The sequence below is a fragment of the Macaca fascicularis genome, chromosome 14, assembly GCF_037993035.2.
Source record: "Macaca fascicularis isolate 582-1 chromosome 14, T2T-MFA8v1.1".
Taxonomy (NCBI): domain Eukaryota; kingdom Metazoa; phylum Chordata; class Mammalia; order Primates; family Cercopithecidae; genus Macaca; species Macaca fascicularis.
Genome location: NC_088388.1, coordinates 58,868,817 through 59,012,995, shown reverse-complemented (window position 1 = coordinate 59,012,995; position 144,179 = coordinate 58,868,817). Strand labels below are relative to the sequence as shown.

At 36.4% G+C, this 144,179-nt stretch overlaps 4 protein-coding genes and 1 long non-coding RNA gene across 34 annotated transcripts; 2 read left to right on the top strand and 3 right to left on the bottom strand.

Annotated features, from left to right (window-relative positions):
• Positions 1-8,171: 8,171 nt before the first annotated feature.
• OR2D2 (olfactory receptor family 2 subfamily D member 2) lies at positions 8,172-13,321 on the bottom strand. Its single transcript, XM_015435323.4, is given in 2 exon segments — positions 8,172-9,867; positions 9,869-13,321. Coding segments are annotated over 2 exon segments (948 nt in total). The 5' UTR covers positions 10,049-13,321; the 3' UTR covers positions 8,172-9,099.
• A 27,837-nt stretch (positions 13,322-41,158) lies between these two features.
• On the top strand, positions 41,159-42,935 carry OR2D3 (olfactory receptor family 2 subfamily D member 3). Its single transcript, XM_065528645.2, has one exon. It carries the CDS (start codon positions 41,943-41,945, stop codon positions 42,933-42,935), a length of 993 nt encoding a protein of 330 aa, XP_065384717.1. The 5' UTR covers positions 41,159-41,942.
• Positions 42,936-47,430: 4,495 nt separating this feature from the next.
• On the top strand, positions 47,431-77,336 carry ZNF215 (zinc finger protein 215). Of its 14 annotated transcripts, none has more exons than XR_012423436.1 (8): positions 47,431-47,638; positions 48,574-48,719; positions 53,517-54,095; positions 62,691-62,773; positions 64,194-64,326; positions 64,658-64,764; positions 70,659-70,751; positions 75,908-77,176. XR_012423436.1 is itself a non-coding variant. In XM_065528643.2 (8 exons), the coding sequence occupies exons 3-8, from the start codon at positions 53,696-53,698 to the stop codon at positions 75,946-75,948; spliced, it is 846 nt and encodes a 281-aa protein (XP_065384715.1). In that variant the 5' UTR covers positions 47,431-47,638; positions 48,574-48,719; positions 53,517-53,695; the 3' UTR covers positions 75,949-77,336. The 14 variants fall into 14 exon arrangements, 13 of the variants coding, with proteins under 13 accessions (XP_065384715.1, XP_065384713.1, XP_065384712.1 ...); XM_065528643.2 differs by having other exon boundaries at positions 64,658-64,753; positions 75,908-77,336; XM_065528641.2 differs by lacking the exon at positions 75,908-77,176 and having other exon boundaries at positions 53,795-54,095; positions 64,658-64,753; positions 70,659-73,394.
• On the bottom strand, positions 66,432-70,775 carry LOC141408481 (uncharacterized). Its single transcript, XR_012423437.1, has 2 exons — positions 70,584-70,775; positions 66,432-68,671 (listed from the first exon to the last, which is right to left on the bottom strand). It is a non-coding gene; the product is annotated as an uncharacterized lncRNA (long non-coding RNA).
• ZNF214 (zinc finger protein 214) lies at positions 70,952-135,475 on the bottom strand. Of its 17 annotated transcripts, XR_012423429.1 has the most exons (7): positions 135,245-135,475; positions 134,809-134,871; positions 134,194-134,280; positions 97,219-97,259; positions 90,064-90,156; positions 74,252-74,371; positions 70,952-71,496 (listed from the first exon to the last, which is right to left on the bottom strand). XR_012423429.1 is itself a non-coding variant. In XM_065528633.2 (6 exons), the coding sequence occupies exons 5-6, from the start codon at positions 113,147-113,149 to the stop codon at positions 109,863-109,865; spliced, it is 1,821 nt and encodes a 606-aa protein (XP_065384705.1). In that variant the 5' UTR covers positions 113,150-113,169; positions 132,755-132,876; positions 134,194-134,280; positions 134,809-134,871; positions 135,245-135,475; the 3' UTR covers positions 109,593-109,862. The 17 variants fall into 17 exon arrangements, 10 of the variants coding, with proteins under 10 accessions (XP_065384705.1, XP_065384707.1, XP_005578816.3 ...); XR_012423431.1 differs by lacking the exon at positions 90,064-90,156 and having other exon boundaries at positions 71,360-71,496; XR_012423433.1 differs by lacking the exon at positions 97,219-97,259 and having other exon boundaries at positions 71,360-71,496.
• Between the last annotated feature and the right edge of the window lie 8,704 nt (positions 135,476-144,179).

The window sequence follows — 144,179 nt, the reverse complement described above, 5'->3', positions numbered from 1 at the left end:
ACATAGGCTCAAAATAAAGGGATGGAGGAAGATTTACCAAGCAAATGGAGAACAAAAAAAAAGCGGGGCTTGCAATACTAGTCTCTGATAAAACAGACTTTAAACCATCAAAGATCAAAAGAGACAAAGAAGGCCATGACATAATGGTAAAGGGATCAATTCAACAAGAAGAGCTAACTATCCTAAATATATATGCACCGAATACAGGAGCACCCAGATTCATAAAGCAAGTCCTTAGAGACTTACAAAGAGACTTAGACTCCCATACAATAATAATGGGAGACTTCAACACCCCTTGTCAACATTAGACAGATCAACAAGACAGAAAGTTAACAAGGATATCCAGGAATTGAACTCATCTCTGCAGAAAGCAGACCTAATAGACATCTATAGAACTCTCCACCCCAAATCAACAGAATATACATTCTTCTCAGCACCATATCGTACTTACTCCAAAATTGACCACATAATTGGAAGTAAAGCACTCCTCAGCAAATGTACAAGAACAGAAATTATAACAAACTGTCTCTCAGACCACAGTGCAATCAAACTAGAACTCAGGACTAAGAAACTCAATCAAAACCGCTCAACTACATGGAAACTGAACAACCTGCTCCTGAATGACTACTGGGTACATAACGAAATGAAGGCAGAAATAAAGATGTTCTTTGAAACCAATGAGAACAAAGATACAACATACCAGAATCTCTGGGACACATTTAAAGCAGTGTGTAGAGGGAAATTTATAGCACTAAATGCCCACAAGAGAAAGCAGGAAAGATCTAAAATTGACACTCTAACATCGCAATTAAAAGAACTAGAGAAGCAAGAGCAAACACATTCGAAAGCTAGCAGAAGGCAAGAAATAACTAAGATCAGAGCAGAACTGAAGGAGATAGAGACACAAAAAACCCTCCAAAAAATCAATGAATCCAGGAGTTGGTTTTTTGAAAAGATCAACAAAATTGACAGACCACTAGCAAGACTAATAAAGAAGAAAAGAGAGAAGAATAAAATCGACGCAATTAAAAATGATAAAGGGGATATCACCACCGACCCCACAGAAATACAAACTACCATCAGAGAATACTATAAACACCTCTACGCAAATAAACTAGAAAATCTAGAAGAAATGGATAATTTCCTGGACACTTACACTCTTCCAAAACTAAACCAGGAAGAAGTTGAATCCCTGAATAGACCAATAGCAGGCTCTGAAATTGAGGCAATAATTAATAGCCTACCAACGAAAAAAAGTCCAGGACCAGATGGATTCACAGCTGAATTCTACCAGAGGTACAAGGAGGAGTTGGTACCATTCCTTCTGAAACTCTTCCAATCAATAGAAAAAGAGGGAATCCTCCCTAACTCATTTGATGAGGCCAACATCATCCTGATACCAAAGCCTGGCAGAGACACAACAAAAAAAGAGAATTTTAGACCAATATCCCTGATGAACATCGATGCAAAAATCCTCAATAAAATACTGGCAAACCGGATTCAGCAACACATCATAAAGCTTATCCACCATGATCAAGTGGGCTTCATCCCTGGGATGCAAGGCTGGTTCAACATTCACAAATCAATAAACATCATCCAGAACCAAAGACAAGAACCACATGATTATCTCAATAGATGCAGAAAAGGCTTTTGACAAAATTCAACAGCCCTTCATGCTAAAAACGCTCAATAAATTAGGTATTGATGGAACGTACCTCAAAATAATAAGAGCTATTTATGACAATCCCACAGCCAATATCATACTGATTGGGCAAAAACTGGAAAAATTCCCTTTGAAAACTGGCACAAGACAGGGATGCCCTCTCTCACCACTCCTATTCAACATAGTGTTGGAAGTTCTGGCTAGGGCAATTAGGCAAGAGAAAGAAATCAAGGGTATTCAGTTAGGAAAAGAAGTCAAATTGTCCCTGTTAGCAGATGACATGATTGTATATTTAGAAAACTACATCATCTCAGCCCAAAATCTCCTTAAGCTGATAAGCAACTTCAGCAAAGTCTCAGGATACAAAATTAATGTGCAAAAATCACAAGCATTATTATACCCCAGTAACAGACAAACAGAGAGCCAAATCAGGAATGAACTTCCATTCACAATTGCTTCAAAGAGAATCAAATACCTAGGAATCCAACTTACAAGGGATGTAAAGGACCTCTTCAAGGAGAACTACAAACCACTGCTCACTGAAATAAAAGAGGACACAAACAAATGGAAGAACATATCATGCTCATGGATAGGAAGAATCCATATCGTGAAAATGGCCATACTGCCCAAGGTAATTTATAGATTCAATGCCATCCCCATCAAGCTACCAATGACTTTCTTCACAGAATTGGAAAAAACTGCTTTAAAGTTCATATGGAACCAAAAAAGAGCCCGCATCTCCAAGACAATCCTAAGTCAAAAGAACAAAGCTGGAGGCATCACGCTACCTGACTTCAAACTATACTACAAGGCTACAGTAACCAAAACAGCATGGTACTGGTACCAAAACAGAGATATAGACCAATGGAACAGAACAGAGTCCTCAGAAATAATACCACACATCTACAGCTATCTGATCTTTGACAAACCTGAGAGAAACAAGAAATGGGGAAAGGATTCTCTATTTAATAAATGGTGCTGGGAAAATTGGCTAAACATAAGTAGAAAGCTGAAACTGGATCCTTTCCTTATTCCTTATATGAAAATTAATTCAAGATGGATTAGCGACTTAAATGTTAGACCTAATACCATAAAAATCCTAGAGGAAAACCTAGGTAGTACCATTCAGGACATAGGCATGGGCAAAGACTTCATGTCTAAAACACCAAAAGCAACAGCAGCAAAACCAAAATTGACAAATGGGATCTCATTAAAGAGCTTCTCCACAGCAAAAGAAACTACCATCAGAGTGAACAGGCAACCTACAGAATGGGAGAAAATTTTTGCAATCTACTCATCTGACAAAGGGCTAATATCCAGAACCTACAAAGAACTCAAACAAATTTACAAGAAAAAAACAAACAACCCTATCAAAAAGTGGGCAAAGGATATGAACAGACATTTCTCAAAAGAAGACATTCATACAGCCAACAGACACATGAAAAAATGCTCATCATCACTGGCCATCAGAGAAATGCAAATCAAAACCACAATGAGATACCATCTCACACCAGTTAGAATGGCGATCATTAAAAAGTCAGGAAACAACAGGTGCTGGAGAGGACGTGGAGAAATAGGAACACTTTTACACTGTTGGTGGGATTGTAAACTAGTTCAACCATTATGGAAAACAGTATGGCGATTCCTCAAGGATCTAGAACTAGATGTACCATATGACCCAGCCATCCCATTACTGGGGATATACCCAAAGGATTATAAATTATGCTGCTATAAAGACACATGCACACGTATGTTTATTGCAGCACTATTCACAATAGCAAAGACTTGGAATCAACCCAAATGTCCATCAGTAACAGATTGGATTAAGAAAATGTGGCACATATACACCATGGAATACTATGCAGCCATCAAAAAGGATGAGTTTGTGTCCTTTGTAGGGACATGGATGCAGCTGGAAACCATCATTCTTAGCAAACTATCACAAGAACAGAAAACCAAACACCGCATGTTCTCACTCATAGGTGGGAACTGAACAATGAGATCACTTGGACTCAGGAAGGGGAATTTCACACACCGGGGCCTATCGTGGGGAGGGGGTAGGGGGGAGGGATTGCATTGGGAATTATACCTGATGTAAATGACGAGTTGATGGGTGCAGCACACCAACATGGCACAAGTATACATATGTAACAAATCTGCATGTTATGCACCTGTACCCTACAACTTAAAATATAATAATAATAAATAAATTTAAAAAAAAATAATAAAAAATTAAAAAAAAAGAAAGATGGGTGAGTTTGATGGAATAGCCATAGAAATTATGCAAAATAAAACAGAAAAACAAATACAAAACATGAGAAGAAAATCAGTGAGCTATGGGAGAACCTCAAGCTGTGTAACATGAAGGTACTTGTAGTCACCAAGGCAGAGGAGAGGACAGAAAAAAAAAAATTGAAGAAATAATGGCTGAAAATTTTCCAAACGTAATTAAAACTATAAACCACGTATCACGAAACTCAGTAAATGCTAAGCACAAAAAAATGAAGACACATAACTAAAGGCACATAATTATCAAATTGCTCAAAACCAATGATAAAGAGAAAATGTCAAAAGTGGCCAGTGGGAGAGGCATTCTATGTATAGAGGTATAAAGATAAGAATAACATCAAATTTCTCATCGAAAACAATACAGGTAAATGGAAATGAAGCAAGACTTTTATGGTATTTAAAAGAATAACAATTTTTCACCCTGAAATTCTACACTTGGAAAAATATCTTTCAGAAAGAAAGGCAAATAAAGATGTCTTCAGGCATACAAGATCTCGGAGATTTATCACCAGCAGAACCCACACTATGAGAAATATTGAAGAATGTCCTGTTGGCAGAAGGAAAAATGATACACAGACTGGGTGTGGTGGCTTATGCCTGTAAATCCCAGCACTTTGGGAGGCTAAGACAGGTAGATCATTTGAGGTCAGGAGTTCAAGACCAGCCTGTCCAACATGTTGAAACCCTGTCTCTACTAAAAATACAAAAATTAGCTGGGCATGGTGGCATACACGTGTAATCCCAGCTACTCCAGAGGCTGAGGCAGAAGAATCGCTTGAACCTTGAGGTGTAGGTTGCAGTGAGACAAGATGGCACCATTGCACTCCAGCCTGGGCAACAGGGAGATTCTCTCTCTCAATTTTTTTTTAAAAAAAGGATACCACAGGAAAATCTGGTATTTAAAGAAATGAAGGCCATAAAAATAGTAGTAATATAAGTAAATATATTGAAAAATTTACTTAGTATCGAAATCTTTTTTTTTTCTTTTTACCAGAAACAATATTATTTAACGATAAAAGAGTCAATTTACCAGGAAGATATGACAATTATAAGAGAGTAATAGAAAACAACATAACAATAGTAGGAGATTTCAATATCCCACTACACACACACACACACACACACACACACACACACACACACACTCACATATACATTAAGTTCTGGGATACATGTGCAGAACGTGCAGGTTTGTTACATAGGTATACTCATGCAATGGTGGTTTGCTGTGGCCATCAACCCCTCATCTACATTAGGTATTTCTCCTAATGCTATCCCTCGCCTAGACCCCCACCCCATGACAGGCCCCAGTGGGTGATGTTCCCCTCCCGGTGTCCATGTGTTCTCATTGTTCAACTCCCACTTATGAGTGAGAACATGCAGTGTTTGGTTTTCTGTTCCTGTGATAGTTTGCTGGGAATGATGGTTTCCAGCTTCATCCATGTCCCTGCAAAGGACATGAAGTCATCCTTTTTTATGGCTGCATAGTATTCTATGGTGTATATGTGCCACATTTTCTTTATCCAGTCTCTCATTGATGGGCATTTGGGTTGGTTCCAAGTCTTTGCTATTGTGAACAGTGCTGCAATAAACATATGTGTGCATATGTCTTTATAGTAGAATAATTTATAATCCTTTGAGTATATACCTAGTAATGGTATTTCTGGGTCAAATGGTATTTCTGGGAAGATCCTTGAGGAATTGCCACAGTGTCTTCCACAGTGGTTGAACACAACAGTTGAATGAGTGAGTTTACACTCCCAACAGTGTGAAAGCATTCCTATTTCTCCACAGCCTCGAAACATCTGTTGTTTCCTGACTTTTTAATAATCATCATTATAACTGGTGTGAGATGGTATCTCATTGTGGTTTTGATTTGCATTTCTCTAATGACCAGTGATGATGAGCTTTTTTTTTTCATGTGTCTGTTGGTTGCATAAATGTCTTCTTTTGAGAAGTGTCTGTTCATATCCTTTGCCCACTTTTTGTTTGCTTTTTCTTGAAAATTTGTTTAAGGTCCTTGTAGATTCTAGATATTAGACCTTTGTCAGACAGATAGATTGCAAAAATTTTCTCCCATTCTGTAGGTTGCCAAACAGACACTTTTCAAAAGACATACAAGTGGCAAACAAGCATATGAAAAAATGCTCAACATCACTAATAATTAGAGAAATGCAAATCAAAACCACAATGAGATACCATCTCACACCAGTCAAATGGCTACTATTAAAAAATCAAAACAAACAAATAATCAACAACAACAACAACAACAAAAACAGATGCTGGCAAAGTTGTAGGGAAAAGGGAACACTTTCCTGATGGGAATGTAAATTAGTTCAGCCACTGTGGAAAGCAGTTTGGTGATTTCTTGAATAACTTAAAATAGAACTACCATTCAACCCAACAATGCCATTACTGGGTATATACCCAGAGGAATATAAATCACTCTACCATAAAGATACGTGCATGATTATGTTCATTGCAGCACTATTCACAACAGCAAAGGCATGGAATCAACCTAAATGCCCATCAATAGCAGGAAATATGGTATATATACACCATGGAATACTATACAACCATGAAAAAGACCAAGATAATGTCTTTTGTAGCAACATAGATGGAGCTAGTGGCTATTATCCTATCTTAACACAGGAACAGAAAATCAAATACTGTATGTTCTCACTTATACGTTGGAGCTAAATATTGAGTACACAAGGATAGAAATAATAGAACAACAGATACTGTGGCCTATTGAAGAGTTGAGGGTAAGAGAAGGGTGAGTATAAAACAAACTGCCTATCAGGTATTATACTTATTACCTGGGTGATGAAATAATCTGTACACCAAACCCTCGTGACATGCAATTTACCTATATAATAAACCTGCACATATACCCCTGAAACTAAAAGTTACACACACACACACACACACACACAGAATCATCAGTAACTCAAATATTACAGGTAAGAAGTTTTAGGTTGCCACACCTGTTAAAAAAACTCCAGCAAGCTGAGCTTAAGGCAGAAAATAAGAAATCCATGAAAGGGTAGGGAAAGAACAAGCTATAATTATCAATTTATGTCTGGGGCAGGATTAGGAGCTACAGTAGCTATGTTTTCTGCTAATTATTTGCTTCTTTTGCTCTTCCTCTTTCAACTTTCTTACATGAATAATCATGACAGGAGCTATTCTTTTATGTATCAAGTAGAAATGTGAACTACTTGATATCATGCTGCTATGATAAAGTTCTTAATGGAACTTTATGTGTTCCCTGTATTAGGAATATGAATTAATCACTGAAAGAAGAAGGGGATGCTGAGGGCAAAAGGGGTGTACTTCACCAGTTGACCTTTCCAGATCTACCTTCTATCCTTTTTAGCTTGCTATGTGCTTCAGAATGTTTGATGTCTTTTATGAATTATACCAAAAGGCTCATTGTTCCCTGGCTTCTAATTGGAATACAATAGCAGGGGATCGGAAGGTGGGTGGAAAATGGGCTTGAGAAATATTTCTTCCCATGGCTTCCTTGCCTTCATATAGCCTAAGTCCACAGTTCCTATCTTGTGCCCTTAGTATATCACTACCCTCTCCAGGTTCTAGTTCCCTCCTCTTGGTCATTCAGGCTTAGTATTAGTTACAACTTCTCACTCTTGCCATATGTCATTATTCTTGGAATATTTCACTATTTCTTGCTGGTTTCCACAACTCCTGTATTCATCTTTATGAAGATGTATCCTGATAAATATGATCCTTATGTTTCTAAAAGAGTGTGAGAAGGACAGCAGAGCTCATATATTCTGCTTCATTGTACCCATGCTCTTCATTAACCATGTTAAGCACACATATAGGTACACATGCTAACACACATGTAGCAACTAGCTCATAGTAAGTGATTCAGTAATACCTGTTAATTTATTGATCATTTGATGATGCAGAGAGATTCAGAAGTACCAAAAGATAAAGGACTTGGAGTAAGATCGGAAATAGACAGGTGATAATACACAGCATTATTAAAAAGTTAGATTTTACAAGGCTTATAAAATGTGTGGGTTTATCAGGGGATTTCTTAACCCTTAGGTGTCAAAGGACCAACCAGAAGGAAGTGTATCTCCTTCTGATTGCTGCATGAATTATTGTCCTTCTCCTTCTATGAAAGAAACGCGGGATAAAGGATAGAGGGTGTGTCTATGGATAAGGCCCAAGAATAAGAATCTTACTATTTATTTATTAATTTTTATTTTACAATTGACATGACAATTATACATAGTTTGGGAATACAGTGTGATGTTTCAATGCATGGAAACATTGTATAGTAATCAAATCAGGGTAATTACCATATCCATCACGTTAAGTCTTACCATATTTTAGTTTCACAAAAAAGAGGGCTACCTAGCAAGACTTCTTTAATAATATAATTTTATTTTATCCAATATATCAAAATATTATTTTATTGTCACACCATCCATATAAAATTATTAATGACATGGTTTATATTCTATTTTCATATTGGTGTGAAAATTTGAGATCTAATGTGCATTTTTTTTCTTCTTTTCAACTTTTATTTTAAAGGCGGGGGTATACATGCAGGTTTGTTACAGAAGTATATTGCGTGATGCTGAGATTTGGAGTACAAATGAATCCATTACCCAGGTAGTGAGTGGGTAATAGGTAGTTTTTTTAACGCTTCCCCCTCCCTCCCATAATCTAGTAGTCCCCAGTGTCTATTGTTCCCACCTTTGTCTTCATATGTACCCAACGTTTAGTTCCTACTTATGAGTGAGAACATGAAGTATTTGGTTTTCTGTTTTTGTACTAGTTCACTTAGGATAATGGTTTCAAGCCACATCTATGTTTCTGTGAATGACATGATTTCATTCTATTTCACGACTGCATAGTATTCCAAGGTATATATGTACTTTTGTTTTCAGAGCAGGAGTGAAAGTTTATTAAAAAGCTTTAGAACAGTAAGGAAGGAAAAGGAAAGGAGAAAAAAGAAGGAAAGTATAACTTGGAAGGGGGCCGAGTGGGCGACTTGAGAAACCAAGTGTGCCAATGTACAGTTTAAAAATCCAATCCACCTGGGTTGATTCCATGTCTTCCCAGCAAGTCTTTGAATTAGGAAGCCAAAAGGGTCTCTGAGCTCATTGTCAGTGTGAGATTCCAAGCCTGCATGGGAAATACCTTGTGGTTAATTTCCTCAGAGCTCCCTTCACATCCTTGTTTCTCAGGCTGTAGATGAGGGGATTAAGCATGGGAGTCACCATTGCATAGAAAACAGACACCAATTTTTCCTGCTGTTTGGAAGACTTGGGTGTCATGTAAGTGATAATTGCTGATCCATAAAAAAGTATGACCACCGTGAGGTGGGAGCCACAGGTAGAAAACGCCTTGAGACTCCCCACAGTTGACTTCATCTTGACCGCAGTTACTATGATATGGCCATAGGATACCAGAATCAGAAAAATGGGTATGAGGAGAATCACAACCCCCATAAGAAAAATGGCCATCTCCGATGTGTGGGTGTCTGTGGATGCCAAGATCAATAGTGCAGGGGCTTCACAAAAGAAATGAGCAATGTTGTTACTACCTCGGTAGGGTAGCCTCAGTGTGAAGGTGGTGTCTACCACAGACACCAGAATGCCACTGGTCCATGATCCTGTTGCCAGCTGGACACACACTTTCCAGGTCATGATGCTAGGGTAATGCAGAGGATTGCAGATTGCCACATAGCGATCATAGGACATCACTGCCAGAAGGGCACACCGTGTACACCCAAAAATGAGGAAAAAGAGAAGTTGAGCTGTGCAACATGTGAATGAAATGAACTTCTTCCTGGAAAGCAGGTGCACTAGTGTCTGAGGAACTATGTTGGTAGAGAAACAGAGGTCAGCCAGAGACAAGTTGCAGAGAAAAAAAATACATGGGTGTGTGAAGTCGGGAGTCAACAGGAACAAGGGACATAAGAAGCAGATTTCCAAGCAGAGTGACCAGGTAGACACCCAAGAATAAGATCAATAGCAGCTGCTGGGTGTATGGCCCATCAGAGAGTCCCAGAAGGAGGAATTCTGTCACTTGTGTCTGATTTATCTGTCTCATAGTTTGTTGTCCTTTTCAGTAAGAAGTCACTATGTGCTAACCATAGACATGCATACCTCTAAAATTATATAATTCAGAGGTGAAGGCTTAGGAATTGCCCCAATTGCTACTGAAAATTTCAAGAACCCCCTCCATAAGAGGATCATGTTTCTTTCATTGGAACATTTTCACTGTTGTAAAACAAACTTTAAAAGATGTTGCATTCATTGTTGGTGTCATCTGGCAAGAATAGGGTAGACTTTTAAAATTATTTTTCTTACTCCGAATAACACACTTTTAACAGCACAATATTAAATACAGACTAAATTCATCTATAAAGTCATGCCATTTAATTTCTGTTTGTTCTTAACTAAAACCCCTGAGTCTTAAGTGCTCTTATCACATCTCCTCTTCCCCACTTATGATTATATAGATTTCTGTTGTATTTTACCTGAAAGGACAGACACGAGGGTATAAGAAATCAGAAAGAGCCAAAGTCCTGGTATGTTTTATTTAAGAAACTAACCTGCTTTGTAGGAGCTGGGAAACCAAAGGGTAACTCAGGTTACCCTTGGGAATCCTATCTGAAGCCTCAGCTTGAGTTCTGTTCAGTCTCAACTGTGAATGAACTTCCAATATAACAAACACACCATCAAAACAGAATTTTCATTTTAAGCCACCAGCGTAGCTAGTTTCATACTCAGCCCAAACAGCACTACTCCCCAGCTCTCTCTGCTAAAAATTATATGCATTATCTGTCCACTACCCCCCAAAATTAAAATTTCCTTTTAAAACAGTTTCCATGTCTTTTCACCTCTGTGCCTTTTATAAGACATAGCAAAGAACTTCATTCCATAAATGACCATTAATTCATTAAATAGATAGTAATTTGATCACATAGTTAAGCAGAGCTGTTTAGAAGGTTTGCCAATATCCCTAGAGAGATTTAAAATAATTTGGAAATAATAATACAATTTTGTGGAGCTGTTCCAAAAAAAAGGGAAATAAATTTACTTTAAAGTATAAAGTTTAAGATCCTATGTACGGGTTGGGCTATCAATCCTTTAACCGTCTGGTGAAAGTATCTCAGAATAATGTTTTAAATGCATCACATAAAATGTATAGGATTACCAAGGAAACCAGTTATATCAAAATATAGTTATCGAAATAATTTTAGAAAACAGATTTGTAAACAGCAATATATGTGCTTCTTTATTAATACACTAAAGTTCTGAAATGTAGTGGTGGGTCTAACAACCATCTTCATTTCAAAATAATGATGAGCTTAAATATTTGGAGATCTCTTTAACAACTGCAATACAATATAAAAATTATTATAATTACTACTGCTGACAAAGTCATGGATACTTCCAATATTGGTGTGGGTTGGTTACTTGCATTCAAATTGGAAGGAAACATCAACTTTCAGTTAGGGGAAAATAAAAATAAAAAAGTAACATTTTACTCCAAGTTGAAGAACTCCCTTGGGTTACAGGAATCCCCAGGAGTTTTCTTTAAAAAAAAAAAAAAAAAAAAAAAAAGACATAATTACACCCTACATAATCTCGTAACAGAGTCTCAGCATCTGGATTGGTCTGTGAGTCAAAGAAATGAAAGATTTCAATTCATAATTGGTCTTCAGACTAAAGTTGGAATTTGGCATTGGGAGGAAGGTCCCTTTGTACTTCCACTTAACTGTTTGGTGCTTTAGGTTTTTAGCATTGCTCCTTGCTCACTTTGTAGGCAGAAGGCCTTAAGCAAACAGTTTAGTCCAACATGTATCACCTATATGATAAAATCCAATTTATAACCCTTCCACCTTTACCTACTACTGGTTAGCCATGGACTCTACACTACTTTCCTCACTTCTTGGGATTTCTCCTACAACATCTTTTCTCCAGACAGGAATTTAGTTGTCCTGGGCCAAAGTTACCACTAACAACCAATCTGGGAAATCTGTGGCCTAATGTCGCTTCTCTTCTCCACTTTTATTTTAACACCAGAGGAAGAATCCTGAAAACAATTTCACCTTACTGTTTTACTTTACAATGTACTGATTAGTTAATTATTTAAAAGATTCTTTTTTTAACTCAAAATATACATTTTCTTTATTCTTTATGTTATTCTCTTTTACACATCTAGGAAAATCTGTCAAAACAAAAACAGTCTCATATCTAATCATATAAACGTAATGGTTACACAATATTACTGTTATATCAGGTAGATGGAGGTGTGGATGTTGATTCAATTGTAAAATAAAAACCAGTACCACCAAACTCTAAAATCTTTGAAAGGATAAAAGCCTCTTACCTAATCCCTAAGAGGAACTCAATATTCCTTCTCAGTTTTGAAGATAAGTCACTTAATTTTAACATTTTGTTTGTTTAATTGTATTTTAAATATACACCAAATATACATTTTTCAGAACAAAAGAAAAAAATTGATAAATTGGACATCATCAAAATGAAAAATGTTTGTGTTTCAAAAGACATCATTAAGGGTAGTGAAAAGACAACCCACAGAATGGTAGAAAAATTTTGCAAATTATATATCTGATAAGGGACTTATATTTAGAATATATAAGAAACATAACTTGGTAATAAAAAGGCCAATAATATAATTAATAACTGGGCAAAGAATCTAAATAGACATTGTTTCCAGAGGAGGTATGCAAATGGCCAGTAGGCACATGAAAATATGCTGAATGTCATTAGCCATAAAGGAAATGCAAACCCAAACCACAATAGCATACAACTTTTCACTTACTAGGATGGCTAGCAGGTTACCATATGAATCAACCATCCCACCAGTAGGTATATACCCAAGAGAACTGAAAGCATATGTTGCACACAAAAACTTATACATTAATGTTTATGGCAACATTATTCATATAGTCAGAAAGTACAGTGATCCAAAGACAAAAAGTGAAATGTCTTTGAATGTATAAAGAAAAGGTGATATATCAGCTGGGCGTGGTGGCTCATGCCTGTAATCCCAGTACATTGACAGACTGAGGCAGGTGGATCACTTAAGGTCAGGAGTTCGAGGCCAGCCTGGTCAATATGGTGAAACCCTGTCTCTACTAAAAATACAAAAATTAGCTGGGCATCATGGCGCATGCCTGTAGTCCCAACTAGTTGGGAGGCTGAGACGGGAGAATCGTTTGAACAGGGTAGGCAGAGGTTGTAGTAAGCTGAGATCACACCACTGCACTTCAGCCTGTATGACAGAGAGAGACCCCATCTCAAAAAGAATAAAGGTGATATATCCATATAAAGGATTGAGCATGGTACAACATGAATAAACCTTTAAAATGTTATGGTAAGTGGAAAAAGTAGTCACAAAGGATGACATATTGCATGATTCCATTTATATTAAATGTCAAGAACAGGCAAATCTACAGAGAAAGAAAGTAGATTGGTTGTTGCCTAGGGCTGGGGGTATAGGAGGACTGGATGATGGTGACTAAGGAATGCATGATTTCTTTTTGGAGTGATGAAAAAGTTCTAAAATTGACTGTGGTGATGGTTGCACAACTTTGTGAATATTCTAAAAGCCATTGAATTATACACTTTAAATGGTAAGTTGTGTGGTATGTCCAACACGCATCACCCAAATGTATGGTAATAGTAAATCTCTTTCCAAACACCCTCAAGCCCGCTACCCTTTCCATTAGTAACCATAGATCACAAGTTGTATACATCTTTCCAGATGTCTATTAATTCAAATATGCATGTGTGTATGTACATGAGTATGTACACTTTTGTAATTAACATATGATTTAGTGACTTAATTGTCCCAACAATCGCTATTATCTTGGAGACACTTCTTGACTGATATATATAGCTATACCTATGTCTTGCTTTATATTCCACACTATAGTTAATTGATTATAGTTGATTGCATTATATTCCACACTATAGTTAGACCAAAACTTAGTTAACTATTCTCTTATTGATGAACAATAATATTGGGGCCAATTTATGCTACCACAAACAATTATGTTATGAACATTCCTATACATATATTATTTTTCACTGCTACCAATATATCTGTAAGGTAAACAACCAACATTCAAATTGCCAGATACGAGCTTTATCCAAGACAGAAGATATAAGCGTAGGCATATCTTTACTTTTGATAGATGCTGCCAATATCTAAAAACTGTAGTGCCTAGCAGTTATAGAAGTGCCTATCTTTATTTCAAGGGAAATCAACTCATTCAATAATTGATAAATAAAACATAATTATGAACAATTACATTTCTGCTTGATGATTACTTATGACCCCACACTGAATATAGATGAATTCCACCCTCCCTTATCTATCTGCAGGCAATCTTTCCAGTCTTATCCCATACCAACTAACTTGCAAACACTGCATTTTTACACTCCACAGTTTTTTGCTCAGCATGGTCCCTCTACTCAGAGACATGCCCACTAAATCAAGGTATCATTACTTTCCTTGGTCACTCATCATACTTTGAATATTCAATCAATCTTATTTTTTGAGTACATACTGTATACCAAGCATATGCTAAAGACTGGGGATACAGACTGAAAACCCAGTTCCTAACACTAAAGAATTCCGGTGGGGGGGGGGGCAAATTGTTTCATCCCCAGTGCCTAGAGTGGTTCTTGGAATATCATAGATTCAGTCAATATTGGTTTAAGTAATCTATATAATCTATCACATCAAATTAATAAAGAATTGCTTCTAAAGAGAAAAATAATGTATTATCAAAACAGCTGCTATAAAAATAAATTTTAAGAATATAAGTAATTTAAACATTGCTACCTTTTTGAATTTCCATCCATCTGATGGCAGGTACTACCTGGTTAGTTCTTAGAGACTCCAGGATTTAGTTCAGCTCAGGATCTTTAGACTCAGTCCTCTTTCTGCCACAATTTTCACTCTTAGAGTAGAATTTTATTTTTTTAGAAATTGATTACAACTGTATCAATAATGTGTCTAAATCTCAAGGAAAATTAAATGATAGACAAATAATCTTTCTCAATTTTGACAAAAGAAGATATTGAGCATAAAACTAAGCATCTTTCACAAAATTTAAAGTGACGACTACAGTCAGTGGTTAATTTAATGAAAGTGAAGCTACAGGATATCGCTATGATTTCTATCCCTTCTTCATCTGGCTTCTAACCATAACCAGATGAATTTTTTAAGATTCTGCCTAGGAACAATATACTCCAGAAACAATTCCACAAACTTTCCCTATTCCTACCCCCAATACACATGGACATAAACACACCTATACACACACTCATAAACAACTAGTCTATCTTAGATGCACAAGTATACCTATAGCATCTTGTACTTACCTCCTTCACAGCTCTTAACAAATTATATTAAAATTATTTGTCTTTTTCTGTGACTGTAAGATAGTCAAGGGCAGAGATCACATCTGAATCAGCTTTATTCACCGAAAATAAGAGCAGTCATGGTATAAGTGTCCAACACGTTTCTTGAACTGATTTGACCTAAGTCAAAGTAGCAAGAGAGACAGAGAGGGGAATGTAAGGAAGAGATGAGTGTGATTTATGACTTGTCAGATGCTAGGAGTTTTCACTGACCCTGGGATTATGCACTAGAAGGCAGTACCTCAATCTCTTCTGATTTTTCTTTAAAAATGTTATTCTTCCATGCAAATGTAGAGGACAAAATGTTCCTCCAGGTGACATTGAATCCCAGGTTCAAGAAACTCCTATAAGAAAATCATGTTCACGTCAACCTTTCTGTCATTTCATTTTACCTTTTTTCTAGATTTAACATAAATGTGTGAGTTCATTTCTATAAAAATAAAATATGCCACTGGATATGGAAAAGGAAGACAGGGTCACAGAAAAATGCATTATCTAACCTGATGTGAATTTTAGGAAGAGGAGACTGAGTGAACCCCTAAGGAACCAAGAGAAAACTACTAAATTTCCCTTCTGATTCCAAGATCCTTCATACTTAAATCCTCTATTCCTCATCATTCATACCTATTTACTTTCTTCCAAATCAAGTTCAACAAGGCATGAGCACACTACCCAAAGGAACAATACTGACTCCATGAAAGTTCTGCTTTTATCTGCATGAGGTGAGCGTTAGGATTCTTCTTCTCGGGTAATTTCACATTGTAATTGTGGTTTGATAAGGTAGATCCACTATGGAATAAAACCTTGTTAAATCTATTACGGGAGATTTCGCTCTATGAATCAGATTATTTGGATTAAACTAGTTGAATTTTAAAAACCATATCTATGACAATGTTAAAACCAATTCACTCCCAATATATCTCCGGTTATCCCTTCTTTGTTCATCTCATGCCTTATCTTCTCCTCCTTCTAATAGTCTTACCAATATTTTGTCATATGATGGAGAAAAAAAGATCAGATTGGCATACGAAAGCCAATAAAGACACTCCACTAGTGATGGGAAAGTGCTTCAGGTGCACTGGTGGCAGCATGGGCATAGCACAGACAGCAGGGATTTTTTTTCATAAAGGCAAAGGGCTCAGTGGAATCTCCAAAGTTAAGAACAAGGCAGGAAGAATCCCCACATCTCCCATGTCCTTCTGCTCCATCAAAGGTTTTAACATGGACTTCATGGTATATTGTGCAACAATAGTTTAATCTAAATGAGATGAACAGCAGGGATACTAGAAGCAGTCTCTGGAGCAAGTGAAGTGCTCAGGAGAATTCTGAATCATTAGGGGGAATCTTGAGCTGTACTTCCTCTCAGAAGGTTCCCAGATGGTTAGAAGGAAGGCAGAAAATAACATGCAGTTAGCAGTCACATCTCTGTTAACAGGTCCCATCATGAATTCTTACATGTTTTCTCTTTGGGGAAGCATTGTATTGTTGCAATTAAGTATTTGGTTTCTGGAGGAAAAAATACTAGGTTGCAACTTAAGTCTACTTCATACACCTATAATTTTGAGAAAGTTCATCATTTGTAGAGTATGAATGTGACGTGACTTAGATAATGATAATTAGATGAATGTGATTAACATAATGTATTCATGTAATAAGAGCTCAATAAATACTATCTCTAACTATTATAACCAGGGCTAGGGGATGGAGATTATAAATAGGTATCTGAGTTTTGGCAGATATCATATTTTGACATTGTTCAGGAAATCTATTGTACATAAATGAATCCTAAACTGCCCAGAAAGATGAGAGGCTGAAAAACCTTCAAGTACTCTGATTAGCTTTTTAAAATTCCTCCAAAGAGTACTTGAAGCTGGGTTGGGCATGAGTGGAGGCAGTGGAGATCAGGGTCTGAAAAGAAGAGAGCCTCTGGCAGAAACCCCACTCTTTCAGCTGCAGCTCCTGAGTGACTAACCTAAGACAAAATGCCAACTGAACATGGACCAGCTCTCACAAAACATGACTGAATAGAATATTCTATCAGGTAAAGTTTGTCGATTGGATGGTTAAAAATCTTCATATCTTTACTGATTTTTCTGTCCACTCATTTTTAAAGTTACTAAGGAAAGTTCATCAAAATACATGTGTAAATTTTATATTTGGTAAACTTTTGTTATTTTATAATTTTGTATTTTAAAATAATTTTAAATTTTCAGAGAAGTTAAAATAGTACAAAGACTCTCATACCTCCCTTACTGAGATTCTCCCATTATTATTTTGTCACATTTTCTTTTTTTTTTTTTTTTTTTTTTGAGACGGAGTCTCGCTCTGTCGCCCAGGCTGGAGTGCAGTGGCGCGATCTCGGCTCACTGCAAGCTCCGCCTCCCGGGTTCACGCCATTCTCCTGCCTCAGCCTCCCGAGTAGCTGGGACTACAGGCGCCCACAACCGCGCCCGGCTAATTTTTTGTATTTTTAGTAGAGACGGGGTTTCACCGTGGTCTCGATCTCCTGACCTTGTGATCCGCCCGCCTCGGCCTCCCAAAGTGCTGGGATTACAGGCGTGAGCCACCGCGCCCGGCCGTCACATTTTCTTTATCATTTGTCTGTATTTACATACATATTATTTTAAGAACATGACAGTAAGAGATTGGTGTGATGCCCAGAATATAATGAACTACTAAAAATGAATAATAAAAGTTGGAAATTTCCAGTTTTTTAAAATGGGCAGAAGACTTGAACAAGCACTTTCAATACAGGAAATAAAAATAACTAATAAGCACATGAAAAGGTACACAACATAATTAGCCCCCAGGGCACATAAACTAAAACCATAATGAAATTCCACTAATCCTAATCAAAAATGATAAAATGACTGAGGATGTGGAGCAATTTACATTGCTTATGGGAGCATAAATTCATAGAGTCAATTTTAAAATTCCATTTGAAAGTATCTGAATACAGAGCTAAACATGCCTTCTCTATGACTCAGTAATTCCACTCCTGAACATATACCTAATAGAGATGAATGTTTATATCCACCAACAATGTATACAAAGATGTTTATAACAGCTGTATTCATAATATCTTACACTGGAAACTATACATTTATATGGGCAATAGAAAAGATAAATTTTGGTACAGTCATGCAGTGGAATACTATCAAATAGTTTAAATAAATGAACTACTGCTACAAATAACCATATAGATGAATCTCACACAGTGATGTTTTAGTAAAGAAGCCAGGCACACAAAGAAGTATACACTGTATGACTCCAGTTATTTGAAGCTCAAGAACAGGCAAAACTAACTTATATTTTTAAAATTCCAAATAATGGTTACCTTTGAGGGAGTGATGACTTAGAGTTAACTGGGAGTCTTTTGATGTGCTGTGAGTGTTCTACATTCTGATTTATGTAATAGTTACATACATTACATATGTTAACAGTTCTTGAGCTATACTTAAGACTGGTGCATATTATTTTATATAAGTAATACCTCATTAAAAAACAGAGTAAAGAGAAAAACGGAGTTAAACATTTAATTCAAGTTGCTGGGGTTTGGGGTTGGGGAAAATATAGCAGAGTAAATTCAAAGGCACAATCAGGGAAATAATAAATATAAAAGGATAAATAAACCAAATAGATAACAAAATAAAAATAATATTAACAACATCTCAAACTTGTTCTTTGTGAAGATTACTAAGTCAAAAGTCTGTCAAATCACTTTTAAAAGTGAAAATAGTGAAGTAGGGGACTCCAATGGGTTATCATTCCTCCAAAGAAATGCCAAAAAAGGAAAAGGCCATTAAAAATACTATCAGAATAAACATCTGAATTCTGGAAAACAGTCAAATGTCTATAGCAATCAACTTAGTATTTAATTAAGAAAAAGACAGCTGAAACCAAGTAGGAAAGCTTTGTGTTATAAGAAACACACAAAATAATAACAATGTTAGGGACCAAACTTATTGGCAGATCACCTGAGGTCAGGGATTCAAGACCAGCCTGGGTAACATGGTGAACCCCATCTCTACTAAAAATACAAAAATTAGCTGCTCATGGTGGCATTCACCCGTAATCCCAGCTACTTGGGAGGCTGAGGCAGGAGAATCACTTCAACCCAGGAGGCAGAGGTTGCAATGAGCTGAGATTGCACCACTGCACTCCAGCCTGGGTGACAGAGTGAGACTCTGTCTCAAAAAAATAAATAAATAAAAATAAAAATAAAATGCATAATAAAAGTGAAATGAAGATTTTGTTAATTTCTCAAGTAAGACAAATCAAACTTGCCTTTCTTGCAGACTATGTGGAATAACGTTTTTCTCTTATAATACATTATTTTAGGATAAAAACAAAAGCCACCATTTTTAGTTGAAATAATTTTTAAAAGGAGAAAACACACAAAAAAATAGAGTATTTAAAAATAACTACAGAGAAGATTTCATTAAGTGAAAGCCTATTACAAACAACTACATGGCAATAAATTTTAAAATACAGGAAGTAAGTAAATTCACAGAAAGATATAAAATGCAAAATAATCTACAAAATAATTGATACAACTGAATGATAACTTGAAATGACAAATATCACTGAAAATAAAACGGCAAAGACCTCCCCTAATATAGTCCAGGTCTGAGTAGTTTTATAATTGAGTTCTACCAGACTTTCATGAAACAGTTCATTACTTTCTTTATGTATTTTCCCTAAAAAGTAGGAAAAAGGAGTTAATTCTTCCTGTCTTATTTGACAAGGCACATGTAATCTTGAGTAGTACAAAACTACATAATAGTGTCAATAAGTAAAGTAAAATATAGATTCATTTTACTTATGAATAAGTACAAAAATCTTAACTAAAAGTAGAGCTAATTGAATCTACACTTTTTTAAAAAAATAAAACACTATGATAAAATATGGTTTATGTCTTGGATTCAAATATATCTCAATATCAGAAACCCTACAAAGAAATTCATGAATTATACTGAAGGATGAAAGTCAGATAATAATCTAAGTGATGTAGGAAAGACATTTGCTAAAACATAAACACTCATTTATTATTATTATTATTTTGAGACGGAGTCTTGCTCTGTCACCCAGGCTGGAGTGCAGTGGCTTGATCCTGGCTCACTGCAAGCTCCGCCTCCCTGGTTCATGCCATTCGCTTGCCTCAGCCTCCCGAGTAGCTGGGACTACAGGCGCCTGTCACCACACCCGGCTAATTTTTTGTATTTTTTTAGTAGAGATGGGGTTTCGCTGTGTTAGCCAGGATGGTATCAATCTCCTGCCCTCGTGATCCAACCGCCTTGGCCTCCCAAAGTGCTGGGATTACAGGCGTGAGCCACCACGCCCGGCCTCATTTATTTTTATTCTTTGTAAATTAAGAATATAACAAAAATAGCTTATCTGGGTTGGCTATACATGAAAACCTCATAACATGTCATATTTAATAAAAAAAATTATAGGTGTGGTCTCTAAGATTAGGAGTAACAATTATACTGCTATCACCATTACTCTTTAGTATAGTACTGACATCATTAAAAACATCATGAAAAAAGAAAAAGATTTAAGAAGTGTAAGAAGAGAATAAACTATATTACATACAATCATATGATTATCGAACTAGAAGAAAGAAAAACAAAAAACATACATGAGAAAATGTTAGAAGTAATAAGAAAGATTTGTAAGTTTCCTAGATAGGAGCTCAATTAAAAAAAATAGCAAATTTCTCTACTAGCAATGACCAGTTAGAAAATATAATGTTTAAAATAGGGTACAATTCACAACAGCAACAAAAAATACAAAGTATGTAGAAACCATTTAAGAATACACAAAACCTGCAGTGTTTGGTTTTCTGTTCTTGTGTTAGTTTGCTGAGAATGATGGGTTCCAGCTTCATCCACGTCCCTGAGATCAATGAGAACACATGGACACAGGGAGGGGAACATCACACACCAGGGTCTGTTGGGGTTGGGGGGCTAGGGGAGGGATAGCATTAGAAGAAATACCTAATGTAGGTGACAGGCTGATGGGTACAGCAAACCACCATGGCACATGTACACCTATGTAACAAAACTGCACGTTCTACACATGTACCCCAGAACATATACATACATATATATATATAAAATATCAGATAAATACCCCCAAAAATATACAAAAACTCCTTGGGAAAAAATAGTTGTAGTAAAGAACATAGAAGGTAATTTGAGTAATAAAGAGATATTTCCTCTCTTGGATCAGATGATGTAATATTGTACATATATTATTTCTCCCCAAATTGACCTATTAACTTAGTGCAATATCAATTACAATTCCAGTTGGATTTTTTTAGTAGCTCAATATATTTACTTTCAATTTTATGTGGAGAAATAACAATCCACAATTAGTTACTAACAATATTAAGAAGAGTGGTGTAGGATTTTCTACCAGATACTGAAGACAAGTCATTGAGCCAAAAAATAAAAGCCAGGTGGCACTGTTGCAAAAAATAAAAGACTAATAAACAAACAGAAGAGAATGAAGACCTCATAGATAGACCCATGTGGAAATCGAATATACAATGAAGTTAAGTCCAAAAATCATCAGAGAAGGGAAAATAGTTTACTAAGTAATGTTAATAAAGTGGGTTTACTACATAGATAAAAATAAAGCTGGACTCCTACCTAACATGATAGAAGGTAAACTCTAAATGAATTAAATATCTAAAAGTTACAAGAGAACAATGGCACAATTGAATAAAACATAGAACATCTTTCTGACCTAGAGTGAGGAGCTTCTAAAGCACAAACCATAATAAAAATTTTGATAAATTTGGTTTCATAAAAATCTGGTATTGTCTTCAATGAAGGACATCATAGACAAAACTAAAAGATGAGAGAATCGATGAGATATTTTCACTGTTTAAAACCAAAAAGAAGTAAAAATCTAATATCAGGAATTCACAATAAACTTCTAAAAACCAACAAAAGAGGAAGAAATCTCCAAAAGAAAAAAAGAGCAGAGGTAATAAAAAGCGTATTTATTAAAAAGTAACTTCATTGAGCTACAAGAATATAAAGCAATACTCAAATTCATTAGTAATCAAAGGTATGCAAATTAGAGCAACAAAGACATATCTAATAGGCATGCAGATATTCAGAAGTCAAATACTGTAAAATGTTGATAAAAAAGTAGAATATAACACTCATTTACAGTTAGGAAAGATGTAGAGAAGTGCAGCCCCCCGGGAAGGAATCTGGCAATTACTTGGTCACCTTATACTTGCTTATTCTGTTATAGTCACTATTGTTAAAGATAGAACCCAAAACATTGGTTGCAGATATATGTGTACACTCCTGAAATGTTTAGTGTTCTGTTGTTTGTGTTGCGGAGGTGTTGTGTAATTTGGATATTACTTTACTCACCGGGAGAGAAGATGAATGAAAGTGTGACAGATGTATACCAAAGAAGATCCCACAGCAGTTAGAAAGATATTACATACACACATGGAACTTGAATGATCTTTTTAAAGACAGAGGTAGGTGGAAAAGTGAGAAACAAAGAGGCATATAGCAAAATATCATTTATGTAAATTAAGAATACAGGCACAAAAATGTCATTTTTCAAAAACAAAATAAAAGTATTGCATACCTTAGAATGGTTACAGGGTCAGCGGGAATCAAGTTTGGGTATAAATTAAGCAAAAAAACCCAGTAAATAAATAAATAACAAGAGAGGGGCTTTGAAATGACTTTGAATGCACAGCAATGTGTCATATACTGAGGAATATTATTCACTCATTCCTCTGCATCTGATAATCAAATAACAACAACAACAACAAAGAAGATAATTAAGATTGCATGGTATTTGTATGGAAATATAAAGTCAGAAAAGGAACAGACTACAGGAAACAAAAACAGACTGAATCCAGCAGAAGTTTAGTATCTTGTATAAAACACATTTAAAATCACTGGGACATTTTTCCATAACTGGTACTAAGAGAGCATTTTACGAAAACATCTAAGGTGGATTCCTATCTTACTTATTACATCAAAATAAATTTTAGATGTATAAAGAGGTAAATGAAGCCATATATGTAAGTAAGCTAGGAAAATCTCAGAAGAAAAAAATGGGCGGTTTTTAAACAGCCTAACTTTTAAAAACAGAAGCCTTTCAAATATTAACCAAAAAAAATCAGAAGGGTAAAGACTTCTTGATTTACTTAAATTATAAAATATACATGTGATGCAAAAATACATGCAGAAAGTCAACTGGAAAAATACTAAACAACTTACTTCCAAGGCAAAATCAAAGGGCTATTTTTTTCATGTTATTCAAGGGTTTTTCAAAGCAGTAAAAGAAAGCTGAACAGCCTAATTTTTAAAAAAACGAACAAAGGAAATAACAAGTCACTTCACAGAAAACAGAAATGAAAATGACCAACAAACATAGAATATTATATGCATCCTCAAGTATAAAGTATCACATAAAAATTTAGCAATGAGATGCCATTTTTACCTAACAAATTAGTGAAATTAAAGAGTTTGAAGATATCAAATGTTAGTAAAGATATAACTAAATAGAAAATGTATTTGATGGGAGTGTAAATTAATGCAACATTTTAATAGGGAAGTTGGCAATATCTACTGATATTTAAAAGAAATAAATCTTTAGACCCAGAAATCAAGCCTCAAGAAACTTTTCCTTCATGTGTATCTGACCAGGGCACAAGCATGCATATTTAAAGACTTTCACTGTGGCACTGTTGTAATGTCTAAAGATTAAAAATAACCTTTATTAGTCCATTTACATTGCTATAAAGGAATACCTGAGGGTGGGTAATTTACAAAGAAAATAAATTTGTTTTGGCTCATGGTTCTGCAGGCTGTATAGGAAGCAGGGCACCAGCATCTATCTGCTACTGGTAAGGGCCTCAGAAAGCTTCCACTCCAGGCAGAAGAGGGAGAAAGCATGTCATAAAGTGAAATGAGGAGCAAGAGAGAGTGGGGAGGCAACGTCAACTCAGAGTGAGAACTCACTCATTATGGGTAGGAGGGCACCAACCTATTCATGAGTAATCAGCCTCCATGACTCAAACATCTCCCATTAGGCCCCATCTCCAATATTGGGGATAACATTTCAACATATGATATGGAAGGGACAAAACAGCTAAACCACATCATAACACAAGTGTCCATTAATATGGATTAATAGACACTTGGGTAATATTATGGAATATAGTTCAATTATTTTAATGAGTTAGGTTTATATATGCTATGAAACCAAAAATAAGCTGCAAATAATGTAGGAGCCAAGCTACAAAACCAATAAAACAATAAGATTCAAATTAATAACATGTACTTAATATGATGAGTGATGTTTTGCTGAAACGAAATTGCCATTTGAAATATGATTGAGAGATCAACTTCAGACCATTGTTTTGAACCTCACATGGCTATACTACCATCTAACTCAAGTCTTCCACCATTTTCCTCTTACATCTTTTGCCCTTTAGAGCAGTGGTCCCCAACCTTTTTGGCACCAGGGACTGGTTTTGTGAAAAGCAATTTTTCCACAATGACCTGGTGGGGATGATTTCAGGATGACTCAAGCGCATTTTATTTGTTGTGTACTTTATATTATTATTACATTGTAAAATATAATTAAATAATTATACAACTCACCATAATGTAGAATCAGTGGGAGCCCTGAGGTTGTTTTCCTGCAACTAGACAATCCCATCTGGGGGTGATGGGAGACAGTGACAGAGCATTAGGCATTAGATTCTCATAAGGAGCATGCAACCTAGATCCCTCACATGTGCAGCTCACAATAGGGTTCGCACTTCTATGAGAATCTAATGTCGCCACTCATCTGACAAGAGCCCGAGCTCAGGTGGTTATGTGAGAGATGGGGAGTAGCTGTGAATACAGATGAAGCTTTGCTTGCTTAACTCCTGCTGTGCAGCCCAGTTCCTAACAGGCCAGGAATTGGAACCAGTCCATGGCCCATGGATTGGGGACCCTCTGCTTTAGAGGATATGGATGTACTATTTAGATATAAAATTTGCCTTTGTTTTGAATGTTATCATTAGCTAGAGAGAATTATAGGAATAATTCCATTTTGATGGGGCCAAAACAAGTTCTTGATTTAATGGTTTAACAAACTGAAGTCTCATTCTACAAAACTGTCCTTTAATGTGAATTATCCCCTCAAAAAAAAAGCTCTAACTTTATGTCCAGTAAAAGCATGCAACTGTATTACAACACATTTAAAGCCTTCATTGTCATGTTGATATTAGGACAGTGCTAACCAAATTATACTCCACTATGTAAGGTGGTCACATAGCACTCAAATAATCATGAACTAAAATGAAAGCACAAGGCCTGAAATCAAGTTGTATTATTCAATTAGAAAGTCAGCATACAGGTGATCCAATACCTGCTCATTTTCATTTTTATTTAATTACCATGTAAACAAAGACACAAGTTTGAAAACTAATGAACCCCTGAGAATATATCTATTGATGCCATTTTTAATGACAATGGTGTAAGGTTTGGAAGAAGGGTAAGTATGATTTAGAAACTTTAGTCTGTGGTTTTGAACATAAGGCAAAGTGCCCCAGAGTGTCTCAGAGGATAGAAAAAAGTAATAAAGTTGAGGGTTTTAAAAGCTCCAGGGAATTCCCTGTTGCCATAATTCTCAGGACCTCACTTTTAATTATTTTCTCAAAGGAAAATACATTATTCAGAAGTGGAACCTAGGTAAATTAGAATTTGTACCTTGAGTAAAGTAAAAAGGCTTGGAATGAAGTCAGACTCCTAGGATCACTCTAGTACAGGCCTTGGGAGGAACTGCTCAGGAGGCAACCTCAAACAGGTGAATGTCCTTGAAGTGTGGATCTGCAGACCCTTGGTTCCTTCACCAGTGACCTCACAGTGCTGTTTCTGTTTTGTCTCTGCCCTCAGGTGAGAGAGAAGAAGCCACTGATAGGCCTCAAACTGTAGGATTCTGCAATACTGATTGGGGGTTGGAAGCAGGCAAGGTAATGGGAAGGTGAACTTTGTTATTTTCTCTCTTACACATCGATTTTTCCCTTGCTAGATTCCCAGAGACAATTCAATTCCCACTCTTCTCCTCCAGAATCCCAGCCTAAAAACCCTCCTCCAGATCTTCTCCTTCATGGATAAGACTGTTTTCAGAGAGATCATATAGGCTGTACCCTCCTACATTACTTTCCTCTTACTATTGAAAAGTACCTCTGCCTGATTCTCCCCTGCCCTTTGTTGTCAGCCCTTGGGTCTTCATTGCCTCCCTCAGTTTGCATTTGTTCCACCATCTTCCCTAGTGGATGGCCCACTAAATAGGCAAAGAGCTGGAAGGACACTAGGAATCATGCTTTGAGAAGCTTCATCAAGAGCTTGGTCATGCTCTGGGTCTAAGAGATATGAAAGAACCAAGATTGCATGAATACACTGTTGTAAGAATGCTGGCACTGCTGGCTCCAATCCCCTGGTGATCTAAGGCACATAGAAGAGAGTAGGTCCAATTACAATCAGTGCTGCCCTCCCAGCATGGGTAAGGATACCCACTACAGGTGCCATCACATACACTCAATATGCAAATATGCTTCCCGTACAAGTCAGAATAAGTTCCCACATGACTCAGACTTGGTCAGTATCCAGTTGGCTAAGTACCTCCTCTGATACTGTTTATTATGTGGAAGATTTGATAGCCAAGGGGATGCATAAAAAGAATATAAAATAATTGTGTGAGCGTATCTTGAATATCTGCATGTTCTATGAGATACTAAGTTTGTAAAGCTGAGAGAAAGTCCATGTGGCTTGGGATGTGTGTGTGTGTGTGTGTCAAGGAAGAATTCCCTTGTGTGCAACTCTGTGCCTGTGTGAGACTCTTAAGAGAAGATATCTGAAGGATATACTAATTAAAATGTTGTTAGGGCCTCAGAGAGATAACAGATGCATTGCTTGTCCTTTCAGTTTGGGAAAACAACCTGCCTTCCATATCTCTTCCTGTACTCCCTTTCCTCTTTCTGTCTTCTCTCTACATCTCTGAATTCCTCACTTCTGTGTTCAGCTTCCCCTCCCTGATTTCTTCTAAAGTCTATTCTCTTTATTCTATTTTTACCCGTTATTTTTTCTTCTTCATTTTCTCTCTGCATTAGATAAAGAGATACATTTGTTGAATTAATTAGGAAAGTTTACAAAGTTACATGAAATCTGCAGAGTGTGAAAGTATAATTATCCATGGTCTTCCTTGGAATATGAATGAGACTACATTTCATCTTAGTTAGTCCTTTTGATTTATTTGACTACTTTCCTGTTTTCAGATTAAGCTACATTCTTCCCAATCCACATATACACACATATCCTGTCTTTGAGATATAGATAACCATTCTCTATATACTCTACCTGAATTCTAAATTTTTATTGTGTGTTAAGAATTATTAATGTGGTAAAGGTATTTTTTTAACAGAGTCATCTCTTGCACACATGCTCTCATTCTCTTTCTCTACACACTCACACTCACAGTCATACACACACACACAGGCACCATATATATAAATCATACTCATACATGCAATTTTGTAACCTACTTTTTAATTTCAACAGTATGTCAAACATCTTTCCATGGAAAATACACTCCTACCTAAATTTTTAATGACATAAATTTATCATATTATCATCATAATAATAACCATTAATGTTGCAGTCATTTCTTTAGTTTCCAGGCATAATGCAAATTTTCCACTAAGTTCTTAATTTAGTCTTTACATCTATGGTATGAAGTTGTGGTTTTATATTCATTTTATAAATTAGGAAAACAGACAAACGGAGTTAAATTGTCTAAAGTCACAGAGCTAGGAAATGGGGAACAAAGATTCAACCAGGTATGTGTGACTAAGACATCTGCCCTCGTACCCACTTCTCTATATGTATAGGTTCTATTATATAGGAAAACTATCATTTATTTAACACAACACCTATTATTTGACTGTGGGTTGATTTAGTCTGGAAATAATTCCGTGTATGAGTATCCTCTGAAACAAAGCTTTGGGCATAACTATACTTATTTCCAAAATATAAAGTCCTAAAACTTGAGCTGTTTAGGAAAAAGTGTAAGTTCATTTTATAATTTTTAAATCTGTTCAAATTGGCTTGTAGGGAGATTTTATAAATGTACATGCCGACATTTTTCATATCTGTTCTACTGTCAAAAATACAGTGGGTGATTACAAAGAACATCTTTATTTCTGCCTTCATATCGTTATGTACCCAGTAGTCATTCAGATGCAGGTTGTTCAGTTTCCATGTAGTTGAGTGGTTTTGATTGAGTTTCTTAGTCCTGAGTTCTAGTTTGATTGCACTGTGGTCTGAGAGACAATTTGTTATAATTTCTGTTCTTGTACATTTGCTGAGGAGTGCTTTACTTCCAACTATGTGGTCAATTTTGGAATAAGTGCAATGTAGTGCTGAGAAAAATGTATATTCTGTTGATTTGGGGTGGAGAGTTCTGTAGATGTCTATTAGGTCCTCTTGGGGCAGAGATGAGTTCAATTCCTGGATATCCTTGTTAACTTTCTGTCTCGTTGATCTGTCTAATGTTGATAGTGGGGTGTTGAAGTCTCCCATTATTATTGTATGGGAGTCTAAGTCTCTTTGTAAGTCTCTAAGGACTTGCTTTATGAATCTGGGTGCTCCTGTATTGGGTGCATATATATTTAGGATAGTTAGTTCTTCCTGTTGAATTCATCCCTTTGCCATTATGTAATGGCCTTCTTTGTCTCTTTTGATCTTTGATGGTTTAAAGTCTGTTTTATCAGAGACTAGGATTGCAACCCCTGCTTTTGTTTTCCATTTGCTTGGTAGGTCTTCCTCCATCCCTTTATTTTGAGCCTATGTGTGTCTCTGCATGTGAGATGGGTCTCCTGAATACAGCAAACTGATGGGTCTTGACTCTTTATCCAATTTGCCAATCTGCATCTTTTAATTGGACCTTTTAGTCCATTTATATTTAAGGTTAATATTGTTATGTGTGAACTTGATCCTGTCATGTGATAAAATAAAGATGTTCTTTGAAACCAATGAGAACAAAGATACAACATACCAGAATCTCTGGGACACATTTAAAGCAGTGTGTAGAGGGAAATTTATAACACTAAATGCTCACAAGAGAAAGCAGGAAAGATCTAAAATTGACACCCTAACATCACAATTAAAAGAACTAGAGAAGCAAGAGCAAACACATTCAAAAGCTACCAGAAGGCTAGAAATAACTAAGATCACAGCAGAACTGATGGAGATAGAGACACAAAAAACCTTCCAAAAAATCAACGAATCCAGGAGCTGGTTTTTTGAAAAGATCAACAAAATTGATAGACTGCTAGCAAGACTAATAAAGGAGAAAAGAGAGAAGAATCAAAGAGACGCAATAAAAAATGGTAAAGGGGATATCACCACCAACCCCACAGAAATATAAACTACCATCAGCGAATACTATAGACACCTCTACGCAAATAAACTAGAAAACCTACAAGAAATGGATAATTTCCTGGACACTTACACTCTCCCAAAACTAAACCAGGAAGAAGTTGAATCCCTGAATAGACCAATAGCAGGCTCTGAAATTGAGGTGATAATTAATAGCCCACCAACCAAAAAAAGTCCAGGACCACATGAATTCACAGCTGAATTCTACCAGAGGTATAAGGAGAAGCTGGTACCATTCCTCCTGAAACTATTCCAATCAATAGAAAAAGAGGGAATCCTCCCTAACTGATTTTATGAGGCCAACATCATCCTGATATCAAAGCCTGACAGAGACACAACAAAAAAAGAGAATTTTAGACCCATATCCCTGATGAACCTCAATGCAAAAATCCTCAATAAAATAGTGGCAAACCGAATCCAGCAGCACATCAAAAAGCTTATCCACCATGATCAAGTGGGCTTCATCCCTGCGACGCAAGGCTGGTTTAACATATGAAAATCCATAAACGTAATCCAGCATATAAACATAACCAAAGACAAAAGCCACATGATTATCTCAATAGATGCAGAAAAGGCCTTTGACAAAATTCAACAGCCCTTCATGCTAAAAACTCTCAATAATTTGGTATTGATGGAACACATCTCAAAATAATCAGAGCTATTTATGACAAACCCACAGCCAATATCATACTGAATGGGCAAAAACTGGAAGCATTCCCTTTGAAAACTAGCACAAGACAGGGATGCCCTCTCTCACCACTCCTATTCAACATAGTGTTTGAAGTTCTGGCTAGGGCAATCAGGCAAGAGAAAGAAATAAAGGGTATTCAGTTACAAAAAGAGGAAGTCAAATTGTCCCTGTTTGCAGATGACATGATTGTATATTTAGAAAACCCCATCGTCTCAGCTCAAAATCTCCTTAAGCTGATAAGCAACTTCAGAAAAGTCTCAGGATATAAAATCAATGTGCAAAAATCACAAGAATTCTTATACACAAGTAAGAGACAAACAGAGAGCCAAATCATGAAAGAACTTCCATTCACAATAACTTCAAAGAGAATAGAATACCTAGGAATCCAACTTACAAGGGATGTAAAGGACCTCTTCAAGGAGAACTACAAACCACTGCTCAGTGAAATAAAAGAGGATACAAACAAATGGAAGAACATACCATGCTCATGGTTAGGAAGAATCAATATCGTGAAAATGGCCATACTGCCCAAGGTAATTTATAGATTCAGTGCCATCCCCATCAAGCTACCAATGAGTTTCTTCACAGAATTGGAAAAAACTGCTTTAAAGTTCATATGGAACCAAAAAAGAGCCTGCATTGCCAAGACAATCCTAAGTCAAAAGAACAAAACAGTAGGCATCACGCTACCTGACTTCAAACTATACTACAAGGCTACAGTAACCAAAACAGCATGGTACTGGTACCAAAACACAGATATAGACCAATGGAACAGAACAGAGTCCTCAGAAATAATACCACACATCTACAGCTATCTGATCTTTGACAAACCTGAGAGAAACAAGAAATGGGGAAAGGATTCCCTATTTAATAAATGGTGCTGGGAAAATTGGCTAGCCATAAGTAGAAAGCTGAAACTGGATCCTTTCCTTACTCCTTATACGAAAACTAATTCAAGATGGATTAGAGACTTAAATGTTAGACCTAAAACCATAAAAATCCTAGAAGAAAACCTAGGTAATACCATTCAGGACATACGCATGGGCAAGGACTTCATGTCTAAAACACCAAAAGCAATGGCAACAAAAGCCAAAATTGACAAATGGGATCTAATTAAACTAAAGAGCTTCTCCACAGCAAAAGAAACTCCCAACAGAGTGAACAGGCCACCTACAGAATGGGAGAAAATTTTTGCAATCTACTCATCTGACAAAGGGCTAATATCCAGAACCTACAAAGAACTCAAACAAATTTACAAGAAAAAAACAAACAACCCCATCCAAAAGTGGGCAAAGGATATGAACAGACAGTTCTCAAAAGAAGACATGCATACAGCCAACAGACACATGAAAAAATGCTCAACATCACTGGCCATCAGAGAAATGCAAATCAAAACCACAATGAGATACCATCTCACACCAGTTAGAATGGCAATCAATAAAAAGTCAGGAAACAACAGGTGCTGGAGAGGATGTGGAGAAATAGGAACACGTTCATACTGTTGGTGGGATTGTAAACTAGTTCAACCATTACGGAAAACACTATGGCGATTCCTCAAGGATCTAGAAGTACCATATGACCCAGCCATCCCATTACTGGGTATATACCCAAAGGATTATAAATCATGCTGCTATAAAGACACATGCACACGTATGTTCATTGCGGCACTATTCACAATAGCAAAGACTTGGAATCAACCCAATTGTCCATCAGTGACAGACTGAATTAAGTAAATGTGGCACATATACACCATGGAATACTATGCAGCCATAAAAAAGGATGAGTTTGTGTCCTTTGTAGGGACATGGGTGCAGCTGGAAACCATCATTCTCAGCAAACTATCGCAAGAACAGAAAACCAAACACTGCATGTTCTCACTCATAGGTGGGAACTGAACAATGAGATCACTTGGACATGGGAAGGGGAACATCACACACCGGGGCCTATTGTGTGGAGTGGGGAGCGGGGAGGGATGGCATTGGAGTTATACCTGATGTAAATGACGAGTTGATGGGTGCTGACGAGTTGATGGGTACAGCACACCAACATGGCCCATGTATACATATGTAACACACCTGCATGTTGTACACATGTACCCTAGAACTTTAAGTATAATAAAAAATATATATATAGTGGGTGATTTCAATCTATTTCATCTTTGCTAAAACGATGAGAAAGAAACAGTAATTACTTGTTTTACATTTCTCTGATTGTAAGTGAGGATGAACATTCTTTATATAGGTATCTTTTTGGATATTTGAATTTCTCTTATGAATTGCTTATTAAAATTTCTTTTTCCATCCTTTCCATTGAGAAGTCTTCATATTGTTGAGTTTTAAAAGCTCTGTGATGTTGTAGTTTTTTATTTGTTACTTATATTTTACATATATGTGTTCTTTAACCATTCATTTAAAAATAGTTGTATAATAAAATATACCAATCTTAAGTTAATGTTTATGGTTTTCATGATGTCCTTAGAAGGTCCTTTCCCATTCAAAGATTACAGAAAATAATTTAATCTTTACATCCATATTATGAAGTTGTGGTTTTATGTTCATTTTACAAATGGTTTTCATGATGTCCTTAGAAGGTCCTTTCGCACTGAAAGATAACAGCAAATATTCACCTATTATTTCTCCTAGCAATATTAGGGGGTATTTTTATTTTTTTTTGTTTTACATTGAGATATTTAATCCATCTAGATTTTGGAGAAGAACTGATGTCACAATACTTTCTTTTTCAACAGAGAACCAGATATTCTAACACTATTTTAAATAATATACCTTTCTATTGATTTCGATGATATCTTTGTCATTTGTTCCCCTATATACTTGAGTTTGAGTCATTTCTCTATTTTATTCCATTGAGGCATTGATATCTGCACTAGTACAATGCATATAAATTATCCTAATTTAATAGTAAATCATAATATCGGATAGGTTAAATCTCCACACCCTCCCCATGACCACAGTTCTTTTTCATATTTTTCAGATTTTTTCTCTGAATATTTTTACATGTATTCATCTGGGTAAACTTTAAAATTATTTTGTTAAGTTTCCCATCGGAGATTGTTTATTGGCTTTGATTATAACTGCAGTTATTTTTTAGATAATTACTGGGGACTATTTCTCAAAATATGATTCATGGAATACTCATATCAAAATCACCAAATAGACTTGTTAAAAGATAAATTTAATTGTTCAACCACAAACCTACTAAGAATCTCTAGAGTTCAGAAATTTTTACTTTTAACAACCTCTCACAAAGAGAATTATTAGGGATGTTAATATATGAGAATCAATAATTAACAATAGATATCTTTATAATATTTAAATCTTATTTAAATTTTAAATCTTACATCTAGAAATTAGATTTATTTCTCCATTTATGCATGTTGACTTTTCCTGTATTCTTTCTGAACAGATTCACATTTAATTCATACCTACATATTTTGGTGAAAAATATATATCTATATCTAGATTTTTTTGAGATGGAGTCTCACTCTATCACCCAGGCTGGAGTGCGGTGGTATGCTCTCAGCTCCCTGTAACCTCTGACTCCCAGATTCAAGTTATTCTTCTGCCTCAGCCTCCTGAGTAGCTGGGACTACAGGCATGTGCCACCACGCCCGGCTAATTTTTGTATTTTTAGTAGACAGAGTTTCACCATATTGGCCAGGCTGGTCTCGAACTCCTGACTTCGTGATCCACCTGCCTCAGCCTCCCAAAGTGCTGGGATTACCGGGGTGAGCCACTGTGCCCGGCCATTAATTGTATATTTTTAAAATTAATTTTATAATTAGTTCTGATTAATATATAAGAAAACCATGCACATAGTTACATATATAACTTACCTGCTTACAGATTTTTTATTCTAATCATTTTTCAGATTATATTAAAATTTACAAACAGAAAATCAACCTACAAGTAGTGATCAATTTACTCTTTCCTTTCCAATAATTATACCTGTCATTTCTAGTTTATATTTCTAATTTTTATTTCATTAGCTAACTCTTGGCAAATAAACAGACACCTTTTTCATAACTCAGAATTTAATGTGAATATTTCTAGTATTTCACCATTAAGCATGATGCTAGCATTTCGTTTCAAGTATCTATTATTACACAAAAGAAGAAATACTCAGATTTCTTCTTTAAAAAGTATGCTTAAGTTCCTGTTTGACTCAAAGTACTTAGCAAGAATGAAATATGAACTTTATCAAGTATCTTTTGAGGCACTTACTAAGATATTTTTCCCATTCTAATCTATTAATATGAAGAATTGTTTTAATAAATTTACTAATGTTGGCCTAAATTAGCACTTATGATAAAAGCTCACTTGATCACAGTGCTTTATTCCAATGTAATGCTGTTGGTATCTATACACTTTCATTTTATTTTGACTTTACATCTATTTTATATGTATTCATTTAATGTCAACTTCATGAAAAAACTGACTTTTCCTTTTTTCTCTACGAATGAAGTAAATGAAATAGTAATTACCATTCCTTAAAAGTTCAAAAGAATTCTGAATTTGTTAAAATGCTGATATTTTTATTATAATGCAGTTTAAAATATTTTACAATTTCACTTGATTTCCTCTGTGACTCATGTGTTATTTAGAATTGTGCTGATTAATTTCCAAATGCTTGAGGATTTCCTAGATATCCTTTTGTTATTGGTTTATCATGCAATCCTGTCATGGTCAGGGAAATATGCCCTATGTTATTTCAATCCTGTGTTACTGAGACTTGATTTACTGCCTAGCATATATAGTCTAACGTTGGTGAACATTCCTTTTGCATTTGAAAAGAATATATACGTTGTACCTATTGGGTAGAGTAATCTATAAATGTCTTTTAGGCCAAGTTGGTTGTTCATGTTGTTCAAGTCTTCCGTATCCTCATGGATTTTCTATTTGTTCTGTCAGGAAGAGTGTTGAAATCTTCAAATATTTCTGTTTTGTTTGCTAATTATCCTTTCAGTTACATCAGTTTTTCTTTGTACATTTTGAAGTTTCATTAAGTGCATTCATATTAAGTATGGTTTTGTCTTTGTGGTGAACAACACTTCATCATTATGAAATGTCCTTTGTTTCTGGTAATACTTCATATTCATATATTCCAGTTTTTCTATGGCTAGTGTTTTTGTGGTATATTATTTTTCATCCTTTTATTTTCACACAACTGTTTTTATGTTTAAAAATGAATCCCTTGTATACAAAACATTGTTATGTCTTCTTTTTTGTCCAATCTGACAACAATCACTGCCTTTAATTAGATGTTTAGTTCATTTCTTTTTCTTTCTTTCTTTTTTTTTTTTTTTTTTTTTGGAACAGAGTCTTCCTCTGTCGCCCAGGCTGGAGTACAGTGGCGCGATTTCGGCTCACTGCAAGTTCCGCCTCCTAGGTTCACACCATTCTCCTGCCTCAGACTCCCGAGTAGCTGAGACTACAGGTTCCCGCCACCACGCACGGCTCTTTGTTATTTATTTATGTATTCATTTACAGCAGTGACAGGGTTTCACCGTGTTAGCCAGGATGATCTAGATCTCCTGACCTGCCTCGGCCTCCCAAAGTGCTGGGATTACAGGCGTGAGCCACCGTACCCGGCCATCCATTTATTTTTCATATAATTATGGATAAAATTTAAGTCTACCATCTTCCTTGCTTTCTAATATTCCTATGTATTCTTTGTTCTTTTATCCACCTTTCTTGCTTTCTTCTTGAGTACTTTAAAATTATTCCATTTTTGGTTTTATTTTTAACTCTTATTTTATATTTTAGTGGTTATTCTAGGGGTTACATTATGCATGCTTGACTCATCACGATCCTCTCTTACTGTCTACCCTCTCTGAGGTATCACCTCAGTGTCAGGGGTTTTCAATGAAGATTCTTCACTCTGACAGACTGAAATTCCAAAATCTTGTAGCCTTCCATGAGCCCCCTGGCAGTTGCTATTTTGGGACCTGGCAGTCCTATCCTGTGTATGTACAGCTTAATATTCAGCCAAGACTCAGGGAGATTCCTGAAGTCCCTTTCTGCAGCTTATTCCATTCTGCTATTCACTTGCATAATTCAAACTATCAATTATGGATCTCCGTCTCATCAGTTCAGCAAGGGTCTCATGCTCTCCTTAGGCTCCCACTCCATGGACTACAGTCCTGAAAGTGCCTCCAGGCATAAAGCTAGTGTGATCATAGGGCTTACCTTGTTTGTTTCCTTGCTATGTCACATTATTTTCTGAGTTGGCTGTTTGTTGTTTAAGGTCTGAAAATAGCTGTTTCACATATTTTCTTTTATATTTGCTTTCTGCAAGAGGGCTAGTCCTATAACAGTTACTTTATTGAGACTTCTTATCAAGTAGAAGTAAAGAAGTGACTTTACAGCATCCTTAATTAGGTACTACTACATTTTCCCATTTTTATTTTTTTCTTATATTGGTAATATAGGGCTTTTAGAAAAGAATAAAAGTGTTTGCTCTTGCTTCTCTGGTTCTTTTAATTGTGATGTTAGAGTGTCAAGTTTAGATCTTTCCAGCTTTCTCTTGTGGGCATTTAGTGCTATAAATTTCCCTCTACACACTGCTTTAAATGTGTCCCAGAGATTCTGGTATGTTGTATCTTTGTTCTCATTGGTTTCAAAGAACATCTTTATTTCTGCCTTCATTTCGTTATGTAGCCAGTAGTCATTCAGGAGCAGGTTCTTCAGTTTCCATGTAGTTGAGCAGTTTTGATTGAGTTTCTTAGTCCTAAGTTCTAGTTTGATTGCACTGTGGTCTGAGAGACAGTGGGGAAAGGATTCCCTATTTAATAAGTGGTGCTGGGAAAATTGGCTAGCCATAAGTAGAAAGCTAAAATTGGATCCTTTCCTTACTCCTTATACGAAAACTAATTCAAGATGGATTAGAGACTTAAATGTTAGACCTAAAACCATAAAAACCCTAGAAAAAAACCTAGGTAATACCATTTAGAACATAGGCATGGGCAAGGACTTCATGTCTAAAACACCAAAAGCAATGGCAACAAAAGCCAAAATTGACAAATGGGATCTAATTAAACTAAAGAGCTTCTTCACAGCAAAAGAAACTACCATCAGAGTGAACAGGCAACCTACAGAATGGGAGAAAATTTTTGCAATCTACTCATCTGACAAAGGGCTAATATCCAGAACCTACAAAGAACTCAAACAAATTTACAAGAAAAAACAAACAACCCCATCAAAAAGTGGGCAAAGGATATGAACAGACATTTCTCAAAAGAAGACATGCATACAGCCAACAGACACATGAAAAAATGCTCAACATCACTGGCCATCAGAGAAATGCAAATCAAAACCACAATGAGATACCATCTCACACCAGTTAGAATGGCAATCATTAAAAAGTCAGGAAACAACAGGTGCTGGAGAGGATGTGGAGAAATAGGAACACTTTTACACTGTTGGTGGGATTGTATACTAGTTCAACCATTATGGAAAACAGTATGGCGATTCCTCAAGGATCTAGAACTAGAAATACCATATGACCCAGCCATCCCATTACTGGGTATATACCCAAAGTATTATAAATCATGCTGCTATAAAGACACATGCACACGTATGTTCATTGCGGCACTATTCACAATAGCAAAGACTTGGAATCAACCCAAATGTCCATCAGTGACAGACTGGATTAAATGTGGCACATATACACCATGGAATACTATGCAGCCATTAAAAAGGATGAGTTTGTGTCCTTTGTAGGGACATGGTTGCAGCTGGAAACCATCATTCTCAGCAAACTATCACAAGAACAGAAAACCAAACACCGCATGTTCTCACTCATAGGTGGGAACTGAACAATGAGATCACTTGGACTCGGGAAGCGGAACATCACACACAGGGGCCTATTATGGGGAGGAGGGAGGGGAGAGGGATTGCATTGGGAGTTATACCTGATGTAAATGATGAGTTGATGGGTGCTGACGAGTTGATGGGTGCAGCACACCAACATGGCACAAGTATACATGTGTAACAAACCTGCATGTTATACACATGTACCCTAGAACTTAAAGTATAATAATAATTTTTAAAAAGTGAAAAATTAAAAAAAAAAAAAGAATTAAAGTAACCTACCCATTATTCCAGTACCCAGGGTCAACCACTCTCAACATTTTGGAAACTTTTTTCTTCTAGTCTTTTCTGTGCATTTTGGAAACATATATTAGCATTGGTCTCTAAGACAACAGCAAAACCACTTTTGGTAAGTACCAATGGGAGGTGATTCTCATTATTATTGATAATGATTTTAAGAATCACCATCTGTGGGATCCAAAGGAAATAGTAGTGATCATATAGACCTAGACAGCCAGAGAAGGGGAAAAAGAAAATGACAGGCCCCAACTATTCTGGGGCTGAGGTAGAAACTTGGCTTGACCACAGGAGTTTGAGGCTGTTGTGAGCTACAATAGTACTGCTGCACTCCAGCCTGGGTGACAGGGTGACAGAGCAGACAGAGCAAGACCCTGCCTCTAAAAAAAAAAAAAGAAAAAAGAAAAGGAAAAGAGGATATGACAGACATTACTTTGGGTCTAACAGTGATATGTTCCTAAGAACATATAAGTTATTCTTTGTGGAATTTCAGAAATTATTGCAGGAGAAGAAGTGGTTCTTTGAATAGGCTGTTTCACTAATTTTGATAATTCCAATTACATCTAGATAGATACTGTGCCCTTATATTGTCGATATTTTGCCCATATTGTGCCCCCTTTCACTGCTGCAGTTACATATATTTGAAAACATGCTGTAAGTCAATTTTTGAGACTACATTTTGAGTATGGGGCAAATTTTTCCTTTCCATATTCTATTGAGAACTGGGTCAAAACACATGAATATTTAAGTCTTTTACTGTAATTGACAAAATTACTTTCCAGAAAGAGTAATACAAATTTTCCTAACCACTTGCTTTTGCAAATGTGTCCTGTTTTTGTACCTTCATTATACAGCTAATTAATTCTATACTTGCTAATTGTATGATTTGGGGACAGTAACTTAACCTTTCTGTGCCTCAGTTTCCTTACCTACAAGACAAAATTAATAGTATTTTAATTTACCTCATAATGCTATTGGGAAGATATAATCATATAAAACCCTAAAATTAATGCTGTTATGGGTTCAATGCTTAATGAATATACTAGCTATTTTTTGTTATGGTTTTGGTGTTAAAATCTTAGATAATTACCCAAGTGAAAATTTCTTTCATTGTTTCAATTGTACTTATTGAGCTTTAATAATATTGAATATTTTTCTTATATTTAGTAGCTATTTGCATTTCTTCTTTGTAAATAGTCTGTTCATATTTGGCCCATTATTTCTTGGACTTCACAACTTTCATAGAGTTTTATACAAACTCTTAATGTAATAAGGTCATTTAATTTGACTTCTTTTCCTATTTGGATGCCTTTTGTTTTTTTCTCTCTGCTGGTACTATGTTGAACATGATTGGTGAGAGTGGGCATATTTGTCTTGTTCCAGTTCTCAAACAGAATGGTTCCAGCTTTTGCACATTCAGTCAGATGTTAGCTGTAGGTTTGTTACAGATATACCATCTTTCACGAGTCAGATGGCTTTCATCAAAAAGTCAAGAAATAACAGATGATGGCGAGGCTGCGGAAAAAAGGAAACACTAATATGCTGTTAGTAGGAATGTAAATTAGTCCAGCCACTGTGGAGAGCAGTTTGGGGACTTCTCAAGGAACTAAGAATTAAACTCATACCAACAATCCCATTGCTGTATATACACCCAAAGGAAAATAAATCATTCCACCAAAAAGACACACACAATTATATGTTCATCACAGCACTATTCACAGTAAAAAAAGACATGGAATCAACCCAGGTGCCCATCAATGGTGGATTGGATAAAGAAAACGTGTAACATATACACAATGGAATACTATGCAGCCATGAAAAAGAAGGAAATCATGTTCTTCACAGCAACATGGATGCAGCTCGAAGCCATTATCCTAAGCGAACTAAGGAAGGAACAGAAAACCAAATACTACATGTTTTTAGTTGTAAGTGGGAGCTAAACATTGGGTACACATTGACATAAAGATGGGAACAACAGACACTGGGGACAACTAGAGTGGGGAGAGCGAGGCTGGGGGAAATGGCTGAAAAACTACTTCTTGGATACTATGCTCACTACTTGGGTTGCAGACTCATGTGTACACCAAACCTTAGCATTTGTACTCCAAATTTTGTAATAAACTTGCACACGTACCTTATTCTAAAATAAAAGTTGAAGAAAAATAAAATTATTTAAATTTTTTTCTGACATCTCCCTCCAACATTTTTCTTGGTTTGTGGCTTATCTTATGATTCTATTATCTCACAGAAGTCTTTCAATTTGTGTGGCAAATTCTGCACATATTTTTCTTCATGGTTTCTTAGAAAGTGTTTGTGTTTTTCAAGTCTGGTCCTATCCAAATATCACAAAAATTTTAACTTATTTTTTCTTTTTGTATTGCTTTAATTTTAATATTTTATTTCTTAATCCAAATAGTTTGGCCTTTGTAGGATAGCTAAGGCTTTACTTTTTTTTTTTTTTTTTTTTTTTTTTGAGACGGAGTCTCGCTCTGTCACCCAGGCTGGAGTGCAGTGGCCGGATCTCAGCTCACTGCAAGCTCCGCCTCCCGGGTTCACGCCATTCTCCTGCCTCAGCCTCCCGAGTAGCTGGGACTACAGGCGCCTGCCACCTCGCCCGGCTAAGTTTTTTTTTTTTTGTATTTTTAGTAGAGACGGGGTTTCACTGTGTTAGCCAGGATGGTCTCGATCTCCTGACCTTGTGATCCGCCCGTCTCGGCCTCCCAAAGTGCTGGGATTACAGGCTTGAGCCACCGCTCCCGGCTAAGGCTTTACTTTTAAACTCAGCAAAAGTCTGTTGCTTCTTAATAGGCCAATTAAGTTTGATTCCTGAAAACCACTTCACACTTTTGAAGTATATGTTATAATTAAATATGTGGTATTTTAAATAGTTAGTGGTAGAGTTTTCCACATAAGGATAGTCCTAACAGTATATACAGTCATTTCCTAACAGTATATTTATAGCCAGTTAGTAAAATCCACATGAACTCTAACATCCTTACATCAGAACTAGCCAAGAGGGCTTTAACAGTATTATACTTTATTAAAAAGCGGTACTGTGGAGAGAGGATTTGGAAAATAACTAACTTGGTTTAAATTGCAACCAATTAATAACAATAAATATATGCATTTATTGTTAATCAGAACAAGCTCGATAGCAAAGAACTAGAAATACTCAACTAGGTGTCAGTTTTAACATGACCCTCTTCTACAAGATTTGATGTCATAGACCCAACAAAAATGTGTTCTTTCTTCTTGTGCCAAACAGGTAAACAGGCAAAAGTATCAATGGGAGAAGAAAACCAAACCTTTGTGTCCAACTTTATCTTCCTGGGCCTTTCACAGGACTTGCAGACCCAGATCCTGCTATTTATCCTTTTCTTCATCATTCATCTGCTGACTGTGCTTGGAAACCTGCTCATCATCACTCTCCTCTTCCTGGATTCTCACCTTCACACTCCCATGTGTTTTTTTCTTAGAAATCTTTCCTTTGCAGATCTCTGTTTCTCTACTAGCATTGTCCCTCAAGTGTTGGTTCACTTCCTGGTAAAGAGGAAAACCATTTCTTTTTATGGGTATATGACACAGATAATTGTCTTTCTTCTGGTCGGGTGTACAGAGTGTGCACTGCTGGCCGTGATGTCCTATGACCGGTATGTGGCTGTCTGCAAGCCCTTGCGCTACTCCACCATCATGACCCAACGGGTGTGTCCCTGGCTGTCCTTCGGGTCCTGGGCCAGTGGGGCACTAGTGTCTTTAGTAGATACCAGCTTTACTTTCCATCTTCCCTACTGGGGACAGAATATAATCAATCACTACTTTTGCGAACCTCCTGCCCTCCTGAAGCTGGCTTCCGCAGACACTTACAACACAGCAATGGCCATCTTTTCAATGGGCGTGGTAATTCTCCTGACCCCTGTCTCCCTGATTCTTGTTTCTCATTGGAATATTATCTCCACTGTTATCCAGATGCAGTCTGGGGAAGGAAGGCTGAAGGCTTTTTCCACCTGTGGCTCCCATCTTATTGTTGTTGTCCTCTTTCGTGGGTCAGGAATATTCACCTACATGCGACCAAACTCCAAGACTGCAAAAGAACGGGATAAAATGGTATCTGTGTTCTATACAGTGGTGACTCCAATGTTGAACCCCATAATTTATAGCCTGAGGAACAAAGATATCAAAGGGGCTCTCAGGAAACTAGCTGAGAGAAAGTCCTTCTCTCATAGGCAGTAACCTCTGAGTCTGACTTTTAGAGCTATGGTAACATCCTTTAAAAAGGAGCAAGATTTTAGTAGGCAATTATGAATTAGGTTATTTCAGGAAGAAGTGTGAAAATGAATATGTTCTAAAAACTGAATACTACGATCTAAACAAGAACATAGGAAAAAAAAAAAGCATGAAAAGTTAGGTCATTTCCTGATTGTAAAAGGTGTTGGGTGCTACTGTGAGGAGTTTGGAGTTAATTCAGCTGCCATGGGCATGTTTTAAGCACAGTCACAATTGAATCTAGGAGGTTTCAACCAGATTATTCTGAAATAACAGCTAATACAAATTGCAAGCATAATTCTAACATCAAAGACTCTCAAGTTTGTATGTCTTCGGCATACAAACCTTAGAATAGGCTCTGATTAAAACAATTAAAGTATCTGTAAGAATCTTTAATACTGGGTTCATTAGATCCTAGAGCATTTCAGCTTGTGAAAAGGTATCAGAGAAAATAATACTTCCTAGTTCTTCATGTTCTCTTCTGAAAATCCCCCAAAATTTTATATAATCACCTCAAATTTCGTGTAAGCATAGACTATCAGAGTAAAAAGGGAATTCAATAGTAATATAATCTGAGACTTAAATTATTCCATAATATCTCTATCGAATAATTGTTCAGCATTTGCCTAACCAGGAATGATACAGCTCCTTACTCCATTGGGCCACTCTCTTTCATATAAAGGTAGTTTTTAGTATTACAGAGATCTTCCTCATGATAAGTCAAAATCAATTTTCCTGTGTCTTCAACCTAGATTCTCTAGTTTTAGTCTTAGAGCAATTCTCGTTATTCTTCTGTACCAGAACACACTAGGTCAATTTCTGTATTTGCCCAAATTCAATTGTCTCTGCCAACTGCCATTAGTTTCTTTACAATTTCTTTATCTAATATGCTTTGGTACCCTGTATTCATCTTGGTCATCCCCTTTTGAATGAGCCCAATTTACCTAATGAGTATTTCTTTAAAAAACAAAAGAGAAATTAGAATTTTAGAAATTGGAGTTTACCAATTCTAGGGTGACCCCTCCATAGGCTTCAATGCCTGCACATCATGTCACACTGTGGCCCAACTTCTCTAAAATAGTCAATTCCAGAGTCTACTTCAGTTCCTCATAAACCCGTAATACAAATAAACTGGCTGGTAGCCACTTCGTTCTTTCACTTAAACTTCTAACATTCACATGTTTAGAGGTGGTTTTCTATGGTAACTATTCTATAGCCATCATGCACATGGGGTCCAGAAACCACAGACCTCAGATTGACTGTGTAGAAGTCCCCTCCAGTGAAGAGCTATCCCATAGCTGTACTTATTTCTTTCTTCTTTAATTCATACATACATACATACATTTTAAAACCAGCTATTGATCTTTTATTTCATTTTATCTTATCCAATTCTGAGTGTATTTGATATACCCAGAGTAATGACTGAGACCTGTACTACAATAGGCAAACTTTAATCTGGGGTATGATAATCACTGAAAACTTTCATTCAAATGATACGTGTTAGTTGAGGTGATATAGAGAAGGATAGGAAATTTTTAGTTGAATTTGGTAACTTTGGCTGCTAGTTATGACCTAGATGAGATCTATTTCAGTGAATAGAGGAAAAATAAGAAAATGTAAACAGACATTTGGAGATGTTTTACCATGAGGAAGAAGGAGGAAATGAGGTGTGGTTAGGAAAGTGGGATTGTGGGGATTTTATTCATTTTATTTTATTTTAGATGCTTAGGCTACTCCCCCACCCATTCCTTGCAGATTCTAGCCCCTGATTCACTGCCACTCTCCCAAAGATACTGCTCCTATGTTATAGTTCTTGGTTATTTTAATTTTCACATAGAATGAAATATTCAAATAGTTTGCATTCTGAGATTCCTTAATCCTTGCTTCTTTAATGATTTCAGTTACTCATTCTCATGGTCATATCTTAAATATTGACATTAATGATAACTGCCATTCCCCTCTGACCACATTTCAAACACACTCCTGAGTAAAATAAAATGATTGCTGTTTTAAAGCACTAAATTTTGAAATGGTCTGTATGCAGCAATGGATTACTGACACATTGAGAATTATGTTCCCACTCATTCCACCAAAATAGATGCCAATGGGGCTTCTTCATAAAGCTGTCTGCATGAAACCACTACTTCCCATGCTAGGGAGGGAAGGGGAAAAGAAAGACTCTAAAAATTTCTAATGAAAACATACTTAATACATACACTAAGAAATCATCACAATGATGACACATCAGTCAGGGTTTTTAGTTTCAAGTAACAGAAACTAAGCATGATTTAAGTTAAAAGTAAAAATATTGAAATAATATTTGAGCCATATAGCCAGAACCACAGACCAAAATTGTACCACAGAATTCGTCCTACGAAGACAAGACTTCCATTTAGCACTAGAGGCATAATTTACCTGCCAACACCATCAGGACAAGACACTGCTTCCAGAGCTGCTGATTCTGGAAACTGAATATTGCTGCATCCATTGCCACTGTTGGAAAGAAAAAAATATGTCTTCTGACAAAAACAACCTGAGCCAGGTGATCAAATTGAACAACAACAAGGATAAGTCATGTTGATAGTCTGTACCTGTGATGTGATGTAATAAAAATGGTACTCTATCTCTGTGACCTTCATCTCCAGTCTAACCACAGGAAAAACATCAGAAAACTCCGAATAGAGGGAGATCATACAAAACGCTTGACCAGTACTCCTCAACACTGCCAAGGTTATCAAACACAAAGAAAGTATGAGAAACCGTCACAGTCAACAAGAGCCTAAAGAGACATGACAACTAAATGTAATGTGATATTCCAGTTGGGATCCTGCATCAGAGAAAAGAAAAAAGATAAAAACAAAACAAATAAACCAACTAAAGAAATCTGGTCTTTACCAACCTGGACAACATGGCAAAAATCTATCTCTACAAAAAATACAAAAAAAAAAAAAAAAAATTAGCCAGGCATGGTGACAAGCACCTGTAGTTCCAGCTACTTGGGAGGCTGAGATGGGAGGATCACATGAGCTCAGGGAGCTCCAGGCTGCAGTGAGCTGTCACACCACTGCACTCCAGCCTGGCAGCCTGGGTGACAGAGTGAGAACCAGTCAAAAAAAAGAAGAAAGAAAAGAAGCAAGCAAGGAAGAGAAAGAAAGAAAAGAAAAGAAAAGGAATAGAAAGAAAGGAAGAAGGAAGGAAGGAAAAAAGAAAAGGAAAGAAAAAATAAAAGGAAAGAAAAAAGAAAAGAAATCTGAATAAAGTATTGTGGACTTAATAACGTATCAATGTTATTTCATTTTTTAATTTTTATATTTTATTTTTATTTTCTTAGTTGTAACAAATATACCATAATAATGTAAGAGGGTAATAACAGGGAAAACTAGTTGTGGAGTAAAAGGTAACTCTCTATATTACCTTCTCAATGTTTCCAAAACTGTAAATCCAAAACTGCTCTAAAAAATAAAGTCTATTTAAAAACAAATAAATAAAAGAAACTATATGGTGTGTCCTTGTTTTTTTTTTGTGTCACTAGCTATTCGAAGTTGCCATCTTGTTTTACCTTAGTCAACTCCTGGCCTAAATATAAAGCTCTTTCTGGTTTAAGTTCTTTCACTCTGCTCCTACATCACTGTTTACATGCCTCTGTGCAAGCACTAATCATATTATCATGTACTTAATGTCACCGAGCATTCTGTACTTTGTGACACACACATCCCTTCCCTCTGTGTCTCCGCACCCACCAGATTTCCTCCTACCTCTCAGGCTGATCCTCCTCTCTCTCTTTTTTTTTTTTTTTTTTTTTTTTTTTTTGCAGGTCCGCCTTCCTGACTCAACCAATGGTGTTGGTGTTCCCCGGGCCAATCCCAGCCCATTTCCTTCTATTCTATTTTCTCTCTTCCTCTCTGTCTCTCCCTCTGCAATCCTATTCCAATGAATAGCATCAATCACTATCTACCCAGATTGACACAAATTTTACAGGTCTAGCCCCAGACATCTCTAAACTCCCAGATGCTTACATCCAAATACCTAACTGACAATGCTTCTCGGATGCCACAAAGTACCTCATTCTTAACAAGCCAAAACAGAACAACGAACTTACTTCCATACAAAACTGAATGAATGAATCTGTGAACTAATAAACCAATAAAGACCATGTAAGACACAGACAATGTCTTGTTGAAATTATCATTGTTTTTGATTCCAGACAAATGGGGTGTGGGGAAAAGAAAGGCGATTTGGACTCGTTTTCCCAGACGGGATGAGGAAGCGCCGGAAGTATGACGCTCATTTCTTTAAGCCACCAGAAGCGCCTTGTGAGTCCATTCAAAGGGCCAGAGTTCTAAGAGTGAGGCGTGGGCGGGGCCTGCAGAAAGGGGCTGGGTTTGAAAAGACCAGATCTACCTTACCCACCCAGGTCGCAGGGCCTACTGGGGGGTTCCTTCCACAGCTGGTGCGCGTGCGCAAGAGTGCGCCGAGGTTGTACCGTCGCAATATATGAAACTCAGAGCGGGCTGTGAGTTGAGGGTTCGCGAGATCAGGGGTTCCTAGTTGCAGCGTGATTACCAACACCAGCTCCCTTCACTGTCCAAGACAGCGATTCCGCGGCTCCTCTCAGAACTGGCGCTTGGGAGTGATTGAACGGGCCCCTGAAGAGGAGCGGTGGCTCACAGGTATCACCCTCGTTGGTGGGCAGTGGGCAGTGGGCACGCGGGGGCTTGGGATTGGGAATCACGCTTGAGGGCGTCCATGGGGAACGTGCAGCTCCCCTCAGCTTGCTTGCAGTTACCCAATTTCCACGCTGCCCTCCAAGGTCTGTGCCTGAGAACCGGAGGAGGGCGCGAGCTGACTGGAGGGATAGAAACGTGGGCTGCGGAAGTAAGACTAGCGTGAGAGCAGCGACCGAGGACTAGGGGTGGGCCGCGGGACGGCTGGGGTCAGGATCCAGCTCCGCTAAAGCAAGGATTTAACCACACTCCTGTCTCCTCTTCCATTCTGTAATAGGGGCAGTCTCCAGACGCTCAAAGTGGTTAGTATGTTATGATCAGCTGGTTTGGGAATGGCTGCTATTGATGCCTTATGGAAAAACCAAGTGTGACTGAATCAATCAACTGGGAAAGACAATGGAGTTTTAATTCCATATTGCCTTGTTTTCCCAGTCATTCCTGGCCACCTCCCTAAAACATTAAAACCTCCAAGTATCGTACTTATTTTAATATAGTTATTTCTCCATTTACTGTAAGTGACTTATATTCAGTCACTTATTTGCAAACTGTTTTCTGTTCCTCTTTATCTGAGCTAATCTCGCCACGTGGTTCTTACCTTAAGCAGCTGTCTCACCTACAACCTGTTTGATTAGAAATAACTCTCTTCACAGACAATACCCTTTTCCCATAATTAGCAGCTGTTCAAGTTCCTTGCGGCCGTAAAGCCGTAGAACTGGTGCCACCTGATTATATTCGTCTAACCGTCCACTACGACGTTCGGGTCCCTCCGTCACAGTGGCACCGGCTCTGTGTCTTAATCCTGAATCCCACCTTTATATCAGAGGCATCTATTCAGTACTTTAGAGTTTAACGGTTATATTTCTTGCCTTTGTATATTCCAGTGTTCATGACTTACCATTTAAGCTACTTGAAGACACGTCACACCTTGGATCTCTATCATCAAAACTGTTCCACCTCGGAAATCTTAATTAAATGCGGCATGCCATCCTGAACGTCTCTCCCTGTCCTAGCTCTGTAACTGTTTACAGTGAGTAATTCATTAATTTGTGTTTTTCACCTACAAACCTCCCAGTATATTTGTTGCTTTTTTTATTTCCTGAGTTGGATAGTTAATGCATCTCATTCTTGTTTAATTATATGTAAGGCTTTTCCATTGCCTATCAGGAGCTTCAGCTGTGCTCTTTAGATTTTGACATACAATGTTTTTACTGTTTTTAGATACTTTGCAGTTGTACTTTTGATTCTCTTTTTTTTTATTTTTATTTTTTTTAGTAGCAAACATTTGAATTTTAAAGTAGGTTAAATTGTTTTTTCTATGTGGTTTTAATTTCTGGTTTTGCATTCTAGTAATAAATGTGGTTTCCACTATTGTTTACCATTTATCAAGGATTTTCTATTTGGTAGCCTAATAAATCACTTTCATAAACATTCCCATAGGTGCTTGAATAGAAACCACATTTTATCTAGTTCTATTTATTAGGCTAAGCATATTATTTATATCCATTATACTATTACTTTTTCGACTTTATCTGTCAAAGTCTAAGAAAGTTACCTAATATCCCATTTCTATTGTATCATTGTTGACTCCATTTCTTGTTTTCTGAGAATTTTGCTAAAAATGTTTCAAGTATGTTGTACATTTAATGATAGTTATATTTCATTGAGTTATAATCATTTAGTTTCCTCTAATGTATTTGTGCTTTTAATGCATTATAATTTTAATTCACTACACTCTTGAATATTTTTTGTTTGCCTGGTATTTTTTAAAAATCATTTTACTTTCAGTTTTGGAGTTCTCATTTTGGATGTCTTTTGAGTTTTATGTAGTTTGAGTTTAAATTTTTACACAGTATGTTTATTGTTGCAATTAACGTCTTTGTTACTTTTACTTTTTAGCATAAAGCCTTTTCTATTTTGTCTTTGACATATGGCCTGTGAGCTTTTATTTTTTTCCTTCTCCATTTTTGTTACTTTCAAAGTATCTGGGCCCATAGTTCATTTTTTTGTTGGACTCAATGATACTACTTCAGGACTATTCCACCAGTCATATTTAAGAGATCACTCTCGGCTGGTTGCTCACACCTGCAATCCCAGCACTTTGGGAGGCTGAGGTGGGTGGATCACCTGAAGTCAGGAGTTTGAGACCAGCCTGACCAACATGGTAAAACCCCATCTCTACTAAATGCAAAAAATTAGCTGGGCATGGTGGCAGGTGCCTGTAATCCTAGCTACTTGGGAGGCTGAGGCAGGAGAATCACTTAAACTTGGGGGGCAGAGGCTGCAGTGAGCCGAGATTGTGCCATTGCACTCCAGCCTGGGCAACAAGAGCGAAAACTCCGTCTAAAAAAAAAAAAGATTCTTTGCCATAGCATTGTGCTTGTTTTCTTTAATTGAGCTAGAGTGTAGAGGTGGTTCCAATTTGTTTTCTATGTCAGGTGAGATCATGAGTCCTCTAAGTGGGCCTTTCATCTGCAGAAAACTTCACTGAGCCAGCTGCACCCTCATTGTTGTTTATTTTGTGTCCTCATGGGTTAAGGCTGAGTGGTATATTTTTAGAGCAAGTAAAGAAAGATCTGCCTGGAAATTGTTAGTGTCCTGAACAAATGCAATTGCATAAATCAAAAGTGGAGCTAATGAGGCCAGATCAGGAGGAGCGTGGATGTCAATAGTTGTGGCAGGTTTTCAGTCTATTGTATTACGGTGAGCCTTGGCAGATGTGAATGAGGAGAAAGATGGACTTGTGTTACGAGTTTGGGGAGATGTCAAGGAGCACCCCAGAGGGATTCATTGCAGGAAATGCTTGCTTCAGGGCAACCGGAAGCAATTTTCTATCCAGTGAGACCCAGGAATAGCCCAAGAAAGGCACCATTGCCCTTTTCCTCCCCGGGCCATGACAACATAAAAGGGATCTTTCAAGCCAGAAGACGCCTGCCTCTGTGGCTTTTCACTTGCTGTGGGAAATCCTTTGGGGAGCTTGCATTCACAGATAAAAAAAAATTCTAAATAAATTGAATAAAGTTACAGGAAAATAGAGAAGATAGTACAACAGTGTGTCCATACACCCCTCCACTAATTTTTCCTATTAGTAACATTTTACATTAGTATAGTACCTTTGTTACAATTAATAATACTACATTAACTAAAGTCCATGCTTTATTCAAGTTTAATTTTTACCTAATGTCTTTCTTATATAGAATCCATCCAGTATACCACATTACATTCTGTTGTCATGCCTCCTCAGGCTTCTCTTGGCTGTGACAGTTTCTCAGACATTCCTTGTTTCTGATCATGCTGACAGTTATGAGGGAGTATTGGTTAAGTATGGAGAACCATCTGTTGGGATTTTATGTTTTTCTCATTATTAGACTGGGGTTATGAGTTTAGAGCAGGAAGATCACAGAGGCAAAATGCCATTTTCATCACATTATCTCAAGGCTACATCCTGCCAACATGACTTATGGCTATTGATGTTAATCTTGGTCACGTGGGTGAGGTGGTATTTGTCAGGTTTTTCCTCTGTAAATTTACCTTTCCCCTCCCCCAACATTTCCTCTTTGGCAGGAAATGCCTATGCAGAGTCCATACTCAAGCGGTGGGGTGGGGAGTTATGCTCTACCTTGTGGGTGGCTGAGAATTTGCATAAATTATTCAGAATTTTTCTGCATAGATTTATTCTCCCCCATTTATTAATAAGTTGCCATTTATATCAGTGTGGCTCATGAGTATTAATTTGTTTTAATTATCTAATATTCTGTTGCTTATATTGTTCCAGATTTGGCCACAAGGAGCTCTTTCATTTGGCTCCTGTGTACCTTTGATGTGCCCCAATAAATGTTTCAGTTTCTTTTTTTAAAAAAAAAATTTTTGAGCATTTTTTTACTTTCTGGCACTATAAGATGCTCCATGCTTATGTTGTATGAGCCTCAGTCCTAGAATCAGCCATTTCTCCAAGAAATCCTGGTTCCTGTTGGAGAATGGTATTAGAAACCAAGATCTGGGAGCTAATTGTTCTTTTGCTGCTGGGCTGTTCTTGCTTCTAGACCTACTTAGCCAACAGAGCAAAGAAATATGTGTTTATACTAATCTATGTATATATACATATATGTAAATATTTATGTAACCATCTTCATCTAATTCAGCCAAATACAAGTTCACACGTAGGTCTCCAGCTCTAATCCATTATCACAAGGATCATTCTAGACTCCTTCCCTTGATTTTCTGTAAATTTCTAGTCAAACATTGAGAAACCTGGCTCTTACCACTCATCTGCCACTAAACTGTCTTTTAATAGTTCTGTGTGTCCTTCCCCTACTCTGTTCACTAATACTTATTTGAATGCTGAGTGATCTATTCAGGCAGGCATTGCCATGGACAAGGTCGCACAAGCTTTTGGCCAATAGGTAAGATCTAACATTGTAACATACATGTGTGCATATGATCTACTGAGTGCTTACTGTGTGTATCAAGAAATGAGATGAGAGCTCTTTTAATACCTATAATTTGATCAGATATTTTTATATCCATTTTACAGTTGAGAATGCAAATGCTCAGCTTTATACATATAGTAACTAGTACAGCTGAGATATAAACTCATGTATCTATGACTCCAAAGTATGTACTCTCATTTATATATTGCCTATAGCAGAGTTTCTAAACCTTGCAATTATCGACACTTTGGACTGGGTAATTCTTTGCTATTGGGGGCTATCCTGTGTAGGATATTTAGCAACATCCCTGGCTTTGACTTCCTAGAGGCCAGGTACAATCTCTAGCTGTAACAATCAAAACTGTCTCTAGACATTGCCAAATTTCCCCTGTTGGCAAAATCTCCTGATTGAGAACCACTAACCTTTGATGATCATAATCAAAATGACACCTGAATAGTAAATTGCATCTGGACTTGGAGAACTGTAAATCAAATAGAAAAAGTTGTATCTGGACAGCCCCGAATGTAGTGACACCTATAATTTGACAAGCTCTTTGAGACAACCCGTAAAGTTGTGCTCAGTTGTTATGAGAGATATTGGCTCCTGGGAGAATTCTTTTGAGTCAGAGTGTTTCCTACACCACGTTTATGGGTCTCATCTCCCTGCACTTGAGCTACACTCTGCAAAGACTCACACTGAAGAAAAATGCATATTATTCTGCTAGCAAGTTGTTTTTTGCCTTCTGAGTAAATTGGTGCCAAATATGACTAATAGTAGTCTTGTGAGTCTAAATGTTCAGTTGCGCCTAAGACATCCCTGGTGGGCATTGCATAATTGTCCATGGTAAGTCCTAACAGATACAAACTTTTCACTGTAGTCTGGGAATCCACTTTTTGATTTATTCCTAATAATAGTTTATGGATATTATTCTAGTATATTTTAAACAATTGTCTCTTACCTTAATTTCTAGTGCTATTGTCAGTTTCACTCATAGAATTTTATTAGCATTTTAATAAGAACTTGGGGTAAGGTTTTTCAGTCATATCTATTCTGAAACCTTAATATCCTACCTGAAGTTTTGTGTTGCTTAATTTTAAGGTAAAAATGGTTTGCTACTTGATATGGAATAAATCTAATTGTAATTCAATTATGAAGTCTTTTTAAATCAAAGGACTCTTCATCATTTGTTTCGGTATGTCTATTTATCTGTGTGTGTCCTTTGGGAAACTGGTTAGGAGAAAGGAAAAGCATATTTTCTAGTTTTAAGAAAGGAAAATAAAATAGAAGGAGAATCCAGATATGTATTTTTCTTAGGCAATTTTAATAACAATAGTTATGTTTTAAAACTATGCTAATATATGTTTGTTACCTGTGGGTTAATTTCTATCTTTTTTCAGTTGCTCAGGTATCTGAATATTGGCTTTGTGTATAAAGTTCCTGGAGCTTTCCTTCTTACCGTGAAATAACTTGGCTTAAATCACGCTGCATATAGTACACAGGTGCTTAGCTCAAGCCTGAGAATTACTGCAATCTAGTAAGGTGGATTTGAACTACTGTGGGAGTTCTATTTAGGAAGATGCAGCCTCTGAGCAAGTTGATGGCTATCTCAAAACCTCAAAACATGTCTCTACATGAACAAAGAGAGGTTCTGAGAGCAGATATCTCTTGGCAGCAGGAAACCATCCCCATTGTGGAGACACATGACTCTGAGGCATCTCGTCAAAAGTTCAGGCATTTCCAGTATTTGAAAGTGTCTAGGCCCCATGAAGCCCTGAGCCAACTCTGGGAGCTCTGTCTTCAATGGCTGAGACCAGAGATTCATACAAAGAAGCAGATTATAGAACTGCTGGTGCTGGAACAATTCCTGGCAATCCTGCCTGAAGAAGTCAGAACATGGGTGAATTTACAACATCCAAACAACAGTAAAGATATGGTGACCCTCATAGAAGATGTGATTGAAATGCTTGAAGGTGAAGGTAAGAATATAAAAAAATTGAAGGTAAAATACTTGACCTTTCCCATGTAAAGAGAAACTATCTTTTTTTGAGGTCAGAGGGTATCAGGTGCCAGATCTTGAAGGACTTTATACTACTCTATTAGGCAGCCTTGACTTTATTCTGTAAGTAATAGAAATAGAGAATTAGATCTCACAGATTGGGTAGGGGAGTGAGAGAGTTTGATTTGCCAGTTAAAAATATTATGTTGACATCAATTTAGAGCAGGAGTTGGTAAAAAATGGCACACAGGCCAAATATTTTTTAAAATAAAGTGTTATTGGAACATAGCTATGTCAATTTACATTTTGTCTATGATTGCTTTTGTGCTATGAGGAGAGTTGGGTACTTGTAGCAGAGACTGTATTTTCCGCAAAGTCTAAAATATTTGTTATCTGCCCCTTTACAGAAAAAGTTTACTGATGTCTCATGTAAAGGAGAGAGATCTGAGGGTTCTGAAAATAGAAAAACCAGTTAGGCTATTGTGATAGATTAGATATTAGAGAATGAGCATTGGGAAAGCAGGAGTTTGAACCTAAAGGAATTATAAACTTATAAATAGGATACCTTTTGACATAAATTCACATGTACTGGCCTGCATGAGTGGAATTTGGGAGTGGGGGGAGAAGTTGTAATACTTTAATTATGTGGCACGTTTTATTTGAGGTTCCTGTGGGACTTCCACAATGAATAAACCAATATATAGTTAACAGTATGCCTTCAGTGTTCAGAAAGAGAAGATTTGGAAGCTTATATGTATGAACAGAGCAGTAGGAGAAATACAAATCCTTAGGGAGCGTCAATATTTAAGAGCTGGTCTAGGTGTAACTATCAGTTACAGGAAATATAGAGGATAGTGGAACATGTTGAACTATACCATGATAATACCATTTGTAAAATACAAACTGGGAAACTATAAGACAGTCCAGTTTTTAAGGGAAGGAGTATGGCAAAGTGATATGGAGATTAGTTATACATCTTTTAAGTTTTTTAAATCATGTGAATGTGTGGACCTTATAAGATAAGAGGCCATGAACTGGATATTTAATGAGGAATTATTGATTGGGGAGAGTGACTGTGTTGGTATTGTGGTTATATTTAGTCTTTGTCTAAAAAATACTTTTTAATGAGCAAAAGAAGAGAAGCCTAATAATTCCTAGAAAGTAATAATCTAGGAAATCAGAGAACCAGAAAAGATTGGTATCTGAGTTAAGAAAGGAGAAATTTTCAAGAAGTGAATGTTCAACAATGGTATACCAAAAAGGTCCTATTAGGATCAATATTAAAAATAATTCATTGAAATTGTTGATTAGGAGTAATTTTAAGGTTTAGTTGGAGCAGTTTTAGAGGATTTGAGGGGTGCTTCTTTGTAGTGAGTTGTATTAGTTTTCTATTGCTACTATAATAAATTACCACAAACTTGGTGGCTTAAAACAACATGAATGTATTATTCTACAAGTCTGTAGATCAGAGATCAAACATGGGTCTCCCTCAGCTAAAATCAAGGTAAAGGTGGTACCGTTTTCTTTCTGGGGCTTATGTTCCCCTTCCCCTGTCTTCAAAGCTAGCAACAATGGGCCAAGTCCTTTTCATACTGCCACATCTCTGACACTTTATTCTGTTGTCATAGCTCTTGCTCACTCATGGTGCTTCTCACTGTCTCACCACACTGGGAAAGGTTCCTCACTTTTCAGGATTCATGTAATTAGGTTGTGATCACCTGGATAATTCAGGATGATCTCCCTCATCTTAAGGTCCTTGACTTTAATCACATCTGCAGAGTCCTTCTTGCCATGTATCCAAGGACTAAGACGTGGATATCTTTGGGGGCTGCTATTCTGCCCATCATATGGGTTAAAAAACATAGGTTTGAGGTGGGAATGTGATCATGATTATAGACTATTCTTGAGAAATCTAGTAGAAAAGGCAAATGAGAGGTTGCAGGGTAATACAGAACTGAAGAAAGTCTTTTGGTTGTTTCTTTGGTTTGTCTGGTGGCTCTCTGAAAAACCTGCTCATAGGGCTTGCCCTTATTTTACCTAGCTCAAAAGTCACTCAGAACTGAGTTGGCTACCTGGGGTGTATTTGTCAAAAACATTTCATGGAAAATGTATTAGCTACTGCTGTCTGAGATAATAACAGTTGAGATGCTGAAGAATGATATGCTTTGAGGGAATAAGGGATTTTGAAAGCTCCCACATATTTCTGAAAATCTGGAAGACTGAAGACATGTTTAGAAAGACCTGAGAAAGCCCTAACTCTTATCTCTAGCTGACCTTCAGGTGCTACACAAGCAAGAAGTGAAGAACAATGTAGAGTTAAAAGTGTCTGAGTGAGTGAGTGTGCCCTAATATACACAATGCAGCTGCAGAGACCAGTTGATGGTTTTTGTTTTTGATATTATTTTTATGTTTCAAGGCATTTAAGAAAATCTCTGTGATATTACAAGCTGACCACTAAGCTGAGGGAACAGATTCATGCAGGTAAACACAACATGGAATATAGACTTTACAAAATTAGTTCAAAAGTTACTAAATGAGCAATAACTACAACAGTTCGAGCCTCAAAATATATGAAGCAAATACAGAAGTGAAAGAGAAATAGATCAAGAATAATTATTGGAGATTTCACCCCAATTTTATTAACAGATAAAAATACTAGAAAAAAGATTAAAAAGGAAATAGAAGACTTGAGAAACACTATAAACTGACTTGAACTAACAAATATACAGAGTGTACTACCCAAAAAACAACAGAAGATACATTTTCAAGTATACATGGAATAGTCTCCAGGATAGACCAAATGTTAGACTAAAAAACAAGTTTCAGAACATTTAAGTAGATTGATATCTCATGAAGTATCTTTTCCAACTATAGCAGAATTAGAAATCAATAACAGAAGGAAATCTGGATAATTCACAGATAAGTGGAAATTAACAGTCACATAATCAATGGGTCAAAAAGGAAAGCACAAAGGAAATGAAAAAATATTTTGAGAAATGGAAACAAAAATACAACATACCAAAACTTATGACATACAGTGAAGGCATGGCTCAAATTATAGCTATAAATGCCTACATTAAAAAAAGAGATCTCAACCCTCTACCTGAAGGAACTAGAAAAAGAAAACCTAAAAGCAAGAAGAAGAAAGAAAATAAATATTAGAGCAAAGATAAATGATGTGGAGAACACAAAAGTAGTAGAACCAACAAAACTGAAAGTTGGTACTTTGAAAAGATCAACAAAATTGACAAAGGTATAGCTACACTAACCAAGAAAAAGAGGACTCAAATTACTAAAATCAGGAAAAGTGGGGACATTACTACTGACTTTGCATAAAATGAAAGGGTTCATAAGAGAATACTATGAGCAATTAAATGCCAACAAATTAGATGCACTTAGATGAAATTCACAAATTCCAAAAACACAAATGACCAAAACTGACTGAAGAAATAGAAAATCTGAACTCAACTCACCAATAACAAAAGACTGAATTAGTTATTTTTAAAATTTCAACAAAGAAAACTCAAAGATGATATGGCTTTACTGGTGAATTCTACTAAACTTTTGAAAAATTAACACCAGTATTCTCAAACTCTTCCAAAAAATTGGAGGAACACTTTTTAACTTATCCTATGAGGCAAGTACTAATCTGATGCCAAAGCCTGACAAAGAAATCACAGCAAAAGAAAAATGGCAAACCAAATCCAACAGCATTTTAAGAGGACTATACAAAATGACTTAGTGGGATTTATCCCAGGAATGCAAATATGGTTCAACAAATAAAAATATATCAGTGTTGTACATCATATTAATACAGTGAAAAGGGAAAAGTGCATGATTATCTCAATTGATGCAGAAAAAGCATCTGACAAAATCCAATGCCCTTTTATGACAAAAAATAAAAAAAAGACTAGAAGTGAACTCACTCGACCTGACAAAGGGCATTTATAAAAAACCCACAGTTAACATTATACTTGATGAACTTGATGAACAAGTAAAAGCTTTGTTCTTAGAATCAGGAACAAGACAAGAATGTCCACTCTTGCCACTTCTATTCAATGTCATACTGAACGTTCTAGCTAGTGCAATTAGGCAAGAAAAAAAGAAAAAGTATCATGATTGAAAAGGAAGAAGTGAAACTATCCCTACTGGCAGATGTTGTACTCTTATATAGCCAAAATTCTAAATAACCCAGTAAAAAACTATTAGACCTAATAAATTCAAAGTTGCAGGATGCAAGATCAACAAAAATAGGTTATGTGCCTATAGCAATGAATGACCCTAAAAAGAAACCAAGAAAATAATTTCATTTATAATCTGTGAAAAATAAAAGAGAAACGTAGGACTTGTCTGCTGAAGACTACGAACCATTGTTGAAATTAAAGACCTAAGTAAATCCTGCGTTCACGTATTGGAAAACAATATCATAAAGATAATACTCCCCCAAAGCAATCTACAGATTCAAATGCAATCCCTATCAAAATCCCAGCTGCTTTTTTTTTTTTTTCCTGGCAGAAATGGACAATTAGATCCTAAAATTCATATGGAATTGGAAAGGACCCAAGATAGTCAAACTGCCTTCATAAAGAAGATAGTTTTACAATGTACACTTCTCAATTTCAAAACTCACTAAAAAACTGCAATAATCAAAGCTATGTGGTATTGGAATAGAATTAAGAGTCCAGAAATAAACTCATACATCTATGTCCAATTAATTTTTGACAAGGGTGCCAAGGCATTAAATGAGAAAATAATAGTTTTTCAACAAATGTTGCTGGGACCACTTGATTTCCATATGCAAAAGATTGGAGTAGGGGCCTTACCTCATATCATGCACAAAAGTTAACTCAAAATGGGTCAATTGTCTAAATATAAGAGCTAAAGTCATAAAATTCTGAGTAGAAAATATAGAAATAACTCTTCATCACCTTAAGTTTGGTAATCAATGCTTAGCTATGACACCAAAAATACAAGAAACGAAAGAAAAAATAGATAAATTAGACCATCAAAATTAAACACTTTTTTGCATCAAAAGACACCATCAAGGCAGCAAAAAACCTACAGAATGAGAAAAAACATTTTGAAAATCATATATCTGATAAGGGTCTAATATCAGGAAAATATAAAGAACTCTTACAATTCAATAACAAGATAAGCAACATAGTTTTTTAAATGGACAAAGGACTTGAATGGATATTTTTCCAAAGAAGATATACAAATAGCCAAAAAGTATAGGAATAAATGTTCAGGATCACTAGTCATTAGGGAATTGCAACTCAAAACCATAATGACACCCACTAGGATGGCTATAATAAAGGAAAAAGAATAGGGTTAACTAGGATGTAGAGAAATTGTTTGGAATTGTATGTCGTTGTTGGCAATATAAACTGGTTCAGCCACTGTGAAAAATAGTTTGGTGGTTCCTCAAAAAATTAAACATAGAATTACCATATACCCCAGAGAATTCAAGACACATATTCACATTAAGAAGTGGAAACAACCCAGATATCCATCAACTAACGAATGGATAAACTGTGCTATATACCTACAATGCAGTATTATTCTGCTGTAAAAAAGAATAAAAGTACTGATACATGTTTAAAAAAAAATGTTTGGAACTCCAAAACATTATGCTAAGTGAGAGAAGTCAGACACAAAAGGTCACATACTATATGATTGAATTTATATAGAATGTCCAGAATAGGCAAATTCGTAGAGACAGTATGAGGAAAGGGAGTGTATGGGAGTGACTCCTAAATGAATATGGGGCTCTTTCTGGGTAATGAAAATGTTCTAGAATTACATAGTGGTGATCATTGCACAACATTATGAATGTATTAAAAGCCACTGGATTATATTCTTTAAAATAGCTAATATGGTGAATTTTACATTATGTGAATTTTACCTTAAACTTAGTTCTAAGCTTAATAGAGAATGAAGTGACTTCACTAGAGCCATGATAGAATGGGAGAAAATTAAAGAATCAATGTAGTGTAGTGGGACTCTGATAAAAGTTGGAGAATATACAAAAAGCAAGGACGTGAAAATTGAAAGGATAGGAGGATGCAGTTATCGATTGATTTATCTAATTTTATATGCATGGTAGGATAGTTCTAAGTAATAAAGACCAGAGTATGAGCAAGGAAGTAGATTGGTTGCTGATGGTTATTAGAGATAAGAAAGTCAAAGTTCTATCAGTCTGGGTTGCTGGAAGGGGTGTCTGTGTCAGTGTTGAAGTAACCTATTAAAAGACTGTCAGGATTTGGGGTGAAAAGCAACAATGTGGACCAAGTAACCACAGTTTTTATTGGCCTAGTACAATTACTTTAGTGTTGGTCATTCACAACACACTAGGCTCTCTGAGGGCAGGTATTTCTGTATCTCGCACATAGGAGATAGTAAATATGTGTTGAAAAAATGAATGTGTGATAGCTTAATATATTATAACATCAAGAACAGTATAGTTAAATGGCATAAACCAGTAAGAAATATTTTTGCATGACAGAAAATACTAGGAAGTGGAAGGGAGGTACAAGTAGATCAGAACAATTTCCAAGATCATAGTGCTTACAGGATGGAAAAAGGTGCCTTTGATGATGCCAAGATCCATTTAGCAAGGGAGAAGGAAGAGTCTATAAAGAATTTGAGAATGTATATAGATGTTTCTTTGAATGGAATGAGGGTTTCGGAGAACACGATGCTAAAAGTTCAAGAAGGGGAGGTCAGCAGAGAAGAACTAAGGGAAGAAAATGATATTTAGAGAGAGCAATAAATAAGAGGATAGCTGATTGGAGGCATTTGTACCTTTCCAAGATACCTCAAGAATTTCCAAGAATGTCAGCAACAAGGAACAACATTGTACTGACCTAAAGATTATGGAATTGAGCAGACTGACATTCTACAAAGTGTTATATAGACTTGAATAAAGTTAACAGATCTCAGGGCCAGGCTCACACTTGTAATCCCAACTCTTTGGGAGGCTGAGGCAGGAGGATCACTTGAGGCCAAGAGTTCAAGACCAGCCTGGGCAGCATTGAAAGATCCTGTCTCTAAAGAAAAAAAGAAAAAATATAAAACAAAAAACAAACTTTATCCGAGCATGGTGGCACATGCTTGTAGTCCTTGCTATTCAGGAGGCTGAGGCAGGAGGATTGGTTGAGCCCAGGAGTTTGAGACTGTAGTGAGGTGTGATTGCACCATACTGCACTGCAGCCTGGACTGAGCGAGACCCTCTTTTAAAACAAACAAAATAAAAAGTTAGACCATAATATTTACAGCATTCACATGGTACGTTGCTGAGAAATTTGGATTTTTGTTTGCTTTTATTCAGACAGGGTTTCACTTGTCACCAGGCCTGGAGTGTGGTGGTGCGATCACCACTCACTGCAGCCTCGACCTCCTAGGCTCAGGTGATCCTCCTCCCTCAGCCTCCCAAGTAGATGAGACCACATACACACACCACCATACCTGGCTAATTTATTATTATTATTATTTGCAAAGAAAGGGTCTCCCTATGTTGCTTAGGCTGGTCTTGGATGCTAGGCTCAAGCATTCCTCCCACCATGGCCTCCCAAAGTTGTTGGGATTACAGGTGTGAGCCACCAGGCCTGCCCTGATAGTGTTTTAAGAAGTCCCCATGCAGTTGTTTAAATTATTGTTGAACCCAATTATACATTTATAATGGAGAATTCATGCTGATTATTATGTAACTGCATGGTTTTAAGATTTCTGGGGGGTTTCAAAGGTCATGAAAAGTTTTAAAATGGGGGTGGAGATGATACAGGTTTGCCAAATCTTTTTAAGTAAAACATTTTTTAAATCAATAACATATTAGAAGACATTTTAACATCAAAAGAAAGTCCCTTATATTGAATAAATATAATGTTATAACAAACTTACTACATTGTTTCTACTCTTTTCATTTCACCCTGAATCAGTGAAAACTTCACAGACCAGTGTGACACTTGAGGATCACTGATGTAACTCATGAATCTTCCACAGTGGCCCCTGGATAAACTTCTCACTGAATGGCTGGATAAGAGAATTGGTTGTCCCTCAGAATTTTATGTTTTGAAAGAAGCAATAGTTCAAGGTGGACAGGTTGCTTAAGTCTGTGTATAGTAAGCACAGAGCAACCTACAGGAAAACAATCCTTGAAAAGAATTCTCTTTGGAGTGTTTGAAGAAGGGATTGGTTGGATAAAATATTATAAGCTCCAAGTAGAATTACAGCCTGTGATGGCTACGCTGTAGTTAGGCTTTAGTTATGACAGAATTAGTTATTTTTTGGAATCTGCTATAAGCATAGATGAGGTCTGAAAATATTATTTTGTCCCTCTTTCTGATTCAATAGATCTCAACCCATGGAAGCATATCAGAATCACATTTAAAATATTTTAAAAATACAAGGTCTAGGCCTGACCTTTGAAGATTGTGTTTACTGGTAGGGCCTGACATTATTTTTTTCAAAGTTCTATGGATAATTCCTGTGAATATCATATTAAAACAACTATAATTATTAGAAGTTGCTCTAGGGCAAAACTTGTCTCCCTAATATTTTCCTTCCTCTTCCTCAGATACGCCCTGCAAGGACTCTGCCCCACAGATGGGGAACATTAAGGAGAAAATGAAAGCTGGCTCACGAACAGGCAAACCACAGGTGAATTAGGATTCTAGTTGTTACTGAACATATATGCTCATTTTTAGTATTACCTGCTTTCAATTTTTTGATCTTTGAACTTTTGCCAAACATGGTTCCATCCAAGAACATAAGACTTTTATTTTCCCACAGGACACTGGACCTATTTTAGTTGGTGATATACTCTTAGCCATATAGTCGCTCTGTGTATCTGTTCCCTCAAAAATATAGTTTTATTTTATCTGTAGACGCTATGGATGTAGAGCCTACTCAGAAAACGTTGAGAATTAAGGCTCAAGAGTAGAATCCAGAGCAATGTCACTTACTACCCAAGGGTAGAAGAAACCTCAAAGCATACTAAAAAGACAGGACCAAAAGATGTAGGGGAAAACCAAGGAAATATGATGTCACTGAGGCCAAGGGGTAAGAATATTTAAGGGAGAAATGCTTTAAAGCGTCAAAGTAATACAGCCCAAGTAGTGTCTATTCACTCACGGAGATACTAAAATGCACAGGAATCTAAGCCAGATGTGGTGTGTTGAGGAAAGAGGAAGTGAGGAAGCAGACAAAATTAATGCAGACAACTTATTCATAAAGACTGGCTTGAAGGAGAGGAAAGGAAGACGTTTATATATTTCAGTGAGATTGAAGGTGCCACTAAAGACAAGGTTGAGGATGCTGGAGAGAGAAGTGGAATAATTGATGGTGTGATAAATGAGGGAATTTATTCATTAGCCAATATTTATGTAGTGCATAATATGCCAGATACTGTTCTGAGGCCTGAAAATACAATTGATAAATAAAACAAAATCCCAGCCTTGTAGAGATCACATTCTAGTAGAGGTATACAGGCAAATACAAGCAAATAAGGTAATTGTAGAGAGTAATAATTATTACATAGAAAATAAACAATGCAGTAGTAACTGATTAATAGGGAGGCTACTTTGGGCAGTCAGGCAATCTTGCCCATTTGATGAGTGATGTTAAACTGTGAGTCCCAAATGAAAACAGTTATCAGGCAGCATTTCTTAATTAAAGAAAATGCCCTACCTCTCCTCCCACCAGAGCCTACATTTTAATTACAAATTTCCATCAGAACTACCACAAATTCTTCCTGTTTTGAACTCCTTTTAAGTAAATTATTTGTATGGCATAGTAATTTTTTGTTCCACAGTTATTTCAGTTGTCTTTTTTTTCCCCTCAACCATAATGTATGCTACTGTAGAATAAGGACTGCACTTCACTTTTCTTTTATATCCCTAACAGAGTATATATAGTACCAATTTGTTTGGCCCTTACTACAATTTGATTTTCATCACTTAGAACCTCCTATCAATTTCTGGTGTATTCTGACTCCTACCCTATTCCTTCCAATCCATTCCTCCTCTGGTAGTGTTTTGGGGAGTGACACCTTTGATTAAAAAGGAACTTGATGTTTTAGGAACCAGTGACATTCAAAGATGTGGTTGTGGAATTCAGCAAGGAAGAGTGGGGGCAACTGGACTCTGCTGTAAAGAACCTGTACAGGAATGTGATGCTGGAAAACTTTAGGAACCTGAATTCATTGCGTAAAGGTGGTTTCTATATGTTTACCTAATCTGTCCATTTAGTAGTCTCTTCCTACTGTTAAAAGCTATAGGACTGCTGAAGTGACTAAGTTCACTTTTGGGTCGGGGTTCAGGTTTGCTAATATCCTTTGGACACAGTAGCTGATTTTCTCACTGAATCTGGATGAAAGTCCTTTCTGATACTGAGCCAGAGATACACAAGTCTATGGTGCTCTTCTGGCCTTACCCTTCAGCAGCTTAGATTACTGTGTCAGGATAGAATTATCTTCTCTATAAAAATGTCTGAAGTGTCATATATGTTTGTTGTTGTTGTTCTTTTTATTTTCTCCATGAACAGCATATCTACTTTCCAAACCAGTTGAGAGCCTTAAGTTGGAGAGTAAGAAAAAAAGATGGATAATGGAGAAAGAAATACCAAGGAAGACTGTTTTTGGTAAGAATCAGGTAGATATGAGGCCATAGTAAGAAGCTTCTGTTTCTTAAACATACAGACAATGCACAACCCAATCTTTGAATTGTTAGTTGGGAAGGAGATAGCAAAACCTAAACTTTAGTGGGGAAAAACACATCATTGGCTTTTGTTCACAGGTTCTTTTTCTTATGTGGTAAAATAGTCACATAAGGTTAGGGATAGGACCACAGACACTTAAAGCTATATGACCTGAGAGAGCTTTTCTACCAGTTTCCTCATCTGTAACATAGAGTTAATAATAGTATCTACCTCCAGGTTACTGTGAGGACTTAAATGAGTTGGTGTGCCTAGTGTACTTAGAATAGTGCATGGTGCGGCAGGGCGCGGTGGCTCACGCTTGTAATCCCAGCACTTTGGGAGGCCGAGGCGGGCAGATCCCGAGGTCAGGAGATCGAGACCATCCTTGCCAACATGGTGAAACCCTGTCTCTACTAAAAAAATACAAAAAATTACCCAGGCGTGGTGGCAGGTGCCTGTAGTCCCAGCTACTTGGGAGGCTGAGGCAGGAGAATGGCGTGAACTTGGGAGGCGGAGCTTGCAGTGAGCCGAGATAGCGCCACTGCACTCTAGCCTGGGCGACAGAGAACAGTGCATGGTCATGGTAAGTGCTACATCAATGAAAATTAGTCCACCTAACTTTGAATGTTATTCTTTATTTTAAAGAAAATAAGTCAAGTTTATACTAGAGTGATTTCTAGTAATCTTCCATTTTTCCTTTTTTTTTTTTTTTTTTTTTTAAACTGTATCACTTATTTTATTTTCTGGAAACGGAGTTCTCACTGTGTTGCCCAGACTGGCCTCAATCTCCTGAGCTCAAGTGATCCTCCTGCCTCAGCTTCCACCTGGAGAACTTCTTAACTTTTGCCTTAACTCCCTATCTTCATCATTTTTGTTTATTCTTCATTCTTGTTAATATTTTGTAAGAGAAAATAAAATTGTGATATTAATATAAGTTCTAGTAAGTATAGAAAAGTAAAACAAGGAATATAACTCGCTCATTACTTCAGTATCCAGAGCTATGCAGTATTAACATTTTTTTTAAGCCATTTTCTTTGTTTGTGATGTTGTATCTCTGAGGTTTCTGAATATTTGTTTTCTGAAATTGTGGAACAGTTTTCAAAATTTTTCCAGAATTCATCAGGAACACATCATTTTATATCCTCTTTTCACCTAACATACCATCATGAGTGATTACCTATTTCACTAATCTTCGAAAATGTGGTTTGTAATTCCCATAAAATATTCAATTATATCATAATATATTTAACCATTCCCCCCGCCCCGCCACTGTTGGACATTTAAGTTGTTGCCAATTTTTCAGGCATGTCTGATAACTTCCATAGGATACCCTATTAGAAGAAGAACTTGGCATTAGAGTATAAATTTATTTAGTTGTCTTATATTATGCTAAATTGTCTACAGAAAGGTTATACCAATTCATACTCTCACTAATAATAGAGTATTATTATCTCTTTATTATCATCCTAGCAAACACTGGGTATTATTTACCTGAATTCTTTATTAATTTGATAGGCAAATTATTCTTCTCTTCCTTTCTAAGGTAAATACCCTCTGTCCCTGCTCCCATTGTGCTTTGGACCTCATTTACCCCTACCTTTTCTCATTTATATTTTCACCATTTCTGTCTCATTTTTCCATCAGCTTTTTAACCTTTTCTGGTCATTACTGATTTTTAAAAGTTTTCTTTCAACCCTACATCCTCCTCTAGCTATTACTCTTTTTCTTACCTCTTCTTTGTAGCCAAACTTCTCAAGTACTTTATGCTTGTTTTTCTCATTTCCTCACCTCCTATTCCATACCCCATTTCAATTTAGCTCTTACCCCAGACATTCACCTGAAACAGTTGTTGCTAAAGTTTTTAATGACTTCATGTAGCCAACTCCAGTAGATATTTTTGAGACATTCCTTATCTCACTTGAATTCTCAGCAGTAAGTTCCACTGTTAACTATGCCTCTTTCTTAAAACATTTTTAGGTTCTTGTAATACTTCTGATGTTCCTCTTTGGTTGGCTATTCTGTCTTTTGCAGACTTAGCTTTCTGTAGCTATCTGCTAAATATCAGAGTTTGCCAACATTTTATCTTGTTTTGTCTTCTCTTCTTGCTCTTTTCTTCCCTAGTTTATTACATCCACAACTAGAACTTAAATTATTTCACATGTATATAGGGGACTTACAGATGTATATCCTTAGATCAGACTTTTTCTCTGGAGATTTATATATGCTATTACATTTCTCTGGGATATCTTAAAGATGCCTTAAATTCCATGCAACCAAAGTCTGATTTTTTTTTCCCTTTCTACTCTTCTATTATTCCCTGAGTAAATGACACTGCCCTCTACCTAGTTACATGAGATACAGTTTATTCTTGACACAACTTCTTCTCCTTCACTTCTCTAATATTTGTTCCTTTTTACTTCCCCACTATCTCTTGAATGTCTCCACTTTTGTCCAACTGCAGTGCTGCTATGCTAGTCCAGGTACCATCATCTCTCACCTGAACCACCACCTTGGCATACTTCTTAGCTCTATTATTCTTGTCCCAATTCCAATCTTGGAACCATACTGCAACCAAGGAGATCGGATTTTGTGATCTGCATTTTTTAAATACTATATTGATTTCAGTATTGTTAATTTCACATTTTATTCTCTGCCTACTTCTCCAATCTCATCTTGCACCACATCCTCCCCTCCCTCTTTATACTCAAGCCACACCTATCTACTTTCAGCAAATCAACATCAAATATATATTAAGCATCTACATACTGTGTCCTAAGCACTCTCACAGGTGTTGGTGTGCAGCAAAGAAAAGATGATTCTAAAGGAATGCATTTGCATTCTGGTTGTCCCTGGAATGTGGCTTGCTGTCTCCCATCCCAGCTTTTGACATAGAATGCTCTTCCCCCTGTCCTTTACCTAATTGACCCTTATTCCTCAGATCCTAAATAAGTGCACATTTCCTTAAGGAAGTCTTTCTGACTTGGTTTTTTCTGTTGTACACTTGTACAGCACCTTACTCTTCCTTTTAGCAGTTATCACAATTATATTTTACATGTATCTCTGTGAATATTTGTCTCCCACATTAGGCTGTATGTTCCTTGAGGGTAGGCATAATGTTTCTTTTTACCCTACCTTTACATCTCCAGCCTGTGGTGCAGATTCCTATAGGAATCAGAGAAAAAAGGATGGATGGATAGATATTAGATAAGAAAGGCAAAAATTATTTTTTGGGTTGTCATTTAGTAAAGGGCTGTTTATGTGGTTTATTGGTTAAAACCGTAGGGGTTTTTAATTAATGTATTAACATCTTATGTAAATTCTGTGGATCGCAGTTGTGGCAAATGGAATATCTCAGTTTTGTTTTTTACTTTTATTCATGGTGACTGCCACACGTTTTTTAAACTTGTGTAACTGTATTTCCCCATTGTTTTATATCTGTTCATTTTATACATGTTTTTCCATCCTAAAACTAGGAAACATTTTCTGAGTATATTCTACTTTTATCTATCTCCTCATCTAAACATAATAAATTAATCTGGAATTTACTTCAATAAATGTAAGTTATTTTCTCAAATAGTTAATGGATTGTGGTGGATTAAAGATGACTACAAAATCTATGTCATAGTCTCCATCATGATGTAGATTTTGCCAAGGCAGGAGGATTTCTTGAAGCCTGGAATTCAAGACCAGACTGGGCACCATGGCAAGACACCATCTCTACAAAAAATAAGCTGGGCATGGTGGTGCATACCTGTAATCATAGCTGCTTAGAGGACTGCTTGAGTTCAGGAGTTGGAGGTTGCAGTGAGCTATGATTGTATCACTGCACCCCATCCTGGGCAACAGAGCAAGACCTTGTCACTAAAAAAATAATAATAAAAAAGAGTGAGGAAGTTATATGAAAAATGAGTTGTACAAACATGAGTAACAAAGATTTAATTAGGGAAATATAATTGGAAATTCTGCTATTACATAAATACTACTAGAACACTGTTTTTGGTTATCTGTTAAAAAGATTACCCAAAACATAGTGACTTAAAAGAGCAATCATTTTATTCTCAAATTTTGTGAGAAGACTGAGTTCTTATGTTTCATACGATGTTAGCTAGGATTGCAGTGTTCCAGGGCTCAAATGGGATGGAATGTCCAAGATGGCACATCATATGGGTGAAAGTTAATGCTGGCTGTTCCTCGGAACTTAACTGTTCTTATGGGCCAGAGCACCTACAAGTGGCCTCTCTTTGAGGCTTGGGCTTCTCACAGCAAGGTGGCTGGGTTCTGAAAGGCAACATTCTGAGAAAAATCAGAAGCTGTCACCTTAAAGGCTAGGTCCAGAAGTGGCAGAGTATCACTTCTGCCACATTCTATTGGCTTAGCAATCATTGGATCCGCCCAGATTCAAGGAGAAGCAGAATAAACTCTACTTCAGTATGGGGAGAGTGGCAAAGAATGTGCAGCCATTTTGATCTACATTAATCTGTCCTCTGGTTACAAAATACCTGTGTTCTTCCCCCTTGAAAAATACATTTACTCTCTCCTAAGACCCCCAAAGTCTTGCCTATTATGGCATCAAGGTTGAAGTCTAGGATCTCATCTAAATTAGGTCCAGGTTTGGAATACATTTCTCTCTCTGAAGACTTGTGAATTAAAGGAACAAGCTATCTGCCCCCACACACCTAGTGTACACTGGTGAGGCAGAGACAGGAAATTTTTTAAAAGAATAGAACCAAAGCACAGATTTGATATGGGAGATGAAGGACAATGGTTATTCAGTTTTTTTATGGACTCCAGTATAAATATTAGAAAAGCAATGACTCAAACAAAAATGAAGACATTGAAGTTTTTTTTCAACATGGAAGATGACTTCAGTCTCTCATTTGTTAAGCTAGAGGACTACGATAGTCAAGTGGAGATGTCTTAGAGAGTGATGAAAACAAGGAACAGTAATGTGAGTGCAAAGCTGACATGATTTGGTCACCAATAAATGTTGGAGAATAAAATTATTAGGCATGCTTGAAGTTACAAGAAAAAAGTCAGTGAAATTTTATTTTTAAAAAATTGCTAGAATATAGAGTATACAGAGTATATAGAAGCTAAGTGAGAGGAATTTTGAGAAATGAAGGGGAACATAAATAAAACAAATGAGGACAGGTGAAAGGAAAAGACCCAATCTTAATTAGAACAGGTAAAGTTTTGAGTTCTAGAAAGTACAGTAGAAAACTACCAAAGCACTAATGTTGGAATCAGGAGTTATTTTGAGCCCAGAAAAAGGACTTCCTGCTATCTTACATTATAGTTCTTTTTGCCTTTGTTATATTTAGGGAGTAATTGTGGCTGTATGGAAAAGGAGGGGCACTAAGATTGCAAGTTTGCTTTTAGCTGGTTAAGGTATGGTGCCTGGGAATACAGACATATTCTTAAAATTAGGAGTAAATTGGTATTTTATAGAAAGGAATATTTATTATTGGTGAACAGCTTGGGATAAACAAGATGCTAGAAGAAGGAATATTAGAGCCTTCACACACTAGTTACGAACCAGTGATAACTTGAATTATGATATGATATGCCACCTCCCATCCTTGTTCATATAACCATATTTTACTTGAGCCCTATATAGTTTTATATAGTTTTTTTAATAGTCCCAAATAGCTCTATTTTATTTACTAACCTATTTTTAACATTTTTGTACCATTTATTTATTTTATAAGTATTTTTTTCTAACCTTGCCACACATTTCCATTCTGTGTTTAAGACCCGTGATATATGCATGTACCTTATACAGTTCAGCCTCCATTTCCTAATGAAGCAGTTTCCTTTCTAGTTCATGGCATTTTTTATTTCTCTTTAGACATGCAGAGTATTTCTGGAGAAGAATCATCCCATGGATTGATGATAACAAGGTTTACTGGAAGTGGACACCCTTCTTCAGATGTCTGGAAAGGTGAGAATTGGTTACATAGGAACCAGAAAAAATGGGACATAAATTTGCCACAAGAGGCTTTCATTCCTGAGACAACCTACACTGAGGAGGAAGATTTTGAGTGTAGTGAAAATAAGGAAAGCTTTGATATTAATTCTGTTAGCTCAATTTGTGCTATACAACAGGGAATTTCTTCAAGAAAGGGGTCTCCAAAATGTGACAAGTTTAAAACTCACTTCAAATTTAATTTAGACTCAGTAGGTAAGCAACATTTAGAATATGAATATGGGAATGACTTGAGTCTAAGTACAGATATTCAGCACCAAAAAAGTCATACTACAATGAATTCCTATGAATGTTATCAATGTGGGAAAGCCTTCTGCCGAAGTTCATCCCTTATTCGACATCAGATCATTCACACAGGAGAGAAACCCTATAAATGCGGTGAATGTGGGAGATTCTTCAACCGACGTACAAACCTTACTAAGCATCAAAAACTTCATGCTGAAGCAAAGGCCTGCACAAGCAATAAATGTGGAAAGGCCTTCAGTGAAAGTGAAGACAGTAATAATCCAACACTCCGTTTTGGAAATAATTTCTATGAATGTGTTAACTGTGGAAAATCCTTCAACCGGAGCTCCTCTCTTATTCGACACCAAATGATTCATACAGGAGAGAAACCATTCAAATGTAAGGAATGTAATAAAGCCTTCAACAGGAGTTCAAACCTTGTTAAACATCAAAAACTGCATACTCGAGTTAAGTCCTGAAAAAAGAAAAAAAAAGATTAATTACCTTCAGTCAGAATGCAGAACTCATTCAACATCATGAATTTATGCTGGATAAAATCTCATGAATATAATGTAGGAAAACATTTGTCAGATTATTCTTTAAATGATATCACAGAATTAATATTGGATAGAAATATTATTGGATAGAAATCTGTTTGAAGGAATTTTCCTGGTTTTCAGATGAAGCCATACGGCTTTGGAGTTAAACATGGTATCACCGTACAAGTGTTTGTGTATCATTATTTTGATATCCATTACCCTTACCTCTCCCTAGTTCATAAATAGGTCTATAGCATACTAATATCCACTTGATTTATTGATGAAGTAAACATTAGGCAAAACCAAACAATACTCTTGGAGTTGATATTTAACAAAATTCAGCCCTTATAAGAAGGTCACAAGAAATCAGGAGCTCATGAGAATATAAGAGAACACTTCTAAGGACAGAAATCTCTGAATTAATGGCTAAGACAACAGTAACAGCCATTTACTCCATTCCTGACAATACTCTTTGCTGTCTTGCTACTGAATGGAGACTAGAGTTGGGATAGGGTTATCAGTTGCAATGGGAGAAGTATGTATTGCTGTTAATCTATATGTATTGTTAAAATCTGCATTTGTTTAAAGTACAGCAGGTCCTTGAAAAATGTACAGCAGGTCCTTGAAAAATGTTTTGTTATAATGTTATAATTGTTATGATGTTGATGAGAAAAATATCGATTCCCAGCCAGGGACACTGTGTGGAGTTCGCACACTCTCCCCATGTCTCCAGGTGCTCCAGTTTCAAACCCCAAAGATGTATACATTAGGTTAATTGACATATCTAAGTTATCTCAGTCTGAGTTTGTAAGGGAGTGTGCCCTGCAGTGGAGTGGCTACTAATCAGGGTTGGTTCCCACCATTGCCCTGAGCTGCTAGGATGCTCTCTGTCTACCCATGGCCCTGTACTGGAATAACAGGGTAAATAATTATCTTACCTGTTTTTATTAATCCTCCTTAAATGTGTATATAGCTCAGATTTATTTTAATGTCTAATATTGGAAATATTTGGGGTCTTTAGAAGTTTGATGATGTTGTGACGAGACATTTGCCCTAGGAACTTAACTCTTGTTTGTATCCATTAGTCTACGGTAAAGTCGGTTTTGTTATACATCATTTCACTTAAAGTTGCAGTTCCTAAGAACCTATTAATGATGTTCAGTGCAGACTTACTGTACCTTTGGGAACCTAGGCTGGAGAGACATCCATAGCCTTAGGTATATCATTTATACCAGACATTATGAGGTTACTAAAGTCTCCTAATACTCTGTACACCAGAACTCTGCCTTCTGTAAACTACCTCAGGATCCCATCTGGTTCTTGAGCCAAGAAGTATGACTTAATCTGCCCCAAAAAATTCACACTGGAGACATTCCCAATTAATGATGATGGTAGCTTTTTGTGAAAGTTCATACTTTATTCAAAGGCAGAAAAGGTATACTGGAGTGAACTCCTATGATTAGTTAAATAATGTCAAAATCTATGTTTGTTCATCCTTTATATTGTAACACAAGTTTTATTAGGACAAAGCCCTACATAAGTAATTGATATAGAAATTCGTATAAACAAGAGGTAACTTGTAGAGAAGCCTAACAAGAGAAAAGCACTCTGAATGTAAAAAATTCTTGAGGTATAGTTCATTCATCAAAGTACTTATATTAATGGATTCTGACTTTTTAACTTTAGGTATTCCAAGTCCAATATTTCAGTTTTGAAAATAAGCTGTGATTTTCTTTTGGATTGTTGAAAGATAGAAGTACTATTTTCATTCCTTATATTCTTTGAACAACTAGCTATTTGAGCCTAAATAAAATACTTATTTTTTTCTCTTAAATCTCCAAGCTTTCTTTAAAAAGTGTTTACTATATTCACTAAGTTTAACATCACATAGTTTCAAATAATTTTTGGAGTACATTTAAAGCTCCTGCAGAGCATTTATAGCCAATTAACATCTTCTCACAGCCTTGTTCCACAAGCCTATTTATTTAGTACATTGTGTTAGAGTTCTCTAGAAGGACAGAACCAATAGGATAGATGTATATATAAAGGGGAGTTTATTAAGGAGTATTGATTTACACAATCACAAAGTGAGGTCCCAAAATAGGCTCTCTGCAAGCTGAGGAGCAAGAAAGCCAAGTCCCAATTTTACATAGAGTCCAAGTCCCAAAACCTCAAAAGTAGAGAAGCCGACAGTGCAGCCTTCAGTCTTTGGTTGAAGGTCCAAGAGTCCCAAAGCTGAAGAACTTGGAGTCTGATGTTTGAGGGTGGGAAGCATCCAGAACAGCAGAAAAAAGTTGTAGGCCGGAAGACTAAGCCAGTCTAGTCATTCCAATTTCTCCTGCCTTTTATTCTTGCCACACTAGCAGCTGATTAGATTGTGTCCACCCAGATTGAGGGTCCGTCTGCCTTTCCCAGTCCACTGACTCAAATGTTAATCTCCTTTGGCAACACCCTCACAGACACACTCGGGAACAATAATCAAGTTGGCACTCAATATTAATCATCACATATTTGAGTTTTACTGTATACCATCAAAGGTAGATATCTAAGCTGAAACATGAAGAGTGTAGATTAACCAGGTTGTGTCTAGCAAGTATGGAAATGTTAGGAGAGATGATAAAGGAAAAACAAGGGGCACAAAGCTATAAAGGGATGAGGGCATGGCATGTTCAGGAAACAAAGTTCACTTACTAGAATACAGCATTGGGAAAGAATGGAGCTTTCATTTCACATAGAGGTAAAGCTACAGACAGACTCAAGGGGCACATCATGAGAGGTCTTGTAAGCCACTTTAGAAGTTTCAGCTTCAGCCTAAAGGTAATAGATAAAATTGTTAACTACACATTTAGTACTCTGAAAATGCTAATTGAAGTAACAAGACAAAACTCAAAAGGAGGAGAAAATCATTTGCTGCTGATATGGTTGACCATCATGACAACCTAATAAAATTCATTGAAAAACTGTTAGATTTAATACATGAATTTAGATAAGGTAAATATACCAACTTTTCTCAAAAATAATCTTGAATAAGTGGAAAGCTATGTCTGGATGGGAAGACTGCTATCGAGATTTTGAGTCTCTACACATTAAACGACAAATGAAAAATTCTAATCAGATATTCAATGGGGAGGATTTATTTCACAAAATGATTATATAGTTTACTTTGTAGAAGTAAAAATAGTTGTGACCATTTTTTTAAAAGCAAGGTAATGAGAACATTACTAGTAACATAGTGTGATACTAGTCTATTGACGTGTGAGACAATTGTTTATAATTAGACCTAGGTGTTTATAAGAATTTAGCATATAATAAACTGTCACTTCAAATTAGAGTGGAAACATTCAATATTTACATATATATCATATACAGATGTATACATATATGAATATATATGATATACGTTGATATATTTTTTGAAAATTTGATCATGCTGTGGAAAACTGGTCTAAAAAGTTAAATGCCAGTCTCAACCAATAAACAAGGGAAATTTTCTATTTTCACTAATACTAAAATACTTAAAGATCACATGTTGGGCTGATAGACAACATATAAAAGGAACAATGATACTCAATTTTAGTGGGACTCTCAAAAAATGTAACTCACATGCCACTATGGGAATGCAAATAATTACTTTCTGGAGGGCCAACTTGACAATATATATTGAGAGTGTTTAAAAAGTCAAGTTACAGGAGGGAACAGCACAAGTTAGGATTCAAAAAATCACAAGACCGCATGAGCTCCAGAGAGTGACAAAGAATGCACAGTCTGTACAAAGGAAGAGCAATGGGAGTTGAAGAAAAGACCAGCATCTGGCCTACAAAAAGAGGAAGGAAGGAGCTGAAGAAGTCAGCCCGGATCAAGCAAAAAACAAGTATGAGTCAAGAACCACCAGATTCACACTGAGCAGCATCAAAACAATCACCTAGAGGTGAGGCCAAAGATGAGAATAATAGGGGTAAAGCAAGTGCTTCACCCAGACTCTCTTTCTTCTACTTAAATACATCATAAGCACCTTAGTAGGCTGTCCAGCTATTTCATTTTTAAAGAGTTGTAATCCAGGTGTCATTGCTGTAGATTGCCATGGATCGACACTCTGATTATCCATGTGCTTTTCTGCAGCCTAATGCTGAATCCCGCTTAGAGGATCTATTTTGTAGAGCTGCTTTGGTCCCAGTCTTCATTTTCCTCTGGGTCAGCAGGAAACAGATGTCATTCTCAATTTTAGAATAAGAATAGTTTAATATTATGGGACTATTTTTAAAGGTGTGGGCAAAGTTTAGGGAAACCACAAGAAATAGGAAAATACCCAAAAGCTAGTAATCAGGGTTTTTTTGTTTTTATCCTCAGGCCTAAAAAGGCAAGACAAAGGAGTCATCACCAGAAGCTAGGAGTCATGCAAAGAGGGCACTTTGGTAAGAGCTGCAACCTGAGGTCTAGGAAAGCAACAGTCAAAATCAACCCTCCTGTCTCCTGCCAGGGACTCCCACTGGCTATAGCCATGGAGTTAAAAAGCCCGTTGATGTCACCCATTTAGGCCGGCCTCCCAGAGTGGAGAAAAGTGGAGAGTGGATCTAGAAGGGAAAATAGAGGATATCTGGTATGGGATCCAGATTGATCTGATAAGGGACTTATTGTGAACCTCAGCCCTGCCATATATATCTATGAGTCACATCCTTGGAAGTCCAACTCCTTCTTGGGCTGGTTTCTGTACCCTATTATGTTATCTAAAGCAAGTGGAAGTGTATTTTTTAAGTTTGGCCATCTCACTTGGTAATGCTTGGTGTCTTCACCTTGTAGTGTAAGTGGTTCTTACAGGGTGGTCCCCAGACCAGCAGCATCAACATCTCTTAGGATTTGTTAGAAATACTAGTTCTTGGGCCCCACCACAGACCTAATCAGGCAGAAATTCTGGAAAATGGACAGTAATTTTTCTTGTAACAAGCCCTCTAATTCTGATGGAAGTTTGCAAACCTCTGATCTAAGCATGACATCTGGGCCTAATCTTACCAATGATGCTGATTGTAAGTTTACATAATGTTTCTAAAATTGGCCTTGCATCAGCTATCACCTATATTTTTCCTGTGTCATATTGTATGTCATAAGCCCTTGTTTCTGAAGGGCCCTTGTATTCTAAGTTTCTCTTCAGAGAGAAATAATATATTCAGAAATTGTTGATGCCCTTCTCAAGCAAATTAACAGTTCTACCCATTTTCTTAGTGCCCAGTATTTCTAGTCTACTCATCTACCTTTCCTGGGCATGGTCTAATTTAAAGAGTCTTAGCATACATTTAATTAGTGAATTCAATTGACTTAATCATATAGTCATGTAACTACCACCATAATCCATATATAGAACAGTTCTACCACTACAGAAAATTCTCTCCTGTTCTTTTATAGTCAAGCTGTTCCCTCAACCCCAGCCTTCATGACCACTGATCTGGCCTCTCTGTATATAATTTTGCCTTTTTCAGAATGTGATATAGGTGGATTCATATGATATACAGGTTTCTTAGTCCGGCATCTTTCACTTAGCCTACCTAATTGAGATTCAAACATTGTTATTGCATCTTATTTATTGCTAAGTAGCAATAAAATATAATTACTATTAAAATGTGGTTACATATATTCTCAATATATGAACCCTCTGAGTTATTCATGTATGTGTTATTTTTAATTTTGTTATTTATTCATACATAGGAATAACTCAGTTATTCATTCACCAGTTGAGAGACATTTGGATTGTTGGAGTTAAGTATTAAAAAATCACAAATATTTTTAAGAGTTTGTGTTAAGATATGTTTTCATTTCTCTTGGTATATACCTAGGTGTGAGATTGTTGGGTCCTATGGTAAGTGTATGTTTATCTTCATAAGAAACTGTCAAACTATTTTACAAAATGGCTGTATCACTTGGCACTTGGTATTGGATGAGAGTACCTGACGTTCCACATACTAACATTGGATATTCCCAGTTTTGCTTTGCTTTAGCTATGGTGTACTAGAGTAAGTTCACATTGGCTCACAAAAAGTAACTGTTAAATTATCAGGAATTTTGTGAGCTAAGTGAAATTATGTTATAGCTTGGAATCAACCAAGATTTACACCACAAAAACTGACAAATGCTATTAATCAGGGTTTTTTTTTTTTAATGTTTTTTGGAGACCTAGCTAAACATTTACCATACCACTATGTTAGCAATTGTAATAAGTATGTAATAGTACCTCAGTATCGCTTCAATTTGCATTTTCTGAATGATTATATTATATTTTCATGGGCTTGTTATACATATATTTTTGATGAAATGTCTTCTTAAATCTTTTGGCTATTTTTAAATCTAGTTGTTTTCTTAAGTTTTGACAGTTTTTTATATATTCTAGATGGAAGTCCTTTATTGGATATGTATTTTGTGTAAACATTTTTTGCACAGTCTATGGCTTGTCCTTTCATTTTAAACAGTGTCTTTCAAAAAGAAGTTTATAATGTTAATGAAGTTAATTTTATCAATTGTTTCTCTCATTGATTGTGCTTTCACTGTCATACCTAAAATATTTCTCCAATTTTCTTCTAGAAGTTTTAGAGTTTTAGGTTTTACATTGAGGTTTATGATCCATTCTTAGTTAACATTTGTATATTATGTGAGGTATGGGCCAACCTTTATTTGCTTATGGATATCCAGCAGTTTCAGTACTATTTGTAGAAGACTATAGATTGAATTACCTTTGAACATGTGTCAAAAGTCAATGAACTGCTATGTCAGTCCATTCCTGGAGTCTGTTTTCTTTCACTGATCTTTGTGCCTATCCTTTCAGTAATACATTAGTCTCTTCATTAATGAATGTTTAGCCTTGAAATCAGATCATGTAAGTCTTTTTAGTTCTTTTTTTTTTTTTTTAATGTCTTTGGCTTTCTTGTTCCTTTGCAGTTCCATATAAATTTTTAAACTTAGCTTATTTTTACAGAATAATCAAGATGAGTTTTTATTGGGCTTGTATTAAATCTAAAGATCATCTTTTGTATATGTGTATTTTAACACTGTTTTACATACATTAGTGTGTGTTGAATGTAATCACTCACTGAAATAACATTCTCAAATGAGTGCCCAAGTAACATTCTAAGAAGACTCTTTTATACATTTGTATTTAAACAAAGTTTTACATGCATTACATCATAGTGAATACATCCATTTGTTGAAATACTACTACTCAAGCTGCACAAGTAGAACTCCTGCATCATCTTTTATACATGGATCTTCACATGCATCATTTGTGGTGAACTCAGATGTGGCCACCACATTAATGTGAGTAAACAGTATTGAAAGACAAAGATACAGAAGAAATATCTGAGTGAAACTTCCACACCAAACTGAGAACAGTGTTATTTCAGTAAAGGTATATTGAACACTGTAATACATAATATATAGAGTTTAAAGTCACACATGTAAAAGTGTTTCTGAGAGTGCCACTTGTGTACCAGGTTCAGAATGGTGTTATTTCAGTGATTGGATGTATTCACTACTATGTAATGATGTAAAACTTGTTTTTAAACACATGTATAAAAGATGTTTCCAAAGTGCTACATGGGCATCAATTTGACAAACATGTTTTTAGTGTGCAAATATGCTCACTCTGTTCAAACAATGTTTAAAGGCACCTAAATAAAAGATGTTTCTAGGACTGATATTTACAGACAAATCTAAAGATCAATTTTGGGAAATTTCACATTTTAAAAATACTGTGTCTTCCAATACATAAACGTGGTGTGTCTTAAAGTTTTTTATATCTTTTGTCAGTCTTCTGTAGGTTTCAGCATACAGAACTTACAAAGATTTTGTTAGATATACTTCCATGTAATTAACATTTTTAGTACATTATAAATAGTACTGTTTTTGTAACTTGAATTTCCATTTGTTCATTCCAGTGTATACAAACAAAATTATTTCATATTGACTTAGCTTCCTATAAGGGTGCTAAATTCACTCTAGTAGTTTTTTGTTATCTCATTGAGTTTTTTTATATAGACAATCATGTCATCTGTGACTCCTTTTTAGTATTTTAGTTCTGTCTTCAGGGAGGATACTGGTCTTTTAATTGTACGTCTTGGTCTAGTTTGGATTAGACTAATGCTGGTATAATTAGGTGAGTTGGAAAGTTGTTCCTTATTTTCTATTTTCTGGAAGAATTTCGGTAAAACTGGTATTATTTCTTCCTTAAATATCTGATAGAATTCTCCAGTGAAACCTTTAGGCTTTGAGCTTCCTTTGTTGGAAAGTTTTAAATTATGAAATCTATTTTTAAGAGAAATAGAGCTATTGAGGGTTATTTGTTTCTTCTTGAGTGAGCCTTAGCACTTGGTGTTTCAAGAATATACCATTAAATATTACACAGCCATAGAAAAGAATGAAATCATGTCCTTTGCAGCGGCATGGATGGAGCTGGAGGCCGTTATCCTAAGCAAATTAATGCAAGAACAGAAAACCAAATACCGCATGTTCTCACTTATAAGTAGGAGCTAAACATTGAGTACACATGTGCATAAAGTAGAGAACAATAGACATTGGGCCTAGTTGAGGGTGGAGGGTGGCATGAGGATTGAAAAACTACCCATCAGGTACTATGCTTATTATCTGAGTGATGAAATAATTTGTACATCAAACCCCAGTGACACACAATTTACCCATGTAACAAACCTGTACGTATCCTCCCCAAAACTAAAATAAAAAATAAAAGTTGGAAAGAAAAAACAATGTTTATATCATCTAAGTTGTGGACTCTATAGGCATAATATTCTATGGAAAGAATTGTTCACAATATTATCTTGTTTTCCTTTTAACATCTATAGGATCTGTGGTCCCTTCTTTCCTGATAGCGTAACTTGTATTCTCCATTTATCTCTTAGTCTGGCTAATGGTTTTTTTCATTGATTATTTTTCTATTTTTAATTTCATTTTTATAATTTTGTTCCTTCTGCTTGATTTGGGTGTACTTTTTTGTTTCTTAAGGTGGATGCTTATTTTTTTAAGTATATGGGAAGTTGACATTTCTTTTATTACTTATTACACTTTAAGTTCTGGGATCCATGTGCAGAACAGGCAGGTTTGTTACATAGGTATACACGTGCCATGATGGTTTGCTGCATCCATCAACCTGTCATCTGCATTAGGTATTTCTGTTAATGCTATCCCTCCCCTAGCCCCCTACCCACTGACAGGCCCTGGTGTGTGATGTTCCCCTCCCTGTGTCCATGTGTTCTCATTGTTCAACTCCTACTTATGAGTGAGAATATGCAGTGTTTGAGTTTCTGTTCTTGTGTTAGTTTGCTGAGAATGATGGTTTTCAACTTTGTCCATGCCCCTGCAAAGGACATAAACTCATCCTTTTTTATGGCTGCATAGTATTCCATGGTGTATATGTGCCACAATTTCTTTATCCAGTCTATCATTAATGGGCATTTGGGTTGGTTCCAAGTCTTTGCTATTGTGAATAGTGCTGCAATAAACATACATGTACATGTGTTTTTACAGTATAATGATTTATAAATCTTTGGGTACCCAGTAATGGGATTGCTGGTCAAATAGTGTTTCTGGTTCCAGATCCTTGAGGAATCTCCACACTGTCTTCCACAATGGTTGAACGAATTTATACTCCCACCAACAGTGTAAAAGGGTTCCTATTTCTCCACATCCTCTCCAGCATCTGTTATTTCCTGACTTTTTAATGATTGCCATTTTAACTGGCGTGAGATGATATTTCATTGTGGTTTTGATTTGCATTTCTCTAATGACCAATGATGGTGAGCTTTTTTTCATATGCTTTTTGGCCGCATAAATGTCTGCTTTTGAGAGGTGTCTGTTCATATCCTTTTGTTTGTTTTTTTCTTGTGAATTTGTTTAAGTTCTTTGAAGATTCTGGATATTAGCCCTTTTTCAGATGAATAGATTGCAAAAATTTTCTCCCATTCTGTAAGTTGCTTGTTCACTCTGATGATAGTTTCTTTTGCTGTGCAGAAGCTCTTTAATTTAATTAGATCCCATCTGTCTATTTTGGCTTTTGTTGCCATTGCTTTTGGTGTTTTAGTCCTGAAGTCTTTGGCCATACCTATGTCCTGAATGGATTGCTTAGGTTTTCTTGTAGGGTTTTGATGTTTTAAGGTCTTACATTTAAGTCTTTAATCCATCTTGAGTTAATTTTTGTATAAGGTGTAAGGAAGAGGTCCAGTTTTAGTTTTCTGCAAATGGCTAAGCACTTTTCCCAACACCATTTATTTAATAGGGAATCCTTTCCCCATTACTTTTGTCAGGTTTGTCAAAGATCAGATTATTGTAGATGTGTGGCAATATTTCTGAGGCCTCTGTTCTGTTCCATTGGTCTATATAGCTGTTTTGGTACCAGTACCATGCTGTTTTGGTTACTGTAGCCTTGTAGTATAGTTTGAAGTCAGGTAGCCTGATGCCTCCAGCTTTGTTCTTTTTGCTTGGGATTGTCCTGGCTATATGGGCTGTTTTGTGGTTCCATATGAAATTTAAAGTAGTTTTTTCTAATTCTGTGAAGAAAGTCAATGGTAGCTTCATGGGGATAGCATTGAATCTATAAATTACTTTGGGTGATATGGCCATTTTCACAATATTGGTTCTTGCTATCCATGAGCTTGGAATGTTTTTCCATTTGTGTCCTATCTTATTATACATTTCATCTCCTGATTACTCTGAATTACATTTTAACGTCTCTGTGTGGCTCACATATATGGGGCTTTTTTTTGTTTGTTTGTTTGTTTGTTTTGAACAGGCATTTTGGTATGTAACAAGGTTTGAAATCAAATTTAAACCTGGGCACAGGTGGCTCACACCTGTAATCCCAGCACTTTGGGAGGCCAAGGTGGGTGGATCACTTGAACCCAGGAGTTCAAGACCAGCCTGGGCAAAAGGGCAAAATCCCATCTTTACAAAAAACACAAAAGTTAGCCAAGCATGGTGTCACATGCTTGTAATCCCAGCTACCAGGGACGCTGAGGTGAGAGGATCACCTGAGCCCAGGAGGTTGAGGCTACAGTGAGCCATGAGCATGCCATTGATCTCCAGCCTGGGCAACAGAGTGAGACCCCATCTCAAAAAAAAAATTACTTATATTCATGTCCCTATTTTCTAGGTAAATGTTTTAATAAAACAAGGCTTTAATAAAACAAGCTGCTTCTGGTTTTCCAAATGCCTCTCTAATTGTTCATTACATTCTATGATTTCTTTGCATGAGAATTAGTCACTGGCCTATCTTTCCATTATTATGCCATGTGCTGATTCTTCCTAATAAACTGGGTACTTTGGTGTTGAATCACTGGATTTTATTCAGGTTTCCATTTCTAAATGAAAACCAAAATGTGAATTTATTCCATGTCCTTATGCTTTTAAGAAAGAAAGAGCCCTCATATTGACAATTAGAATCTCAGTAACAGTGACTTTGCTTCCAAAGATACACTTGTAAACTGAAAGAACATGTCAAGTACATTGTCACTTTAAAGGCCATTACAATTTCTGTTTACTTTCCTGTATCAAATTTTCTCTAAATATACATTTGAGCTACTCATTGTAGAATTAAGAAAACCCACATTTTTCCTGATTATCTTAATCTCTGATTACTGAGGTATGATTGCCACCACAGAGAAAAAGCTCTACTAAAAAGATATACTTTTTTTCCAAAAGCAAACAAGAAAATTTTCAACCTATGTGTACAAATAACTTGAATGTACTCCATTTTAAATTTTGACTTTGGAATCACATAAATGTTTTATATAATTAAACATAATTGCATCAGTAAAGTGAAAATAGCTAAAAAAAAAAAAAAAATTAGTTAAAACTAATGAACCCAACTATATATTGGTAGTAAAAGCACAGAATTATCTCAAGATTTAAAATATAGTATACTTACTAAACATGATGGATTATATCCTAAGAAAAAAACTGCAAAGAGCTTTAAACTACATAATAATGCTCTCATCTTTCATAACTGATATTAGCATTGGTAGTCTGTTATTTTTTATTGTTTGAGATGGAGTCTCTCTTTGTTGCCCAAGCTGGAGTTCAGTGGTGCAATCTTGGTTCACTGCAATGTCCACCTCCTGGACTCAAGCAATTTTTGTGCCTCAGCCTCCTGGGTAGCTGGGATTACAAGCACCTGCCACCATACCTGGCTAATTTTTTGTATTTTTAGTAGAGATGGGGTTTCACCATGTTGGCCAGGCTGATCTCAAACTCATAACCTCAAGTGATCCACCCGCCTTGGCTTCCCATAGTGCTAGGATTACAAGCGTGAGCTACCACACCTGGCCAGCATTGGTATTTTGAAATATATATCAACCCCTATGACATATTCTTGTTAAAACTCAATCTATTCAAACTTCTAGATCTATAAGTGCAGAAAAATATGGAAATATGAATAATACAGGATGATAACACTACAAAATGCAATCAGTGAAATAAAAATATAAAAATCTGTACAGAAAAAAATGATCCAATTTCTTTAACAAAATGCATGAGAACAAGTTATAGATGACAAGCGACTTAAGAGGCATATTAACCAAGTCCAATGTCTTGCCCTTGTTTAGATCCTGATCCGAACAAATCTACTGTAAAAAGATATTCTTGTAACAATTGGGAAAAATTAAACATGGACTAAATGTTAGAAAATATTTGGTATTTACTGCTATTAACTTTGTTAGGTGATAAAATGTATTTTGGTTATTTTTTAATCCTTGTATATTAACAGTACACACTAAAGTGTTTACGGATGAAGTAGTGCTTAAGATTTGCTTGAAAATACAGATGAAAACGAGATAATTTAAACAAGAATGACAAATTATTGACAATATTTAAGCTTGGTGATGAATAAGTGGGCATTCAGTATACTGTTCTCCCTGTGTTTGAAATTTTCCATCCTGAAAAGTTTTTAAAATAATTTACCCTCTCTATCTCACTTGTGTCAGTGTGCAGGTACCTACTACAACATATGCTCTGCTTCTTACTGAGCACACAACTAGATATTCCCAGACTTCCTTCCTTGCAGGTACATGTATACATGTGATAGTTCTAAACAATGGAATGTGCACCAAACATGATAAATGAAGCTTTCAGAGCCGCCCCATACAGCCCTGTGGGGGAACTCTATCGTGTTCTTCTCCCTTGCAAGTGATTGGTAGAACAATGACTAGAGCAATCTTGAAAGCCAAGTGTTGAAGATGACAGAGTGAAGATATCCAGAGTAATCTGAAGGGTCATGTGGAGCAAATACCCCTTCAGCCAGCTTTAGCCCTGGACTGTCACATGAAAAAAAAAATGGATTAAGTTTGGATCACTACATTTGAGCATATTTCTTAGAGAAGTCTGCCTCCTTAACTAATAAGAATCATCTCTTGCCTGAATCCTGACTGCCTAGCACAGTGTCTGAACATAGCAGATGTTAAAAAATGTGTAAGTATAATAATCCTAAATCTTTTCCATCACATCTGTCAACAGTGAATCATATCTCCTTCTATGAGAGATTATTCTTCCTCCGTAGCAGAGTTGTTGCTCCTCTGCATTTACATAGCTCTTTGGGCTAGCTTGTATTGCAGTCTTTTCATTGCAGTTTGGTAATACCTTCTCCTCTATCTCCCTGAAGATAGGAATAAATTTTTCTGTACTATTTTGTATCCCATCACCAATCAGAATGCCAGGAATATAGTAGATGCTCAATAAATGCTAACTAATAAATGCCTATCATAGAGAAAGCATAAAATGGATAGATTAAAACATGAAAATCTTTGAGTTCTTTGAGTGCATATCTTTAAAAAGGAGCAGAGAAGAAAAGTAAGAATTATTAGATTTTTCTTTAAGAGGATAAGCCAAGAAATAGGAATTAGAGATACAGAAAATTGTTAGGAAGAAACCTATGAAATGATATTATAAGTTCACACATTCTGATTCAGTCTTAGTTAAAATTGTTATCAAAACCATAGACATAAAGTCAAAACAATATTTAGCAAGAACTCAAGCTGGGAAGAGAACGTTGATACAGGTGTTTTGAGTACATAAAGCAGGGTTAGCCATTGTCTTAGGAATAAACTGGAAAATGTTAAAGAGTACTTACAGAATAGCTAACAAATTTTAAATTAAAGTCATTTTTAAACTACATATTGTCACTGTAAGGTTGTTTTTGCCAAGTCTGTTTACTAAAGGAAAATTTTTTCCCTGTACTACTCAGAGATTTGTTTTAATAGTTGTCTTCCCAAGACTACTCATCTGGAACCTTGAGACTGCCTACTATAATCTGGGAAACCACATTAAATGTTTGAGATAATTATATTTGTTAATTTAAAGTTATGGATCAGGCATCAGTAACCCCTCCCCCTTTTTTTCTGTAAAGAATGAGATAGTAAATAATTTAGGCTTTATAGGTTATATAGTCACTCTTTGTCAAAACTACTAAATTTTTTATGAAAGCAGCCATAAGCAATACATAATGAATGGGTATGACTATGTTAAAATAAGATTTTATTTATGAAAACAGGTGACAGGCCAAATTTGGCCCATATAATTCATCAGCCCCCTTTAGACTAAGTTTATCCTATGAGACTTTTTTTTTTGACCAATATTGTAGCAGTTTATTTCCTATAAATTCACAGATTGTTTTTTATATTTAACTCAATATTGAATAACTATAAACACTGTAAACTCTCCTACTAAATTGGGAATGTATCTAAGGTTTTCTCCTTGCAGGAGATTTTTGCAAGTAAAATTCATGAGTGATTTTAATAAATGGATTTTAAATTAGAGTGGAAGATCTTTTACTTTCATAAATTCCAAAACTCTTATATAAATCAATGGAAGGTGGAATTTCAAGGAAAGTAGAAATCTTCCCTGGCAAATGCCAAAGAAATTTTGACAGAGATGAAACTAAAATAATTCCATTATATTTTCCCATAAAATGATTACCAGGACAGTATTAGTAGAGTAGTGTGAACTATAAAATTGTAGAGCTCAAGAGGCTAGAAAGAGCTGATCTGTGGAGAAATTCAGACTCTGTATTTCCAATGTCATAAAATAGCCCTCAGCATTGAAAGGATTTTTAAAAATCTTTTAATTTGGAATTTTTTGTGGGTACATAGTAGGTGTGTATGGGGTACATGAGATATTTTGATACAAGCATGCAATGTAAAATAATCACATGGAGAGTAGGGTATCCATCCCCTCAAGCATTTATCCTTTGTGTTACAATCTGGTTACACACTTATCTTTAAATGTACAGTTATTATTGACTACAGTCCCATTGTTGTGCTATCCAATAGCAGGTCTTAATTAATTTTTTTTTGTTCCCATTAGCCATCCCCACCTGCCTCCCTGCGCCCAACTACCCTTTCCAGCCTCTGATAACCATCCTTCTATTCTCTATGTCCGTGAGTTCAATTGTTTAGATCTCACAAGTAAGTGAGAACATGTGATGTTCGTCTTTCTGTGCCTTATTTCATTAACATAGTGATCTCCAGTTCTATCCACATTGATGCAAATGACTGGATCTCATTCTTTTTTATGATTGAATAGTACTCCATTGTGTATATGTTCCACATTTTCTTTATCCATTCCTCTGTTGATAGACACTTATGTTGATTCCAAATCTTAGCTGTTGTGAACAGTACTGCAACAAGCATGAAAGTGCAGATATTTCTTTGATATACTGATTTCCTTCTTTTGGATACATACCCGACAGTAGGATTGCTGGATCAGATGGTAGCTCTATTATTAGTTTTTTGAGAAACCTCCAAACTGTTCTCCATAGTGGCTGTACTAATTTACATTCCCATCAACAGTATACAAGGGTTCCCTTTTCTCTAAATTCTCACCAAATGTTATTGCCTGTCCTTTGTGTATACGCTATTTTAACTGGGGTGAAATGATATCTCATTGTAGTTTTGATTTGCATTTCTCTGATCAATTATGTTGAGTACCTTTTCATATGCCTGTTTGCCATTTGTGTGTCATCTTCTGATAAATGTTTATTCAAATCATTTGCCGAGTTTTTGACTGGATTATTAGATTTTTTTTCCTGTAGAGTTGTTTGAGCTCCTTAAAAGGAATTATTTCTTAAAAGTAAAAACAAAATAAATCTCATGTAAAAGTGGCCTGAGTATCATAAAATTGATTTATTTTCCAAAAAGTCCGATTAATGTCTTAAAATATGAAATGTTGAAACAGAGACCAAGGATGCTAACATCTTATGATGAAAATAAGGGCCCAGGTGAGGTACATGAGAATAAATTCAGAGAACTGGCAGCGTTTAATTGATGAAGAAGCACCTACATTGAATTCAGAAGAGCATATGAGCTAATCAGTATACAGAAGATATGTGAAAATGATGTTGCAGTATTGAGGGAACTTAGCTGACTTTTGTCTTATTCTCAGACAAAGGAAACTTAGAGGAGTTTTTGTTGTTGTTGTTTTATTTAATAATTCCATTTAAGAAGAAATTGGTTCCTCTCTGGCTAGCAAATACTTTTTGGTTCTCACCTGGAGAGGTAACTTACAGATTATTTTATTCTCCACTAATCATCACTCTTCCCCAAGGTCCAGCTGAGTGATTACAATTGGCTTGAAAAATCAGTATCTTGTTTGTGGAGAGAAATGTACATGTATATGTTTTCTGTTTCTTCTATCAGTTTCCTGTGGCTGCTATAGCAAATTACCACAAACTTAATGGCTTAAAACAACACATCTTTATGTTCTTAAAGTTCTAGATATCAGACGTCTGAGATCAGTTTTAATGAGAAAAAAGTCAAGATGTTGGCAGCATCGTGCTCTTTCTAGAGGGTCTGGGGAGAAGCTGTTCCTCACCTTCTCTAGCTGGCATTCCTGGGCTTGTGGCTATATCACTTCAATCTCTGTCTTTGTGGTCGTATCACCTTCTCTTCTGTGTGAAGTTGATAGGGACTGAATTGTGTCCTCCAAAATTCATGTGTTGAAGCCCTAATTCTGAATACCTCAAATGTGACTGCACAGTAGTCTCCCCTTTTCAATGGTTTCACTTTCTGTGTGGTCAACCATAGTCTAAAAATATTAAATGGAAATTTCCAGAAATAAATAATTCATAAGTTTTAAATTCTGAGCCATTCTGAGTAGTCTGATGAAATTTTGCTCTCCTGCTCTGTTCCACCATGTCCAGCACAGGATGTGAATGATCCCATTGTCCAGCATATCTGTACTATAAACTCTACTTGACAGTCACTTAGCAGATACCTTGGTTATTAGATTTTTAAAATTTTGGTGTATATAAGGCTCTGTACTCTCCGAGGTTTCAGGCATCCACTGGGGGTGTTGGAATGCATCCCCTGTGGATAAGGAGAAACTATTATATTTGGAGACTGGGCCTCTAAAGAGATGATTAAGTTAAAATGATACCATTAGAGTGGGCCATAATCCAATCTGTCTGGTATCCTGATAAGAAGAGGAGATTTTGACCCACAGAGAGACCCAGGTATGCATGCAAATAGAGAAGGAACATATGAAGACAGAACCTGCTGACACCTTGATCTTGGAATTTCAGCTTCCAAAATTGTGAGAAAATAAATTTCTGTTGTTTATGCCATTTAGTCTGTGATATTTTGTGATAATGAATACACTCTTGTGACAACAAACCCACTCCTAAGATAACATTAATTCATTCATAAGGGCAGAGCCCTAACAACCTAATCACTCAGAATTGAAATATATATACTCAACACTGTTACACTGAGTTTTAAGTTTCCAAAACATGAACTTTGAGGGACACATCTAAGCCACAGCAAAAGGAAATCATAAAGATCAGAGACTCAAATCTGGGAAAAGGCAATAGCTCACTGTTGGTGAATTTCACCTCCATCAGTGTAATATCTCTTTTTTTCTAACTAACATTACTGAACATTTACTACCCAGCAACTGATTCAAAAATAATGTTTTCTCCCATTTATATGAAATGTCTAATATAGGTAAAACAGTGTTCAATTAGTGAACCCAAGTGTTCAGTAGGAGAGTGGATAAATTTACTATGATATATTCATAAAAATAATACTCAGCAATAAAAAGGAATGTGCCCCTACACATGCAACATGGATGAATGTCAAAAATATGCTGAGTAAATGAAGCCTTAGAAGAGAAAATAATCTATGGTTTCATTTACATGAAGTTCTTGAACAGGCAAAATTCATCTATGGTGGAAAACATTCAGAACAGAGATTACCTCTGGTGGATGGTGTTGGGGACTGATTAGAAAAGGGCATTTGACAAAGCTCAGTGAATATACATTTAGGAGCCAAGTTGAAAACAAATATTGGACTCTGATTAATATGTATGCTGCAATATGTAGGAGACAGTATACTGATGTCTTTGGTTTCACTTGAAATGATTGAAAAATAATATGGATCGATGGATAACAGAAAAATAGACAGAGGGACAGATATGATAAATCCAATATGGTAGAAGGTGAATAGAAGATCAGGTGTAGTGGCTCACACCTGTTATTCCAGTGCTTTGGGAAGCTGATGCAGGAGGTTCACTTGAGGTCAGGAGTTCAAGACTAGCCTGGGCAACATAGCAAGTCTCCATCTCTACCAAAAAAAAAAAAAAAGTATTCACTGTAAAATTCTTTCAACTTTATGCTTGAAAATGTTCATAATAAAATGCTGGAAACATGGTTAATATAATCCACCTATATACTTAATTTTAAAACATTAATTGGAATTAGTTGAATTATAAGATGAATAAAAATGAGAAATGTAAACTCATAAAATTGAAATATGTTTTCCAGCTCTATCACCGCTAAGATAGTGTTGCTGCCTAACAACAGCAGCACTTCTGCTCACTATTGTAATAAAATTACCGTGTCTCCCATTGCCTAAATTTTATACTGTTTTAAAGCTCTTATCCACCAAAAGGAACAAGCACACCTTGCCATATAATGGAATACAAATCTTGGATCAGGACAGCATAAGGAGGGATATATGTGCCAATTATCAATTTATTGTCTCTCAGCCCCCAGTCCCCCTTTCTTTGTCCAGCTCTATGATACTGTACTCTGAGTGACATAGTAGCAATACTGTTTCCAAGAATATCAGGGACAATGTTGAAAGGATAAAGGAATAAATCTAAAGGGACTCCTGCTAGCAAATTTTACAATTTGCTTATTGCATAACACAGTAATAATAAAATAATAACAATTGTGGTATATTAGAACAAGCTGAGTCTGTGAAAAACCACAGATTTATAATAACCTGATTTTTAAGCTTTTAAAAGAAGAGTTTATCTAGATGGACATTGTGTCTCTTCTGTTACTTATATCTGTTTATAAGTATTTGCTCTTTCTGTCTGTGTAAGCAGGAAAGACAAATACTGTGAATAAGCCAAATAGTCCAATTAAAAGGAGGAACTATTTTAGGAACAGTAATGAGTAATCAGTGCTGTGATTTCCACATAACATCCAAGTAGAAGAAGGAGGTTAAGCAGCATGTTTAAATGTCCTAAAGAGGAGAAGTAACTCAGCCGAATTGATTCTTCATCTCCTAACAGGTAGCTCTATTAATTATAATAAAATATTAATAAAAATTTGTTGCTTTTAAATGTTATTAACAGACTAAGTCAAAATATAATGACATATAATGACTTATAAAGTATTGACCAAGAAAATAATTTTAAAATATATTGCTGAGACGACTGGGGATAGCGGGGCAAGAAAATAAAACCTACATGACAGCTATAAATGTGATAGACTTACAGATATAAAATGTATTTTTTAAAAGTTTATTTTATTTTGTTTTTCAACCAACTTCCTGAAATGTAACCTAGAAAATTATGTCAATCATTAATACTAAAAAGCAACAAGCACACACACACACACAAAATTTAAATGCTAAAAATGAAGTTCAGCCCAATGATCGGTGGTTCAGGATTATATTATTTTGGAAGAAGCATTAAGTTCCTTTGTCAAGAATCAATCAGTTAATAACAAATCTCAGAAGCTATGTATGTATGCCTTTTGTGTTTGCTCTGTTAAAATTACTGCAGTCATTGCAAGAAATCAAAATAATACTAAAACTCCAAGAAAAATTAAAAATACAGCTTATTTTGCTACAACAATTACATAAAAATTAAAATAATAAATGAAGTAAACATATGTTATTTTAGAACAGGTTTAGGTGTAACTATAGCAATGTTCTGGAATCATTATAAATACCAGTTTGATATTTAATGGTTTGGAAGTGATTCAGAAGGCTCTACAATACTAAATTCACTTGCAATTGTTTAAAATACTTCAATCAAAGTTTTAATAAGTCAGTGCTCTAGAAAAATTAGTTTTCAATGTTTGAATTATTAAACATTTTAGTTTAATAAACTAAGTGTACAAATAATTTCAGTTTTCCTTTTTGTTCCTGGGTATTAAGTAATCTATCAAAATCAGCCAGTCATTTGAAAAATGAAATTAAACTGATCTTAGTTTACTTTTTATAAGAATATAAATTCCAAATGTATCAAAGTTTTAAATATGAGAACTAAAATAATTTTTAAAAACTAAAAGAACATAGATATATCTTTTTAAAAATATTATGAAGTGGAAATAGCAAACCCAGAGACATTGTTTTAAACCTGTTAAAGCTTTTATATATTAGAAAATATGAATAAAACCAAATTAAACTGGGAGAAATCATTTCACTACATATGGCAAATGAAGTGCTAATATCTCTAACATAAAATGCTGATAAAAATAAGGAAAAATAAGGAAAAGACAAAGCATCAAGTAGAAATCTGGCAAAGGATATAATCCAAAATGCTACAGAAAATGTCCAAATGAATGTTAAATACATATAAAGGTGATAGGCTTATCTAATATTTAAAGAATTATAAAGTTTAACACCAATACAGCATTTTTTCTCTTATGAGACTAAAAGCCTAAAACATGTGATAGTACTCAGTATTGGTAAAAGGATATAAAAATTAACATACTCTCAAACTCTATCTTTGGTGGTATGAAGTGGTAAAATATTTCAGGAAGATAATTTGACAATGTCCATTATTATTATTATTATTATTTAAGATGGAGTTTCACTCTTGTTGCCCAGGCTGGAGTGTAACGGCACCATTTCAGCTAACTGAAACTTCCACCTCCCAGGTTCAAGTGATTCTCCTGCCTCAGCCTCCTGAGTAGCTGGGATTATAGGCACCCGCCACCACACCCAGCTAATTTTTTGTGTTTTTAGTAGAGATGGGATTTCACCATATTGGCCAGGCTGATCTTGAACTCCTGACCTCAGGTGATCCGCCCGCCTCGGCCTCCTAAAGTGCTGGGATTACTGGTGTGAGTCACCACGCCTGGCTGTCCCTTAACATTTTAAATGTGTCTATGACCTCCTTTATTCAATATATGCATGAAGATATTTGCCACAGCCTTGGTTGTAATAACAATATGGAATTAGGTCAAATATTTATCAGTAAGAGACTAAGTCATATTGTGCATATATTGAAATATGTGATAAAACTAAATTTACTGACAATCTGCCCATGATTTACTTTTATGGGAAAAAAGGAAGGTGAAATTTATTGTATATGGTATGATTCCATAGTTTGAAAACTAAAATATAAATTGGTATGTTGCTACCTGCACAAAGAGGGAAAAATTACATAAACTAACTTTTTAGAAGCCATTTTATCCAGATAGTAAGATTAAATTGGGTTTTCACAGTCTTTTACATTTATCTTATTGAAGTAAAAAATAGTTAAAAAGAGAACAGACCAGTAATACGTTCCAAAATTGAATCATGATAAAAACCCTACCAACCAAAAAACTGCACTGGTCCAGATGGATTAACAGCCGAATTCCACCAGATGTACAAAGAAGACATAGTATCAATCCTACTGAAACCATTCCAAAAAATTGAGGAGTGGGGATCCTCCATAACTCATTCTCTAAAGGTAGCATCACCCTGAGACCACAACTGGCAAAGGCACAGTGAGAAAAGAAAACTTCAGACCAATGTCCCTGATGAACATAGACACAAAAATTCTCAACAAAATACTAACAAACCAAATCCAGCAGCATATCAAAAAGATAATTCACCATGATGAAGTAGGCTTTATTCCTGGAATGAAAGGTTGATTCAACATATGCAAGTCAATAAATATGATTCATCACAAAAATATAAAAGGAAAAAAATCTCAATATTTACATAAAAAGCTTTTGATAACATCCAATGTCCCTTCATGATAAAAAGCCCCAACACACTAGGCACCTAAGGAACATACCTCAAAATAATAAGAGCCATCTATGACAAACCCACAGCCAACATTATACTAAACAGGCAAAATCTAGAAACATTCCCCTTGATAACTAGAACAAGACAAAGATGGCGACTCTCACCACTCCTATTCAACTTAGTACTGGAAGTCCTAGCTGGAGCGATCAAGTAAGAAAGAAATGCATCCAAATAGGAAAATAAGTCCAGCTATCTCTCTTCACTGATGATATGATTCTATACTTAGAAAACACTAAAGACTCTGTAAAAAGGCTCCTAGAGCTTATAAACAATTTCAGCAGTTTCAGGATACATAATCAATGTACAGAAATCAGTAGCATTTCTATACACCAATAACATTTAAGCTGAGAGCCAAATCAAGAATGCAGTCCCATTTACAGTAGCCTCAAAAAGAATAAAATACCTAAGAATACAGATAGCCAAGGAGGTGAAGAATCTCTACAAGGAGAGTTACAAAACACTGTTAAAAGAAATCGAAGATGACACAAAAAGAAAAATGTCCCATGCTCATGTATTGGAAGAATCAATATCATTTAAATGGCCATACTGCCCAAAGCAATTCACAATTCAACACTATTCCTATCAAACTCTCAACATAAGTTTTCACAGAATTAGAAAAAACTATTCTAAAATTAATGGAACCAAAAAACAGCTCAAATATCCAAAGCAATCCTAAGTATAAAAGAACAAAGCCAGAGGCATCACATTACCCAACTTCAAACTATATACTACAATGCTACAGTAACCAAAATAGCATGATTCTGGTATAAAAACAGACACATAGACCAATAGAACAGAATAGAGAATCCAGAAATAAAGCCACACACCCACAACCATCTTATCTTTGACAAAGTCAACAACAATAAACAATGGTGAAAAAACTCCCTATTCAATAAATGATGCTGGGATAACTGGCTAGCCATACGCAAAAAAAAAAAAAAAAAAAAAAGAAACTAGACCCCTACCTAACACCATAAACCAAAACTAACTCAAGATGTATTAAACACTTAAATATAAAACCTCAAACTACAAAAATCCTAGATGAAAACCTAGGAAACACAGCTAAGTCCTCTTGCAACAAAACCCAAAATTGACAAGTGGAACCTAATTAAACTAAAGAGTTTCTGCACAGCAAGAGAGATCATCAAAGGAGTAAACAGACAATCTAGAGAATGGTAGAAAATATTTGTAAACTATGCATCCAACAAAGGTCTAATACTCAGAATCTATAAGGAACTTAACAAACAAAAACCCTATTAAAAAATGAGCAAAGGACATGAACAGACACTTTTCAAAAGAAGATAAACAAGCAGTCAACAAATATATGAAAAAATGCTCATCATCACTAATTATCAGAAAAATGCAAATCAAAACCCCAATGGGATACCACCTCACACCAGTAAAAATGACTTTTGTTAAAAAGTCAGAAAAATAACAGATGTTGGTGACGCAGCATCTGTTTCTCTGTTTCCCTGCAGAGAAAAGGGAATAATTATACATTGTTGTGGGGATATAAACTAGTTCAGCCAACCGTGGAGAGCAGTTTGGAGAATTCTCAAATAACTGAGGGTCGGACTACCATTTGACCCAGCAATACAACTTCTGGGTACATACACAAAGGAAAATAAATCATTTTACCAAACACCAATATGTTCATAGCAGAACTATTCACAATAGCAAAGACATGGTGACCACCAATGGTGGATTATATAAAGAAAATGTGGTACATATATACCAAGGAATAATATGAAGCCATAAAAAAGAATATTATCTGACAAAGGGCTAATATCCAGAACCTACAAAGAACTCAAACAAATTTACAAGAAAAAAACAAACAACCCCATCAAAAAGTGGGCAAAGGATATGAACAGACATTTCTCAAAAGAAGACATTCATACAGCCAACAGACACATGAAAAAATGCTCATCATCACTGGTCATCAGAGAAATGCAAATCAAAACCACAATGAGATACCATCTCACACCAGTTAGAATGGCAATCATTAAAAAGTCAGGAAACAACAGGTGCTGGAGAGGATGTGGAGAAATAGGAACACTTTTACACTGTTGGTGGGATTGTAAACTAGTTCAACCATTATGGAAAACAGTATGGCGATTCCTCAAGGATCTAGAACTAGATGTACCATATGACCCAGCCATCCCATTACTGGGTATATACCCAAAGGATTATAAATTATGCTGCTATAAAGACACATGCACACGTATGTTTATTGCAGCACTATTCACAATAGCAAAGACTTGGAATCAACCCAAATGTCCATCAGTGACAGATTGGATTAAGAAAATGTGGCACATATACACCATGGAATACTATGCAGCCATAAAAAAGGATGAGTTTGAGTCCTTTGTATGGACTTGGATGCAGCTGGAATCCCTCATTCTTAGCAAACTATCACAAGAACAGAAAACCAAACACCGCATGTTCTCACTCATAGGTGGGAACTGAACAATGAGATCACTCGGACTCAGGAAGGGGAACATCACACACCGGGGCCTATCATGGGGAGGGGGGAGGGGGGAGGGATTGCATTGGGAGTTATACCTGATGTAAATGACGAGTTGATGGCTGCAGCACAGCAACATGGCACAAGTATACATATGTAACAAACCTGCACGTTATGCACATGTACCCTACAACTTAAAGTATAATAATAATAAATAAAAAAAAAAAAGAATATTATGTCTCTCACAGCAACATGATACAGCCAGAAACCATTACCTAAGCAAAATAACACAGAAACAGAAAACCAAATACCACTTGTTCTCATTTATAACACGGAGCTAAATATTGGGTACACATGATCATAAAAATGGGAAAAATAGACACTAGGGAATACAAGAGGTAGGAGGAAAGGAGTGGGAAGAGTTGAAATAAACTACGTTTGGGTACTATACTCACTAACCGGATGACAGATTAATTTGTGCTCCAAACTTCAGCATCGTGTAATATACATTTGTAACAAACTTGCACATGTACCCCCTGACTGTAAAATAAAAGTTGAAAAAAGATAAAAGCAAAAGAAATAAAAAGAAATCCACATGTATGCATCTGGTATGTATATCTATCTTTTGTGATCTTTTCAAGAATTCGTTTAGAATGAGCCAGTTGCCCTGCAGCTTATTAACTCAGAGAAACTAGTCACAGTCAAGTTTCTGAAAATGCAAAGATGCAGGTAGATGATAAAGCATTCACCAAAGTAATAACATCCATTGTAGTCTCTAGTAACCAGTCAATTGTTCTTCTACTATAAACCTGACATATCACAATATGCCGCCTTTCAAATTGCACCAACGCCACCTCTGACAAATTACATGGCATTTCAGCATGGAGGGAGGAAGGACTTACCTGGGATTTGGCTGTTTCTTCTTCTTAGGAGAGTGGGAGAACTGAAAAAAAAAAAGAAAAAGAAAGAAAAAGAAAAGTAATTATAATCAGAGCGTGCCTTACAGCTCCAGATTGATCACTTTTAAAACTTCACTTATCGGCCGGGCACGGTGGTTCACGCCTGTAATCCCAGCACTTTGGGAGGCCAAGGCAGGCGGATCATGAGGTCAGGAGATCGAGAGCATCTGGCTGACACCGTGAAACCCCGTCTCAACTAAAAATACAAAAAATCAGCCAGGCGTGGTGGCAGGCGCCTGTAGTCCCAGCTACTCGGGAGGCTGAGGCAAGAGAATGGGTGAACCAGGAGGTGGAGCTTGCAGAGAGCCGAGATCGTGCCACTGCAGGCCAGCCTGGGTGAAAGAGCAAGACGCCGTCTCAAAAACAAAACAAAACAAAACAAAAAAAACCTTACTTATCAACTATATCTAAGAACATTCTGTAGGAGACCGAATCCCTGCATCCTATGTAAGGAAGAACCATGTCGAAGTAGTAAGACTTGTCAGATTCAATGTTAAGTAAAAATTTGGAGCAACAGCAATTCATAATCATAACCAATGCATAATCTCTTCAATTACCTTGTAGATAATTATACCCATGACTTCCTCACATCGATAGGGAGAACACACTGAAGGAGGCAGAATGAGGAGCACTAAGCACTGCAGTAGAAGATGGGGACGGCAGACTCAGCTTGACTAAAGAAATCAATCACATCTTGGCAAAGTAAGCCACTCTCATTTGTGTCTGGATTGGAGTATGATGAACATCAGAAAAGGGCTCTGTAATCAGCCTTCTTTACTAGGCCTTAATGTAACTGATTTTCCCTTTATTATCTCCTAAATTCCGAATTTTAAACAGCATATAATACAGCCTTTTTGTGCAGCTTTCTATCCAGGCACCAAGAGGGGAAACCAGCTCTTATATGCAGAACTGACATACAATGCCTTCCTCCAAAATGCTAACAACGACCAACCCTCTACCCTCAAAAGTGAACTGGTTGAGGGCAAGACTTAGGTGTCCTATCACACCAAATCCCAGATAAAGCAAACAAGACAGAACTAAATTGGCCTGTGTTTGTTCTTCAGCCTCCCCATCAGAGTTGAACTAGAGATGACTCAAACACAGAATCATTAGGGTTCCTGGGGTTTGTGGTAAAATGGAATATGAGATATGCTAAAGATGTTTTCACTACAAAACACTCATAATAACCAAATAAATATAACATGTTGATAATTTTGAACTTTACCTGAGCTATGTGATCCTAGAATCCTCTTAAGAATCTAGAGTGCAGTGGCTGATGCCTGCAATCTCAGCACTTTGGGAGGCCAAGGCAGGCAGATCATAAGGTCAGGAATTTGAGACCAGCCTGGCCAACATGGTGAAACCCCATCTCTACTAAAAATATAAAAATTAGCCAGGCATGGTGGCGGGTGCCTATAATCCCAGCTACTCAGGAGGCTTAGGTAGAGAATTGCTTGAAGCCGGGAGGCAGAGGTTGCAGTGAGCCCAGATCGTGCCAATGCACTACAGCCTGGGTGACAGAGTGAGATCAGTCTCAAAAAAAAAAAAAAAAAAAAAAATTATGTTGATGCAAAAGTAATTGCAGTTTTTACCATTAAAAATAATGGTAAAAACTTTTGCACCAAGCTAATACAATTGACCTCTGGGAAAAAACATCAGCACTCTGATCAAACATCCCACTTTCCCAAACCTACTTCTTTCTAGCCATGTTTACACCTCCCTGTAAAAAAAGTAGACATGGGCTCTGGAGCAAGGCCATTCTTTCTGGAGAAGATAATTATTCACCCTTTGAATAGAAGCTTCTGACATACTACTAGGCCCTAGTGGAGACTGAACACCTACCTAGAACATCAAATGACTAGGTCACCACACCCACCCATGAGCTGGGTACTGTCAGATCAACCAAATTATAAAATTGGATAGGTACTATAGCAGTCCATCATAGGAGGGAAATGGTATGTTTGAGATTGATTCAGAGGGCTAAAATTTCATTAATAGGTGGCCCAGACTCATGTTCCCTAGTTCTGCTGCACTCTTGGCTCTTCATAAACTTGTATCCATGGCCCTAAAGGTAGTTTCCTGTGACCAGCTGACAGAGGAAGTGAAAACACTGGCCTGGGTCACAGAAGAATTGGCTCAATATTGCAATTGCACCAGACAAATCTGGTTCAACTTTTATGTAACAAGGTTGTGAGTTATTTTTCAATTCCCATGGACCCTCAGGTCATGTAACCTGAGTATGCCCTGATGAACCAAGCCTGCAACCATAGGGAGAACCTAAATGCTCAGACCTAGGAGCAGAAACTGAATTAAGAAGCAGACACTGTATGTCATAACTCAGGATCAAATCAAATTGAGCTCTGGCATCACCTCCATGGCAGGATCCAATCAGATAATGCCTTCCAGCACCACCTTATTGCAAGATCCAATCAGATCATGCTTCATTGCCCTATGCTTATAAAACCCAACCCTGCCCCTAGCTCAGGGAGACAGGTTTGAGCCTTTCTTCCTGTCTCCTTGCAGGTCAAGTTGCAATAAAGCTTTTTCTATTTTCGAAAGTTTGTCCCATGGTATTGGTCTCCATGTGTATCAGGCAGCAAGCCCATGGATTACTTCATTAACAGTATGTTGGAGCCAAAATCATACTGCTGCTGTTCCTCAGCCTCACTCAAGGATAGCCTTAAAGAACAATGGTGAAGGGAAATCTTTCCAGTGGCAAACTCACAAAAAAATGGTGAAAAACTTCATCTGTTAAAGTATTATACACAGAACTGTGTATAGAATATGCTACTATTTTTATTTTAAAAAGATAGATATGCATATGTATTTGCTCATGCATGTATTAAAAATGCTTTTAAAGAATTCATTAGATACCAGAAAAAAATGGCTGCCTCCAGAGATAGGTACTGGGTACGTGAGAGATAGAAGTGAGAGGGAGACTTACACCTTACAACCTCTGTATCTTTTGTATTTACAGCCACATTAATGTATTATCTATTTTTTAAAGGAAAATTAATGTTCAGTATACAATGGAATACTATCTTTCAAAAATTCTTAAGAATGTCTTTCTGTTGTCTTTATATATGAACAGCTATTAGGTGGATATTACCTAATTCTAATTTGTCAATTGCAGATCCCCAACACACACACACACACGCACACACACACACAGTGGACTTTGAAAAAGAAAGGTGATGAGAATATATTTGTTCCTACCGGATATATATTCACATTATAAAATCGAAGTTATTTAGTGTGACACACCTGCAAAAATTCAGCAGACCAGGAAAAATGAGAATCAAGCAACAATTATAAGAGCTTGTTTATGAAAAAGAATCACAAGCCAGTGACTGGAGAAGGCATTATGGAAATTGGCAAAATATGTAGGCATAGGCAAGAAATCAGGTTAGCATCACACTTGATATCCATACCAAAATGATATACTCCTTTTCAAAGCTTTCCAGCCTCTCACCATGTGAGAAGCGTGTTTTCATCAACGCCCTGACTTTAATCCTCGACAAGCTGCCTGGCCTGTGGGAAAGGGCATAGAGTCTCAGGTTGCAAACCTTATAATAATCATGGTAGAGTTCTGGACAACCGCTTACTATTTCTTTGCCTGCATTTCTTCATGGTCGAAATGGATGGGTCCTTGTTATCTGCAGTTCCACTTTCCCCCAGCCTCCCTGCTTCCCTCCAGGATGTACAGCATCAGCCAGTGTACAGGCCCAAGGTCTGGACACCCTCCCTGCCTCTGGCTCCTCTAGGACACTGCCCATGGCAGGGTTGGCGCTAGGGAAGCACACACCCTTGGGGCTGGTACTCCAGTGCTCCCCCTCCCGCCGCAGTGGACGAGGGCCCTACCCTAGAGTCCCTCAGGCCTCCTGCACTTACTGCCACCAAACTCCAAGTCACCCCTACACACCCACAACTGCTTTTTTACTTCCTCCTTAAGAGCTCAGGCTCAGCCTTCCTTTTCCCTCTGTGCTGTCAGTATCTCATCTCAGTTCAACATTTGTAAGTAAACTAAACAATGGTTTAGAATCTTTATGACTTCTACACTTCTAGAATTCTCATATTTTCATTGCATGGTTCATATTTTCATGATTTTGTGTCCAAATTCTACTTTGCCCCTGACTTTCTGTAGGATTAATTGTAACTCCTCATGTGCTAATATTTTAATACCACTTTTAATTTCCAATATAGTCTCTTAGATTGACCGGTTAGCCAAAGCAAGCTTATTATTACTACAACTAGTTACCTGTCAATTTGTCAGCATGCCACTGGCTCTACTGGCATCTCCCCATGAACCGCCTCTTGGTGTTCATAACATTGTGTAGTCCCCTTCCTGTGAATCTAGGGTGGTCCTGTGACTCTTTTTCCCTAATAGAATATGGCAGAAGTGATAGTTTGGACCTAAATTTCATGAAGGACTAGAAGTTTCTGCTCTTGAGCTCTAGGATTCCTGAGAAACCCAGGCAGAATCCAGGAATTCTGCTGGAAATGCCATGTAGAAACTATATGAAGAGGGAGAAGTCCTGAAACTACACGGAGAGAGAAAAAGCACAGCCCAGCTTGTTCCTTAATGCAATCACACGAATGCACACTGGCAAGACCAGCAGAACCAAGTAGCTCAGCTCAGCCTAGCCCAGACTTCACAATTGTGGGCAAATAAAATGGTTGCTGTTATGTAAAATGGCAATAGATAATCAAAACATCAGTGTTAGCAAAGTGGCATAATTAATATATTGTCAAAGTTGTATTTCAAGAGCCAAGACTGCTAATAATGGTCAAAGAATCTGTGATGCTTCCGCAACTATCAATAGGATAAACATGCTATAAATAATATGACAGGATATCAACTTTGTCTTAAATCAACCTTTTTACACTAACAGTAAAGTGTAAATAAAATGTGTAAATTGTCCTCAGAGGGAAAAATACTCAGCTATATTAGATTTCGAGGACAGGACTGACAGATTGTGCTGTGCCACAGAATTATGTCACATGCTGTGAGAAAGCTGTTCCTCACCAATGGGCCCATAGAATCAACCATTGGGACTTTTCTTTCAGCGTCTACAATGAACACATTTCTAACAACATGTACCAGCTCTGAGGTCTGAACTAGTCATCCAACTATGTATGCTTTCATTCTGGGACATCTGACCCAGATTAAGGTTCTGGCTAGTCACATTATTGTTAAGTAAACAGGAGCACAGGAGAGCTATGGTAATACTATTTTTAAATCAACTCCATCTCAAAACTAGCAAGGCACATTCCTTGCCAGTCACAATGCATAGTCATAACATGTTTTTGGTTAAGGAAGCAGTTAATGCTTGCAAGGATAAACTCCTATGATGGCAGAATGTCCAGATGTCCTAATATCACATAACAATGTATGCTTTTAAGATATAGTCATGCTTTGATGTACTTATGCACTAAAATGCCAAAGAAAACTTTTTAGAAACAACAAAGTACTAAATTTTGTCATGCTGTCAGCCTACCTCCACATAGACATAATAGCTTTTACATAGACAAGACTCCTATACAAGAAGAGTTTAAAACAAAGAAGGCACATTCCTCCATTTCCTTTCTGAGGACACCCTACTCTGTATCTGCGTAGCTTTCAACAAACTCTCTTATCACTGTACTCTGCAATTCACCTTGAATTCCTTCCTGCTTAGACCCAAGAGTTCTCTCTTAAGGTCTGGATTGGGATCTCTTTTTCTGGCAACACTATTTCCTACTTCATTTTAGCCTCTGATCCTCAGAGGAATCACTTTGAGCTGATTCTTTTTGTATCTATCTACCTATTTCTAAATACTGCACTATGCTTATGTAGTAAAACTGACAATTTTAGGTACTCCCTTCTGATTTTTTTCTATTATGGGAGACGGAAATTTGGTGTTTACATACTCCCTCTCACTTCCCCTTCCCTGATCCTACTAACATAGTTTCTATCAATTTTTTGTTTATTTTCAGTGATAACATTTTTATGACTATGCCATATTGTCCAAATGGAGACAAGCAGTGTTCTGTGATTACATTTTCTTCCTTATCCTATTTTTTGTTCTTATGCTTTTGATTGGCTTGCCTAGATTTTATATAGTTTAACCTCATTACTAATGGATTTCATATTTGTAAATTCACCTACTCACTACAATTTATTTATAACCAAATTCAATACTTGTAGCGCTTTCCCCAGTCATTTGTACACAGGTGCAGAGCAGAGCAAATTTCAAGTTGCCCAAGGTGCATGTGACCAGCTGAGGTTGAACAAAGCAATGCCGTACCTTCTTGTTTTAGCTCTCCTATCATAAAAAGCATACTTTTCACAATATATTTACTGCTGTTTTAGGATTTTTGTGCTTTCTGTTGATTTTTGCAGTTTAAAATGGTCCCAAGTATAGTGCTAAGGTGCTGTCTAGTGTTCATAAGTACAAGAGGGCTGTGATGTATCTTAGGAAAAAATACATGTGAAAGAGAAGCTACCTTCAGGCATTATAGTGCTGTTGTCTTGTGAGTTCAATATTAACAAATCAATATAATAAATGTTATATATATTTTATATATTATATATTGTGATATATTAATATTGTTTATCAATAAATACTAATATCATATTATTAAAGCCAAATTATGTATTGATCCATTGACAAAAATGTGATAAGAAACTCGTAGGAACCTCACCCTCTGGTGAATCATGAACTTTTCTATGCCACAATTTCTCTTGACTATAGAATGTGCCTTGTGGGACCTTTCTCAAAGCAGTTGTGAAATTTTAATGACATTAAACTTTTAAGACTTCTGAGAATCAGTGTGCTGTGAAAATTAACACTTTATTAACATTTATTATGTGAATAGGCACTATTCTAGAGAAAAGATAAATTGTTTGGGCAGTAGCCTAAGGACTCATTTTATTTCAACATTGTATTTTATAGCTGAGGCTGTGTAAGCTCAGAGAGGTCAAAAGATTATCCCAATCCCATACCCATCAGTAAAGGACAGATTCTGGGTAAAACCCCAGTGAGCCTTTTGAATCCTTCAGCCACTGTGCTGTCACTGTTCACCAGGAAACTATTTTAAAGAATGTTAGAGTTGAATTCATCTGACGATTAATTTTAAAGTTCAGTGAAGGATATCTTATGGGTGCAGTGATTGTGGTCTGTATTCCAAATTTTAGGGCCTGATTAGACAGAAACAGAAACACACCATAGCATTGCCTTTTTGACTGGATCATACTTTTTCAGCCTCTGCATACCCCATATTAATATTCAATATATATTAGGAATTAATCATTCAATTTGATAAGAATTTCTGACAGGATCTTCCTGACTCTGATACTTTTCTCACCAGAATTGCCGATGAGAGTCTGTATTCCTCCCAGTTCACACTGAGCCAATGACTATGTTTGTTGACATTAGGTAGAAATATACCTTGTCTTCCCGAAAACTGATCTCAGCTCAGGAAGACTTACTCTTAACCACTAGGCTATATTTATTCCTAAAACTGCATTTTTCTCACTTTGCTTGAAACACTTTTAACTCCTCCTTGTCCACCCCCTCAGGTTATTGCAATCTATTCTGGACTAAGATGAGAACCTCTCTCTGGAAAGCCTACCCTGACTCCCCAAAGTTGGGCATGACTACTCCCATGGCACAACTTGAACTTTATATTATCCAGATGAAAAATAAAACCCTCTAGTCCCTTAAGAGTAGCTTAAACCTCAACATTGATATTTGAAGTTAATGTTTTAATCTTAAAACATTAATCTAGACAGACTGATTTCACTGTCCCTAAAACACTGTGTTCAGCTGTAAGATTTTACAAGCAATTCTTCCTGTCTGTAAAGTAGTAAAGGATTTTGGCCTCCTTTTTACCTATTAAAATACTACTTAAAGTCCAGTTTTAAAATTAATTTCTGATATATTCATCATGGTCAAAATATATCCAAAATTTGATTATTTCTGTCACCTCCACTGTTAACACTATTTTAACACTTTATCTCTTTTAGGGGTAACTGCAATACCTCCTAATTGGAATCCCTGCTTTGGCTCTAGCCTCTACTTTGTCAATTCTTAACACAGCATTCAGAATAAGCCTGTTTAAATTTGTTAGATTATATCACTTAAAACCCTCCAGTGACTTTTTACTTCACTTAGAATAAAAGACAACACCTTTACAATTCCTTACAAGGGCCCCTATTACCTTTAACTTCATTCCCTATTTTCCTTCTCCCTTACAGTGCTGCAGTACATTCCAGGTCCATTCCTAGCCTCAGACCCTTTGCACTTGCTCTACCCTCTATACGGAATTCTTTTTCCATGGAGAGCTCCATGGCTCACTTGCTCCCTCACTTCTTTTAGTGAGATAACATCCTGGGATCTGTGTATGTGCATATCAGATTCTACCATGTGATGTTATATAACCCTGTTCTTTACATGAGATCACTTGAGTGGATCTCTGTTCTTTACAAGCCCCCTAACAGTATGAAACTCTACTTCCATAGAACATATTCCTATAGAATTACTGTAGCAAAGAGTAACAGCAATTTTAAGGCTCAGGATTGGCCAAATTGTTTTTCCAAAAAGTCGTTACCAATTTACCCTCAACATAAGTATACATTACTCCATACTCTTGCTGAAAATTGCTATTGTCATTTTTATTAATAAAAGTGATACTTCATTGCTTTAGTCTGTTTATGTTGTCAACATTTTAAACTAGGTGTCTATTTAATTAAAAAGAGTTCATACTGTCATTATCATGGCAAATATTTCTCCTATTTTTTTCTGACTTACATGTTTTTCACCCACAGTTTAAAAATTTTTATGTGGTCAAATTATGTATTTTTTCTGAGTGTTTAAAAATCCACTCTAGAGAATTTTAAATATTTTATAGTGGAACCTCCTTTATAAAAATAAAATCTTAAGTTACTTTTGCATATGAAGAGATAAAATGTGGCTAAACTTGCAGTTCTTTTGCTTCTGAAGATACTAGTCTTCATGAAACCACATGGAGGTCCATGGAATACAGCTTAAAAACTTGTATTCAATCGATGTTTTATTCTGATATAGATCATAAAATGAAAGTCTTGTTAAAGAGTTAAATCATGATCTTAGCACTATTTACTGAATAATCCTCCTATTCACAGATCTTTATCATGTGTGAACTCTATAAGCATATGCACTATATGTTAAAATACACATATATAATCCATACACTGGTATATTTCTAAACTATTTAGTGACTTAGAATCCTAACTTTTTTTTTTCAAATATACAATTAAATTCTCCATTATTACAACTTCATATACCAATATACAATTTATTATATGTTAGGGCAATATCATTAATCTTTCTTATAATTATCTTTGCTCTTCTCCAATGTCTATTTTCCTTAAAAGACTAGAACACCTTTATCTCAAATTCATTGGAATTTTCATGAGATCTAAAATAAATATATAAATTAGGAACATTCCCTTAAGGAAAATTAAGACTTCTCTAGTCAAGTCCTCTTTTATATTTCCCCTTTATTATTATTTTCATGCTGCATTTTTATTTGTTCCTCTTTAAATTATTAAAAACCAGATTTTTTTACCATTACATTTTCTGAATTATGCAAGAGTTTAGAATACTAATGATTTTATATTTTTACCCAACTTAATGAGTTTAACTTAGTGCATTTTTAACACCTTTAAAAACATATTGTAGGTACTCCTTTATGTTTGTCTAATAAACCTTCACCTGGTCTCACATTTAAGCAATATTGCCTTTTCATCTGTTATAGCACATAATTAGAAATTTTTAACCCAGTGTTTTCAACATTTTAAAATGAAGCATTGAATATATTTTGATACATTCAGCTTTAATCATCTTGATCCATTTATTTTAATATTTTAGGCCATCTTCTTGGGGATTGTTTTGGTAGTCATTGCTATAGAGACTGAATAATTTGTGCTTTTATCTTCTCCCATTTTGAAAGGTATATGAACTTTTTTAAGTTGTAATTTTAGGTTTGAAAAAAAATACCTTTCTTAAATTGTCAGTCAAAAAGAAAATGTTATTATGAGTCCCTGCTATTTAAGATCACAAATGTGGCACTTATGCTCTCTCTCCGGTTGCTGGATGTAGCAAATAAAAACAGAAATGACCATTTAAATTTGAATTTCAAATGTATGACATTTTAGTGTAAGTCCCATGCAATATTTGGGACATCCTTATGCTAAAACAATTATTCTTTGCTTATATGAACTGGGTGTCCTGACTTTACTCTCCTACCCAGACTCAGCATTTGTACATTTTACACTCAGCATTTATATATTTTCTTGCACATTTAATTTTTTGAAGTTGTGGAAACTATTCAGACAACTGCATGTTTAATTGATTTCAGTGCTCATCACTAGTCCTTTTATACCATGATTTCCACATTCACAAACTCTTTAAGGCACATGTATGCTACACTGTTTTCTTGCTTATCAAAAATATTTGTTTCCTGAACATATGAAAGACACTTTTGTTATAAAACTGTTTGGTGATAATAAACTTTCCAAATCTCAAAATTCTGAAGGTGCTGTTCCATTGCCTTCTGGTTGCAGAGGTCTGTATCCACCCTCCCTTTTTGGTTTTACAGATAACCAGAATTTTTCTTTCTGCATGCTTTTAATTGCTTCTTTCTAAGCTGTTTCTAAGGTTGCTTTAATACTGGTTTTGCCTAAAATTTAGTGACCGTATCCTTTTAACTCAGAAAAAGTTTCTTAATGTCTTTGATCATTGATTCCATGCCAAATGTTCTTTCACCTTCCTTAGAGAAACCTATAATTCTCACACTGGACCTCCATCCTCTAATATTCCTATCTGTCTTTTCTTAGTTTTCATCTCATTATCCTTTTCAGATACATTTAAGATCAGATCAAGTTTATCCATTAACTATCAATTATTTTACATTCTTCAGTGTTAATTTTACTTTTTTTTTTTTTTCTTTTTTTTTTTTTGAGACGGAGTCTCGCTCTGTCGCCCAGGCTGGAGTGCAGTGGCCGGATCTCAGCTCACCGCAAGCTCCGCCTCCCGGGTTTACGCCATTCTCCTGCCTCAGCCTCCCGAGTAGCTGGGACTACAGGCGCCTGCCACCTCGCCCGGCTAAGTTTTTTGTATTTTTAGTAGAGACGGGGTTTCACTGTGTTAGCCAGGATGGTCTCGATCTCCTGACCTCGTGATCCGCCCGTCTCGGCCTCCCAAAGTGCTGGGATTACAGGCTTGAGCCACTGCGCCCGGCCTAATTTTACTTTTTACTGCATTTATTTTGATACAGCATTTCAGAGCTCCGTGAAGTCCTTCTTTGTTGTACCTATTTCTCTTTTTACTTTAGAGACTCTTCTCTACTTGTGTTTTTCTACTCTAGTTTTATTGAGTTCAGGTTCTCTGTTATGCCACTGAGGGACACCAACATTTTTGGAAATTTCCTCTGAAGCCTGCAGCAGCTAATTTTCAGGGCAATACGTTTCCAAGTCTTTAGGATGATATTCTTTTCTTCAGTATTGCAATTCCAATTTTCCTAAACATGCCCACTTTTTTTTTCTCTTGGTATTACTTATTTGTATATCAATAATTAGGACTGTGTATTCCTATTAACTTTAACTATTCTGACATAATGGCCAAACCCTCTTCTTACATAATTAGCTTCAGGGTTCATCGTTGCACAGAGTTCTGAGTTCAATGCTGTCCTTGCAGATATTTCTCTATTACCACTCCGTTCTACTGAGATTAAATAAAATTCTACTGCTTGGATCTCCAATTCCGAACCAATAGAGTATCTTCCATTTCTAGCACTTTTGTCCATACCCTTCACACCTTACTTAGAGAAAATTCTGTACTTCTTGTTATTTGGTATCTGAACCTATTATTAAGCGTGGAAAACCAGGAAACGGAAGGGATAAGAGTGCACTGTGGTTACCTCAAAGTGAAGCACCCCTGCAACAGAAGGACAGTCCCTGGGTTTTCTGGTTGACAGAGATAACAACTCAGAGAACACTGTCTCAGACACAAGGTCATACAATGCTTTCCTATCTTTTATTAGGTGGCTTGTGTCCATAAACAACTGAATTCTACTGGCCAAAACTGAGTTTTAAGTTCTGCGTGTTTCCATCTTTTCTGTTACTTCCTAGGGACTTTTTAGGGGAGATAAGAGATGTTGTTTAACAGATGGCCAGCCAGTTTCAATTCAAACCAAAATTTAAGTGTTTTGAAGTCAGTGAAAATACAAAGTTGAACACACAATATAATTTCACGCACACTAAAATGCACAGAAAAAAAGACTAGAATGAAATAGAATGAAGAGTTTTCTCCTTAAATGTTTAATATATTTTATGACTGTATTATATTTATAGTAGGTAAAGAAAAATACACAATAATTTTAAATATATAGGGATTTTTCTAAAGATCTCCTTTTGAAGCAAATAATTCTTAGTGGGAGATGGGGAAACTGTAAATGTTGCTTGGGATTACTTGTGTTATTTATAAGATTTCCTTATCAGCAGCATTTTAGGGTTTAAAGGTTAGGTAAACTTTGATTGAAGCTGTTAACTAAATGAACAATATTTATAAGTTTCCTCTTCTATGATTATTGTGAAGATGTGAATTATGATCAAATCCCTTATAATATTCATGGCATTTATAAGGTTTCTCTCCTGCGTGGACTCTTTGATGAATTCGAAGAGCTGAGCTATGACTGAAACCTTTACCACACTTAGCACATTGATAAGGTTTCTCTCCTGTATGGACCCTCTGATGAATGTGAAGATTAGAACTGTGACTAAAACCCTTTCCACAATCATCACATTTATAGGGCTTTTCTCCTGTATGGACTCTCTGATGAATGAGAAGATGTGAACGCTGACTGAATCCCTTGCCACACTCTTCACATTTGTAGGGTTTCTCTCCAGTATGTACTCTTTGATGAGTGTGAAGCTTTGAACTCTTACTGAAGCTCTTCCCACATTCAGGACAAGTATAGGGTTTCTCCCCTGTATGGACTCTCTGATGAATGCGAAGATCTGAGCTGTGACTAAAGTCCTTCCCACAGTCATCACATTTATAAGGTTTCTCTCCTGTATGCACTCTCTGATGAATTTGAAGATTTGAGCGTTGGGTAAAGCCCTTACCACAGTCTTCACATTTATAAGACTTCTCTCCTGTGTGTACTAACTGATGAATTCGAAGATTTGAGCTCTGGCTGAAGCCCTTACCACACTCATTACACTTATATGGTTTTTCTCCTGTGTGGACTCTCTGATGAACATGAAGTACTGAACTCCGATTAAAACTCTTACCACACTGATTGCACTTAAAAGGCTTCTCTCCTATGTGAAGTCTCTGGTGAATGTGAAGTAATGAATTCCTACTGAGGTCTTTATCACACTCAATTTTATAGAATTTCTCTTCTGTGTGAACTCTTTGATGATTGTGAAGACTAGAGATTCGGCTGAAGCTCTTACCACATGCATTACAGCTGTAAGGTACCTCCCCTATGTGAACTCTCTGATGAAAGTGAACTCCTGAGCTCTGATGAAAGTTACTGTCAACTTTATCACATCCATACAGCTTCTTACCTATGTGGATTCTTGGATGTCTACACAAGGCTGATCTCTGAGAGAAGCATGCTTTATGGATAGAACATTGACAGAGGTTTTCTCCAGGTTGATTTCTCTTGTGGAAAATACACCGTGAGTTCCAACAATAAATTTCTTTACACTTATTACATCCACAGTAGTTTTCTTCCATTGAATCTTTCAGTAGGTCTTTCTGACATATCACCCCAACATACTGTGGAAGGGCTTCCTCCACTGGGATATAAGAACGCTGAACTATGAGCTTCTGTTCTTTTTCCATGGAGAGGTTTTTCCTGGATATGCCAAGATGGTATCTGCCCCCTTGAAAACCATGTGAACCACTCATGTAGATTTCTCTACCATAGTCTTGGGTGGTTTTTGTTTCTAAGGACTGCCAAGGTATAAAATTTTTATATTTTAAGTTCCTGCGATTTTTGCTTTCAAAAGTCAGTTCATAGTTCCCACACCCTGGTACTTGTGTGGAAAGTATTAACCATTTCTGACACTGGGAGCGATCTTGCTGTGTTAAGTCTTTGGAATCTTTCCCTTGAACAGTTTCCCCATAGTTCTGATTCGCACACATCTGAGCACCAGCATTCCACCAGCCTTGCCAGCAGGAAAAATTTTCATATTCTAAGTATCTGAATTTTTCTTCTTGGGATTTGTAGCTCTTATTCCAGTTTTCTAGAAAAATAAGATAATCCCATAGTGAGATAAAAGGTGTTGAAAAATTTCCAACTATCTAAATCAATGATCTTTAAATGATAGGAATATATGTGTAGGTGGGGGTAGGAAAGGAGGGTTATGACTCTGGCTGCTCCATTTGGGTCTGAAATTCATTTGTTTTGTTCATTCATGTATGTATTCATTCATTCACTTATTTATTCATTCCACAAGCATGTTTTGAACAGGCACTGTTAGAAAGATTTAACTTCTATTTACCAGGCACTGTTAGAAATGAGAATAATGGGCCGGGCGCGGTGGCTCAAGCCTGTAATCCCAGCACTTTGGGAGGCCGAGACGGGCGGATCACGAGGTCAGGAGATCGAGACCATCCTGGCTAACACGGTGAAACCCCGTCTCTACTAAGAAATACAAAAAATAGCCGGGCGAGGTGGCAGCGCCTGTAGTCCCAGCTACTCGGGAGGCTGAGGCCGGAGAATGGCGTGAACCCGGGAGGCGGAGCTTGCAGTGAGCTGAGATCCGGCCACTGCACTCCAGCCTGGGCTACAGAGCGAGACTCCGTCTCAAAAAAAAAAAAAAAAAGAAATGAGAATAATGCCAACTGCTTAATGGAAATAGTCTTAAAGACTGAGATATAATTAGATTACTTTATTTTGGATATTATTATAAGAAACAAAATATATTGTTCCTGTTTTTCTGTTCTAGAATAGCACGGTAGATTGAGAAAAAATGACTACATTAACTCACTACTTTACCTACACCTTTGGTATTCTCCTTCCACCCTCTCTCTATGCTTGGCTACACAACTTGCATTGGTAACTGGGAAAATAACAAAAGTCACACAAGCAGAGACTTGAAAAGCCCCTCCCCTTTCTCGATGCTTTTAAAAATCCCGTGACCCCCACCATGTAAGTGTGCTTGGGTTGGCTTGTTTGAAGAGAGATATGTGACCAACAAATTCCCACTACCTCCACTGATACTGAGCCAACTGCCCCACATGTGAGTCAGGCCAAGCAGCTTAATCTTAGACCAGTCAGCCACAACCAAATCTCTCCAAGATAAAAAATCTATCCAGTCAATGAGAATCATAAAAAATAATGAAGTTTGTTTTTAAGCCACTAAGTCTGGCACAGTATGTTATACAACAAAAGCTAACTTATACAAATAGCATGAAGAGAGAAAAAATTTAGGACCACACAAAATTGACTACGTATGGAGATATGTGTTTTAAGGGCAATGCAGAAAATAACTAAAACTAATAATCACAAGTATCTATTAATGATACAACCTAGGTGTCCTGGAATCTGTCTTGCTTTATCTTTTATTTGTGACCTGATTTAAGAAACATTTTTGAGAATATCTCTTCTAACACCTCAATATAACACCCAGATAAAAAAACAAAATACTCAACAAAACTGTTCCTAGAAGAAACTCTGACTATTCCCTATGAGGTGGGATAATTTTACCTACTGACATGACATTTGTGTAGTTCTCCCACATGACCTCCCTGTAGAGCCTTTTTTGAGAAGAATCCAGGAATTTCCACTCCTCCCAAGTAAAAATAATAGTGACATCTTCAAATGTTACTGCCATCTGGTCAAAGATCAGGCTTTCTAGGAAAAAGAAATCTAAGTGAGAAGATGGACAAAGATAAAGACATTTAGCAGATTAACATAAGTGGCAAGCCAAAAAGAACTTCAACAAAGAAGAAAACCAAGAAAGGTAAGGAGAGGTATAACAATAGTAGTCAAACAGCTAAATAATATATCCAATCATGAAACATCATCACTATCAAAAGAAACACCTATACAGCACTTGTCTACTAACTACTAAGTTTTTTACCTATATTTCAGTTACTCTTCACAGAAATCCCATGTTGTAGGTAGCTTTCTACTACTATTATGCATTTTAAAATGGAGAAGAGATAAATATATGTATTAAAACTGCCTAAAGTAATTCTTTTAGTGGAAAAAACAGATCATAAATTGGTTATGTGGCAAATCCATTTTCTTTCTTTTTAAATTTTTCATTGTATCTATTTGATCACACATTCTCAATTCTAAATTTCAATTTAAAATATTGAGTACCTACTAAGAATAAAGGAAACAGATACTTTTAAGGAGTTTACAATAAAATGGAAGGAAAGCCAAATGCTATCATTATCAGCAGCAGCACCATCTTAGCTGCAGCTATATCTTATTGAACATTTATGAATAGGGCTATGTTATCTCATTTACTCTCAGAACAATCCAATAAGGTATTGTTATTCACACTAAATGAATACGCAAACTAACGTTTAGCAAGACTAAGTTACTTGTACAAGATTATGTAGTTACATCATAGAGGTTTTTAAACTCAGCACTACCTATTAAATAAAAGTGAGATAAATTAAAAACGTTTGATAAAGTGTTTCAGTTGAGATTTCCACATACTGTCATAATGTGTTAATGTAGGGTAAAGGAAAGATGTACTGAAATATTCAAGGGTAAAAAATATGCAGCCAAACTACTATTTTCCAAATAAACTACATGAAAATATATGTCTAAACAACAAAACATTAACCACAAATAAGAACTCAAGAATGAGAACATTCAGAGCCATATATTTAAATATCTAGTGGCCTATTTTTAATGTTTATAAAATAAATTTAATAAATTTTAAATATAATGAATCCACTTTAAATATATAAATTAAAAAAAGAAAAGAAATTTGGGATGCTCAGAAACTCAAACTACAGGAGTGAAACTGTGAAAGTTGTATCTGTCTAGAAAATAAATGGACTCACTGATCTCTAGTTTTATAAAAAGTACAATAAAAATAAAATTCAATCTGTAGTTATTGGATTTGTTATTTTTTAAAAAAATTTAAGGATTTATTTTAAAAACATATTAGCAATCAGGAGTCTAATTTCTTTTACTGAAAATAAGTTCATAAATATTTAAAACATTGAAATAATATAAGTAAAAATTAAAAGCCTACCTTCCCCCAAATAATTTAAGAAATAACCACTATAACCAGTTTTCACTGTGTTTTTTCTAACCTTCTTCCATGTATACACAACACACATTCATACTTCACTGATATTTTTCCTTAATAAAGACATGGTAATTCTGCAATTTTCTTTTTTTCATTTAATACATAGCGTACAACTTCCCACTTCAGTACAGGTAGACCTATCTTATTTATGGTAATTTTTAAATATGCCCATAAATTATTTGATCCTTTCCTTTCAAGAAGTGAAGCCTAATTCCCCACCCCTTGAATATGGGCTGAACTTAGTGAGTAACTTCTGATGAATAGGAAATAAAGTGGATAAGGAAGTAGTGTTATGCAACTTTGGAGGCTGGGTCATAAAAGTCACTGCAGCTTCTTTCTTGCTCTCTCTAGGATCACTAGCTCTGGGAAAAGCTATATGCCATGTCATGAGACAACTTAAGCAGACCTGTGGTGAGGAATTGGGACCTTCTGCTTTCACTGAGAAATGAGACATCTTGCCAACAGCCATGTGAGTAAACTATCTTAGAAGCGGATCCTCCAACCACAGTGCAGCCTTCAGATGACTGCAGTCCCTGCTGACAGCTTCACTGCAACTTCATGAGAGACCTTGAGACAGCTTTGCTTCTTTCAGATTCCTCACCCTCAGAAACTGGGTAAGATAATGTTTGCTGTTTTAAGTATTAAATAATTTGTTTTGCAATAATAGATAACTAATATTATTTGCAAAACTTATGTAGCATTTCATTTTATTGATGTCCAAGACTTAACTGTTCCCATATTAATGGACATTAAGATCGCTTCCAGTTTCTTGGCTATAACATATAGCAAAAGAATTCTCTTAAATATATAATTATTTCTATTGTAATAATATTTCTATATGACAATGTCTATATGATAAATACAAATATTTCTATATGATAAATAGATATATTTCTGTATGACAAACCTCTAGAAGTGAAATTGTCAGGTATCTGTATTTCAGTTTACTAAAAAATACTATAAAATGTCCCTTGAAAATAGTTTTTAAAATGTTACAAATATTTTCCCCTAACGGAACAATAAAAGCAAGACACCTATATTCAATATTAGCAAGTACAATAAATCTAAACAGAAAAAAGAATTATATAAACAATAAACTAAGATGACAAGTAAGCCTATTGATAGAGAAAAGGATACTAAAATTGAGTTTTAAAATAAAGTGGCATACTGCTTATAAGAGATATACTTCAAACTAATGAATTCTGAAGGATTAAAAATGATCTGGCTAATTGTTTTCTTGTGGCGTTTAAGTTCTTTATTTACTTCCTGTTAGCTAGTTCTTTTGTTCCAGAGACTTGATTAGACTACGGTTCATTTTTTCTGACAAGAATACCTGCGTATATACTTCCTATAGTACATTTTAGTTAGCTAAACTGAACAATGGCTTCAGGTGCTATCAGCCCAGTCCTTCCATTCCAAGATTCTCTTAAACCTTTCATTAAAAGTTTTAGCAATAAATGATGATCATTTCCTGGATTTGTGATTTCATTAGGTTTTACAAATTGGTTGTCTAATTCTGTAATTCTACCATTCCTTGTGCATACATATGCTATAATTCTTCTATAATGAAAAACTTGCCATTACAAATTTTCTGGTTATCCTGAAATGTAATCCTAATGAAAAAGATAAGATAAAATGCTTGATTATCTCCCAAACTTACTCTCTTTTAAAAATCAATTTTCAGAGTAATGAGACGGGGCAAAGCAATTACCAACTATGACCAATGAGATTTGTATTATTTTGCTTTTCAATGTTTACATACTCACTGATTCTTACATAGTGGATGGGTTGCAATTAAATTGCAATCATTTTTCTTTTAGATGTGCAAGATTCTCTCATCTCAGACTAGTAAAAATCCCTTCAGGTTGGCTCCTAGGTTTGTAATATGACCATTTTTGGTGTTTGAGAGCTTTCCTTACTTTCTGGCACAACAAATGTCCAGGTTCATTCTTGTTCCATTTCCTTGACGAACCAGGATGTAGTATTTCTCCCAGGAGTTTGGTAATTTTCCGCTCCTTTTTTGGTATATAAGTAACCCTCCAACAATATTATATAAACTTGATATCTCTTTTGTCTTCTCATCTATGAACATAGCTCTGATTATTAGTTTTCTTTAAGGTCCTTTTCAAGAAAGATCAGTTAAAATCATTCTCTATACATCTGGAGTTTTGATTCCTTCTTTTAATATTGTCAGATTTTGCTTATACAATTTGAAATGGATGCTTAGCTATATATTAGTTCATGCCTAATACATCTGCTTGATGGATCTTAACCACTGTTTAACATGATTGACCTTTTATTGTGAAATTAAATAGGTCTCTTGTAAAGAGCACAGAGCAAGATTTCTGTTTTTCACTCAATCAGTATGACTCAGTTATTTTATTATCCATGTTTATTTATTGTGATTACTAATATAGACTTATTTCTAACATATCGTTTTTTATTCTTCCTTTCCCATCTTTTAGATTGGCTGACAGTTTTATGCTTAAATTTCTTCTCATCACCACCTTTTCATCTATATAGGTTTCAATTTCACACATAGTTTCTATTATTTTAATAAGTAACCTAAATATATTTTAAACATATACTCTTACCTATTTTTCTAATAAGTCAATTAAGAAGAGAAAAAAATTCAGGAAAGGCTGCATGAAACATGACAAGAAAGGTGATCAAGTACCTTGGTAAAGTTTATTGTTATCATAAAACAAAACTAACAACAAAAAATATAGGAGAGCAAACAAAGAAAAAAGGAGACATAGAAAGTATGTCAATGCCTACATATCTGAACTACAATTCTTGACAATACAAACATGAGGGGAGAAAGAGACGGACATAAGAGTGTGTTGAAGTCCACGTCTTACTAAAAAAATGACCTAGATATTAATACATTTAAAAAGTCAGTAGGGGCAAATGAAAGTCATTGTGGGTTTTAAGTTAAGATATTAATACATTTAAAAAGTCAGTAGGGGTAAATAAAAGTCATTGTGGGTTTTAAGTTAAGCACAACCATCATAAGAACCAAAATGGAATCTATGAAAAACAAAATAAAAACAGAAGACAACTTGCTCCATGGGAAAACAGAAAATAAGAAAAGAAAAGATGGCAAAATAATATAATAATAATTAAAATAATTTTAAATAATTTAATCTTACAGATTAAAAGACCCATAGATTAAAAAATAAGATTTAGCATGTGGTTTAGAAGAGATACACTAAAAAGAAAAATATTTAAAAATACAAGGATAGAAAAAGATTACAAAAATATGAATCAAAAGAAAGCTGAAATAGCAAACTTAATTTCAGATGAGTAAAATTTATGGCAAACATACCATAAGGGACAAAAATGTTTTTTATATGAACAGTAAGAAAAAATATCCAAAATAAATTGCATCCACAAATAAAACTTCAAAACATACCAAACGACAAGTGTCACAAATGTGAGGGGAAATATATATACCATTAGTTGTAATGATAGATATTAATATGTCCCTCTCAAAAAATTATAGCAAGCAAACAAAAAAACACTAATAATATGAAGACTAAACACCACAAATAATAAGCTTCAGTTATTTTATCTGTGTTGAACTCTGCACCATCAAAATACAAAATACACATTATTTTCATGAACACATAGCACTATAAGATAGACCACGTATTAGTCCATAAAATAAATCATGATAAATTCCAAAGCATCAACATAATACAGAATACATTCTCTAGCTACAATGTAATAAAATTTGAAATTATTAACAATAGAATTTTAAAAGTCCACACTTCTGAAACCCAAGTAACATACTATATTATTAAGTAATCTTTGGATTTAAAACAAAAAAATAACAATTCTTAATTTTTTTTCCTAAAAATCTAAATGTAATAATGACAATAATTACACAAAAAATGTGCAAGATCCAAATGAAATACTTGAAGGAAACAAAAATGGCTAGAGCAGCTGGGCAAAGTGGCACACACCTGTAATCCCAGCACTTTGGGCAGATCGCTCGAGCCCGGGAGTTTGAGACCACCCTGGGCAATATGGAGAAATCCCATCTCTACAAAAAATACAAAAATTAGCCAGGCACGGTGGCACACACCTGTAGTCCCAGCTACTCAGGAAGTTGAGGTAGGAGGAGCGATTGAGTCTGGGAGGTTGAGGCTGCAATGAGCTGTGATCGTACCACCGCACTCCAGCCCGCAAGACAGAGCGAGACGCTGTCTTAAATAAATGAATAAATAAATATTTTTTTAAAAAACCCAGCTAGACTAACATCATACTGAATAGGTGAAGGCTCAAAGTATTTACCTTGAGAACCGGAAAAAGACAAGAATGCCCACTCTCATCACTCCTATTCAACACAGTACTGGAAGTCCTAGCCAGAGCAATCAGGCAAGAGAAAGAAATAAAAGGTATCCAAATAAAAAGACATGAAGTCAAACTATCTCTGTTTGCAGATGATATGATTCTATACCTAGAAAATCCCAGAGTCTCTGCCCCAAAGCTCCTTTAGCTAATAAACAACTTCAGGAAAGTTTCAGGATATGAAACCGATATACAAAATACAGTAGCATTTCTATATACCAATAACATCCAAGCTGAGAGTCAAATCAAGAATGCAATCCCATTTACAATAGCCACAAAAAGAATAAAATATCTATGCATACTGCTAACCAGGGATATAAAAGATCTCTACAACAAGAATTACAAAGCACTGCTCAAAGAAATCAGAGATGACATAAACAAATGGAAAAACATTCCATGTTCATGGATAAAATCAACATAACCAAAATGGCCATATTGAAGCAATATACAGATTCAATGATACTTCTATCAAACTACCAATGACATTCTTCACTGAAGTAGAAAAAAAAACTATTTTAAAATTCACATGGAACCCAAAAGGAGCCCAAATAGCCAAGGCAACCCTAAGCAAAATGAACAAAGCTGGAGGCATCACGTTACCTGAGTTCAAACTACAAACCTACAGTAACCAAAATAGCAGGGTACTCATATAAAAACAGATACATACACCAATGGAACAGAATATAGAGCCCAGAAAAAAATGCCTCACACCTACCACCATCTGATCTTCAACAAAGTTGACAAAAACAAGCAATGGGAAAGGACTCCTATTCAATGAATGGTGCTGGGATAATTGGCTAGCCATATGTAGAAGATTGAAACTAGACCCCTTCCTTACACAGTATACAAAAATCAATTTGACATGGTTTAAAGACTTACATGAAAACCTAAAACTGTAAAAACCCTGAAAGATAACTTAGGGGATACCATTCTGGACACAGGACTTGACAAAGATTTCATGATGAAGACACCAAAAGCAACTGTAACAAAAACAAAAATTGACAAATGGGACCTAATTAAAGTAAAGAGCTTCTGCACAGCAAAAGAAATTATCAACAGAGTAAACAGACAACGTACAGAATGGGAGAAAATATTTGCAAACTATGCATCTGACGAAGATCCAAAGTCTAGAATCGATAAAGAATTGAAACAAATTAACAAACAAAAAACAACCCCATTAAAAAGTAGGCAAAGGACATAAATACTTTTCAAAAGAAGACATACATGCAGTCAACAAGCATATGAAAAAAATGCTCAACGTCACTAATCATCAGATAAAGGCAAATCAAAACCATAGTGAGATACCATCTCATATCAGTCAGATGGCTATTATTAAAAATTCAAAAAATAGTAAGATGCTGACAAGATAGCAGAGGAAAGGGAATACTTAAATATGCTGATGGTGGGAATGTAAATTAGTTCAGTCATTGTGGAAAGCAGTGTGGTGATTTCTCAAAGAACTTAAAACAGAATTACCATACCCAGCAATCCCATTACTGGGTATATGCCCAAAGGTATATAAATTGTTCTACCATAAAGACAATAAGCATGTGTATGTTCATTTCAGCACTATTCACAATAGCGAAGACATGGAATCAACCTAAATGCCCATTAAAAATAGACTGGATAAAGAAAATGTGGTACACATACACCATGGAATACTACACAGGCATTGAAAAAGAATAAAATGATGTCCCTTGCAGCAACATGGATGGAGCTGCAGGCCATTATCCTAAGTGAACTAATGCAGAAACAGAAAACCAAATACTGCATGTTCTCACTTATATGTTGGAGCTAAATATTGAGAACACATGGCCACAAAGAAGGGAGCAACAGATATCAGGGCTTACTTGAAGGTAGAGGGTGAGAGGAGGGCAAGGATCAAAAAACTACCTATCTGGTACTATGCTTTACCTGGTTGACAAAATAAATTGAATGTCAAACACCCATGACTCACAATTTATCTATATAACAAAGCTGTATATATACCCCTAATCCTAAAATAAAAGTTAAAAAAAAGTCTAGAAATAAAGCATTCAGCTCAGGAGTGTAAAAAAGAGAAAACATCCCCCATTAAAAAAAAAAAAAAAAAAAGATCAAACTTCAAAAAAGAAAAATAAAGTGGATGTCAAAGATATAAGAAACAAATAAATGATTGAGAAAATGCATAAAGCCAAAAGATGTTCTTAAAAATTTAATGTCAGATCAATGAAAGTCAGATTTCTAATAAGACAGTTATGAAAAAAATACTGGGCAAAATATGGAAATAACTTTAGACATAAGATTTTTCAAAGATGCAAAGGTGTTCTCAACTATATATATAAGGATATTTATCAGCTACAGGCAAATACACCTAAATATGTACCTAAAGGGATCAACTCCCAGTAAAGTACAAAAAGGAAATAATAAAATGGCAAAATAGATGAAAGACTAATAAAAAATTATATAGACTAGTCAGTACTAAATTAAAATGGCAGCCACGCTCTTCCTCCCTCTCCGTAATCCCAAAGCTCTAAGAGCTTTATAGTTGAGTTCTAGCAAACATGTAATTAACTTAATTACTATTATAATACATTGAAAACAAAGTAGAGAGTGAAAATTGCCAACTTATTTTATGTAGCTAGTGTAATCTTGGATTCCAAGGCCAGATAAGAACGATACAAATAAAATTAAATTATGGGCACATTTGTAAATTTTGTAAATATACAAAAATCCTAAATAAAATATCAGCTAATTAAATTCAGTAACATATGAAATATATGCATCGTGATCAGTTTATTATAGGAATGCAAGGATCGTTCAACATGAGAAAAATCTATTAACGTAATTCACTGTATTAATAGAAAATAGAATAAATCCATGATAATCTCAACTGATGCAGAAAAATCATGTGATATAAAATTCAGGAAGCACAACACCCATATATTCTCTTAAAAACACTTTTAGCAAACTAGAGGAAAAAATAAACTCCCTACAGTGGCAAAGGTTAAATATCAAGAACTTTAAGCTTAATGGAGAAACTTCACATATATTCCCTTTACAATGGTAACAGGAATGACCACCATCACTGCTGCTTTCAACATAGCACTAGAGATTCTGGCAAATACTATAAGAAAAAGAACTAAGAGGTATAAGGATTAGAAGCAAAAATATAAAATGTCATTATTTGCACAGTTACGGCCATCTACCTAGAAAAAGAGTACACAGTAAACTGTAAGAGAGTTCAGCAAAACTATCAGATACAATACAGAAATAGTTTAACTGACTCAGCAATCAACTACTAGAAAGTAAGATACCATTCACACCAGAAAAAAAAAGAAAAAAAAACCCTATCTTAACCAAGAATACAAAGAATTCTTTAAAGAAAACTTTCACATTCCAATAAAGAAGAAAGATTATCTAAATAAAAGGAGAAGCATGCTTCCATGCTCTTGGATGCAGTGACTTAAATTCAATACATTCCAGTCAAATTTCCAGATGGCTATTCTGAGGAACAGAATAGACTTCTGTTCCTTAAAATTGACAAAGGAAATAAGTTGGTAAAGACAAGTAAACCCGCAGGGGTGGGGGGGGGGGAAGGGGGGCGGAGCAAGATGGCCGAATAGGAACAGCTCCAGTCTCCAACTCCCAGCGCGAGCAACACAGAAGACCGGTGATTTCTGCATTTTCAACTGAGTTAGTGGGTTCATCTCACTAGGGAGTGCCGGACAATCGGTGCTGGTCAGCTGCTGCAGCCCGACCAGCAAGAGCTGAAGCAGGGCGAGGCATCGCCTCACCTGGGAAGCGCAAGGGGAAAGGGAATCCCTTTTCCTAGCAGGGGAACTAAGAAACACAACACCTGGAAAATCGGTAACTCCCACGCCAATACTGCGCTTTAAGCAAACAGGCACACCTGAAGATAATATGCCACACCTGGGCGGGAGGGTCCCACGCCCACAGAGCCTCCCTCATTGCTAGCAAAGCAGTCTGCGATATCATATCCCAGCAAGACAGCAGCCAGGCTGGGGGAGGGGCGCCCGCCATTGCTGAGGCTTAAGTACCTAAACAAAGCCTCTGGGAAGCTTGAACTGGGTGGAGCTCACAGCAGCTCAAGGAAACCTGCCTGTCTCTGTAGACTCCACCTCTGGGGACAGGGCACAGATAACAACAAAAGCAGCAGGAACCTCTGCAGACTCAAAGGACTCTGTCTGACAGCTTTAAAGAGAGCAGTGGATCTCCCAACATGGAGGTTGAGATCTGAGAAGGGACAAACTGCCTGCTTAAGTGGGTCCCTGAACCCTGAGTAGCCTAACTGGGAGACATCCCCCACTAGGGGCAGTCTGACACCCCACACCTCACAGGGTGGAGTACACCCCTGAGAGGAAGCCTCCAAAGCAAGAATCAGACAGGTACACTCGCTGTTCAGCAATATTCTATCTTTTGCAGCCTCTGCTGCTGACACCCAGGCAAACAGGGTCTGGAGTGGACCTCAAGCAATCTCCAACAGACCTACAGCTGAGGGTCCTGACTGTTAGAAGGAAAACTATCAAACAGGAAGGACACCTACACCAAAACCCCATCAGTACATCACCATCATCAAAGACCAGAGGCAGATAAAACCACAAAGATGGGGAAAAAGCAGGGCAGAAAAGCTGGAAATTCAAAAAATAAGAGCGCATCTCCCCCGGCAAAGGAGCGCAGCTCATCGCCAGCAACGGATCAAAGCTGGACGGAGAATGACTTTGACGAGATGAGAGAAGAAGGCTTCAGTCCATCAAATTTCTCAGAGCTAAAGGAGGAATTACGTACCCAGCGCAAAGAAACTAAAAATCTTGAAAAAAAAGTGGAAGAATTGATGGCTAGAGTAATTAATGCAGAGAAGGTCATAAACGAAATGAAAGAGATGAAAACCATGACAAGAGAAACACGTGACAAATGCACAAGCTTCAGTAACCGACTCAATCAACTGGAAGAAAGTATCAGCGATTGAGGATCGAATGAATGAAATGAAGCGAGAAGAGAAACCAAAAGAAAAAAGAAGAAAAAGAAATGAACAAAGCCTGCAAGAAGTATGGGATTATGTAAAAAGACCAAATCTACGTCTGATTGGGGTGCCTGAAAGTGAGGGGGAAAATGGAACCAAGTTGGAAAACACTCTGCAGGATATCATCCAGGAGAACTTCCCCAACCTAGTAGGGCAGGCCAACATTCAAATCCAGGAAATACAGAGAACGCCACAAAGATACTCCTCCAGAAGAGCAACTGCAAGACACATAATTGCCAGATTCACCAAAGTTGAAATGAAGGAAAAAATCTTAAGGGCAGCCAGAGAGAAAGGTCGGGTTACCCACAAAGGGAAGCCCATCAGACTAACAGCAGATCTCTCGGCAGAAACTCTACAAGCCAGAAGAGAGTGGGGGCCAATATTCAACATTCTTAAAGAAAAGAATTTTAAACCCAGAATTTCATATACAGCCAAACTAAGTTTCATCAGTGAAGGAGAAATAAAATCCTTTACAGACAAGCAAATGCTTAGAGATTTTGTCACCACCAGGCCTGCCTTACAAGAGACCCTGAAGGAACCACTAAACATGGAAAGGAACAACAGGTACCAGCCATTGCAAAAACATGCCAAAATGTAAAGACCATCGAGGCTAGGAAGAAATTGCATCAACTAATGAGCAAAATAACCAGTTAATATCATAATGGCAGGATCAAGTTCACACATAACAATATTAACCTTAAATGTAAATGGACTAAATGCTCCAACTAAAAGACACAGACTGGCAAACTGGATAAAGAGTCAAGACCCATCAGTTTGCTGTATTCAGGAGACCCATCTCACATGCAGAGACATACACAGGCTCAAAATAAAGGGATGGAGGAAGATCTACCAAGCAAATGGAGAACAAAAAAAAGCGGGGGTTGCAATACTAGTCTCTGATAAAACAGACTTTAAACCATCAAAGATCAAAAGAGACAAAGAAGGCCATTACATAATGGTAAAAGGATCAATTCAACATGAAGAGCTAATGATCCTAAATATATATGCACCCAATACAGGAGCACCCAGATTCATAAAGCAAGTCCTTAGAGACTTACAAAGAGACTTAGACTCCCATGCAATAATAATGGGAGACTTCAACACCCCACTGTCAACATTAGACAGATCGAGACAGAAAGTTAACAAGGATATCCAGGAATTGAACTCATCTCTGCAGCAAGCAGACCTAATAGACATCTATAGAACTCTCCACCCCAAATCAACAGAATATACATTCTTCTCAGCACCACATCACACTTATTCCAAAACTGACCACATAATTGGAAGTAAAGCACTCCTCAGCAAATGTACAAGAACAGAAATTATAACAAACTGTCTCTCAGACCACAGTGCAATCAAACTAGAACTCAGGACTAAGAAACTCAATCAAAACCGATCAACTACATGGAAACAGAATAACGTGCTCCTGAATGACTACTGGGTACATAATGAAATTAAGGCAGAAATAAAGATGTTCTTTGAAACCAGTGAGAACAAAGATACAAATTACCAGAATCTGTGGGACACATTTAAAGCAGTGTGTAGAGGGAAATTTATAGCACTAAATGCCACAAGAGAAAGCTGGAAAGATCTAAAGTTGACACACAACATTACAATTAAAAGAACTAGAGAAGCAAGAGCAAACACATTCAAAAGCTAGCAGAAGGCAAGAAATAACTAAGAGCAGAGCAGAAGTGAAGGAGATAGAGACACAAAAAACCCTCCAAAAAATCAATGAATCCAGGAGTTGGTTTTTTGAAAAGATCAACAAAATTGATAGACCACTAGCAAGATAAATAAAGAAGAAAAGAGAGAAGAATCAAATAGATGAAATAAAAAATGATAAAGGGGATATCACCACCGACCCCACAGAAATACAAACTACCATCAGAGAATGCTATAAACACCTCTACGCAAATAAACTGGAAAATCTAGAAGAAATGGATAATTTCCTGGACATTTACACTCTTCCAAGACTAAACCAGGAACAAGCTGAATCCCTGAATAGACCAATAGCAGGCTCTGAAATTGAGGCAATAATTAATAGCCTACCAACCAAAAAAAGTCCAGGACCAGATGGATTCACAGCTGAATTCTACCAGAGGTACAAGGAGGAGCTGGTACCATTCCTTCTGAAACTATTCCAATCAAAAGAAAAAGAGGGAATCCTCCCTAACTCATATTATGAGGCCAACATCATCCTGATACCAAAGCCTGGCAGAAACACAACAAAAAAAGAGAATTTTAGACCAATATCCCTGATGAACATTGATGCAAAAATCCTCAATAAAATACTGGCAAACCGAATCCAGCAGCACATCAAAAAGCTTATCCACCATGATCAAGTGGGCTTCATATCTAGGATGCAAGGCTGGTTCAACATACTCAAATCAATAAACATAATCCAGCATATAAACAGAACCAAAAACAAAAACCACATGATTATCTCAATAGATGCAGAAAAGGCCGTTGACAAAATTCAACAGCCCTTCATGCTAAAAACGCTCAATAAATTCAGTATTGATGGAACGTATCTCAAAATAATAAGAGCCATTTAGGACAAAACCACAGCCAATATCATACTGAATGGGCAAAAACTGGAAAAATTCCCTTTGAAAACTGGCACAAGACAGGGATGCCCTCTTTCACTACTCCTATTCAACACAGGGTTGGAAGTTCTGGCTAGGGCAATCAGGCAAGAGAAAGAAATCAAGGGTATTCAGTTAGGAAAAGAAGAAGTCAAATTGTCCCTCTTTGCAGATGACATGATTGTATATTTAGAAAACTCCATTGTCTCAGCCCAAAATCTCCTTAAGCTGATAAGAAACTTCAGCAAAGTCTCAGGATACAAAATTAATGTGCAAAAATCACAAGCATTCTTATACACCAGTAACAGACAAACAGAGAGCCAAATCATGAATGAACTTCCATTCACAATTGCTTCAAAGTGAATAAAATACCTAGGAATCCAACTTACAAGGGATGTAAAGGACCTCTTCAAGGAGAACTACAAACCACTGCTCAGTGACATAAAAGAGGACATTAAAAAATGGAAGAACATACCATGATCATGGATAGGAAGAATCAATATCATGAAAATGGCCATAATGCCCAAGGTTATTTATAGATTCAATGCCATCCCCATCAAGCTACCAATGACTTTCTTCACAGAATTGGAAAAAACTGCTTTAAAGTTCATATGGAACCAAAAAAGAGCCTGCATTGCCAAGACAATCCTAAGTCAAAAGAATAAAGCTGGAGGCATCACACTACCTGACTTCAAACTATACTACAAGGCTACAGTAAGCAAAACAGCATGGTACTGGTACCAACACAGAGATATAGACCAATGGAACAGAACAGAGTCCTCAGAAATAATACCACACATCTACAGCCATCTGATCTTTGACAAACCTGAGAAAAACAAAAAATGGGGAAAGGATTCCCTATTTACTAAATGGTGCTGGGAAAATTGGCTAGCCATAAGTAGAAAGCTGAAACTGGATCCTTTCTTTACTCCTTATACAGAAATTAATTCACGATGGATTAGAAACTTAAATGTTAGACCTAATACCATAAAAACCCTAGAAGAAATTCTAGGTAATACCACTCAAGACATAGGCATGGGCAAGGACTTCATGTCTAAAACACCAAAAGCAACGGCAACAAAAGCCAAAATTGACAAATGGGATCTAATTAAACTGAAGAGCTTCTGCACAGCAAAAGAAACTACCATCAGAGTGAACAGGCAACCTACAGAATGGGAGAAAATTTTTGCAATCTACTCATCTGACAAAGGGCTAATATCCAGAACCTACAAGGAACTCAAACAAATTTACAAGAAAAAAACAAACCACCCCATCAAAAAGTGGGTAAAGGATATGAACAGACATTTCTCAAAAGAAGACATTCATACAGCCAACAGACACATGAAAAAATGCTCATCATCACTGGCCATCAGAGAAATGCAAATCAAAACCACAATGAGATACCATCTCACACCAATTAGAATGGCAATCATTAAAAAGTCAGGAAACAACAGGTGCTGGAGAGGACGTGGAGAAATAGGAATACTTTTACACTGTTGGTGGGATTGTAAACTAGTTCAGCCATTATGGAAAACAGTATGGCGATTCCTCAAGGATCTAGAACTAGAAGTACCATATGACCCAGCCATCCCATTACTGGGTATATACCCAAAGGATTATAAATCGTGCTGCGATAAAGACACATGCACACGTATGTTTATTGCGGCACTATTCACAATAGCAAAGACTTGGAATCAACCCAAATGTCCATCAGTGACAGATTGGATTAAGAAAATGTGGCACATATACACCATGGAATACTATGCAGCCATAAAAAAGGATGAGTTCATGTCCTTTGTAAGGACATGGATGCAGCTGGAAATCATCATTCTCAGCAAACTATCGCAAGAACAGAAAACCAAACACTGCATGTTCTCACTCATAGGTGGGAACTGAACAATGAGATCACTTGTACTCGGGAAGGGGAACATCACACACCAGGGCCTATCATGGGGAGTGGATAGGGGAGAGGGATTGCATTGGGAGTTATACCTGATGTAAATGACGAGTTGATGGGTGCTGACGAGTTGAGGGGTGCAGCACACCAACATGGCACAAGTATACATATGTAACAAATCTGCACGTTATACACATGTACCCTAGAACTTAAAGTATAATAATAAAAAAAAACTTTAAACTTTTATAATAACATCAAATAAGAAAAGCCATATGATTATTCTAATGGATGCCAAAAAGTATACTTCTTAAAATTCAAAACACATCTTTCATTTAAAACTACAGACAAAGCATGCAAAACAAAACAAACCAAAAGACATACAAACATATCTTAAACGCAAAGGTAAAACATTAAAGTCATTCTCGTTAAAACTGGAAAGTTGACAAGGATACTGCAAATCCACAATTTTTAAACTACTGTGAAACTACATGATAATGCAATTAGACAAAATTAACTGTAGAGGATATGACTGCACATCTGAGAGAGCCAAGAAAATCAGCTGAAAACTAATGGCAATCATAAGGGAATTCATGATCCCAGAAATTCTGCTACTAGAATTATAAACTAGTGATTACACGTGTATACCAAAAGATCTGTACAAGAACAGAGCATTATAAATGTTGTAACAGCAAAAAACTAAAAACAATCCAAAAAGTCAGTAACAAAATAGATAAGTTGTTCATACTATGAAACAGTACACAGCTGTGAAAATGAACAACTACGTGAATCAACATTGCTGCACTGTAAAAGTTAACATTATGCAAAAGAAGCTATTCATGGAAGAATACATACAGTGATTCTATCTATATAATGTTCAAAAATATGCAAAACTAAACAATTGTGTTTAGAAATGTAGATGTAGTTAAAAGCACAGGAAAAAAAAAACTAAGGCATAACAACATTTAAGATAGTGGCTGCCCCTTTAGGAAAGGGGTGGGAAATAAATTTTGGAGTCATCAGGGGGCTTTTAAAAGTATATGCTGATTTAGGCTGGGCATGGTGGCTCATGCCTATAATCTCAGCCCTTTGGGAGGCTGAGGCAGGCAGGTCACTTGAGGCCAGGAGTTCGAGATCAGCCTGGCCAACATGGGGAAACCCTGTCACAGAAAAAAAAAATATATATATATTACCCGGGAGGTGGAGGTTGCAGTGTGCTGAGATCATGCTACTGCACTCCAGGGTGGGAGAGAAAGCAAACAGTCTGTCTTAAAAAGAAAAAACAGTATATGCTGAGTTCAATGGTAGATATTCATGTTATTATAAATTGTACATATGTTTTCATATATTCTTTTGCTTATATGAAATACATCACAATAAAGTTCAAATTACATAAAATTTAAGAGTATAGAAAAAGAGTTCAGACATATAAATTATATATATATATATTTTTTGAGATGGAGTCTCGCTCTGTCACCCAGGCTGGAGTGCAGTGGCATAATCTCAGCTCACTGCAAGCTCTGCCTAAATGAAATGTGTAATAGCAATAAGAATATAAATTCCTAAAAATAAATTTACCAAAAATACTCAGAACCTATATAAAGATAGTCTTAGAATTTGAGGGCTAAAAATAAGGTTGGGGCCGGGCGCGGTGGCTGATGCCTGTAATCCCAGCACTTTGGGAGGCCAAGGCGGGCAGATCGCTTGAAGTCAGGAGTTCGAGACTAGCCTGGCCAACATGGTGAAACCTTGTCTCTACTAAAAATACAAAAATTAGCCAGACGTGGCAGATCACACCTGTAATCCCAGCTACTTGGGAGGCTGAGGCATGAGAATCACTTGCACCCAGGAGACAGAGGTTGCAGTGAGCCAAGAGTGTGCCACTGCACTCCAGCCTGGGCAACAGAGCAAGATGACTCTGTCTCAAACACACACACACACACACACACACACACACACACACACAAAAAAAAAAAAAAAAAAAAAAACATTGAAAAAACAAGATGACTCTGCTCAATCTTAGGAGAAATAAATATAATTTTGTTCTAACTAAACTTATCTCTGTTTTCTTTTTTTTTTTTTGAGACGGAGTCTTGCTCTGCCGCCCAGGCTGGGGTGCAGTGGCCGGATCTCAGCTCACTGCAAGCTCCGCCTCCCAGGTTTACGCCATTCTCCTGCCTCAGCCTCCCGAGTAGCTGGGACTACAGGCGCCCGCCACCTCACCCGGCTACTTTTTTTTTTTGTATTTTTTAGTAGAGACGGGGTTTCACCGTGTTAGCCAGGATGGTCTCGATCTCCTGACCTCGTGATCCGCCCGTCTCGGCCTCCCAAAGTGCTGGGATTACAGGCTTGAGCCACCGCGCCCGGCCTTATCTCTGTTTTCAAGCAGGTTTAATCAAGATGTTAATCTTGATTTTGATGTGGGGGAGAAGGAGCTGTAACAAACTGATTTTCAAATGCTTTTGAAAGAAAACCATTTTGAAAGTGGAATAATGAGGAAAGGCTAATTCAATGGCATATTAAAACTTTAACAAGGACTCTGTAATTCATAACATGACTTGACATAGAAGTAGAGAAGATCAATGGAAACAGGTACAAATCCAGAAATGGACACGAGTACAACAGTGCATTTTACACATTATATTTATGAAAAAGGTTACATCAAATTTGTGGGGGAAAGATGGCTTATTCAATTAATGATGTTGGAACAAACGATGACATGTGGCAGAAAAAAAAATTAAGCTTGATTCTCTGTCTCAGTTCTTATGTCTTAGTGACTAAAAAAATTATATCAGATATGCATTATAGTTCAAATAATAGCTAACTTAACACAATCAATTATTAGTGAGTTCTTCATGTCCAGCACTGTTGTAAGTTATTTTTACATGTATGATCTTGTTTAACATTCTTAACAGCCCTACACAGTAGCTGTTATTTCTCCAATATAAAGATAAAAGACTGGCTAAGTGATTCAATCTAGTTCACAGTACTAAGAAGTGATAGACATGCAATAAGCTTAGGTAGTAGATGTGGAGCCTGTACTATGACCAATGTGCTATACTGATTAAATATAATGAAAGATTAACATATACTTATTATTGAAAACTTATTATATATATGTTCCTTTTACATCTTTTTGTCCAAAATGGAAATCATCAGAATATTATTCTGTGGAAAAAGTCATCCTCTCTCCTTTTTATCTTCATTGAGTGAAAAAGAAAGGCTACATTCTTCTTCATTGCCTATTAAATGCACTACATATAAAGGACAACAATAAAAACATTCGGATACCAGTATAAGAATTAAGAAGAGGGTCCACAAAACAAGACAGCCTCAAAAGTAATCTTCATATACATAATGTATATGTGTAATTTTGTAGATGAAAAGGTAGCACCACAGTCAGTAGAGAAGATAAATGTTAGCAGAAAAATTAAATAACTAGGAAGTAAAAAGAATGTTTAAATCCTGTCATTTCTCACATCAAAATCAATTCTTGACAGGTTTAAAAATTAAAAGTTTAAAATACTTAACACAATAAACAGGAAAATTAAAGCAATTACATATTAAATTTGGAAGTGAAGAAGAGATTTCTAAGCACAAAACCATATAAGTAAAAGAAATAAGATTTCATTTTATGCAAATTTAAAACTTATATAAACAAGTCCTTAAACTAAAAGGCAAATGATAAACTAGGAGAAATATTTATAACATATGACAAATGATTTATATGTTTTACACACAGAATATCTACTATCAAATGGAAACAAAAACTTCAGTAGGAAAACAGTGACATATATCAAAAGGCGATTCATCAAAGAAGGAATATAAGGAGTCAATGAATATATGTAAAAAAATCAACCCTACTGAGGATTAAAAGGATGCAAATCAAGGCAAAATTTAAAAATTAATACTCAATGCTGGCAAAGGCTCAGTAAGACAGAATCATTAATCAAATGGTTGTAGGAGTTCAAGATCATGTAACATTTCTAAAAGAGAACGTGAGTTTTTCAAAAGCCTAAAACATGCTTATATCCTTTGATTCTGTTTTCCTATTTCTCAGAGTATATCTTGAGAATATAAAAAGACATATACTTAATAAATTATGTTAAGTATTATAAGATATTTATAACAACAAAATATTGGGAAATACTTAAATTTTCCCCAATAAAAAGCAAACTTAATGGGAGGCCAAGGTGGGCAGATTGCCTGAGCTTAGGAGTTCGAGACCAGCCTGGGCAACATGGTGAAACCCCGTCTCTACTAAAAATACAAAAAAATCAGCGGGGTGTGGCAGCATGCACCTGTAGTCCTAGCTACTTGGCAGGCTGAAGCAGGAGAATTGCTTGAACCAGGGAGGCTGAGGTTGCAGTGAGCCAAGATCACGCCACTGCATTCCAGCCTGGGCGACACAGCGAGACTCCGTCTCAAAAAAAAAGAAAGAAAGCAAAGTTAAATAAAGCATAGTATATACCTAGAATGGAACACTATATAGTCATTAAAACTCATGCTACCAAAGTATGCTTGGAAAAATGCTCATTATATGTTAAGTGAAAAATGTACATAAATAACAGCTATTCATACATTGAATAAATATTTACTGAGTGCTTAGTATATGCACAATACAATTCTATATACTGGGAACATTTCCTTCCCTCATGAAGCCTATTTGTCATGACTCAAATTGTTTAATAATATTTTATATACACTAATCTTTTTATATACATGTGTGCACACGGGTGCATATATGTTCACATTTGTACATGTGTACATACATGTACAAATGAACATGTATACATACATATCAGTATTTGTACAGACAAGTGAGTATGTATAGACAATAAGTATTAGATAAAAGACTACAAGTAAATATACCCAGAGGTCAACAATGGCTATCTGTCAATATGGTTCATGTGAAGAGATGCACAAGAATAAATAACAAATTTAAACATTAATTGCCCTCCACAATGTGGCTTTATACATTCATGTTACATTTCCTTGTCAATAGCCTGGTTTCCTTATTTGTTCCCTCAAATTGTACCTGAGACTAAATGATGGCTTTCCTATTTAGAATGATATCTTCCTACTCATAATTGTTCAAATCTGAGTTTCTGTTGCTGTGTTTTAAGTGCCACTCATTCTGGCACTGTTTAATGTGGATAACTTCAGAAATTATTATTAATCTCACACAATTTGTTACCCTCAATGTTAAGACTTTTTTTTTTTGAAAGGGAGTCTTCCTCTGTCGCCCAGGCTGGAGTACAGTGGCACCATCCTGGCTCACTGCAACTTCAGCCTCCCGGGTTCAAGCAATTCTCCTGCTTCAGCCTCCTGAGTAGCTGGGATTACAGGTGCCCACCACAATGCCTGGCTAATTTTCATATTTTTAATAAAGATGAGGTTTCACCATGTTGGCTAGGCTGGTCTCAAACTCCTGACCTCAAGTGATCCACCCACCTTGGCCTCCCAAAGTGCTAGGATTACAGGCCTGGCCATGACATTTATTCCTTTATCTCAGAACACCAAGAACAGCATGAATTATAAAGTAGACTTGAGTGACTGAATGAATGAATGAGTAAACATTGGGAAAAGACACTGGGTTGGGGCAGGGTCAAGTCTGCATGCTTGAAAATTTCTCAGGCAAGCGAGGAACATTTTCTGTCCAGTCATCCATCCATCCATCCTCATTGCCACTTCCACTACTTCCACCACCCATGAAGAATGCAGGGACAATCATCCTCACCTGGGATCAGACTATGAGGAAAACAGTGTACATTCCTTCCTCCTTTGTGTCCCTCTTCTCGGGAAGGGTAGTGCTGAGATGGCTGAGCTGAGGAGGAAGGGGGATTGAAAACCCGGTATGACTTTAAATTCCCAAACTCATTAAATTCCCCATATACTAACTGGGTACGATGCACAAATCTCCTAGCATGAGGTCAAAAAGAAGCCTATGAATGTTCTTGTTTCCTTTCAACGACCAGAACGGAGAGCTATGAACACTGGCACCTTGAAATTTATTTGCAACCCTCTAGAAACTTCAAAAGATACAACTCATTTATTGAGATTATTACTACTACTAATAATAATAATAGAAAAGCACTAGCAAACTTAAATAGTATCTATTTTCAAGGTATTTTTCTTATTTTGTTCAGTTTAAGTAGAAAATCATTCCGTTGTCCTCCCCTACTTGCTAAACAGGAATACTGGATTTACTATCAGAAAGGTACCCGCAGTCTTAGAGAAGTATCCCAGAACTGGAGCTCCCAGGTCCTGATCAAAGTCTCAACTCTGTCATCAAGCACTTTAGAACTTTAAAGCAGACCAAACTTCTAGATCTTCAAGGTCTCAGTTTCCTTACCTGTAAAATGGGGGCATGAGCCTTTGCCAACCCAGTCCTTCCTTGCTGATCACAGGTAGGTTCCTGGGCAAAATGATAAGCAATTAGTTAAGAGCCCTTATTCTCTAGGAAAAAAACGTTTCATGCGTGCTCCAAGAGCAGGACAGGTTTGGGCTCCCCCAACGCGTCACGGGCTGCCCAAGTGTAAGCACCAGAGAACCAGACACACAACGGTTCTCTAGGAGCGGGATCTCCAGGTCTTGGCCACAGATCCGGGGGTCCTCTGCTCCTCCAGTGAAGACGCGCGCGGCCTCCGTTGCTTATCCAGATCCCCGGCCAGAACTCTGCCCCAGCACCGAACGCCGGGCACCCATACCCCAGGGACCAAGCTGCTTCTGCCCTCCTCTACTTGCCTTTATTCAGTCTTAACGTGGGAAAGAAGCCGTGATGTACCCACCTACACCGGTGTCTCCGGTGTTTCTAAACCGGAGTCGCTTCTCAGTCCCTGACCCTCGATTTTCTGCCCCTCTTCCTTCAAACACAGCTCGTCTTGCCCTGTTCGCTTCTGGCTCAGTCCTCCCAAGAGTTCACGTCACTTAACGGAGCCTGTGAGAGTGGACCGTTATGGCCAAAACACTCAGTCCACACAAACAATGGCCGCAGCCCTGCTGGACCGAAACGGAAGTCCTAGGTCTTGGAGTAGACACTTGCAGTGTTTCCGTGGATACGGGAGGGGCGGGGCGGGAAGAGACAGCGCGGTGGAACGTGACTCCTGATTGGCCAGAAGGATCCCGCGCCTCCCGACCTTTGGCTGCTGGCATTCCGGCGCAGGAGAGCAGTGCGCTCGGGAGTTGCGGGCGCACGGTAGCTGCGGGCGCTCGGTAGTTGCGGGCGCTCGCGGAATGAGGCGAGGACGCACCGGCATTTACGGAATAGGAGTACTACCGAAGCATTTAGGGCCCCGGGAAAGGGGGCGTGGCTGGAAACGGAGCGACTGGCTTCGGAGAATTCTGTGACCCTCACCGCCGCGACCGACCCCGAGGAAACGCTGGCAGGTCGCCTTTGGTTGGCAAGGCGTGGTTGTCCTTGCTGTCCCGCGCCCTCGGCGGAATGAGCACCCTACTAGCCCTGGCACTAGCTAGCATCGCTCTAAACTCGAGGTTAGAGCTTTTCAAATTCCGTCCTATTGTTGCCAGAGACCCTCTTCGTTCCTGCTCCAGTGAGGCTTGCCTCCCTCCCGCCTTCCTGCCAAATCCCAGGCTCCTCTGGAGACTCCAGGCAGAGAAGGGAAATGCACAGTGGAGCTGAAATGAAGCCATGAAAAGGAGCCCCTCCTCAGTGTCCTGGGACCACAGAGTTGCAAGAGCCTGTTCTGTTATTTACCTGAGTGTGTTATATTAGGAAAATATTTTCGCATCTTTGGGCCCTGTCCCTCAAACTTGGGCTTGATCAGTAATATTCAAACATTTTATTAGGCAAGGAACTTTTGGTAGGATAGTCGTTAAAAGCAAGGGACTCCTTGGATTCTAATCTGGCAACACTACTTATGAGATCTTGGCTGGACTACCTAACCTTTAAGCATCAGCTTAATAGGCATAATATTGATGGCCAATAATAATAGTAACTATTTCACAGACTTGTTAGATTGAAATGAGTTAGTGTAATTAAAATGCTTAAACCAGCCCCTGGCACATAGGAAGTACTCTGTGAACTATATATTTACAGTTTGATGTTTAGCAGGGATGGGTGGCCCAGCGCCTATCTGCTTGAATTCACCACACAATAAACACCTGCATTTTTTATGACTCTGGAGACCACGTTTTGAAAATTACTGGGCGTGGACCCTCCCTCGTTTGAGCATTCAGAGAGTATAGCATAGCATTTTAAAAATGTGGGCTTTGTTGTCTGACGGAACTGACGTTAAAAGCTATCAATCATTGTTATCTACTAGGTGATGTTGAGCAGGTTGTTTAACCACTCACCCTTAAGTATTTTCACCTGTAAATTGCAACATATTTAAAGCCACAATTGATAGTTGAATTACTGAATGCAGAGACATTGACCAGTAAGAAGGAACACTGGAAGTGGGCTGTTCTGCCACACTGCTTCCAACCTGAGAACCTGAACCTCAATGAACTAACCAAAATTAAAAGAAAAAAAAAGCTAAGAGGATCCAGTTTTCAGAGAAACAAAATGTGTATCTGAAGAAATATACCTGCTAAAGGGTAGAGGCCAATATGAATAACGAAGAGCACCAAGTATAGCATACACAAGACTTTTAGGAATGAATTCTACCCAGTTACAGTTTGGGGTTTAGCAGGGGTGGGCAGCCCAGAGCCTATCTGCCTCCGTCCACCACACAATGAGCATCTGCATTTTTTATGACTCTGGAAGCTACATTTTGAAAATCATTGGTCATGGACCCACCCTGGCTTGAACATGCAGAGACCCAAAGCACCATCTTTGATGAGGGTCCTGGGAGCAGTCACCAGATGCCTAGAGATGTACCCAGGGGAGGAGTGAAGAAACTGCCTTGCATGGGAAGAGAGGGATAGCCCAAGTTCCTAGTCCAAGATGTTGCAGATTCTTCATAGCAAATAATTGAAGAATCTAAGAATAGGACTGTGGCTTGAGGGCATAGAATTTTCTGTAATTTTGGTCAGTGTCACGTAACTAAGAACACAAATTGGAGTCAAGTCTGACAAGACAGCAAGGAATGTAGGGGCCAAGATCCTGATGAAAAGGGAATCTTTAAGCAGCCAACCTAAAACCTGGTGGTTTTCTCTTCAAACATTAGCAGAATTCTTAAGATGAACAGGAAAAGAAGATAAGAAGAAAACTGTTGAAGTGCACAGAAAATTTTCAGAGGTCTCATCACAGATCAGAGGAAATAGGAATTATAGTTCAAAACCCACCAAGAAAGAGATACCCAACTAGAATTCCTGGAGAGCAAAAGAATAAGTACAGAAGCAAACTGGCAATAAATAGAGATGGAGCTGCAATTCAACTTTGAGTCAGCTCCATACCTGACTGGATTGTTATTATCTGCCCCCTCTCTAACTGCCTATGAGAGGAACTCTCTCAGGAGGAATGTTATCATTCAGAACTACTACAGTGTTTCATATACAATGTCTGATAATTCAACCAAAAATTATAAGGTCAGAAAAAAAGACAATAGAAACAAATTCATGGATGACTAAATTATTGAGCTAACAAATATATATTTAAACATAATTGTGATTAATATGTTCAGTAATGGAGAAGAGTTGACAAGATCGGGAATTTTAATTGAAAATCAAATTTAAATTTTATGAATAAAAATAAAATTGAGAATGTAATAGATGTGTGTGACAGCAGATCAGATCCACCAGAGAAAAAGAGGAAAGAATACAGATACCTAAATGAGAAGATAAATTTTATATACACATATAAAATGTTAAATATATGTTTAAATTTTAATTTTATATATATAAAATCTTAAAATAGATATTTTAAGATTTATAAAGTATATTTGTAAAATTAAATTATATAAATTTATAAAATTTTAAATATATAATTTTAATTATGTTACATATTATATTACATGTATAATATATTACATATAATTTTAATTATATTACATATAAAATATATATATTTCATATGTTTAGCTTGGAGAGTTTTTAAAAACATTTTATATAAAAATGTTTACTATAAAATTTTTATTTTATATATAAATCTATTTTTACGTATAAAATATAAATATATAAGCATTTATAAATATATAAAATAGATTCATATATAAATATTTATATTTATATGAAAATATTATATTTATGTATAAAAATCTCCAAGCTAAAGTACAGAGAAGAAAAGAACATAAATTGTATTAGGTAATTCTTGCATTGTATAAATAAATAACTTGAGACTAGATAATTTATAAAGAAAACAGGTTGAATTAGCTCACAGTTCTGCAAGTTTTACAGGTAGCATGGTGCTTGCATCTGCTTGGCTTTTGGGGAGGCTTCAAGAAGCTTACAATCATGATGGAAGGTGAAGGGGCTGTGGGCATGTCTCACATGATGGGAGGAGCGAGAGAGAGAGTAGGAAGGGAGGTTCCACACACTTAAGCAGATATCATGAGAACTCACTATCATAAGGACATTACCAAGCCATGAGGGACCCACCCCCATGACCCAGATACTACCCACCAGGCCACACCTCCAATGTTAGGGATTACATTTCAACAGGAGATTTCGGTGGTAACAAATATCCATACTATATCAGAAACATAGGGAACACAATGAAAATATCTAACATACACAATTAGAGTCTCAGAAAAGATAAAGTGAGCAAAGATCAATATGTGAAGAAATAATGATTTATAATTTTCCAAGCCTGATGAAAAATTCTAACTCACAGTGTATAATTTCATTGTAAGTCTGAAATGGTATATTGAAATCCTACAAATATTTCCAGGGATCCCTGGAGCCATGGTATTGATCCTTGACCAAACCAGAATAGAATATACTACATAGGAATTAATGCAGTTTTGTGCTAATGTAGTTTTCCAAAAAATACCAAGAGGGAAATCTGTAACAGCTTGCCAATATTGTTTATAGAAAATGTATTGATGAATGGTTTGCATCTGGTTTCTGTTATGCTATCTTGGTTTCTGCTATTGAACCTGGTCCCATAGCTTGGTTTCAGCTACATGACAGTTGTAGTATAAAAGACCCCTACTTGAATGAGCTGTGGCTTCCCTGAAATCAAAATATCTTAGTGGTTCACTTGCTGGCCATAAAGCACAACCTTGTGACTGAGAGAGGTCTCTGGAATCTGTGTAGGTATTGTGGACCACCTTTCTTACCCCTGCTGCTTTGTATCCATGTCTGTCACAAATCTTTCATGAGTGTGTGTGTATGTGCATGCATGCAAGTCTATGTTACATTGTATTTTTATAAATATCTCTAATAACCTTAGAACATTTGTACATTTGAATGAGAAAAATATGTGAGTACAATGTGAAAAAAGTCTAATTTTTTCTAATCAAGCATGTTAGCAATTGAGGTGGAGGAGGAAAAATGGTCACTTTTTGAGCCAAAATGTATCCTTTATGATTTGGTTAAAGAAATACCTGAAAGCATAGAAGAGGAATAAGATAGAGATGGAAATAATGAAAAAAGATCATAGGCTTAAATAGTAGATCTATAAGACCTAATATGCAGACACAAAAGTTTAGAAAGAAAGAGAGAGAGAAAGAGGGAGAGGAAGGAAGGAAGGAAGGAAGGAAGGAGAGAGAGAGAGAGAGAGAGAGAGAGAAAGAAAGAAAGAAAGAAAAAGAGAAAAAGAAAGAGGCCGGGCGCGGTGGCTCAAGCCTGTAATCCCAGCACTTTGGGAGGCCGAGGCGGGCGGATCACAAGGTCAGGAGATCGAGACCACAGTGAAACCCCGTCTCTACTAAAAATACAAAAAATTAGCTGGGCGCGGTGGCGGGCGCCTGTAGTCCCAGCTACTCAGGAGGCTGAGGAAGGAGAATGGCGGGAACCCGGGAGGCGGAGCTTGCAGTGAGCCGAGATCGCGCCACTGCACTCCAGCCTGGGCAACAGCGTGAGACTCCGTCTCAAAAAAAAAAAAAAAAAAGAAAGAGAAAAGAAAAAAAAGAAAGAGGAAGAAAGAGAGGAAAGGAGAAGAAAAAGAAAAAGAAGGGAAAGGAAAGAGAAAGAAAAAGGAAAGAGTTTATAAAAGTGAAGAAACAAATGACTAACAGAATAATAGAAAATGCCTTTTTGTGGAAAATTTTTGAGAAGGCATGAATGTAGACCAAATAACTCACTACATTTGAGTCTGGATTAGTGAGTAAAGACCCACTAGACATAAAAAGGCATACTTTCTATACTGTAAGGATAAAGAGAAAAGCTTTTAGGTTAAAAGGGTAAGTTATCTAAAAATAAAAATGACATTGGACATCTCTTTTGTAATGTTGGAAGCTAAAAAATGTTCAATAGCAGTATAGACTAGTAGGCTAAAGGGGCTTCAATACATCAGCCAAAATATCATTTCTCCCTAATGTAGTGAAAGAAAGGTTTAAGGATTTTCAAGAATTCAGAGCCTGTATCACTCAGATGTCCCCCGAGTTAACAATTCAAGAAAGTACTCCAAATAAATAACAAACCCAAAACAGAAATACCCCACAAAAAATTATAGACAAGGAAACAGAGAAAGCTATGATATAAAATAAATAATAAACCAAAAGTTGCATGTATAAAGAATGCAATAAATTATTAGTCATTGTACTAAATGTGAATGGACTGAATTTTTCAATAGAAAGAAACTCTCAGAGTCACTCAAGTAAAAAAATCCAACCATATGCTGTTTTCGAGAAACATCTGTGAAGTAAGTAAAAAAAGATACCAGGCAAATGAGCAAAAATTTCAAATAATCGAAAGTTAATCTAAGAACTAAATAAAGAGATTGACCTTATATTTTGATAAAAGATACAATTTATGAAGAAGTATAATGCCATCAAACCCGCTAAATACATGGAGCAAAAATGCATAAATTTGACTACTTGATTAAAAAAATACAGTTCTATGGGGAAATTCAATATATGTGTTTTAGAATTAGAACTAGGATACAATAAAATAAAGCCATGCACAGTTTGAATCGTGTAATTAATAATCTGAATTTCAAAGGTATATATAGAAATCTTGTAACCCTAGAATTGATGGTATATTTTGTGTCCATAGAACATTTTCAAAACTGATTATGAGTTTTGCCATCTTCATCCTCAACTGTTGAATGTGTTTTTAATTGCTCTGAGAATATAAGCAAAGAGAACTTCCATACCCTTGCCCATCCACACAATGCATTCACACACCTACCTGCATCAGTGCCCCTTTTCAGCTAGAAGCCTGTTCATGTAGTGACTAGTTTCTATCCATTCTTGCTCACATGACCTAACTCCAGTAATTCCCCTCCCTTGCAATGTCAATTTTTCCCTCTATACTATATCCTTCCCATTATCAAGTATGCTGTCATTTCTCCAAAACAAAACAATAAAATTTTCTATGGCCCTGTTTTAGTTAGTGTGGGCTGTTATAACAAAATACCATAAACTAGATGATTGACAACAACAGAAACTTATTGCTCACAGTTCTGGGGGTTGGAAGTCCAAGATCAAGGCACTAACAGATTCAGTTTAGTGAGGGGCTATTTCCCAGTTCATTTATGGCTGTCTTCTTGTGGAGACCTCACATGGCAGAAGGGACCAGGGAGCTTTCTAGAACCTCTTTCATAAGGGCACCAATTCCATTCATGAAGGCTCTGCCCTCACAACCCAATCATGTCCCAAAGTCTCCACCTCCTAATACCATCAGACTGAGGATTAGGTTTCAGCGTATGAATTTGGGAGGACACATTTAGTCTATAGCAGGCCCACTTCTCCCTCAGCTACTGTATCATTTCTGTCCTTCCTTTTGAGCCAAACATCTTAGAAAGTAGTCTATTGTCTTCCATTTTTTCTCCTTCCAGTCTTTTTTGGCCTTATTTCAATTAGGGTTTCACCCTACCGTCTCACTGAAACTACTCTTCTCAAAATCACTGATGGTCTCAATGTTGCTAAATTCAATGGTTAGTTTTCAGTCTCATCTCATTCTATCAGCAGAATTTGGCACAATTGATTTCAAGAATTTGGTACAATTAATCTCTCTTTCTACCTTGAAACATTTTCTTCACTTGGAGATTTAGATAGCACACTCTTCAGGTTTTCCTCTCCGGATGTTCTTTTCCATGCTTTTTTGAAAACAATTGTATTGCCGCCTCCCAGGTCTGCTCCCTCTCTGTGACTTCTAAACAGTAGAGCGATTCCTCAGGGATCAGTCTTTGAATGTTCTATTCTCACTCCCTGAATGATCTTCCATGGCTTTAAATTCCACCTATAAGCTAGTGACTTATAGTTTATATCTCCTGCTCAGACTTTGAATTCTAATTCCAAACTCCTTCTTTGTCAGTTTGACTTCAATGTTTAATAGGCATCCCAAATTTACCAAAAATGTACTCCTGAAATGCCTCACAAACTTGCTTTTTTATTTTTTTGCAATCTTCAATCTCTCTTCCAAATTCCCAAGTCAGTATCTTAGATTTCCCTTTGACCCCTTTCTTTTCTCTTACCTCCCAATCTGTTCTGTCAGCAAATCTTTGCAGTTCTATCTTAAATACTCAGAATATGACTACTTTCACTACCACGACTGCTACCAGCCTCGCCCTAGCCATCATTTTCTCTCATCTGGATTATTATAATAGCCTCTTAATTGGTCTGCTTGCTTCTGTCATTACTCTGCTCCAGGATACTTCATATAGAACCAGGATGATTATCTTAAAACATAATAGTTATTATTCACTTTGCCCCAAACCCTCAGTTGGCTTCCTAGTTTACTCAGAGTGAAAGCCAAGGTATTACAGTGGCTTATAGGGCACTACATGATATCTCTCTTCTTACCTTTCTCATTTCCCCCCTGTTTTTCTGATTCGTATTCCACTATTTTGCTCCCTTATCCCATATTAGCCATTCTGGACTAATTGTTATTTCTTAAACTTGCCATTCTTGTTTTCACTTTACTCTCTTCTTTCATTAATGAAGTGCTGTTGATTGATTCATTCACTGCTTTAAGTGCTGAGAATAAAAAACAGAATGAAATAAATAAAAATCTTTCTTTTATGGATCCATTCTCTAGGTGGGGAGGTGTGGAGTAAGGAAAGATCAATAGCCAGTAAATAAATAAGTAAAATTATTTATTGGATGAGAGTAAAAATACAAACAAAAGAGTAATTCAAATTTTGTTATTCATTGTATTTGTGTATGTGACTGTTAATTTAATTATGCAGCATGAAGAAAAAAATGTAAAAGGATACATACCAGAGAATTGATATGTTTAATGTGTATTGTTTATTGGGAGGGATTGATGTAAGTACAGACAGGAAGAAATTAGGGGCCTATAAGGCAATCTCTCAAACTCTTAGTAAAAATGGAATACTACCACTTTTATTTTGCCTTTATGCTTGTGATAGAGAAGCAAAGTGACAAGTTCTTTCAATTTGACAAAGAAATCCTACAAGCATTTTTACCTTTTTACAACACAGAGATGTCATTTAAAGTATATTAAGAGCAATGAATGAACAAGTACTACAGTCACTCATATTTGCAGACCTTTTAGATATTAAAGATCACTTTCACAAGGCATTGCAATAATTTCAAAAGTCCAGGTTTCTTATAAGATCCCTCTGAAGAAATAACACTTCCAAATATAAGTTTACATATAAACGCCTCTATCCTCTTCCACACATTTACCACAGAAGATATAGTGTTCAATATAGGATCCTCTGTGCTCAGCAAACCTGTGGGCGCACATCCT

Bases quoted from the DNA above. Each gene is read 5' to 3' on its own strand.
- ZNF214 (XM_065528633.2), bottom strand. From the start codon at position 113,149: ATGGCAGTAACATTTGAAGATGTCACTATTATTTTTACTTGGGAGGAG. The intron at 111,557-113,022 runs GTAAAATTATCC...TTATTTTTCTAG, and splicing joins CACAAATGTCATGTCAGTAG to AAAACTGGAATAAGAGCTAC.
- OR2D3 (XM_065528645.2), top strand. From the start codon at position 41,943: ATGTGTTCTTTCTTCTTGTGCCAAACAGGTAAACAGGCAAAAGTATCA.
- ZNF215 (XM_065528638.2), top strand. From the start codon at position 53,696: ATGCAGCCTCTGAGCAAGTTGATGGCTATCTCAAAACCTCAAAACATG. The intron at 62,774-64,193 runs GTGAATTAGGAT...TTGATGTTTTAG, and splicing joins CACGAACAGGCAAACCACAG to GAACCAGTGACATTCAAAGA. The intron at 64,327-64,657 runs GTGGTTTCTATA...CTCCATGAACAG, and splicing joins CCTGAATTCATTGCGTAAAG to CATATCTACTTTCCAAACCA.